Source organism: Trachypithecus francoisi, unplaced genomic scaffold (genome assembly GCF_009764315.1).
Source record: "Trachypithecus francoisi isolate TF-2019V2 unplaced genomic scaffold, Tfra_2.0 Lachesis_group17, whole genome shotgun sequence".
In the NCBI taxonomy this organism is placed as follows: Eukaryota; Metazoa; Chordata; class Mammalia; order Primates; family Cercopithecidae; genus Trachypithecus; species Trachypithecus francoisi.
The window spans coordinates 105543994-105688172 of NW_022681462.1; the positions used below are offsets into that span (position 1 = coordinate 105543994).

The 144179-nt window shown below is 45.9% G+C and overlaps 2 long non-coding RNA genes and 1 other non-coding gene across 4 annotated transcripts; all 3 read left to right on the plus strand.

The window, feature by feature from the left end:
• The first annotated feature begins 21067 nt into the window (after positions 1-21067).
• LOC117063050 lies at positions 21068-31527 on the plus strand. The gene is made up of 3 exons (XR_004428697.1): positions 21068-21161; positions 29641-29757; positions 31372-31527. It is a non-coding gene; the product is annotated as an uncharacterized LOC117063050 (long non-coding RNA).
• Positions 31528-36391: 4864 nt separating this feature from the next.
• On the plus strand, positions 36392-39924 carry LOC117062796. Of its 2 annotated transcripts, XR_004428595.1 has the most exons (4): positions 36392-37503; positions 37656-38230; positions 38900-39037; positions 39465-39924. It is a non-coding gene; the product is annotated as an uncharacterized LOC117062796 (long non-coding RNA). The 2 variants fall into 2 exon arrangements; XR_004428594.1 differs by having other exon boundaries at positions 37656-39037.
• A 26450-nt stretch (positions 39925-66374) lies between these two features.
• Positions 66375-66475, plus strand: LOC117063162. The gene has a single exon (XR_004428776.1). It is a non-coding gene; the product is annotated as a small nucleolar RNA U13 (small nucleolar RNA).
• The last annotated feature ends 77704 nt before the right edge of the window (positions 66476-144179 follow it).

Below are 144179 nucleotides of genomic sequence, written 5' to 3' on the forward strand. Positions count from 1 at the left end.
CATGCACCAGGAACCAGGATGCAGAGATGACTGAGGTGCATCCCTGCCCACAGGGAGCTTGCAGTCTAGAGGGGAAGACAGTGTGCACACATGACTATAACAGAGTTCTTTAGACAATGTGCTGCAGGCACCATCGGGCTGCTCTCAGACACGTTACTTCAACAGCCAATGTGGGGATCCAGTGAAAGAGGAGACCCTGCCACCGCGCAGGGCAGCTGAGGTCGCTCAGCAAGGCGGAGACAGCAGGGTGGGTGCAGGATGGCCTGGGTTAGCAGGGCATCTCTGAGAACTGATCTGGTGTTTGGAGTGGGAAGGGAGGGTGCGATATGGCTTCTGAAGGAGGTTTCTAGCTTGGAAGACTAAACGACGTAGGAAACTCAAAAGGAGATGAACACTGGTGAGGATGATTCCGTGTCTATCAGCATTGACTGAGGGGCTGTGGGAGTGGACGTTGGTGATAATGATTCCATGTCTATCAGCATTGGTTGAGGGACTGTGGGAGTGGACGCTGTGGGAGTGGACTGTGGGAGTGGACCACCGTGGGAGTGGATGCTGGTGTGGACGTTTCCATGTCTATCGGCATTGATTGAGGGGCTGTGGGAGTGGGTGTTGGTGTGGACGATTCCGTGTCTTATCAGCATTGACTGAGGGGCTGTGGGAGTGGATGTTGGTGTGGATGATTCCATGTCTATCAGCACTGATTGAGGGACTGTGGGAGTGGACTGTGTGGACTGTGGGAGTGGATGCTGTGGGAGTGGACTGTGGGAGTGGACCACTGTGGGAGTGGACGCTGGTGTGGACGTTTCCATGTCTATTGGCCTTGATTGAGGGGCTGTGGGAGTGGATGTTGGTGTGGACGATTCCGTGTCTATCAGCATTGACTGAGGGGCTGTGAGAGTGGATGTTGGTGTGGATGATTCCATGTCTATCAGCACTGATTGAGGGACTGTGGGAGTGGACTGTGTGGACTCTGTGGGAGTGGACTGTGGGAGTGGACGATGTGGGAGTGGACTGTGGGAGTGGACCACTGTGGGAGTGGACGCTGGTGTGGACGATTCCATATCTATCAGCCTTGATTGAGGGGCTGTGGGAGTGGACATTGGTGATAATGATTCCATGTCTATTGGCATTGATTGAGGAGCTGCGGGAGTGGATGTTGGTGTGGATGATTCCGTGTCTATCAGCATTGACTGAAGGGTTGTGGGAGTGGACATTGGTCGTAATGATTCCATGTCTGTGGGATTGATTGAGGGGCTGTGGGAGTGGACATTGGTGATAATGATTCCATGTCTGTGGGATTGATTGAGGGGCTGTGGGAGTGGACATTGGTGATAATGATTCCATGGCTGTGGGCATTGATTGAGGGGCTGTGGGAGTGGACATTGGTCATAATGATTCCATGGCTGTGGGCATTGATTGAGGGGCTGTGGGAGTGGCAGTCTGTGGGTGGAAATGGCATCTGAGTGTCTAGAGGGAGGATGTGAGCCATGGCCTGGAGACTGCAGCTTCTCTCTGTCACCCACAGTCTGTATTTCAGGGCCTTTTCAGGATAGTGAGAGTAAGAATTCTTCTCAAGTTCAAAGCCCGTCCCTACGACTTTGTTCCATGGGAAATGTGCCTGGTAGCCCCCATCATTTATGGAGAAAGAGACTTTCTTTGCATGAAGTTTGCATTGTAGACTAGAAAAAGAGAAAACACTCTTTATTTGATTGTTCTTTTTATTGTTGTTGTTCACTAACTACAGTGATGCTTGGGGAGGGGAAAGTTTGTCTGTGTAAATGATCCTCCACGAAGGAGGCGGATTTCACAGCAGGAGGCCGATTCTTTGAGAGGGGACTTCAGAGATATTTGAATAACAGGAACTGTGTTGAGAGGAAGACTGGAAAGCTCTGTCATCAAAGCGAATCTGGAAATTGATCAAGGCACTGCCAGCTGTGGGTTGGCGAAGAGAAGACAACTGTGAGGCTGGCAGGATTCAGGCCCCTTTGTTCTCACGATGGACACAATCTCACGGAGAAGGAGTGATTACGGAGTCATCACTTGGGGAGTGAGTTTGGAGTAATCACTATCAATGAGGTACAGTTTTGAAGGTAAAACTAGACAAAAAGCTCACAGTTCTTGAACTCATAACTTACATTTGTTAAGAAGTCCCAGATTAGGATTTCCCAGAGTTTCTTCATATGTGAGGTTTTTTCTGTTGTGAAGTGTAGCTCACTGTCATCTTGAAAGCGCTGTGGGCATCGCCTGACAGGGAGCTCCAGGTTTGTTTTTGGTGCTGTTACTGGTCCCTTCATTTTCTCACTTTCTTAGGAATTCAACTCGTCCAACTTCTGTGTTGAGGCAGAAATTCCTTCAACATTGTCTCAAGGAACTTAGCCCAGGCGCTTCCTGGACACTCTTGATGAGGCACTGCTATCTCCCGAGTGTGGCAGTCAGGAGCGCAGGCTTGAAAGACCTTTGCGTTTGACCTTGAATGTAGCTTTGCCTCTTTGAGCCAGAAAGTGAAGTCTCAATTTCCTCATCTGTAACATGGGGGTAATAATGATGAAATGAAATTAATTTAATCGATGCATGTAAAGTTCTTTATACTATGCCTGGTATATAACAGACACTCCGAGAAACGCACTGTCTTTCTTGTTCCCCCACCTCCACCTCCGGTCTATCAGCCTGCTTGTGCACAGGGCGTGCTATCTGAAAGACAGTCCTACACCTGAATCTTGATGGCCTGACCTTGTCAAAGGAAGTTTATAAAAGAGAGACGAAGAGGGAAGCGAAGACATCTGCTGCTACCACATGAGATGTGAATGTGCCTGTGCGTGTGCAAATGTGCATGTGTGTGGCACCGTATGTGGTGTGTATGAGTGAATTCATGTGTGTGTAATTTTGACATTTTCATGGGCTTCTCAGTGAGCAGGGACCAGTTTCTCACCATCTTCCTCATTTCAGCTGATGGTGTGAACTTGGCTCTCCTGTGGGGCTCTTTCTGACCCTATGGGATGTTTGGGGTCCATGACCTCAGCCCCTGTGTGCTGAGCGGCTGCCTGTCCTCTGAGGGGATGCGAGGTTGCTCCGCTCACACTGGAGAGGTGGTGCCAAGCAGGCATCTTCAGGACGCCCAAGGAAAGTGTGGAGTCCATCTCACAAGTTGGGATCCTGCAGTTCTCCCAGATCTGGGTGCACGTAGGATGAATGCGTGGAGCCGACTCCAGGCGTGGCCACACTGGGGGAAGCGTGAGGGAGTGCAGGAGGCTGGTGTCTCTCGGCTGTTCACAGTTGATGGCGTACGTTTGCGAATGTGTGCCAATGTGTGTTTGCATGTGTGTGAATGTGCATGTGTGTGGCATGATGTGTGCCATGTGTGAGCGAATTCGTGCATGTGATTATGTGCATGTGTGAATTCATGTGTGTGAACGAGCATGTGTATTGTGAATATATATGTGTGAATGTGTGTGCCTGTGTGTGTGTGGCACAGTATGTGGTATGAGTGAATTCATGTGTAACTGTGAGAGTGTCTGTGTGTGTGAATGTGTGCACATGTGTAGATGTGTGTGTAACTGTGTGTGACTGTGAATGTACGTGTGTGTTAATGTGGCTGTGTGTGCACGGGTATGACTGTGTCTACATGCATGTGTGTGAATGTGTGTGTGACTGTGAGAGTGTGCGTGTGAACGTTCCTGTGTGTGCATGTGTGTGACTGTGTGACTGTGAGGGGGCATGTATGAATGTGTGACTGTGTCTGTGTATGTATGAGTGTGAATATGCATGTGTGTGAATGTGCTTATGTGTTACTGTGTTACTGTGTATGACCCTGTGAATGTGTTGTGTGCATGTGTGTAGATGTGTGTGTGGCTGTGTGTGACTGTGTGAATGTACGTGTGTGTTAATGTGGCTGTGTGCATGTGTATGTGTCTGTGTGCATGTGTGTGACTGTGTGTGGCTGTGTGTGAATGTGTGTGTGCGTGTGTGACTGTGTGTGACTGTGTGTGTGAATATGTGTCTGTGTGTGACTGTGAGTGTGTGAATGTGCATCTGTGTGAATGTGTGTGGCTGTGAGAGTGTGTGCCTGTGTGTGACTCTATGTGCATGTGTGTGAATTGTGTGGCTGTGTGTGACTGTGAAAGTGCATGTGTGAATGTGTGTGGCTGTGTGTGACTGTGATTGTGAATGTGCGCATGTGTGTGACTGAGTGTGTGCATGTGTGTGAATGTGTGTGACTGTGAGAGTGCATGTGTGAATGTGTGTGTGAATGTGCAGGTGTGTGAATGTGTGTGTGGCTGTGTATGACTGTGATTGTGAATGTGTGCATGTGTGTGACTGTGAATGTGTGTGTGAATGTGCAGGTGTGTGAATGTGTGTGTGGCTGTGATTGTGTGTGAATGTGTGCATGTGTGTGACTGAGAGTGTGTGCATGTGTGTGAATGTGTGTGACTGTGAGAGTGCATGTGTGAATGTGTGTGTGAATGTGCAGGTGTGTGAATGTGTGTGTGGCTGTGATTGTGTGTGAATGTGTGCATGTGTGTGACTGTGAGAGTGTGTGCATGTGTGTGAATGTGTGTGACTGTGAGCGTGCATGTGTGAATGTGTGTGTGAATGTGCAGGTGTGTGAATGTGTGTGTGGCTGTGATTGTGTGTGAATGTGTGAATGTATGTGACTGTGAGCGTGCATGTGTGAATGTGTATGTGTGTGCATGTGTAGGGGGTGTCATGGACAGGGGATTCTTTCTGCTCAGCCTCAGGGTATTAGATTTGGACTTTGGGTCTCATCTTCAAATGAAGGTCTCTCTCCTGCACGCTGGTCCTCTCTTCCCTCTGTCCTGCGGGTGTGGCTCCTGCCCTTGGCATTTGCACAACACCCACTCTTTCTATTGATTTTAGGTTCCCCATGAAAGTCATTCACCCTCTCCTAGGAAAGAACCGAGTTTTCAAAAGGTCACACACGTGTATGTCAGTCTGAGCCGCTCTGGGTCAGTCATCAAGGAGAATTGAATAATATGAGATCAAGCTGCAGGAGGGGTACCAAGGACCTGGAACCCACATTTTATTTTAACATTATAATTTGGTGTCATATTTAAAATGCTAGTTCTCAGGGAATGATGCATTTTTATTTTTCAAGTCTTAATAAAGACACAAAAACAGAAAAAAAAGAAGCATAACTTGTAGCTTGTGTTTGTTCGGTAAAATATCCTGATTTAGTTCATAAGAAATATTCATGGTAAAAGCAAAGGAAAAAGCCCCCAGTGAATATTAATGGATATTTGCATGCATAGCAACTAAACCTTTATCCTCAGATCTATCTCAAAATGGGTGGGAGCCACGGGGAGAGGACAGGAAGACAAAAGATGAGGAATAAAGCTGATTGCATTATCTGGACAAAATTCAATCAATTTGCAGCTTCAATACTGGCTGCTACATTCAGATTACTGCTGTTAAAAAATAGCCTTGGCCGGGCACAGTGACTCATGCCTCTAATCTCAGCACTTTGGGAGGCCAAGGCGAGTGGATCACGAGGTCAGGAGATCGAGACCATCCCAGCCAACATGGTGAAGCCCCGTCTCTACTAAGAATACAAAAATTAGCCTGGTGTGGTGGTGTGTGCCTGTAGTCCCACCTACTTGGGAGGCTGAGGCAGAAGAATTGCTTGAACCTGGGAGTCGGAGGTAGCAGTGAGCCAAGATTGCGCCACTGCACTCCAGCCTGGCAGCAGGGTGAGACTCTGTCTCAAAACAATAACAACAGCAACAACAACAACAAACCCAGCCTTATGGGGATATAATTTACATGCCATAAAAGTCACCTGTTTTAAGTGTATAGTTCAATGAACTTTAGGCTGTTTAAAGAGGGTACAACCATCACCACCGTCTAATTTTAGGACCTGCAGTCACCCTGTGATGACACCTCATTCTGACACCCAGTCCTAGCTAATTATTATTATATTTGTGACAGAATCTCCCTCTGTCACCCAGGCTGGAGTGCAGTGGATTAATCATGGTTCACTGCAGCCTCAACCTCACTGGGCTCAGGTGATCCTCCTGCCTCAGCCCCCCAGTAACTGGGACCATAGGCAGGCGTACGCCACCACGCCCAGCTAATTTTTGTATATTTTTGTAGATGTGAGGTTGCCCAGGCTGGTTTCAAACTCCTGTACTCAAGTGATCCTTCTGCCTTGGCCTCCCCAAAGTGCTTGGATTACAGGTGTGAACCACAGCACCTAGCTCTTAGGTAATTACTTTTAGTCTCTTGCTATTTGTTTTTTTTTTTTTTTTTTGACACTTGATATAAATTAAATGACCCACTATGTCTTCTTTTGTGTCTGCTTCTTTCAGATAATGCAATGTTTTCAAGGTTTATCCATGTGGTAGTGGATACCAGCGTTTTCTTCTTTCTTATTGTCAATTAATGTTCCGTTTGATGGATATACCACATCCTGTTCACCACATCACCATTTGATGGCCATTTGGATTGTTTTCACTTTTTGGCTGTTGTGAATAATGCTGCTATGGACATTTGTGTGTGAGTGTCTGCCTGGACATACACTTTCATTTCTCTTGAGCACATACCTAGGAGCGGAACTTCTGAGTCACCCAGTAACTCTAGGCTGAAAATCTTTTTGATCCAGCAATTCCACTACTGGGTATCTACCCAGAGGAAAAGAAGTCATTATACGAAAAAGGTACTTGAACACACATGTTTACAGCAGCACAATTCGCAATTGCAAAATAGTGGAACCAGCCCAAATGCCCATCAATCAATGAATGGATAAAGAAACTGTGTATGTATGTATATATACATATATATACATACATACATAGTTTCTTTATATATATACATACATACATATATATACACATACGTGTGTGTGTGTGTGTGTGATGGAATACTACTCAGCCATAAAAAGGAATGAATTAATGGCATTTGCAGTGACCTGGATGAGACTGGAGACTATTATTCTAAGTGAAGTAACTCAGGAATGGAAAACCAAACATTGTATGTTCTCACTCATAAGTGGGAGTTAAGCTATGAGGATGCAAAGGCATAACAAGGATACGATGGACTTAGGGTACTTGCAGGGGAGATGGTGGGATGGGGATGAGGGATAAAAGACTGCAAACTAGGTTCAATATATACTGCTCCGGTGATGGATGCACCAAAATCTCACAAATCACCACCAAAGAACTTACTCAACTGGGCACGGTGGCTCAAGCCTGTAATCCTAGCACTTTGGGAGGCAGAGGCGGGCAGATCACCTGATATCAGGAGTTCAAGACCAGCTTGGCAAACATGGTGAAACCCCATCTCTACTAAAACTACAAAAATAGCTGGGCATGGTGGCAGGTGCCTGTAATCCCAGGTACCCAGGAGGCTGAGACAGGAGAATCACATGAACCTGGGAGGTAGAGGTTACGGTGAGCCGAGATCATGCTACTGAACTCCACAAGCACTAGTGTGCTTGTTGGCCTTGGTGACGATGTCGAGTGTCTTCTCATGTGCTTGTTGACCATTGGTGACGATGTCGAGCATCTTCTTGTGCACTTGTTGGCCGTAGGTGACAATGTCGAGCCCCTTCTCGTGTGCTTGCTGGCCATCCGTGATGATGTGGAGCCCTTCTCATGTGCTTGTTGACCATTGGTGATGATGTCAAGCACCTTCTCTTGTGCTTGTTGGCCATCAGTGATGATGTCGAGTGTCTTCTCGTGCGCTTGTTGGCCATCAGTGATGATGTCAAGCCCCTTCTCGTGTGCCTGTTGGCCATCGGTGATGATGTTGAGCACCTTCTCGTGCGCTTGTTCACCATCAGTGATGATGTCAAGTGCCTTCTCATGCGCTTGTTGGCCATCGGTGATGATGTCGAGCATCTTCTCATGCGCTTGTCGGCCATCAGAGATGATGTCAAGCCCCTTCTTGTGTGCTTCTTGGCCATCGGAGATGATGTCAAGCCCCTTCTCGTGTGCTTGTTGGCTGTTGGTGATGATGTTGAGCGTCTTCTTGTGTGCTTGTTGGCCATCGGAGATGATGTCAAGCTCCTTCTCGTGTACTTGTTGGCCATCGGAGATGATGTCAGGCCCCTTCCCGTGTGCTTGTTGGCCATCGGTGATGATGTTGAGCATCTTCTCGTGTGCTTCTTGGCCATTGGTGATGATGTCGAGCCCCTTCTCGTGTGCTTGTAGGCCACTGGTGATGGTGTCGAGCGTTGGCCATCGGTGACGATGTCGAGCCCCTTCTCGTGTGCATGTTGGCCATCAGTGATGACATTGAGCACCTTCTCACGTGCTTATCAGCCATCAGTGATGATGTCGAGTGTCAGCCATTGCTGATGATGTCGAGCCCCTTCTTGTGTGCTTGTTGGCCATCGGTGATGATGTTGAGCATCTTCTCATGTGCTTGTTGGCTGTCGGTGATGAGTCGAGCTTCTTCTCATGTGCTTGTTAGTCTTGGTGACGATGTTGAGCATCTTCTTGTGCGCTTGTTGGCCGTTGATGATGATGTCAAGCGACTTCTCGTGTGCTTGTTGGCCATTGGTGACGATGTCAAGCATCTTCTCATGTGCTTGTTGGTCTCGGTGATGATGTCGAGCATCTTCTTGTGCATTTGTTGGCCATTGATGACGATGTCGAGCGTCTTCTCGTGTGCTTCTTGGCCTCAGTGATGACGTCGAGCATCTTCTCGTGTGCTTGTTGGCCATTGATGATGATGTCGAGCGTCTTCTCGTGAGCTTGTTGGCCATTGGTGACAATGTCAAGCGTTTTCTTGTGCACTTGTTGGCTCTCGGTGATGATGTCAAGCCCCTCCTCGTGCGCTTGTTGGCCACCGGTGATGATGTCGAGCACCTTCTCATGTGCTTGTTTGCCATTGGTGACGGTGTCAAGCACCTTCTCGTGTGCTTGTTGGCTTCAGTAACGATGTCGAGCGTCTTCTCATGCGCTTGTTAGCCATCAGTGACGCTGTCGAGCCCCTTCTTGTGCACTTGTTGGCCATCAGTGACGATGTCAAGCGTCTTCTCATGCACTTGTTGACCATCGGTGACGATGTCAAACATCTTCTCGTGCGCTTGTTGGCTCTCGGTGGTGATGTCGAGTGTCTTCTCATGCACTTGTTGGCCATCAGTGACGATGTCGAGCCCCTTCTCGTGTGCTTGTTGGCCATCGGTGATGATGTCGAGCACCTTCTCGTGCACTTGTTCGCCATAGGTGGCAATGTCAAGCATCTTCTCATGTGCTTATTGGCTGTCAGTGACGTTGTCGAGCCCCTTCTCGTGTGCTTGTTGGCCATCGGTGATGATGTTGAGCACCTTCTCGTGCACTTGTTGGCCATTGGTGATGATGTTGAGCATCGGCCGTTGGTGACGATGTCAAATCCCTTCTTGTGTGCTTGTTAGCCATTGGTGACGATGTCGAACCCCTTCTCGTGTGCTTGTTGGCCATTGGTGATGATGTTGAGCCCCTTCTTGTGTGCTTGTTGGCCATCGGTGACAATGTCGAGCCCCTTCTCGTGTGCTTGTTGGTTATCGGTGATGATGTCGAGCATTGGCCATTGGTGATGATGTCGAGCCCCTTCTCTTGTGCTTGTTGGCCATTGGTGACGATGTTGAGCCCCTTCTTGTGCACTTGTTGGCCATCAGTGATGGTGTTGAGCATCTTCTCGTGTGCTTGTTGGCTGTCAGTGATGATGTTGAGTGTCTTCTCATGTGCTTGTTGGCCATCGGTGATGATGTCGAACATCTTCTCGTGCACTTGTTGGCCATCGGTGAAGATGTCAAGCATCTTCTCGTGCGCTTGTTGGCCATTGGTGACGATGTCAAGCATCTTCTTGTGTGCTTGTTGGCCATCGGCGAAGATGTCAAGCACCTTCTCGTGTGCTTGTTGGCCATCAGTGACAATGTTGAGCACCTCTTGTGTGCTTTTTGGCCGTTGGTGATGATGTTGAGTGCCTTCCTGTGTGCTTGTTGGCTGTCAGTGATGATGTCGAGCACTTTCTTGTGTGCTTCTTGGCCTTGGTGATGATGTTGAGTGTCTTCTCGTGTGCTCATTGGCTGTCAGTGATGATGTCGAGCATCTTCTCGTGTGCTTTTTGGCTATCGCTATGCCCTCCCTGATCAGGTTTTCTTTTTTAAAGTTCCGTGAACATTGCGCCCTTCATGCCCTGCTGCAGTTGCATTTTTCCATCTGGCTGTGAAGTGCGGAAGCTGCCACTATGCCTCAGTGGGCTCCTTTGTCACCAACTGCCCTGTGGCAGCTGCCAGCATGAAGGAAGCTGGCAGTGGAGTCATCCCAGCAGGGTCTCCAGCTGGCCACTGGAGCTGGCTGCAGATTGGGCACCACTGGCTTGGCTGTTACCTTCCCTCCCACCTAGGCCACTTAATGGTACTGGACAGCAACTAACAACCTACAGCTCCTGCTCAAAAAGTGACTATCCACATGGGATGCCACGTGCTTTACTTGGTAGGCTGTAAGCTAGTAGTGACTCTCACCCATTTTGTGCAGAAGGAACCTGAAGGTTGTCCAAAGTCGCTGAACAACCTGACCTCTGGTCCCACATTCTTCTCTTCATGGCAAGTCCAGAAGGCTTTCAAAGTGCATGAGGTTAAGACCACACAAACACATTTCTCCAAAGTTCTGCTTTTAAGACCTGGCTTTCTTTTTCCGGTATATATTTTTATTGTGACATAATATACACAACATACGATTTTCCATTTTGACATTTTTAAGCGTACAGTTCAGTGGCATTAAGCATGTTCATGGTGCTGTGCAACCATCAGAACTACCCATTTCCAGGGCTTTTGCATCTTGCACAATTGAAACTCTATCCCCGCTCAACACTGAGTCCTCATGCTTCCCCCTCCCCTAACCCCTGGCACCCACCCTTCCACTTTCTGTCTCTATGAATCTGCGTATCTGAGTACTGCATGTAAGTGGAATCACACAGTGTTTGTCCTTTTGGTTCTGGTTTATTTCACTTAGCATAATGTCCTCAAGTTTCATCCCTGGTGTAGCACATGTCAGATGTCCCTTCCCTTTCTGAAACTAAATAATATTCCGCCGTGTGTCTATGCCGCGTGTTGCTTATCTGTTCACCCACTGATGACACTGGGCCATTAACACCTTTTGGCTATTGTTAATATGCTGCTGTGAACATGGAGTGCAGATGTCTGAGACCCTGATTTCAGTTCTCTTTCATATATTCCCAGAAGTGGAACTGGTGATCAGAACAACACTCATGTTTGTTTTTTGAGGAGCTGCTATACTGTTTTCCATGGTGACACAGTTTCACATTCCCACCAGCAATGCAGGAAGGATCCAGACACAGCTTCCTTCTTAGATGTGGAAAGAAAAGATAGAAACGGGCCACAGCTCAGGACCTCCGGATTTCAGGATTTGCCTTTTGAGCTCAGCTCTGTGAGCTCAGGGACTCCGCAGAGAACAGTGGGACTCTGAGGGCAAGGGGACACCAGTGTGGCTGGTGAGTGTCATGGGTGCCCTCGGATAACGAAGGTTGGGTGTGTGAGAGGCAGTGGCACTACCATGCCATAACCAACGCCAGGTCGGGTCTGAGCCATCGCTTTGTGATGGGAAGTTCATTCCCTCATGGGCAATGGATGCCATTGATTGACTGCCCAACTGTTACCTCCCCACTTTCCCTTCCAAACAGACAGCAGTGCTGCTCAGGTGGACGGGATGGTAGGACCGGGTGTGCCCATTCATGGGATGATCGGCCAGGCCCTGAGGGTTCCCTGACCCTGCTTCCTCCCTGCACAGGGACAGGTGCTTCCACTCTTCCACTCCCTTCTGGGCTGGGGGACCATGTGAAGTGTGAGGGTGGGGTGTGGGTTTGCAGGGTTGAAGTGGAATCCAGGATCTGCCTGGGGCATACTCTTCACAGCCTGGGCAGGGCAGGCAAACCCTAATTTCCTGGAAAGGAGGCCCGGGTAGGGCCGCCCGGGGCTGGCAGAGTGAAGTCCTTGAGTCCTCTGCCAAGGGTGCTGTGTCTGGGCTGTGGTAGTCATCTGCATATTTAGAAGGAAAGACAGGTGAAAATATCCCTTTGTCTGCTGAGAGGGTCTGTGGTCTCTCCATTCTTCTTTGATTTAATAAGAAAGATAAACACTACACAGTGGGTGCTCCTGTGCCAGGCAGGTGCTAAGCCCCCCTAAGACGCTGCTGTATACCAGCTCACTCGTTTAATTTCAGGTTTAAACAGCTCTGCAGAATACAGGAAAGAGTAAAATATAAAAGAGTTTTATATTTTACTCTTCTCTCCAGATCAGGTAGGCACCAGAAGTCGGCTGGCGGATACCTCTGAGCACACTGGACTCATTCCCAGGGCTGCCACACAGCTGTGGGGCCCTGTGACCTTGGCACTGACCGCCCATGGAGAGGACGGTATTTAAAGAGGCTGAGTTCTTCATCTCTCTCTGCTGTTTCCTCTCTGGTTTCCCTTTTACCTTTTTGACAAGTCCCACCATACTCAGTTCCAGCATGGAACACACACTTGTGGATTGCTAATGGGTGGAAAGTTGTGTGTGCCGTGTTGTGTTGCTGACACCGAAGTCAAAAGCTCAGGACCTGGCCCCAGGTTAGGCTCACACACGCCTGGGCTGTCCCATCTCGGGGGCTCCTTGGTTGGAGCTGAAGATCTTCGGGCTCTGGTCCCCGTGGGGCTCCCTCACTGGGGAGTGTGTCCAGCCCCTGTCCTCCAGCACTGGGCCCCTGCCTCCCCAGACACGGCCCTCAGGGCAGAGGGGACCACAGACATTCTGAGGTGAACTCTCCTCCGTGTTGGAAATATGAAAAATAAAAAGGGAAGGACTTAGGGAAGAGAATGGGCATTGTTTACTTCCTCAAAATTCCATGTTAACGAGTTCCCTCTGAATTCTCTGGTTAAGCAGAGAACAGCGGTGCAGAGCATGAGCTGTGAGCCCCAAGCCGGTTCTCCTGGTAAGACTGTGCCCCACAGTGCTGGAGCTGGCCTCTCACCAAGGGCCCATCCCTCTGTTCCTTCCTATGACTGATTCTTTCATGGCGTCTAATGATGAGGCAAGGAAGCTGTCAGCTGGGAGTTTCGTCACCATTGATTGCCCCCATAAGGAGCCAGTGGGATGGACACCAGCTCCCGCCCCTTGCCCGAAACATTCCTGCAGACCCTCAGCCTGCAGCAGTGCCCCACCAAAGGCCCCCACCTACAGTTCTGCCCACACCCCCAGGCTCTCCCCAGCTCACCACCACCCAGGGTGCTTCCAGCTCTCCTTCCCCAGGGTCCTTCAAGCTCTCTCCCTCCAGGCTCCCTCCAGCTCTCCCTGTTTTAGGCTCCCTCCAGCTCTCCTCCCCCAGGGTCCCTCCAGCTCTGGCTCCCTCCCCCAGGGTCCCTCCAGCTCTGGCTCCCGCCCCCAGGGTCCCTCTAGCTGGGCTCTCTCTTGCACCCTGGGGCCTGGTGCTCTACCCCTCTCTGTCCGCTTCCTGCCTCCAGGCTGTGTCCCAGCTCTATGCACCTGACACAAACGTCTCCCCTCTTCATCTGTCTAAAGCCTACCTGTGCTTTCAAAGCACATCTCAAATATCATTTCAAATGTCAAATAACAGAGTGATCTTTTAAAAATATAAATCCGATCATGTCATTTGTGCTTAACGCCCTTAATGGTTTCTGGTTGCACAGTGACGCAAGGCCCTTCTCTGCGGTCCAGGTCCCTGCTCACCTCAGTCCTCGTCCCCCTGTCCCCTTCACCCCCGAGCTCATCCCTGCCCTAGGGACATGTCACGTGCCATAGTTTTGCAGGAATGGCTTTCCCTGGTTCTGCATGTGGCGAACTCTGTCTTAACGTCCATGTCTGTTCAAATATCACAGAATCTGCAGGAGAGCTTCTGTGTCCCGGATCTGAGGCAGCCCCTTCAGGAAAAGAGTCACAGCCCTAAAGACGTCCGCGCCCCCATTGCCGGTACCTGCGAGTCACAGCCCTAAAGACGTCCGCGCCCCCATTGCCGGTACCTGCGAGTCACAGCCCTAAAGACGTCGGCGCCCATTGCTGGTACCTGCGAGTACGTTATGCTTCGTGACAACAGGGGCTTTGCAGAGGGAATGGAGGATACAAAGTTTAAGGTTTCCTGGCTTCTCTGTGGGGGCCCAGCATGATTATAAATGTTCTTAGATGTGGAAGGGAGCGGTGGGAGGAAGAAGCAGCGTGGGTCCACGTGAGATGGGTGGACGGCCGATGCTGGCTTTGATGGTGGAGGAAGGGGCTGAGTGCTGAGGCATGGGGTTTTCACAGGAGCAGGAAGCAGCCCTTAGCTAGGGAACCTCTGCCCTGCAGCCACCGGAGCTGAATTCTGCCAACAACCCGCACAAGCTGGAAACAGACATCCCAGGGACTCTAGAAGGAAGGCAGCCGGCAGACTAGGGATCCTGGGAATGGTAGGATAACACACGCGTGTGGTTTCAGCCACTGAACATGTGGTTATGGCAGCCACAGAAAATGAATACAGCCCACATTGCTCTTTTTTTTTTTTTTTGAGACACGATTTCAGTCTGTCACCCAGGCTGAGGTGCAGTGGCACGATCACGGCTCAGTGCAGCCTAAGCCTTCTGGGCTTAAGTGATCCCCCTGCTTCAGCCTCCCAAGAAGCTGGGACTACAGGTGCGTGCTACCATGCCTAGCTAATTTTTTTTTAATGTTACTCATTGTTTATTGAAAAACAAAACCTGAAAGGCACTGGATTCAGTCATAATATGTCCAGATATTCTTCTGTTTTAAAAAAAATTTTACTTTAAGTTCTGGGATACATGTGCAGGTTTGTTACTTGGTATACATGTGCCATGGTGGTTTGCTGCACCCATCAACCCGTCATCTAGGTTTTCAGCCCAGCATGCATTAGGTATTTGTCCTGATGCTCTCCCTCCCCTTGCCTCCCACCCCGACAGGCCCCAGTGTGTGATGTTCCCCTCCCTGTGTCCATGTGTTCTCATTGTTCAACTCCCACTTATGAGTGAGAACATGAGGTGTTTGGTTTTCTGTTCCTGTGCAGGGACATGGATGAAGCTGGAAACCAGCTATTTTTTTTTAAGATGGAGTCTCTCTCTGTTGCCCAGGCTGGAGTGCAGTGGCGCGATCTCGGCTCACTGCAACCTCCGCCTCCCGGGTTCAAGTGACTCTCCTGCCTCAGCCTCCCGAGTAGCTGGGACTACAGGCATGCACCACCACACCCGGCTAATTTTTTGTATTTTTAGTAGAGATGGGGTTTCACCATGTTAGCCAGGATTGTCTCGATCTCCTGACCTCATGATCCGCCTGCCTTGACCTCCCAAAGTGCTGGGATTACAGATGTGAGCCACCTCGCCTGGCCTGAAACCAGTGAATTTTTAAATTGTTTGTAGAGATGGGGTTTCACCCTATTGCCCGGGCTGGCCATGAACTCCTGGACTCAAGCAATCTGCCTCCCTTGACCTCCCGAAGTGCTGGGATTATAGATGTGAGCCTCTGTGCCCGGCCCCCATGACTCCTTAATCAGATCAGCTGATTCTGTCATCTTCATAGCTTCTGTCATTTTCTGACCTGAGAGTGATGTTTCCCCTGACATGCTGTGGCCTGGATAAACCTTGCGGACATCATCACAGAAGCACAAATACTGTGGAATTCCACTTCCTGTGAGGTCCCTGGCATAAACTCTTAGAAACAGAAAGGAGAATGGTGGGTGCCAGGGCAGTGGGGGAAGGGGGTATCTTGTTTCATGGATCCCTAGTTTCAGATTTGCCAGGTGAAAAGCTCCAGTAGTGTGTGTAGCACCAGCCCGGCTGCACTCCACACTTAAGATCCTAAGCTGATGTTATATAGATATATTTTTCAACCAGGGAAAAGGGAGTCTTCTCTTGCATTCTCGTGTGTCTCCCAGTGTCCTCCTGGTACCCCCAACTGAAACATCAACGTTCAAGCAGGGTCTCATCTGCCTTGGTCATGTGATATGGTTTTGCTGTGTCCCCACCCAAATCTCAACCTGAATTGTATCTCCCAGAATTCCCACGTGTTGTGGGAGGGACCCGGAGGAGGTCAGTGAGTCATGGAGACTGGCCTTTCCTGTGCCATTCTCGTGATGGTGTATAAGTCTCACGAAATCTGATGGGTTTATCTGGTTTCTGCCTTTGCTTCTTCCTCATTTTTCTCTAGCTGCTGCCATGTAAGAAGTGCCTTTCGCTTCCCGCCATGATTCTGAGGCCTCCCCAGCCATGTGGAACTGTGAGTCCAATGAAACCTCTTTTTCTTCCCAGTCGCAGGTGTGTCTTTATCAGCAGCATGAAATGGACTAATACATCAAGCCAGGCCCCAGTGTGTGGAACAGAGTCACAGTGTGTGGAACAGAGTAGGTGCACACATACATATTATTTATTGTTTATTAAAATATCAATTTGTTATTTAACAAAATATATTAATTCACATATAAGTTAATATGATTTGTGAAACCTCTTTCTAACATCTCAAATACGTTTACTTATGAGAAAAATCTTTTTGAATTGTCAAAACCTGTGTCTCAACTTTTGACTCAAAAACTGCAGTCCTGCTGTCTGCAGCAGCTTTGTGAGTGGCTTTAGGGAAGAACCGAGCAGGGAGGACAGACCCTGCAGACCAGGCTGGGGTGAGGGTGTGACTGTTGTCTCCTGGCCCCCATACATTCAAGAAGAAGGTGTCGGGGCCTCATCTTGGCCCTTTGCCTCTTGCCTCTGATCTGTTTCCTTAGGATGGATTTTGGACAGAGCTAATGGAGGCTCCTCTGGTGTGTCCCAGGGGCTTTGGCTTAATCTTGGTGATTTTAGCTCCTCTGAATTCTTCTTACTGTTCTCCTTGGGGGCCAGTAGTTGCGGATGGCTAGGAGAGGGTGGGGCAGCTCCAGGGCTCTCTGCTCTGAGGAAGGACTCCTGCCGCCCTGTGCGTGCTGCTGTGGATGCTGAGCGCAGTCTGGATGGGGTTGCCAGCCGGGGCTGCAGGCATTCCCTTCCTGTAAGTGTGATGAGCTCCTCCACCACACCAAGTGCTCCCAGCCACCCACCCCACCCTCCATCTTCCACCTTCCAGCCTCCACCTTCCCACCCTCCACCTTCCCATCCTCTACCCTCCACTCTCCACCCTCCACCTTCCACCCTCCACCCTCCATCTTCCACCTTCCCACCCTCCACCCTCCACCTTCCCACTCTCCACCCTCCACCCTCCACCCTCCACCTTCTCACTCTCCACCCTCCACCCTCCACCTTCTCACCCTCCACCCTCCACCTACCCACCCTCTATCCTCCACCCTCCTACCCTCCACCCTCCACTCTCCACCTTCCCACCCTCCACCCTCCTATCCTCCACCCTCCTACCCTCCACCCTCCACCCTCCACCTCCCACCCTCCATCCTCCACCCTCCCACCCTCCACCCTCCACCCTCCTACCCTCCCACCCTTCACCCTCCACCCTCCTACCCTCCACCCTCCACTCTCCACCTTCCCACCCTCCATCCTCCACCCTCCCACCCTCCACCCTCCACCCTCCTACCCTCCACCCTCCACCCTCCACCCTCCTACCCTCCACCCTCCACCCTCCACCCTCCTACCCTCCACCCTCCACCCTCCACCCTCCACCCTCCACTCTCCACCCTCCTACCCTCCACCCTCCACCCTCCACCTTCTCACCCTCCACCTTCTCACCCTCCACCTCCCACCCTCCACCTTCCACCCTCCACCCTCCACTCTCCACCTTCCCCCCTCCATCCTCCACCCTCCACCTTCCACCTTCCCACCCTCCACCCTCCACCCTCCACCCCCACCCTCCACCCTCCACCCTCCCACCCTCCACCCTCCACCTTCCACCTTCCCACCCTCCACCCTCCACCTTCCCACTCTCCACCCTCCACCCTCCTACTCTCCACCCTCCACCTACCCACCCTCCACCTTCTCACCCTCCACCCTCCACGTACCCACCCTCTATCCTCCACCCTCCTACCCTCCACCCTCCACCCTCCACCTTCCCACCCTCCACCTTCTCACCCTCCACCCTCCACCTACCCACCCTCCTACCCTCCACCCTCCTACCCTCCACCCTCCACCTTCCCACCCTCCACCCTCCACCTACCCACCCTCTATCCTCCACCCTCCTACCCTCCACCCTCCACCTTCCCACCCTCCACCCTCCACCTACCCACCCTCCACCTTCTCACCCTCCACCCTCCACGTACCCACCCTCTATCCTCCACCCTCCTACCCTCCACTCTCCACCCTCCACCTTCCCACCCTCCACCTTCTCACCCTCCACCCTCCACCTACCCACCCTCCATCCTCCACCCTCCCACCCTCCACCTTCCACCCTCCTACCCTCCACCCTCCACCCTCCACCTTCCCACCCTCCACCTTCTCACCCTCCACCCTCCACCTCCCACCCTCCATCTTGCACCCTCCACTCTCCACCTTCCCACCCTTCATCCTCCACCCTCCCACCCTCCACCTTCCCACCCTCCATCCTCCACCTTCCCACCCTCCATCCTCCACTCTCCACCCTCCACCTTCCCACCCTCCATCCTCCACCCTCCCACCCTCCACCCTCCCACCCTGCACCCTCCACCTTCCCACCCTCCACCCTCCTACCCTCCACCCTCCACCCTCCCACCCTCCACCCTCCACTGCAGCTCCACTCACGGCAGGTTCTTCCCGGCTCCATTTGCAGCTGCCCAGGGAAGAATTCCAGGGATATAGTAATGTCTGGTGTCTGGACAGCCTCCATGGGATTAAAAAAGCAGCTGGTTTGGCATTTCGGAGGCAAAATAACCCTGCACCGCAGAGTCAAGCACTGCTTCTTCCCGGGAGATGCCTCCTGTCAGGTGAACACCAGCAAATCAAAATCCAATTCTGCAGAGGGATGATTTTCGCCTTCCGGAAGATGAAATCACGAAAGCTCAGAAACAGTGTGCGCACTGTCCAAATCAAATTATTCTGTGGCCTGTGTGGATTTCCTGCGCCTGGCAGCCAGGTGCGTGCATACAGGAAGTGCTCATTACTGGCACAGCAGCAGATGTCAGCCCCAAAGGGTCCGTTTTACTAGCTGGTGTTTCAGCATCTGTTACGGGGATCAACGAAGTGCGACAGCCGCCAGCGTGCCTCCGTGTGGACTTCTGTGACACTGTATTTCCTCTTGGGAGGAGCCCCTGATTCTGGACAGAACGCACTGGATAAGGCTTTACGACTTCATAGCCCCAGCCTCTTGGCCTAGGCAGGATGAGGAAAGGATGCTGCCCCAGCATCGCCCAAAATGTTTGGTTTGTTTTGTGTGGCTGGATGTGGCCGAGGTCCTGCAGCCCCAGCAGCTCTCAGGTCTGGCTGCCCGGCTGCTGCCTCAGAGCTGCACTGAGCTGAGGCCAGAGCAGCTTCCAGGGTCTCATTTCAGTTGTTTTTATCATCTACGAGTTATCCAGTGTTCCAATAAATCACATTCCAGGGCAAGCAGCGCAGAGATGTGGGTCCTTATTTCCTCTCCCAGGCTAATAACAAACAAGTGATTTCCTGTCCAAAGCTGGGTACGCCAGCAAAAGGAGAAGTCCTACCTCCAGGAAAAGAACATTGTGTCTCTCTCAGCCCTATCTCCAGCACACACCGAGCACGGACTGTCTCTGGCCCTTGCGCAAGCTGGAGCAGCCTTTCCTTTCCTGTCTGCCTGTTCGTGCACGCCCCGCCCGTCTCCCAATCCAGGCTGTGATCCTCACCGCCCGGCAAGCAGGCGAGGCACGGCTAGGAACCCATTTTACCGGTGAGAAAAGTGAGTTTGCGAGACATGAAGTAACGTGGCCAGGGTCTCACCGGCAGTAAGTGGACAGGGCCAGGCCGGGCCAGCTCTGCGTTCCTAGGAGACCCCGCGGTGACCACTCAGCCTCTTCTGCTGCTGCCGGTTGAGGTGAGAGGTGCTTATAACTCAGAGATCTTAGTCATTTGGGTTCTAAAAGCAAACGCCACCTTGTGATGCGTGTCCCAATCCGCCAGCAGCTTCAGAAGCAGCATTTACCTGTAGCCTGCACATTCTCCCTCTCCCATCTCAACAACCTTCCTGTGTGCAGCTTCCCTCTCGGATCTGTACAACCCCCTCTTGAGAAGAGGCAGCAGGAGCAGTGTGGGCGGTCATAGCTGTATTTTACAGAGGAAGGGTCAGGACATTTAAACAATTTGGCCTGCATCTATAGATAAGAAGGTGGAAGAAGCCGGAGGAGACCTAGACATTCTTTTTTTTATTTTTATTTTTTTGAGACGGAGTCTCGCTCTGTCGCCCAGGCTGGAGTGCAGTGGCCGGATCTCAGCTCACTGCAAGCTCCTCCTCCCGGGTTCATGCCATTCTCCTGCCTCAGCCTCCCGAGTAGCTGGGACTACAGGCGCCGCCACCTCGCCCGGCTAGTTTTTTGTATTTTTTAGTAGAGACGGGGTTTCACCGTGTTAGCCAGGATGGTCTTGATCTCCTGACCTCGTGATCCGCCCGTCTCGGCCTCCCAAAGTGCTGGGATGACAGGCGTGAGCCACCGCGCCCGGCCGAGACCTAGACATTCTTATCTGAAACCCACTCACTGACACCAGGACACAGAACTGTCCTTCCTCACTGGCCCCTCCCCGCTCACGCTGTGTTGGTGGAGACCTTGTCTCTCTTGGTGCCGTGGGAACAGCGCTGGGCCCACCCATCAAGGGCTCCCTGGAAGCGTGCTGAGCATGTGGTATGAGGAGACAGTCACCGGCCACCCACGCTGCCTCCACACCGGCTGTCACTGTGATTTTACCAGACAACAGGGTCCTCCCGAGGAGAGAACACAATAGGCACATTGGATGGGGGCAGAGGGTCCAAAAGCCCCAAGCAGGGGGCAGGTGGGGGCAGAGGAGAAGGCGCTGTGTCTGTGGGTGGCACCGGATGCCTCGGAAGGTGCGGGGCCTCCCTCCATGGCTGCCCAGGACCCAGGGTGCTGACCGTGTCTCCTGCAGTATGGCAGGGCCCAGGGGGCAGAGGCAGGGCCCCGTTTGGCAAATTCTTCACACATAGAGGTTTCCTGCCTTTCTCTTTAAAATGAGGATGCGAACATGGTTTGTCTTTCAGGATAGCTGTGATTAGAACATGTGTGTAAAGCGCCTGTCATGGCAGCATCCTTCTCCTGGCGACAAGTCTTCACTTGCAAAACAAGTCCCTTTAGGTACAGCAAAAGCTGCTGCGTGCAAGCGGGTGGAGGGGAATGATGGAAGGAGGTGTTGAAGGGTGGGGGTGGGGAGTGTGCAGTGGCACCGGAAACAAGCTTTTCCAATTTCTGTTTTGCCTGGGAACAGGCTTTGTGACAGCTGCTGCTATCCAGTCATCTCTAGAACCCTGGAGTCTTCGCAAGGGCACCGGCTCCCTTTGTGGTCCTGGAATAACGGGGCCTGTCTGGCAGTCTCAGATTGTGTGGGGAGTCGCTTGACTTAGGGTTGGGCTTTTGTGGGATGAACTGCAGTGGCATTAGATCAGTTGTCAGGGTTTGGCGGACTCGTTTGAGAGACTGGGTTCATGCCCTACCATTTCTTCTTCCTGTTGCAAGTATCTGCAAGGAGTGTGGTGTCAGAATTTTAGTGCCTCGTATTTCCTACAAATGATAGCAGTAAGCTAATGGTGCGACAGAGACAGCGCTTCATGTTGTGCAGTTTGATTTGCTGATATTCCCAGCTCTTGCGCCTTTGAAGCGGCGGCTCTGTGCAGAGATGAGATGGTGTTCCCAGCTCATCACAGCGTGCCCGGTAATCGTATGTTCAGGCACACACTCTTTTTGGAGAAAACATACATTCTTTAGTATTCATGTGGATTTCATAGCAGTAATGAGGAAACTTGATTCCTTAGAAAATGTTTTTAATGTTAAAAAAAGGATGACGTTCTTGGGAGGCATTTTAGTTTTCCTGTTTTTATTTTCTGAGGATTTTCATAGACTAAAGACTGAGAATGCAGGAATAACTTATCTTATTCCAGAAATTATTTTTACCCAGACCTGTTGATTTTCCCCTTAAATTTGTATAGATGTTACACCCTATGATATTTGGCTTAAACATAAACTGAGCTCTCTCGGCTGTTTTAGAAGGGCAACTCAGTATAGGAATTGCTGCTTTTCTTGATTTTCCAGAGCTTTGTATTTCACCATCCCCAAATCTCCCCACACCCCGTCATATTCAAAACACTTCACTACTGCAAGATCATGTATTGTATCTGCTCTCTACTTATTGTTCAATAATTCTATTTTGTAACTGAACCTGGCATTCCTTCAGGGTGTGTAGTGTGAGCACGGATAGAGCCTATTTATTGTCCTCCCAATTAACTAATTTTTCTAACATAACTTATTTGTTTTCTTTAATAAATTCTTCTATAGAACTTAATATATGCAGGCCTTCTTTTTAGGGCTTTTCATCTATTAACTTATATAATCCTCACAACAACCCCATAAGAGAGATATTATTATCTTTATTTGACTGGCGAAGAAATGTAAAGCAAAGCGAAGTTAAGGAACGTGCTCAGGGTCACACAGCTGCTAGAGGATGGAAACAGGGCTCTCTCTGGACAGCCTGGCTGTGAGACCTGGGCTCTGGGTCTCTGCTCTGCCTCCCGCAGATTTGAGTGCCAGTGTTAAGGTCGATCTTCCTATCTGCAGCTTCCACTTCTGCAATTTAATCACCACAGATGGAAAATATTCAGGATAAAAAATAACAGCACAACAATAAAAACCAATATCAATAAAACCGGCACACTCTAATGACAGCTATTGACATGGGATTTGCATTGTTTTAGGTATTCCAGGTAATCTGGAGATGACTTGAAGTATATGAGAGGATGTGTGTAGGCTTTATGCAAATACAACACCATTTTATATCAGGACTTGAGCATTCTCAGATTGTGGTGCCTACAGGGAGTCCTGAACCCAATCCCTTGTGGGTGTCCAGGGATGACTGTCTAGGCTGACTGCTTGTACATACTGGACATATTTCTGGGTCTGTGTTCTATTCTAGTGATCACCGTGTGTGTTTTTGCCTAGTACTTCACCCACTTACTTACTGCCACTTTATTTCAGCCTGAAGTATCCTATATGCATCCATGTTATTATTTTCTTAAAAATTTCCTTGCCTTGTTGTTTTTGTTTTGCTTTTCATTCTTCTAGACAACATTTATAACCAATTTTGCTTACAAAATTCTATTGGAAGTTTGAGTTGCATCAAATTCATAAATTAGTTTGGCAAAAATGTACATCTTCTTAGCATTTCTTTTTAGATATGGAGTGTACTCTATTTCTCCACTTGTTCAAATATTTTCTGTGGTGCTCTCTTGGGCTTATGGATTTAATTATTTGAGCCTAACAGACTTCTTGCAAGGTTAATTTCCAGGTACTCAGTTTGAAAATTGTGAATAGAAGTATTTTCCCATTGTTTCTCTGTTAATGCTGATATGTAGGAAAACGACTGCTTTTTATGTTCCTATTATTAAAATTTTTTAAAAATTAGTATAATTTTATATTTTTTCTTTTTCTCAGGTAGGCAATGATATCAAATTTGAATAATGTCAAAATTTCACCTTTCTTTTCAAAAATGATATGTGAGTGTGTGTAATATGTATATATATATAGTTTTCCCTCCTTTTATTTTGTTGTGGATCTGAGAGAATGCTGGCCACAGTAAGCTGCTTTGTCTTTTCTGTTGTTTAAGTGAAAATACTACCAGATTTACTGTTAGGTAGGTATTAGCTATTGACTTTGAGTAGGTATTTTTAATCATGTTAAATAAGTATTTTTCTTTCCTAGTTTATTATAAAGTTTGGTAAATGTCTTTTCAGTATCTATTGACATAAGCATAGTCCTTTTTCTCTTTATTTCACATATCGTTTTTGCATCTGTATTCATAAAAGGCATCTGTGTCTAGTTCCCTTTTTAGTCTGTCTTTGCTTGTGTCTCTAGGACATGCTGGCTTTGGGAAATGAATTATTGGGAAACATGCCATCTTTTTGTGTTCTCTGGAAACACTTATCTAGCATGGAAATTATCTGTTCCATGACAGTCTGAAAACCCAGCCTGTGAAAATGTCTGTGGCTGGAAACTCATGAGAAATACTTCTTCAAGAACATTTTCAATTTCATACACGACTTTTCGTTTATTGCTTATTGATTCAGTTATGGTGACTCTTTTTTCTTAGACAAGAAAAGAACATACATTGTTTAAATATCAACATCAAGAATGAAACATTGATTTTTCTTATATAAATTGAGTTGATTGGCACACTTACTTCCTTTTCCTTTTCTTTCTAGCTCTTGTGTATCTTTTTTCTGTTACACTGTCACTGGGCTGTCTTTTATATGAAATGCTTTCATTTTTGAGTATTAAATGTGACAGGTGAATATAAGTTATAACAATTATTTAGAGTTGTTTGAGCAAACAATTTTGATTCCCTTTGTCAAATTTTTATGCCATGACTTTTCCATCTTTGAGGGATTACAAAAAATCTTTTTGTTGATGGCCTAGAGCACATTTCTGAGGAAAGATGTGGATATCAGTTCTGCAACCTTAGCTGGGTGTGGAATTTTGGAGTCACAAACGTTCTTTTAACTTTGAAGTAGTTGCTTCACTATTTTCCAGTATTTAAAGTTGTGTAAGAAAAATTGAGGCCAGGCTTTACTTCTTTCTTAAAGGAAAACGACTTTTGCTATTTTATTGTTAACTCTATGTTTAACATGTTGAGAACCTGCTAAAATGTTTTCTAAAATGCATACACAATTTTACATTCCCACCAGGAATGCATGAGGGTTGAATTTCTCCACATCCGCGTCAATGCTTGTTGTTGTCTGTAGTTTTTACTTTAGCCATCTTATTTGGATGTGAAGTGGTGTTTCATTGTGGTTTTGATTTGCGTTCCTTGGTGACTAATATGTTGATCATCTTTTCATATACTTATTGGCCCTGTGTATATCTTCTTTGGACGGATGTGCATTAAATTCCTTTGCCCAGTTTTTTGGTTGTCTTTTCACTCTTCAGTTAAGAATTTCTTATGTATTCTGGATACTAGATCTTTGTTAGATATATAATTTGCAAATCTTTTCAACTTTGCTTTTTAGAATCAGGGCATCACTCTGTCATCCAGATTGGAGCGCAAGTGGTATGATTATAGTTTACTGCAACTTTGAACTCCTGGGCTCAAGCAATCCTCCTGCCTCAGCCTCCTGAGTAACTAGGACCACAGGTACACACCACCACATCTGGCTAATTCTTTTTAATTTTTAGTAGAGACAAGTTCTCACTACATTGCCCAGGCTGGTCTCAAACTCCTAGGCTGAAGCAATCCTCCTGCTTCTGCCTCCTGAGTAGCTAGGACTACAGGTGTGCATCAACACACCTGGTTAATTTTTTTCTTCTTGAGAGACAGGGTTTTACTATGTTGCCCAGGATGGTCTCAAACTTTGCCCACAAACAAGCCTCCTGCCGTGGCCTCCCAAAGTACTGGGATTATAGGCATGAGCCACCACCAGTTTCTTGATAGTGTCTTTGAAGAACAAGAGTTTTTAATAAAGTTCAGTTTATCTATCTTTTTTTCTTTTGTCACTTATACTTTTGGTATCATGTCTAAGAAACAATTACCAAATATAAGGTTATGAAGATTTACTCCTGTGTTTTCTACTAGAAATTTTATAGTTTTAGGTCTTACTTTTATATCTATGATCCATGTGGAGTTAATTTTTATACCTGGTGTGAGGTAGGGATCTGCATTTATTGTTTGCATGTGGATATACAGGCTTGAAAATACTATTCTTTCCTCATTGGATTGACTTGGTGCCATTGTTGAATATCCACTGACCATAGGTATATAGATTAATTTCTGGATTCTTAATTCTATTCCATTGAACTGTATGTTTACACTTATGCTAGTACCTCACTGTATTGATTACTATAGCTTTGAATTAAGTTTTGAAATTGGGAAGAGTGAGTCCTCAAACTTTGTTCATTTTCAATATTTCAGATAAAAAATATAATATTTCGGATCACGAGGTCAGGAGATCGAGACCATCCTGGCTAACATAGTGAAACCCTGTCTCTGATAAAAATACAAAAAATTAGTGGGGCATGGTGGCAGATGCCTGTGGTCCCAGCTGCTTGGGAGGTTGAGGCAGGAGAATGGCCAGGAGGTGAGCTTGCAATGAGCCAAGGTCGCGCCACTGTGCTCCAGCCTGGGTAACAGAGTGAGACTCTGTCTCAAAAAAAAAAAAAAAAAAAAAACCACAATATTTACAGAATGCAAAACTGATGTATATGGAGGGCTGACTTTTTGAATAAGCAGGTTCTGCCAGGTCAACTGCTGGACTTGAGTATGCACAGATTTTGGTACATATGGGGTCCTGGAACCAATTCCCTACATATACCAAGGGTCAACTGTATTTTTTTTTTTATCTTTTTACTTTCAACCTATTTGTGTCTTTAAATCTGAAGTGTCTCTTATAGACAGCATATAGTTTGATCATGTTTTTTAATTCATTCTGTCAATCTTTGCCTTTGATTCATTTGTTTAATCCATTTACATTTAATGTAATTATTCATAAGCTAGGATTTACATCTGCCACTTTGCTATTTTCTGTATCTTATGTCTCTTTTATTTACATATTCATCCATTATTGCCTTCTTTTGTGTTAAGTAGATGTTTTGTAGTTACCATTTAAATATCCTTGTTTCTTTTACTAAAGTTTTTCAAGTTGCCATCTTATTGGTTGGTATGGTAATTAAAGTTAACATCTTATCTTATAATTATCTAATTAATATTAATACCAGCTAATCGCAATACTAAATAAAACCTTTGTTCCTACATATCCCTATTCCATCTTCCATTCATTGTGCTATTATTTCATACAAATTACTTGCTTATAAAGGTAAGCCCATAAACATGGTTTTATAATTATTGCTTTATTCAGTAGTCCTTTATACTAAAGTTACAAACAGAAAAATACTCATTCTTTTAAATTTTTACCAAAGTGGTTATCTTTACTATTGTTTTTTATTTCTTCATGCAGATTTCATTTACTGTCTAGTGTCCTTTTACATCAGCCTGAAGGACTTCCTCTACTTCATTCATGTAAGAAATGTTGGATAGCAATGAATTACCTCCATTTTTCTTTACCTGGGAATATCTTTATTTCTCCTTCATTTTTCCACATTAAAAAATGTTTTCTGGGTAAACATTTTATTTTGGAATTTTAAACATATCCAAAAAGAATTTTATTACTAAATCTTAAAGAAATAACATCCACATTTTCTTGAGTTTTGTTGAGTTTGAAACAGATGCTGCCTGAAAATTACTTGTATTTTCTACAGAAATCCTGTGTGCTAATTTCTTCTTTTTATCTTATATGGCCATAATGTCTGCAGGTATTTGGGTTAGTTAACTCATTGCGGTAAGGTGTATTACTACACATCCATTTCCAGTGTCCTTTCTGGAGAGAATTATATCTCCCTGCCCCTAAAGTCAGTCTTCTCCCTGTGAATTGGTCAAGAAAGTTTGAACAGAACTAATAGGTGTCATTTCTGGGTGGACACTGTAAAAGCCAACCTGAGCTTCACCATGCTGCATTTGTGCCCTGGCATTCATCTGCCCATGCTGTAGATAGTGACTTGGGTCCCAGAGTGAGGATGAAAGTGACACTGAGTGGAGCTCCCAGGTAACCTGCATGTGGAGGAGAAATGGACCTTCATTGTTGCAACTTTTTTTAAACATAATTTTTAATAGAAAATAATTTCCAAATGGGTCAAAAATTAAGACTAAAAATATGCTAAAAAGTGTGCAGTCACCTTTAGTCTTTATCTTCATCTTCTCAGCGCCATCTCATCCCATGCCTAGGAACCGCAATCATTAATTTTTTAATGTATATTTCCAGAGTGTGTTTACGTGTCTATGGCAAACATGCCACATACATGCTGACACACAGATCTTCACCTATTGTTACTTGACAGATGCGCCATCCCACTGTGCTGCATATGGCTTCTTAAATTTAATATACCTTGAAGATCTATGTATATTAATTTTTTAATTTATTTTACAGTTACATAGCATTTCATTTATGGCTGTGTCATCATTTTTTCATGGAAGTGTTGGCCAGGCGCAGTGGCTGACGCCTGTAATCCCAGCATTTTGGGAGGCTGAGGCGGGCGGATCACCTGAGGCCTGGAGTTCAGGACCAACCTGGCCAACATGGTGAAACCTTGTCTCTACTAAAAACACAAAAATTAAAATTAGCTGGGCATGGTGGTGCGTGCCTGTAATCCCAGCTACTTTGGGGGCTGAGGTAGGAAAATTGCTTGAACCCATGAGGCAGGACAATTTCTTGAACCCATGAGGCAGAGGTTGCAGTGAGCAGAGATCATGCCACTCCACTCCAGCCTGGGAAACAGAGCAAGACACCGTCTCAAAAAAAAAAAAAAAAAAAAAAGCAAAGGAAGTGTTAATTCTTGAAATTCTGAAATTTCTCCACAAGAACATGTTAAGAGTAGATGCTCTTCTTTTCATCCTTTCAGGCACTCAGGCACTTTGGAGACTCTCTCAATCTCATATTTCATGCTTTTTTCTCCAACTCTTGAAAATTTTATCTTATTACTTAAAAAATATTTCATGAGCTCTTGTCTTCGTTTTCTCTTTTATGCAACTCGTATTGCAAAATACTCTGGATTGATTCATTGTCTTGAATTATTCCTCATATTTCATCGATCTTTTTCTTATGTTTTGAATTTGTCCTGAGCTCTGTCTTCTTGAAAATCAATTAAATCTTCAGCAACATCATATTTTGTTTTTAAGTTTTTCAGATCTTCTGTCTCTCTCTGGGAGCTAACCCCCTGGTGGGATATTCCTGTCTTCCTGTGTGCTTGGTTTTATTTCTGTAGCTCTTTGGCTTGATCCTGGAGGCGGCCCTACTGCTGTGAGTGACTGCAGGTGGGAAGGAGTGGTTTTGGGACTGCAGAGACGTTCCTTCAATTAACCGTCCAGATTTCAGCCTCGTGGTCCCGCAGCTCAATCTGCCTGCTGGAGCCCTGTGCCCTGGCAGGAAGAGGGGCTTCCACCCTCACCGCTCAGCTGTGGTCCTTGCAGCCAGTGCTCACCTGCCACAGCCTGCCTGTGCTGTGATCCCGCCTATGTTCCGTCTTCTGGAAAGCCACCTGACTATCTGGTCTGCTTAAGGCTCCTGTGCTCGCTGCGTTATAAATCCACACATAAATCCTGTGTGGATTTATGTACTTTGGTGAATTCTCATTGTCATGCCATAAAATTTAGAAAGGAAACAAGGAAAATTCATCTGCTAATTCTACTATTTTGAAAGGAGAACTCGGTGGGGAAGGGTTATTGGCAGAGACAGAGGGAAATAGGCATTTGGAAAACAGGGAATTGCCTGGACTTTGATGGCAACAGGGAGCTTGCTTGGACTTCGGGGCTGGTGGCTGCTCACTCATCAGAATGACACCTTCCTCTTGGGGGAGGGAAGTCGTTAGAGGGCCCTGCAGGCTGGGGTGGGGAGGACCCACATGCAGGTTCTACCCTGGCCTAGATCATAGCCTGTCGCCTCTAAGGGCTCACGTAGTCTCTTTAATAGCCTTTACCCGACCCCACATGACGGCTAACGTTGTCTCTTTAATATCCTTTATCCAGCTCCACGCTATGAAGATTTTGCCTAGAGAAGAAGTGGTTGTTCTGCTTACCTGGTAACATGTGTAACCGGATCCACACTATCGTGGGCCCTCACAGCTTCCCCTGGATAGATGGCAGGTAAATTAGTTAATTATTGTTTTCGAATTGACATACAATTCAGGCTTTTGATTTGTAACTTAATTGTACTGCTTTAGGTACACTTTTTAACTGGATCCTTTTGAATAAGCTTAGTGTTCTATCTCAGTATGTCCTATCTCAGGAAGATTAAGAAGTAAGCTGGAGAGTTTAGTAGCTTTGTAACAATAGCATAAAATGTGGAATAATGAACTGTAAATGTGTCTAATTACATAAATAATGCATTTGTGTAATTGTCAAGGAAGGGGGTGTGCTAATGAATCAATTATTTTTAATTGTAGGATGCTTGATTGTTTCAGAAATATAATTGATTGTAATCAAGAATCAATTAAATGTTGATAGTAATTATGTTTATCAGGCTTAAATACATGACATCATTACACTATAACTGCTTCAGGAAGAAGAAACTAGAATAAGGTTATTATAAGTGAAGGAGAAATAGCTCATGTTTATGTCAACAGCTTTGCAGTCGTAGGACTGCGCAGTAATGAGGTAAAAATGAGGAACACATTCTTCAGGGCTTATCAACGAAGGCTGATGAGGGCCGGCTGCCCCAGCTGGGAGCCTTCACGGCCCCACCACAGAGCAGGTTCCGCCCGTGCTGTGTGGGATCAGGGACCTGCAAGGGCCAAACACATTGGCACTAGAGGTGTGTGCGTGGCTGGGCCTTGCCAATGTGGCTTTTGGGGAAAACTGTGTTGCTGGGATCCTGTGACTTCTTGGACTCTTTTGCAGTCCACGTGGCACTAGTCTTGCTCTTCTGCCCAAGTTGATGTGAGACCCCTGACTGCCCAGTGCACCACGGGTTGTCTAAATGTTATAGAAATGAGTGCCACTGTGTGAGGTCCTGCTGAAGTCACTGCTCTGCAAGCTTCTTGCAGGGCCTGGGGCTGTGTCTCGTTCGTATTTGTACTCTTGGCGCCTGCCACGTAGTTGCCCTTAGCAAACGTTAAGTGAATAAATAAAAGTGGCTGTGATTCAGCAGCTCCTTAGAATGCTGCTCCTGGGTGGCTACTGTTGTTCTCTGTTGAACAATTGTTGACTTACCCACACACTCACCCATTCACTCACTCATTCAATATTTATTGAACACTTACTGAAACATTCAATGATATTTTTATGTGCCAAGATCTGTTCCAGAGATTTAGGACTTGTTATTTAACATGGTTAGAGGGTCCTTGTCCTGGTGGAGCTGATGGTAGGTAAGAGAGGCAGGTACCAGAACCATCAGTGCAATCGGAGGTGACAAGTGCTCCTGGGTGGGTAGCGCTGGATGCACACAGCAGAGGCACAAAGAAGGACTCGAGTCTGGTCCTGCAGGCAGGATGGAAGAGGGCACAGTTACAGGGAGATCTGGCCTGAAGGGCTAAGGCCTAGAGCTCCTGTGTGCCAAGGAGTGAAGCAAACTGGTGTAGTGAAGGCCTCTGCGGGCTGCTCCGGGGAGAGGGTGTCAGGAAGGAGGAATGTACCCAGTGAGACTGTATACGCGGCCAGGTCTTCAAGCTGAACACAGCAGGCGGACTTCAGCCCTTATTTTCCTGGGTCCCTGTTTCCTTTCCCCTGAGGGGCCACTAATTCTTTCCTCTCTTCTTCCAGGTCCTCCCCTCTTGGCTCTGTGACACCATCTCCCATTGCTCTGTTTCACTTCTCTCGTCCCACACTCCCTGCTGATACGGTGTGGCTGTGTCCCCGTCTCAATCTCATCTTGAATTGTAGCTCCCATAATCCTCCTGCGTTGTGGGAGGAACCTGGTGGGAGGTAATTGAGTCATGGGGGCGGGTCTTTCCCGTGCTGTTCTTGTAATAGTGAATACGTCTCATAGGATCTGATGGTTTTATAAAGGGCAGTTCCCCTGCACACACTCTCTCGCTGCCACCATGTAAGAGGTGCCTTTGCTTCTCCTTCGCCTTCTGCCATGATTGTGAGGCCTCCCCAGCCATGTGGGACTGTGAGTCCATTAAACCTCTTTCCTTTAGAAATTACCCAGTCTCAGGTGTATCCTTTTAGCAGCATGTGAACAGACTACACCTGCCCTGCCCAGTCTCCTTTGCTGGCTCTCCCACAGCTGGAGTCACCCCAGAAGCGGCAGCAGGAAACTTCCGCAAGGCTTCTTGGAACTCGTGCTCAGAGGGTCCCAGCGTCCTTACGAGGCACAGTGAGACCTGATGCTCTGCCCAGGTATGTCTGCTTTGAGGGCGTGGGACTGTGGAGTTTATAGGGGGTCTGAGGACTCTGGTTCAGGGCTGGGGCTAGTTCCTGGATGTTTCACAACATGGTTGATTTCTTAGTGTTCGGAGCAGCCACCTACCCAGCTTTCGCAGTGCCTGGGAATCAAATAGGCCCAGCTTGGGTTCAAGCCTGTGGGTAAACTTGCAGCTGCCAGGGCCACAGAGGGGTCAAGGACCCTGTGCTTCTCTGGCTGAAGAAAACTAGGGGGCCTGGGGGCCCTTCCCTCCTCTTCAGCAGTGTCCAGCCTGGCCTCTATGATTCCTCTGCATGCAAAGCCCACAGCGGTCTTCCTGCTGGCCCGGAGTCTTCCTCTCAATGACCTGGCCCTGAATTCCTGACCCCTGAGCTCCCCCGCTCTGCCTGGTGGTGCCCGTCCCACATTCCAGTTGCTGCCTCAGTGACAGACGTGCCTTTGTGCCATTTTCCGCATCCCGTCCCTGTGGTTGGAGAGCAGCTGCTGCATCTTTCCGTGGCTCTTCGCTGTTGTTTGTGTTAGCCTGAGGTTCCTCTCGGAGAGCTACTATCTTTTAAAAAATCAAAGTAAAAATAGAAGCAGTGACCATTTACACAGCATCCTAAATCATCCTGTTGTAAACACTCTGCATGTATTAATTAATGGATCCTTTCGTCAAACCCACGAGGAAGGTACCCTTATTATCCTGGGTTACAAATGGAAGAAACTGAGGCACAGGGAAGGTAACAGAAGCCTGGCTAGTGAGTGGTAGACGGACATGGACGGAGGGAGCCTGGCTTCAGAGTCTGTGCCCCTAGTCACAGAGCAGCAGGATATTGGGGTTCAATGTGAGCCTTGTAAGTCATTTTTTTCCATGGGTGAGCCCTGTAGTGTGCCATATTTACACTTCCTTTCTCAGACAGTACTTTCCTTTCCTAGAATCACTCATTTTTATTTATTCATTAGTTGTGTGTAAATGCCCCAAAGTCTCCTGTGATACAAGCACTGCAGCTGGTCCTCCAGCTTCTCTTTCTTTACAGTGAGGATGTCCCGGGGCTGTGCCCTCCTCCTGTGGTCACCATGCAGCTGTCCTGGGCTGGTCTTGCCTCCCACTGGGGGTCCCGCCTGCCTCTTTCCTCTGCTGCCCTTGTCTTGCGTCCCACAACCACTGTTCTCTTGCTCAGTCCCTACTTCTGGCGGCCACATTTCCAGGGGCTTCGTGAGTTAGAGTGCGTGGGAGGTAAAGGTTTTGAGTTTTTGTTGCTTAAAACTTGAATAAAACTTAGTCTGTAGATACACAACTCTAGATAGGGCTTCATTTTCCTTCTGGAATTTTGAGGGATTGTTTCATTATCTTCCAATTTCTAACATCACTTTTGAGACATTCATCGTATCTGTTCTTTTGTGCAGAATCTTTATTTTTTCTCCGTATGCTTTGTATGGTAATAATACAAAATGTATTAAATGCATACTATGTGTCAGATACTGCTGTAAGTCTTTAAATGTATTAATTTAACATTCAGAGTAACTCTACAAAGTAATAATATTATCATTTCCATTTTTCTGATTAAGAAAACGCGCATGCACCTGGGACACAGAGCAGACGTGTAACTAGTCAAGCTTCCCGCGGGCTGGGTGGAGGAGCTGGGGGTTTACACCAGGCAGAGCCATGCCGAGGCACCTATCACCCCGTCCTGGTCCCTTTCCAGCTGAAGCTTCACACGATGGGCTTGGAGGGGCCGTCTTATTCTGTGGGCACTGGGTGGCTGCTGTCCATCTGGAATCGACATCCTTCCGGTGGCGAACGTGGCGTCCGCCATTTCTTTGGTAATTTCCTTCTTTCTGTTTTCACTTTTCTCTCTTCCTGGGGCTTCTGCTTTGTGGGTGTTGAATCTCCTTGGATGGAGACTGATTTTCTTATGCTTTCAGTCTCATTTCTTGCTTTTTGTTTTGTTCTGCTTTTATAGCCTAAACTTATTATTTTATTTTTAGAGTTTATTATTCTACTTTGAATTCTCAAGTTTTTTTTTTCTTTTTTGGAATGTTCTTTTATTCATAGCATACTGCTCCATGTTCTGTTCTTTAATTTCTGAACAAATTAACTATAGTTTCTTTTAAAAATGTTCTTATGCTCCTGTTGTTTCTTTCTGAGTTGCTGTCTTGTTTGCATGTGCTGGGTTTGGTCTCTGTGTTGGAGATTCCCCCCATGTGCCTAGTGATAATGGGCAAGTTCGCCCACATTTGTGAGTGTTAGCACCTACTACAAGCTTTGTATGCATGGGTGGGGCTTGCTGGATTGTGGGCTTTGTTCTAGGATACCGGGAAGGGGAGCCAATGGTTGCAGTGTGGAATTCCCAACTGACAGAATCTGCAGATCTTTTCCCTTGCACTAGTCAATTTCCTCAGAAAAAAATTCTCCAGACTTCTGCCTGGGTTGTAAACCTTGGCGTTAGCATTCTGCACGTGGGGTTGTCCAGTCAGCACCTGCCATCTTTTCCCTCTCCTGGACACTTCCTGCAAAATTTAGTCCTAAAGACGTTGAATAGGGTTGAGCAAGGTGGGTGTCTGTGCAGAGTGGGGCTGGGGGGAGTCCAGGAGCTCAGGAGGGTGAGGAGGGTGCCCATGGAGGGAGGCTTCAGGGGTGTTCCAGTCCAAGCAGAATTGCCTGCTGTAAATGGCTGACCTTTGCACAGCAGGAAGCAGACTGTGAATAGCAGCAGCCCTGTGGATTCCCTAAACATTCAAGGATTATTAACTGTCTTCTCTATTGACTGGCTGGGCACCCTGAAGGTTAGAATCCTCACTGAGAGTCAGTATCTTTATCTGCAAAATGAGTGGGCCACATGGCGTGCACTGAATGTCCCCACTGGCTCCTAGGATACATGGCGACATGAGGAGAGCGGGTGAGTGAGTGTCAGTTGGTCTCACGCCCTGTCTATGTTCTTTGTAAATAACTGCACATGTGTCTTCAGCCTCAGCATCTTGGTGCTGCTGACCACCTTAGAAGTTCAAGGAATTCAAGCTGGGTTTTTGTTTGTTTGTTTGTTTGAGGTGGAATCTCACTCTGTTGCCCAGGTTAGAGTGCGGTGGCACGATCTTGGCTCACTGCAACCTCTGCCTCCCAGGTTTAAGTGATTCTCCTGCCTCAACGTCCCGAGTGGCTGGGATTACAGGTGCCCGCCACCACACCCAGCTAATTTTTTGTATTATTAGTACAGATGGGGTTTCACCACGTTGGCCAGGCTGATCTTGAACTCCTGACCTCAGGTGATCTACCTGCCTCGACCTTCCAAAGTGTTGGGATTACAGGTGTGAGTCACCACGATCAGCCAGTTGAAACTTCTGAGCCATGTCCTCTTCTACTCCACCCACCAGGCTGTGGAGGCTGTTTGGCAACCTCTAGACTCGCTTATCTTCGAGGCCGTCTTTGCACAGACATCTGTCCTGGGTGACCTGGAGCATCACCTTGCGTTATGGCAGCTGAGGCAGGGTCTCGTCTGCTCCTGGGTTTTGCTCCATCACAGAGCCTTGTTCCTTTTCTGCCTGGCTCTGCACTGGGCTCTGGGTCCTTGAACGCAGGGGCCAGATGTGGCTTTCCCTGCTGGCAAGAGTTGTGGAAAAGGACTTGTGACGTGAACGAATCCCTGAGAACATGTGAGCTCAGCTTCTGCTGAGGTGGCCCAGGACCACCGAGGGGCAAGTGTTTGTTAACATTCCAGTTTTTTTGGCCTTGTGTCCAAACAAGTGAGTCAGAGTCTCAGCTGTGTGGAACTTGCATTTATATATGATTAAAACCAACTGGTATTTGAGACCATGTGGGTTAGCTAGGAAGAGCTGCTTCCAGGATGGCTCACACCTGATTCTTTGAGTTTCTGTTAAGAAACGGTCCATGTGGCTTTAAGCACCAAGAAGTGTCAATGCAAAGTCCACTGTTGAGTGAGTGAATAAGAGAACACTTAAACAAATGCAAGGACACATATGCACCTGCACACACATGCACACAATATGTACACACATGCACACCATGACGTGCACACACATGCACACAATATGTACACACATGTACACATGACATGCACACACATGCACATACATGCACATATGACATGCATATACACATGCACAAAAATGCACACAATATGTACACACATGCACACCATGACATCACACACGCACACACATGCACACAATATGTACCTGCATGAACACATGACATGCACACACAATATGTACACACATGCACACATAACATGCATACACAAACACACTATATACACGCATGCACACATGACATGTACACACATGACACAATACAGACATGCACACATGACGTGCATACACACAAATGTGAAGACACACAGTATGTACACATGCACACATGACATGCATACACATGCACACACAATATGTACACACGTGCACACATTCATACACACATGCACACAGGGAATATGTACACATGCACACAACATGACATCCAATCACATACACCTGATTGGATATGGAGTAAGCTGTGGTCGGAGTGAGATGAGGCTGGTCAGAAAAAGCTTCCAAATGGAAGAACTTCGTTGGTGTGATTTTTCTGACCTTGAACCCATGGCCCCAGGTAGGTGGAGAGGGTAGACCTCTGAACTGAGCAGGGACCTGCAGGAGCTTTTGCTCTCTCACTCAGGTACTGCTGGTTCCCTTCCTAGTGGCTCTTCTTCCCATCTTCCCTCGAACGCAAGGGCCTGGATGGTTCATGCTGGACATGTTAAAGCCCAGCCTGTATTTTGGATTCTCCCTCTCCCTACTGTGTGCGTTTCTGGCCTTGTTGCTCCTCCTGGTTTTGGTGCAGGGTGCCTGTTCTGAAAGTGTGGTGCCAGGACTGCTCCTGTGCTGTGCGGTGAGCCCGGGGCCCACGGCACCCTCCCGTCAGCTCTCGGATTTACTCAGGGTTCATGGAAGGTGTTGGGCACAGGAGGCAGAGCTCCATGAAGCAGGGTCTGGTCACAGTCTGATGAGAGATGTGCAGGTGAGCCCTGGGGCCCACTGGAGTCTTGCTATGGGGGTGAGTGCCTGGAGGAGCCCGGTGCTGCCTGGCCTGGGAGGGCAGGGCTCAGTACCTGGGGGCTCGGGCTGCCTTGAGAGGAAAGTGAGTTTGACTGCGGGTGTGTAAGGGTGAGTGTTCAGGCAGGGGAAAGGGCAGTGCATGGCCCCAGGCTCTGGAGGCTTTGATATGACATCTGGCTGTGGGATGGAGAGTGCGGGACCAGGGGGTTCCTGGGGGACAAGGTGACTATGTCTCTAAGCATCTGTGTAGCAAAGCTGCACTCTTCTGTCCACCTGGGACCCAGGAATGCCACGAGATGGGAGGGGACAACCAGTGTGTCCAGGGCCTTGAGATAGCCTGGATCATGGGCAGGGCCTGGCTGGGCAGATGGGGACAGGCTCTGCAGCTGAGGGGCCAAATTATCTGGCAAGTGGAGGGGATGCATCCCGGCAGCGCCTCTCCACACAAGGGTGATGCGCCGGGCCCTGTCAGGATGCCAGGCCGTCGTGGGCAGGTGAGGCTATCGAAGGCGGGTGAGGCCATTGCAGGCAGGTGAGGCCGTCGTGGGCAGGTGAGGCTATCGAAGGCGGGTGAGGCCATTGCAGGCAGGTGAGGCCGTCGTGGGCAGGTGAGGCTATCGAAGGCAGGTGAGGCCATTGCAGGCAGGTGAGGCCGTCGTGGGCAGGTGAAGCCATTGTTGGGTGGTGGACAGTCCTGCGCTGTTGTCTGCCTGGAGAAGGCGAGGGTGGTGGGACTGCGACAGGGTCTCTGAGAGGACGGAGGAGCAGCGTGGAGCCGGATGGCCATGGCCCTGAGCAGGGCTGGGGAGGAACGAGACTTCAGCAGCAGGCAGCCACGTTCCTGTTGGAGCCATACTAGCGACTGGGAGAAGAACCCATGCGTGTAACGGAACAGTTGAGTTGGGAGCAGATGATTGAGGGTCTTACCAGGAGCCTGGCGAAGCTGCCCTCGCCTTTCCTTCCCACCGAGCAGACCAGATCTTTCTGGGAGTTGATACATCTTGAATAATACATGCAAACCCATTTTAAACTCACTTTTACAGGAGTAGGAAAAGGCGTAAGTCATACACTGTGAGGTCACCTGAAGAAGACAAACATGTGTAAATAACTTGCAAATAACGAATCCTGAGAGCTCCACTGCAGAAATCCAGCGACCCCTGCTTCACGGCTGAGCCCCGAGGCCGCTGCAGGGCCGACCCCAGGGGCGGATGTGGGATGCTGGTGAGTGGAGCTGTGGGGCCTTCACCGGGTTCCTGCCCTCCAGGCCCCTCCTCCGTCTGGCCAGGGTCTCTGCTGGGACAGGCCTTATCTGGACAATCATCAAATTCCTGAGACCCTGTGAGGTGGACAGGGCTTGGCATACCCGGGTCTGGCGGCTGCTGCCCTGGGGCCTCCTGGGGCTTCTTTGCAGGTGGAAGTGGAGCGGAGAGGGGTGGCGGCCCTGCTCTCCCTGAGGCTGTGCTGCTCTCTCCTACCCTCCCAGCCTCCCTGTCCAGCATTCACCCACCCCTAGGCTTCCCCTCGCCTCGCCTCGCCTCTGTGGTCTCTGCCTTTCCCCTCCATCTCCCTCTGCTCTTTCCTTTCTCTGTTTGAGGTCTGGTCTTTTCCTTACCCGTCTGTCTTTTTTAAAATGAGACGTAAATAAGTGAAGAGACTGTCTGAGATTCCAGTGCCCTGTCTCTAGAGACAAGACCCTCCTTCCACCTGTCCTTGCGGCATCCAGCCACTTGGTGGGGGGTGTTTTTGCAAAGTGGATCTGTCAGCGCCTCAGCCCTGCCCCAGCGTAGCTCTCTAGGTGTGCAGGATTCCAACACAGCCACGACAGGTAGGCGAATCCTCAGGCGAGTTCACAGGAAAGCCCTTCCTTTTCCTTTTCTTGCATCGCGTAAGCGTTCAGCTGCCGAGAGTTGGATGTGCCGACGTTTTTTGATGGTACCTGCGCTAGACACAGGCATGACACATCAAGTGGAATTCACAGCCAGGACTTTCCAGAGGGGACTTATTACTGGTGGGTGCCTCTAAGGAGAGGTGGGATCGCTTCTCCGCAGTGGGTGCCTCTAAGGAGAGGTGGGATCGCTTCTCCGCAGTGGGTGCCTCTAAGGAGAGGTGGGATAGCTTCTCTGCAGTGGGTGCCTCTAAGGAGAGGTGGGATCGCTTCTCCGCAGTGGGTGCCTCTAAGGAGAGGTGGGATAGCTTCTCCGCAGTGGGTGCCTCTAAGGAGAGGTGGGATCGCTTCTCCGCAGTGGGTGCCTCTAAGGAGAGGTGGGATCGCTTCTCCGCAGTGGGTGCCTCTAAGGAGAGGTGGGATCGCTTCTCCGCAGTGGGTGCCTCTAAGGAGAGGTGGGATCGCTTCTCCGCAGTGGGTGCCTCAAGGAGAGGTGGATAGCTTCTCCGCAGTGGGTGCCTCTAAGGAGAGGTGGGATAGCTTCTCTGCAGTGGGTGCCTCTAAGGAGAGGTGGGATCGCTTCTCCGCAGCAAGACGTTTCGGATGAGTTCTTTAGTTTTCATGAGGGGATATCGGCCGCCTCCCTCGGTGCCACTGCTAATAAAGGCATAGACTCCTGTTTTCATGAACAGCGCAGAAACCTGCACCCCACCTTCTTAGTGAGCAGGGGGTGCTCAGGGCACCCTAAAGGCTGATGGAAACCATCTCGGGGGCGGCGGGGGGAGTGCCGAGCTACCCACGACCTGCACCCCAGGTTCTTCTCAGGGAGCAGGGGGTATTCAGGGCACCCTAAAGGCGGATGGAAACCATCTCGAAGAGGGAGTGCCAAGCTGCCCGTGACCCGCACGTCTAGGTCAGCACTTCCTGATGCAGAAGGTGAAACATCCTTCCTGATCTCAAAAACTGTCAGTACCCTGACCCCAAAGGCCCACTTATTGCTGGCCACCTTTTAACATTTGTTGATTGAGAATAAAAGCATGAATGAAACGAAAACCATCATGCATGTATTTATGGTTTTAAAATGGATTTTTGTTTTATAAAATGCAGCAGCCTCTGTGCACACCTGGAAACAGCCCATTATTTAGTCTACAGCGAATTCTTGGAATCACATGGGACCCTTGCAGTGGCTCCATGCCTTCTCAGGGTGTGACTATCCGCGAATTCTATGGGGTGGAATCTGTTGCTCTGGATCTTTGAAATCTCTCCCTAAACTTGGCCTTGTAGGTGGACAGGCCATTACTTTCAGTGGCAAAAACTGCAATTACTTTTGCACCAACCTAATACATACATTTTCTATCTTTCCTTCCATCCTGAAAACTTCCCCTGCTGAATTGCACTCTGAGATCCATGGGTCCCCAGGGGTCACAGGAGGTGCCCTGGAACCTGCCTCCGGGGAAGTTCTAGAGGATGTTATTTATCACATGGCTCAGGCGGGGCTCCTGGCAGCCAGCAATAGAAGCCTGTTCTGGCTGAGCTAAGGTGAAAAGGAGCTTCTGGAAGGGTTATTGGGCGGGCTTTGGCCTCCAGCTCTGACAGAGTCCTCAGTCCTGGACTCACCCTCCCACATTAAACAACCATAAAATTGGACATTTATGAGGCAACTGATTTCAGGTGTGGACAGCAGATAGGGCAAGACTCCAAGGAAGAGGAGGAGGCGTGCGCCCCATAGTTCCCTGGCTCTCAGCCCGGTTACAGCTTCCCACCACGGCACCACGAACCGAAGTCCAAGGGAGCTGGCGGGGTCCCACCAGCCCAAAGATGGTCCCACCAAGCCAAGGATACAAAGATCGGAATTTGGGGAACGTCAAAGTGCTAACTCCCAGAGCCTGGGAATGTGACCTTAAGTGGAATAAGGTCTTTGCAGATGTATTTAAATTGAGGTCACCTGAATTTAGGGCGGCCCTAATTCAATGACTGGTGTCCTTAGAAGAGAAGGGAGAGGGGGGTTTGGCACAGAGACATGGGGATGGAGGCAGAGACTGGAGTGGCACATGTACAAGCCAAGGAGAACCAAGGGTTGCCAAGTTAAGGGAGAGGCATGTGTGGATGGTCTCTCTCAGAGCCTCCGGGGAGAACCAGCCAGGCCAACACCTTGGCTTTGGACTTCCGGCCTCCAGGACAGTGAGAGAAAACTATCCATAGTTTTAGCTGCCAAGTTTGTGTCAATTTGTTACAATAGCCCTGGGACACGAATGCATTTCATCGCCAGGCGTAGTTTTTGATATTATCCGCTTGGATTTGGTTCTGCTATCAAGTTACTGTTTTTATTGGCGATTTGAAGAGATTGTAAAAAACTATGTGACCACTGCCGCTACCTACTCAGAACTGATTTATTAGTTTCTGCTGCTTGTTCACATTGGATCCTTCTCCCTCAGGCCTTCTGCCCTCTGTCTACCCTGGACTGCTTTCTCTCAGCCCGCTCCATGGCCGTCACCCTGCGGATGAGTCTGCCGTGGTCCTGGGAATCCTCTCCCTGCTCTAGGACCCTGAGTTTTCTGTGTTCTGTACTCTCTATCATTTGTTAATTCATTTGTTTTTTGTTTATGCTGTTTTTAGAGTCCGCTCTAAAACACTGTGTTTTTAGTCCTTGCACGCCTGGAAATGGCTTTATTCTATGCAACGGGATCATTTTGCTGGCTGAAGAAATCAAAAGCTGAAGCGTGGCTGCACGGTTTTCGAGAAGCTGGTGCTGCTGACATCCAGATGCCGCTCTCTTTCTTTTCCCCGCGTGTGACCTGCTTTTCCTTTCTGGAAGTCTTTAAGATCTTTTATTTGTTTATTTCGGTCGTTTAAAATTTTATACACGGTGGTGTGCATCCTCCCTCATTTACTCTGACGGGTACTCAGTGGGCCTTTTCAGGTGAGAAAAAGTTTCTTGTGTTGTTTCTTTGATCATCTCCTTCTATCCATCCTCTTTTTTGATGTTTCTGTTAGTTAGATGTTGGACAGCCTGTGCCAATCCTGTAAATCTTTAACATTTTCTCTGTTATTCTTCATCCTTAGCAGATTTCTTTTACTTTATTTTCCAATTGGTCCTTTGAATTTTGTCTATCATCATTTTAATTTTTAAAAACTCTTTCTTTTTCTTATTCTCTTGTATTCCTTTAAAAAAAAAAAAGCAAATTCACTAGTTTCCTAGTCTGAGAGCATTTCTTGTATATAAATTTTTCTTCAATTTTTCTCTGTTTGTTTCATCATCTCTTTCCTCCTGATTCTGTTTCCCCTTTGGTCCCTATTTCATGCTTGGCTGTCTGTTCATATTTAATAGCGAGGAACTAAACATTTATTGGAAGCTCCCTGTGCATGGCAGAGTTTGCCAACTGGTTGACCTCAGAGTCGGGTTATGGGGTCGTGTGACAGGCGAGTCTTAGTATCTAGAGGTCCTTTTTCTGAAACTGTTCAGTGATTCCTAGCAAAACACTCTGATCTCCTGCTTGGGCTTTAAGCCTGGTGTTAGCAGCCTAGCAGCAGCACTGTGGCAGAGGGTGGAGGGGGGTGATGGATTTGGGAAGCAAGCTGAGGGGACAGGCTTCCAGTGTGTGGAGTTTAGTTAACCCCGTGTCGTCCACTTTCCCCTTCACCTGGTGCCCCTGGCCCAGGCCCCTGTTGTTAGAGTTTCTCCAGGAAGTATCTTTGCTTTCCTGCTCTTGGTGCGGGTAGTCTGGGGAGGGGTAGAGAATGATCTGTTGTGGGCATTTGGAGGCTGCCTGGGTTATCCACCCTCTCTGTGAATTTTTACCCAATCCCCCATTCCCAACCTTGCTCCTCATCCATGCCCTCCCCAACCCCAGCTCCTTTCTCTGCACTGGTGTCCTCCAGGTCTGGCTCTCCTCCCTGGGGGGAGCCCAGTGGCTCCTCCCCAGTCCCCTCGTGTCACCTACAGCCTACAACCCTGTTCTCTCATTCTCTCTGGTCTCATATGTTTACAGCGTTCTAATTCCTTCATGGCTGTTTAGTGGAGCCTGAAGGGTGGGGACTCATGTGGCCCGTCGCCCTACTTCCATCTGTGCCGCAGTGATGCGTTTCATGTGTGCTTGGTGAGAGTCTTCGGGTCCTGCTTGGAGGAGGCAGAAGTGTGAACGGTGCCCCCAGGGCCAGCCAACGGTCTGTGGTCATCAGCAGGTCTGGAGCTGCCTGTGAGGGGTGGAGGCGGCTGTTCTGGTCTTGGCCTCACCTCATCTGCCCCAGCTGCAGGTTTAAGTGCCTAACCCATCAGGGTCAAACCCAGGGGAGTGCTTCAGCTGGCAAGAAGGCCCACAAAGAGGGGCAAGCCCTGACTTCCGCTGTGCACCCAGCACCGTGACCCAGAGGCCCCAACGTTGGTCCTCGCAGGACCCTTGTGTGGACCCCAGTGAGGAGGAAGGGTGAACATGCTGGTCGTGGTGCACCACACAGTGACCCGTGGCTGATTCCGGCTTTAGCTTGTTCCCTGTGAGCAGCATGCAGGGAGAATGGTCCCAGGGGCTTGGCCTCCCGCCTACCTGTCTCAGGACCCCAGGGCGCTCCGGACCCCAGGGCAGCGTGGGGTGGGAGGGGCACCTGTCTCTACTCCTGGTGCTGCTCTCCCCAACCTGGGGACTAGGGAGGGTCAAAGGGGGTGTGAGGACATGTGCCCAGATGTCCCCTCCAGTGGTCTGGGCAGGCACCTTGGTGCTTGTGCTGACTCCTCGGTCCCCTGTCTCTTTGCTTGTGTGTCTGTGTCCTCGTCTCCTCTTTGTGTAAGGATACCAGTCCTATTGGATCAGGGCCTGCCACGAAGGCCTCATTTATCTTAGTTACTTCTCTAAAGATCCTTTTCCAAATACAGTCCCTTTCTGAGGTGCTGGGCATGAGAGCTTCACCCAGTGAATTTCAGGGAACCTGACATTGCCCACAGCACCAGCACTGGCTCCTCGGAGGCTGTGAGGGCGGGGTCTGCTTCTGCTCCTCTCCTGGTGGGCAGGTGGCCATCCTCATCTTCACGAGGACATGCTCTTTGCATGTGTGTCTGTCTCCAAATGTTTCCCTCTACACGGACCCCAGTCGTGTTGGATCAGGACCCACCCTGATGACCTCATCTTAGCTTGATTAGCTCTGGAAAGCCTCAGTCTCCAAAAAGGGCTACATTCGGATGTGCTGGGGATTAGACTTCAACGTGTGCATTTTGGGGGACATAATTCAACCTGTAGTAATGTCCTTTGGGAATCTGATGGAAACCAGATGCCCTCTCTCCAGAAACACGCCACGCATGGCTCACAGTCTGAGGCAATCACAATCACAGAGAGCTCCAGGCTCCTCTGAACCCCACAGGATTCATAGGTCCCACTCATAGGTCCCATAGGAGCTGACCTCCAGGGAGTGCCCATCTTCAGCCTGGACCCACGGCCTTCTCTCCTCCACCCTCTTCGGAACATGCCGCAGATCCTCCCCTGACACTTACCTGCTGCAACTGTGTCCGAACAAAGCTGCCTGGGGCTTCTGAGATCTCACAGCACAGCAGCCCCAGTTGTAGTCACATTTAACTGAAGGTAACCCCACCGCGTCCTTGGGGGTTTTGGAGGCCAGTTGCCCCTGGCTGCCAGTGGCTTTTTACCCTGCGCTGAAGGCGCTGCCCCTGCTCGGCGCTGCCCCTGCTCTGCGCTGCCCCTGCTGGACACTCACGCGTCCATCACTCCCCCACGCTCCAGGCGGGGAGCAGGGTCCACCGGGCCGAGAACTGGCCGGTGAATGAAGGCCCCCCACAGCAACCTAAAAAGGAAAGGTAGATGTCTGGGTTGGAGTCTTCCGGGTCACCTCTCCTCCCGTCGTTTGCTGGGGCCGGCCCCACTGTCTCTTTCTCCATCCTCTGTCTGCGAAGAGCTCCTCCAGGGATCTCAGAAATGCTTCTTCCTTCTCCAGGTCCTTTCAGCCGAGTCTCGGTCTGCCTTCGCCTCTCTGGACCCTGCCAAAGGTGGATAAGCCAATTCCCCTTGCAAGCCCAGGAGGGCCATGAAGGGGAAGAATTCTCAGGGAGGAAGTTGCTCTAAAACAAATACAGACAAAATTTCTTCCAGGTTGTGAGCCCCTGGGAGCAGGTCAGCGTTTCTCTTTACACATCAGCTTCTGCCTCAGTCTGGGAGGCTGGTGAATGTGTGTGGAATTGAGCCAAGTCAGGAGGGCTCTCTCCCCTGGGGGTTGGGGGAGGGCGGAGACCCTTGCCTGGGTCTGCACTTCCCTCCATGGGGCTGGGGGTCATCCGGGAAGTTGGCCCACAGGGAGAAGGCAGAGGTGAGGGTTGGGCCCTGTGGTCTCCTGGGGGAGGGTGGGGAAAATCCACAAAACAAGGCTGGAGAAGCTGCGTTCTAAAGTGGAAAGGCCACGTCCCCCTTCTTAGGGACTTCTGGATTGCCCAGCCAAGTTATCTCTTGAGAAAGTTCACCATTTGTTATAGAATCTACCATAGGAATGAAATTACTTACGGTAAAAAGTGATGCTTATTAACCACGAAGGTTAAGAAAACAGTCCTCAAAAGGGAATGAGATTTTGCCAGATTTTCTTAATGAACAGGATTATGCTTATAAAATTGCGCATTTTGCGTACACATTTTAAAAAAGGAATGAGGACTTTTCAAAGTGAAATGAAGTTCTTTAATTAGAAAGCATTTGCAAAAGCAAAATAGGAAATAACACCCCCACTTGTAGCTTTGCCCGCATTTCCTTGCAGGGCCTAGAACATGCGTCTAGACTGCGGTTTCTGTGGAAAAGACTTGTTTCACGGCAGCCTTGGGGCGTGCGGCTGCGAGGGAAGGAAGCAGGCAACATGGTCAAGGCCAGGAGAAAGCCCCAGTGTCGCTGTGCTCCGGGGCATGCGGGAGCTGGCGTGGGAACAGGTCCCTGGGGTGGACCCTGTGATTGGAGGCAGGTGGCCCTCAGTCGCTCTCAGGGATGAAGATGATGAGACTTTGGCAGCTTGAGGGGAGAGGGATGATTGTCAAAGCATGATGGGACTGTAGCCTTGTGCAGTGGGGAGCAGGCGGATGTAAGACCACTTAGACTAACTAGACCCAACTGGAGAAAAGACCCCAACATATGCAATGGTTCCTTGCATCAGTGGTTCTCAACTGGGGGTGATTTTACCCCACAGGGGACATTGGTGATGTCTGTAGGCGTCTGTGATGATCATGGCTTCAGAGGTGCTGCTGGTATCTGATGACTGGAGGTCAGGGATGCTGTGAAATGTCCCTCAGTGCACATTTTTTTTTTTTGAGATGGAGTTTTACTCTGTCACCCAGGCTGGAGTGCAGTGTACAGGTCCTGTGCACCGAGGGACGTTTCACAGCATGACCCCCACGACAAATAATTATTGTGTCTAAAATGTCACCATGCAGTTGTTGAGGGATTCTGGTCTAAAACGCAGAACTCCTGATTTCCAGCACAGTGTCCTTGCTAGAAGTTTCTGCTTGATTCTGAAGGCACATATACATTGTCTATGACTCACCTGGAAAACTGTGAGTGTGCCTTGTGTGCTTCCAGGTGTACTGCTGGTGCAGTAAACCATGGCAGAATCACGTGCAAAGAGAGAAGCAGATTCTCTCAAAGCCAAACAGTATCCCGGTCCTGAGAGGCAAACTGCCCCGCCCCAGCCCAGGGCAGACATCACCAATCAATCATGGCATGCTTTGTTGTCATGGGCACCAGATCCTCACTACATTACTACATACAGCCCACACAGACTTGGCAAGGGACAGGTACTTCCCACTCCTAGTGCACATGATGTGGATTTGTGTGTGATCACCACAATGATGACCTCGCCCCCCACATCTCTGCATCAGGCAGTCATCAGTTCATCAGTGCCTCTATCTTCCCTTCTGTACCTCCTTTTTTTTTTTTTTTTTTAAGATGGAGTTTTGCTCTGTCACCCAGGCTGGAGTGCAGTGGTACAATCTTGGCTCACTGGAGCCTCCGCCTCCAAGGTTCAAGCGATTCTTCTGCCTTAGTCTCCTAAGTATCTGGGACTATAGGTTCATGCCACCATGCCAGGCTAAGTTTTGTATTTTTAGTAGAGACAGGGTTTCACCATGTTGACTAGGCTGGTCTCCAACTCCTGATGACCTCAAGCGATTAGCTCTCCTCAGCCTCCCACAGTGCTGGGATCACAGGTGTGAGCCACTGTGCCTGGCCCTCATTCTTGTTTTAAAGGCTATAAATATAAAAACACCCCTGGAAAGGGTAAAATTAACCTTTTATCCCACACTGTGAATAAAGCTATTGATTCCAGGCCCTACTGATCATTGGCTTAAGCCAGAGAAGGTTTCCATACCAATCAGTCACTGGAAGGTTCTATAGAAGAAGAGAAAACTCATGTTGAGTGTGGGCCTTGGCAGAGAGGTGAGCAGGGAGAGCCTGGAGGGCTGGGGAGGTGTGGCCCCCAGGACTCAGGGCGGGTGGGACTGACAGCAGCCCCCAGGACAAGCTCAGCCACATCCCCTCAAGATCAGACTTGTCTGGGGGCCCAAGGGCAGAAGCAGGCCTACAGTGTAAGGCTCCCGGTGTTGGAGCAGGATTTCCTGTTGTCAGGGGCTTGCTGAGGCTGGAGCTGCCATCACAGCCCGCCCACCGATGATGCGGGGGGAGCAGCAAGCCTTAGCAGATCCAGACCAGAAGCTTCTCTGGGTCCATTTTCCCCTGGAAGGCAGTCATTCTAGAAAATAGAGAATTCTAGAAAGAAGTCAAGGATTCAGGGACTCTGCCGATAGGTTCTGTCCGAGCTGCCTTGCAAAGCTGCCCCAAATCCCACCACTCTGCACGAGACCCTCTACTGGCTCCCTAGTCCAAGCCGTCACTGTCCCTTATCTGGACAGAGCTGTGTCCCCAGATGGTCTGTGACGGCTGCCCTTGCACTGCCTCTCCCAGTGTGACCTCTACAGAGCAGGGCAACCTTTCAGGTCCTGTTTCAGGGCACATTATCGTGTACAGAGCAGGGCAAGCTCTCAGGTCCTGTTTCAGAACACGTCACCATGCTGCCTGGTTCTCCCACAGGAGTGGAAACTGGGCCCCAGCTTGCCGGCCGTGGCAGGGCACCTGCCTGCTCTCCGTCTGTCCGTCCTGGTCGTGGGGTGCTTCTTCATGCTCCTGGATGACACCCAGCCTGTCCGTGCCGTAGGGTCCTTCTCTTGCTGTGGCCTCTGTCTCAAAGGTCTTCTCTCTGCTTCAGCTTGTTTCTTCTGCCGCTTGAACTGACTCAGTGCTGGCTGTTCCAGCTGGACTCCAGGTCGCTCCCCGTTTTTTCATTCCCAGGACTTATCACTACCTGCAATTGCATTGTTTGTGTGATTGATTAATTTTTGTTACCTAAGTTCCCCACTAAATCAAAAGCCCTGGGTTGGCAGGAATTCTTTTTTTCCTCATAGTCCTGGTGACTAGGGCTGTGCTTGGCAGTAAATAAGTAGCAGTAAATAAGCATTTCCTATGTGAATCACTGAATATCATAGAGGGACCAGGAACAGAGATGCCTAAATAAATCAACTTAAACAATACAATTTAATTAATAAGCTTAATAGACCAAAATGATAAGATTTTATCAGTACGTTTGGGAACATAAAATAATTGTTGAGATGCGTAGGTGGGCGGGGATCTGCAGGATTATTTGGTTTTAAGAGGTTAGAGCAATCCCAGAGAGGTGGAACAGAAGGAGAGGGCAGGAAGACCCACCTGTGTGGTCTGGATCCCCCATTTTATGTGAAGCAGGAAGCATAGAAATGAGGTGGCCTGGGAGCAATTAGTTGGTGCTCAGAGAGTAAGAGGCAGCTGCGAGAGTGAGAATTTATGTTGGGAGCCTTCGGTCACTGCTGATAGGGTACAAATGAGAATAATCGCTTGAGAGTGAATACGGTAGCATCTGACAAAGGTAACCCCGTGACTCACCATCTAGGTTTATACCCCCAGGAAAACTCTTACGCATGTGTACAAGGCAACATGCATAAAATAGTGTCCTGCAGAATTGCTTATAATCACAAAAATCTGAAACAAGCTAAATGGCCATTGATAGGCAAATGAGTAGTTGTGACATATTGAGAGAATAGTTTTATAACTCTTAAATGAATTTTAAATGAATGAATCCAAACACTCGATTTCTCTTTCTGTATCAATAAAATTAAAGTGGATACACCTCAATAATCTAATGGTGAATCCAAGAAATCTATTTGCACACAATGATTCCTAGAGCATGATATTATTAACATAAAGTTTGAAAATATGAAAAGCAGTGCTTCAAATTATTTATGGTCCAATATATATGCAAGAACAAGATAAAAACATGTGTGGAATGATAGATGCCCTGTTCAGGATAGTGACTGACTCTGGTCTGAGGCAGGGAGGGTTAAGGACGTTTAGAGGTAAATATGGGCCTTCAATTTCATCAGTGATGTTTAAAGATTTTTTAAAACATAAAAAGTGTATACCAAAATGCTGATATGTGGCAGAGCTGTGTGGGTGCTGGCTGTCCTTATTTCAATCTGTGTACCTTCCTGCTTGTTCTAATTTTTCCTAATCGTGTGACTGATTTTTCTTTTTCTTTTTCTTTTTGAGACAGAGTCTCATTCTGTCACCTAGGCTGGAGTGCAATGGTGCCATCTTGGCTCACTGCAAGCTTCACCTCTCAGGTTCAAGTGATTCTCCTGCCTCAGCCTCCTGGGCAGCTGGGACTATAGGTGCCTGCCACCACGCCCGGCTAATTTTTGTATTTTTAGTAGAGATGGGGTTTCACCATGTTGGCCAGGCTGGTCTCGAACTCCTGACCTTGTGATCCACCCACCTCGGCCTCCCAAAGTGTTGGGATTACAGGCGTGAGTCACCGCGCCCGGCCCTGATTTTTCAATAGACTGAAATATGTGGGGTACAAATGGGGAACAGGATCATTTTCTCCGCTGACTATTTTAGCAGTGACCTGGTCATTCTCTCTTCCCCTTAATGACTCCCAGGCTGATCTCACAGCCTCTGGATTGCTTTTGAGTTCACAAATAAGTCCTGTCTTGACAATTGCCACTCCCTTCCAAGTAGTTAAAAGTCATCTAATCTAAATAAAAACTTCAATCTCACATCGCAGTCTCAGTTTCCTCTCCTCCCAGGCTGTTCTGTGGTTTGGCGTCCTCACGTTTCCTCCCTCCTTCATCCCTATTCTGGGTGAGAGAGGATCAGAGAGCAAAAAGGCAGGAAGTTGTTCCTGTTTAGCCAGCGCTGCTGTTGTGCTCTGTTGGCTGATAGCAGCCATCTCTGCTGGGGTCAGGGAGGCTGGGGGAAGGGCCAGCGGCTCCTCCCTGGATCTCCGGGTGGGGCTTCTGGACTGCTCAGCCTGCTGACTGAGTGATGAGCTTTTTCACTGATCTCCTGTGACTCGCCTACCCTTAGATCAGGCCCACAGCCCCCTCATTGCCTTCCCTCACCTGGCAGACGGCCCTCTTGCTCCAGGTGTGCTAAAGGTGTCTCGGCGGCTGCCGTGCCCAACGGCGACTTTCTCCTGCCTTGCCAGGCGGGTTGCCATGCTTCCTTGCGCAGCATTCTTGGACACTCCAGCCAGACTCCCGCCTCAGAATTTTCAGGAGAGGAGCAAACACAAGTCTGCATGTCCCCACACTGCAGGGACACAAGCCCGTCTTGCCTAGGGTCTCTCCCACTATTCTTTTCTCTGGTAGCCAGGCTGTGGTGGCCCTAAAGGCTGCAATTGTTCAGCAGACGTTTAGCAGGAAGTGTGAAGCTGGTGCTCCCCATGTTTCTGGGAGTCCTCCTCGCTTGACTTGGAGGAAATGGGGAGTGCTCCCCAATCTGTCCTCCCAGAAAGGATGGGGCTTAAGCCCCAGTGTTCCTCCCTAAGGACCCCCCATTCAGATGGACTTCCTCTGGTGGCCACTAACATGCCTGGTCCTAGGTGCTCCTTTTGAATTTCTGTTTTCTCTTTGTGTGGTCTGGTTGGGATAGTGGCAGTGAGAGTGGCTGAGACTGTTTTGCTCCTCTTCAGTAAGTCCAGAATTCAAGACACGTAAATTTCCATTGAAAATCCAGTGATAATGCATAAAAATAGAGTGGATTACTGCCTAACTATGCGAAGTGGCTGAGAATGTGAGGGCAGGCATCTCTGATGATGAAAATAACCTGGGGAGGGCCTTGGGTTTCAGCAAAGGTGAATTCAGTATTTGCTCATACAAATGCAGATGAGTGATTAGAAGGCCAAATCAGTCCTGAGAAGATCATTGTACTTTTAAGATTTGGACACAGGATATTTGATGTTTTGATATAGAATGTTTAATTTTTCTAGCTATATGTGATATTTTTTAATAAACATATTTAGATTTTTAAAGTGCTCAGGTGAACAGACTGTGTGTTAACATTTCCCCATTTTTAGGTAAATATGGTGAAAATAACCCTAACTGGAGGACACAGTCTTAAAGCCTGAATGATCTACATGGTGGTAGTCATCCACATGGCCAACACAGAACTCTTTGGACAAATGCTTGTTTCTCTACATAGAGAGACACCCAGTTCTATCACTATCACTAGAGTTGGTAATTCCCTTATTTTGATTTTGTGTTTTTCCTACTTGCTGTTGGCCCTCTCCTCAGGTTCCCGTCCCACAGTATAATTACTTGCAAATGCTGGTGCCTTGCATCCTAGATCCATTCTGCCTTGCTATATGATCATTTTCAATTCTTAACTTCTTTGCTGTTACAAGTTTTCCCTGGGCCAAATGTTCTTTCCCAGGATTGAAGATAATGCAAGAATGTCCACTTTCACCACTCTTGTCCATATTGGAGGTTCTAGCCACTGCAATAAGACAAGAAAAAGGTACAAAAGGCATACAGATTAGAAAGGCAAAACTAATTAAGTTGGCATGATTGTCTATACAGAAAATCTCAAGAAATCTATCAGCACAACTCCTAGAGACAATAAGTGAGATTATCCAAATTTTGGGGTTCAAGATCACTATATGAAAATTATATCACCTTTCTACATATCAATAACAAATATTTGAAAACCAAAACTAGAATCACATTATGAATAATCTCTTCAAATAAAATATTTAGCTGCATCAGACAAAACATATAAGGATCTATATGCTGAAATTTTCAAAATGTTAACAAAAGAAATAAAAGAAAATCAAAATGAGGAGACATGCTATGTGAATAGGTTGAAAGTCTCGATCTAATAAAGGTGTCAGTTCTACCCAAATTGATCTGTAGGTTTAACACAATTCTCATTAAAATCCCAGGAAGGCTTTTTTTGTGGACTTGGGCAAGTTTAACACATCTAGACAAAGGATCTATAACAGCTGAAACAGTGTGAAAAAGAAGAACAAGGAAGAGGAATGACTCTTGATCATGCTAAGGCTGGCCATACAGCCACAGGAATCAAGACAGTATGGTTTTGGCAGAGGGATAGACACAGCAATCAATGGGTCATAATAAAGAAATAGACACAAATATGCCCAAGTAATTTTTTGTTGTCAAGGTGAAATTCACATAGCAAAAACCTTATCCATTTGAAGAGAGAAATTCAGTAGCTTTTCATTCAAATTGTGCATTACCCACCTTTATCTACTTCTAAAATATTTTTATCACTCCAAAATAAAATCTGCACCTGTCCCCAGCCTCTGGCTGCCACCAATCTTCTTCTTGTCTCTATAAATTTACCTATTCTAAATATTTCATTTAAGTGGAATCACACGCAATGTGACCTTTTATGTCTGGCTTCTCACACTTAGCACAATGTTTATGAGGTTCTTCCACATGGTAGCATGTATCAGTACTTCATTCCTTTTTATGGCTGATTAATGTTCCATCATATGTATAGACCCACAACTTGTTTATCCACTCGTCTACTGATGGACATTTGGGTTGTTTTCACCCATTGACTGTCATAAATAGTGCTGCTATGAAATTCTTTTACAAGTGTTTGTTTGGATACCTTTAAAAATTCTTTTTGTAAATATATGTAAGAATGAAATCACTTGGTCACATGGTCATTCTATGTCTCACTTTTTGAGGAGCCACCAAATTGTTTTCTACAGTGGCTGAAACATTTACATCCACACCATCAATGTGTAAGGGTTTCAATTTATCCACATCCTTGCCAAGGATTATTATTTTCCATTATGAGTTAATTACTTTATACATGGTGTGAAGTAGGAGTCCAACTTCACTGTTTGCGTGTGGATATCTAGTTCTGACACTATCTGTTGAAGAGACTATACTTCCCCATGGGTGGTCTTGACACCCTTGTCAAAAAATCATTTGGTCATAGACAGATGGACTTATTTCTGTACTCTTAGTTTGATTCCATTCCATTAGTCTATCGGTCTATGTTTATCACATACCAACTGCTTTGTTTCCTATAGTTTTGTAGTAAAATTGAAATAAAGAGTGTTTATGTTCCCACTTTGTACTTCTTTTTGAGTTTGCTGTGGCTACTCAAGAACCCTTGCAATTCTACATCAATTTTAGAGGCAGATTTTCCATTTCTGCTAAAAAAGATTACTGGAATAAAAAAGATTACTTGAATCTGCAGATCACTTTGGGAAGTATTGCCATCTTTACAACATTGAATCTTGCAATCCATGAATATGAGATGTCTTTCTGCTTACTTAGGTCTTCTTTAATTTCTTTCAGAATTGTTTTATAGTTTCCAGTGTACAAGCCTTACACCTTCTTGGTTAAATTTATCCTTAAATATTTTTTTATACCATTATAAATGAAATTGTTTTCTTTTGTTCATTTTTGGACACTTACTGTTAGTGTATAGAAATACAACTGATTTTTGTATTTATCTTGTATCCTGCAAATTTGCTGTGTTTAAAATTAACTTTAATTGTTTGTGGAAAATATTTTTATGGAAAATCTTTAAGATTGTTTACATTTATGATTATGTTAACTGTGAATATAGTTTTACTTCTTCCTCTCCAGTTTGTACACCTTTTATTTTCCTTTTGCCTAATTGCTCTGGCTAGAACTTCTGCTAGATGTTGAATAGAAGTGGCTAAAATGAGTATCCTTGTTTTGTTCCTGATACCAGGGGGAAGTTTCCAGTCTTTCACCAGTATGAGATTGTCTGTGCATTTTTCACATGTGGTTTTTATCATAAAAAACTGTTGAGGCAGTCTGCTTCTATTCTCAACTTTTTGAGTGCTTTTATCATGAAAGAGTATTGGATTTTGTAAAATGCCTTTTTTTCCTCTATAAATTGAGATGGTCTTATGTTTTTTCCTTTGTTCTGTTAACCCAATGGATTAAACTGACTGCTTTTTATATGTTGAACAACCCCTGTAGTCATAGGATAAATCCCACTTGGTTATGGGGTATACTCCTTTTAGTATGCTGTTGGATTCAGCTTGTTAGTATTTTGTTGAGTATTTTTGTATCTACAGGTTTTCCTTGACTTATGAGGGTTTACATCCTGATAAACTCCTTAAAAGATGAAAATATTGTTGTAAAATGCATTTAATATACCTAACCTATAGAACATCATAGCTTAGCCTAGCCTGCCATACATATTCTCAAAACATATTAGCCTTCAGTTGGGCAAAATCATTGAACACAAAGCTTATTGTATAGTGAAGTGTTGAATATCTCATGGAATGTATTGAATATTATAAGTTGGGGACCATCTGTATATTCATAAGGGATACTGGCCTGTAGTATTATTTTCTCATCATGTTTTGGCTTTGCTATTAGGGTAATACTGACTTTTGGTTTTTGGAGGGCTTGGGGCTCAGAGTGAGGGTAGAGATTTTTGAATACTGATTAAATCACTTTACTTCTAGATTAGTTTAGATTTTCTATTTTTTCTTCAGTACGTTTTTGTAGTTTGGATTTTTCTAGTAATTTTCCAATTTTGTCTAAATTATATAATTTGTTGGTGTACAATTGTTCAGAGTATTATCTTAGAATACTTTTTATTTCTGTAATGTTGGTAGTACAGTAGTCCTCCCTTATCCATGGTTTTACTTTCTGCAATTTTAGTTACCTGTGGTACAGTATAATAAGATAGTTTGAGAGAGAGAGCAAGAGAGAGAGAGTACACATTTGCATAACTTTTGTTACAGTATATCGTTATAATTGTTCTATTTTTTATTAGTCATTGTTGTTCATCTCTAGTTATTGTCATTAATCTCTTACTGGGTATGAGTTATAAATAAAACATCATCACAGATATGTATGTATAAGAAAAAAAACACAGTATACATAGAGTTTGGTAGTGCATGTGTTTCAGGCATCCATGGGGGTTCTTGGAATGGATCCTCCAAAGGTAAGGGGACACTACTTTCATTTCTGATTTTAGTGTTTCGAGTCTTCTTTCTTTTCTGTTGGTCATTCTAGGTAAAGAATTGTTAATTTTGTTAATCTTTTCAAACAATCCACTCTTGGTTTCATGAATTCTTTCTGTTGTTTTTCCATTCTCTATTTCATTTATCTCTGTTCTGAGCCTAATTATTTTTCTCTTTCTGCTACTCTTTCGTTTAGTTGGCTCTTCATTTTCTTGTTCTTTAAGATATAAAGTTAGGCGATTGATACGAGATCATTTTTTTCTTTCAAATGTAAGCATTTATAGCTAAAACTCTTCCTCTGAGCACTGCCTTCATGGCATCTCATAAGTTCTTGTATGCTGTGTTTTTGTTTTATCACAATGTATTTTCTAATTTCCAATGTGATTTCTTCCATGACCTATTGATGTTTAAGAGCATGCTGTTTAATTTCCACATTTATATATTTTCCAGTTTTCCTTCTGTTACTATTATTGTTTCATCCTATTGTAGTCTTAGAAGATACTTTGAATAATTTAAATTTTCTTAAATTTATTGAGGTTTATTGTGTGGTCTAATATATGATCTACCTTGGAGAATGTTCCATGCACACTAGAGAAGAATGTGTTCTGCTCATGCTAAAATGTTCTAAAAATGTTTGTTAGATCTAATTCTTTTATCATGTTGATCAATCCCTAAATTTCCTTACTGATCATCTGTTTAGTTCCAGCCATTATTGAGAGTGAGGTGTTGAAGTCTCAAACTATGCTTGTTGAACTTTTTCTCACTTCAATTCTTTCAGATTTTGATTCATGTTTTGGAGTGCTATTGTTAGGTATGTATATGTTTATAATCATTATTCTTTCTTGATGGATTAACGTGTTTATCAATATTTAATGTCCTTTTTGCTTCTTGAAACAATTTATCCTTAAAGTTAATTTTGTCTGATACTATTATAGATACTGTAGCTTTCTTTTGATTACTATCTGCATGAAATATCATGTTCCATCCTTTTACTTCCAATCTCTTTGGGTCTTTGGATCTAAAATGGGTCAGTCTCTTGTAGGAAGCATTCAGATTATGTCATTTTTTTGTTTTTTGAGATGGAGTCTCACTCTGTTGCCCAGGCAGGAGTGCAGTGGCATGATCTTGGCTCACTTTAACCTCCTGCTCCTGGGTTCAAGCAATGCTCCTGCCTCAGCCTCCCAAGTAGCTGGGACTACAGGCATGCGCCACCACAGCCAGCTAATTTTTGTTTCACCATGTTCGCCAGGATGGTTTTGATCTCCTGATCTTGTGATCTGCCTACCTTGGCCTCCCAAAGTGCTGGGATTACAGGCATGAGCCACCACACTCAGCCTGGATCATGTATTTTTATGTAATCTGCCAATCTCTGCCTTTTAATTAGAGAGCTTAATCCATTTCAATTAACATAATTATTGATAAACAAGGGATTATGGCCATTTTGCTATGTTTCTATACTCTAATGTCTTTTCAGTTTCTCAGCTCCTCCTCTATTGGTGCTTTCTTTGGTATTTAACTGATTTTTTTTTAGTATACTCATTTGATTTCCTTTTTATGTCCTTTTCTAGGGATTATAATTCAAATATTAAATTTACAGTAATCTACTTTTAATTAATTCCAATCTAGCTTCCAATCTAGGTGGATCTTTTATAGCTCTGTCCCCATCCCTTATGTTGTCATTGTCACAAATTAGATCATTTTATCTTGTGTGCCCATTAACATGAATTTATTTTGTTTATTCATTTGTTTTGAAATGTATAGGGAAAATAAGAGAGTTACTAACCCAAAATATTATATTTTATATTAACTTATACAGTTACCTTTACTAGTGTTCTTTATTTCCTTGTATGGCTTGCAGTTACTACCTAGTGTTCGTTTATTTCAGCCGTAGAGACTCTCTTTAGCATTTCCTGTATGACAGGTCTACTAATTATGAACTCTTTCAGCTTTGCGTTATCTAGAAATGTTTTAATTTCTTTTTCATTTTTAAGTAGTTTTGCTGGATAAAGAATTCTTGGTTGGCAATTTTTTTCTTAAAATTTTTCACTTTAAATTTTCACTTTAAATCTGTCATCCCACTGCCTTCTAGATTTCATAATTTTCATTGAGAAATTGTCTTCTCATTTTATTGAGATACCTTGTATGGATTGTTTCTTCTCTCTTGCTGCTTTCAAGATATTCTTTGTCTTTTTTTTGGTACAGTTTGATTATAATTTGTCTCAGTGTAGATTTCTGATTTTACTTTAGTTGATGTAGATTCATATTTTATTAAATTTAGGAAGATTTTTGACCATTATTTATTCAAAAATACTTTCCTCCTCTTTCTCTGTATCTCTCCTTCTGAGATTGCCATTATATATATGTTGGTATGCTTGTTGGTGTCATAAATGTCTCCTGGACTCTGTTTTTCTTCATTTTTTTTTTTTACTTTCTGTTCCAAAGACTGGATCATATTAAATAACCTATCTTCAAGTTTGCTAATTATTTCTTCTGCCTGTTCATATGTATGTTTCAGTTATTATATGTTTAACATTGATAATTTCTACTAGATTCCTTTTTACAGTTTCAATTTCTTTATTGATATTCTTTATTGACATTGATATTCCTCATTTCACGTAATTTTCCTGGTTTTCTTTAATTTTTTGTTCATGGTTTCCTTTTGCTCTTTCAACTAATTTGAGATGGTCTTTGATTTACAGTTTTTAATCTAGTAACTTTTGCAGAGGTTTTTCAATTAATTTCTTATTTTCTTATGAATGGGATAGACTTTCTTACTTTTTTGAATGCAAACATTTTTATTTTTGTTGAAAACTGGACTGGACATTTTGTACATTTTAATGTGGTAACTCTATAAATCACATTTCTCCCCCCACTCAGGGTTTGTTGTGCTGCTTGCTATGGATTATTTGTTTGATTTAGTGACTTTTCTAAGGCTTTTTTTTGTAAAGACTGTATTCTTTGTTGTGTTTTACCACTGAAATCTCTGTTCCACTATTTTAGTGATCTGTGAGTGATTTGGCAGAGATCCCCTTAAATGCCTGGAGCCACAAACAAGCAAACAAATGAACACACAAACAAACAACAAACACATAAGACCACTCCTGGTCTTTGCAGGTTGGCTCTGTGTTGGAGTACTCTGTTTACAACTCTGTTTTGCCTTCATCTCCTGTTTACACAGAACCTAAGCATCAGGCAGAGGTGTAAGCCTAGGATCTCCTCAAGTTCTTATGAGCATGTGTTCACCTTTGTGCATGTGGCTGTCTTGGTTCCCATTCCATCGTGTATTTCCTTTCCCAGCATCTTTTCTTTTTTACTTTTTGGTGTGTCTATTACTTTCTCTGACGCCTATCCATTTCCTCATGTGGGTGTGGCTAGTACATTTACCTTTAAATACTTTAGACAAATATCACCCCGGAAACCAGTTCAGCCCTGGAAAAGCTTTAAGGCAATTGAGGCAAACCCTTGAGTTGATCCTTTAGAGAGCCACCAGAAAGGTGACATATAACCGCAATTCCTTGGGAGAAGTCCATGTTGGACCATCAGGTGCCAGAATGATGCAGCTGGCATGTGGGCCACCACCTTCAGAGCTGCCACTGAGCCTAGGGGGAGGGGATAGTGAGCAGGTAACTAAAATCACAGGACTCTCACTGAAATCCAGGAGCCCCTGGCCTCATTAATAAAGAAGTTCCTTCAGGTTGTTTTTTATTAGATTCCAGAGTTATAAAAAAGTCAATTCTGACTGTTTTTGCCAGTTCAATCACTGCTGTGTTGGAGGGATGGAGTCTTAGATTTACCTAGTCTGCCGATTTTGGTGGGAGATGATTTTTGACAAAGGTGCAAAAGCATTTCGATGCAAGAAGGATAGGCTTTTCCATAAATGGTACTGGAGAAACTGGACATATGTTAAAAAAGAATCTGACCAAAGACTCATATGTTACATAAAAATTAACTCAAAATGGATCAAAGTCTTAAATGTAAAATGTAGAACTATAATTTTTTTAAACAAAATCAGAAAATTTCAGAACCTAAGGCTAAGTGAAGATTTTTTAGACACCAAAAGCACAAACCATAAAGGGAAAAAAAGGATAAGTTGGACTTCATGAAAATTTAAAACTTTTCTCTGTTAAGAGCATAGAAAACAAGCAAAAGACTAGAAGGAAATATTTGCAACCACATATCTGAGAAAGGATGTATCTAAAATATGTAAAGATCAGTAGAAAACAAAGCAACATTAAAAACAACCATTCCAATTAGAGAATAAGCAAAAGACATGAACAGACACCTCACTAAAGAGGTTAAACAGATGGCAAACAAGTTCATAAAAAGATGTTCAACATATTAGCCATGAGAGGAATGCAAATTAAACCACAATGAGATACCACTGCACTCCTATCAGAATGTGTAAAATAAAAAGCTGACTGTACCAACGGCTGATAGGGATGCAGAGACACTGGATCACTCATACATTGCTGGTAAGAATGTAAAATGGTGCAGCCACCCTGGAAAAGAGTTTGATGGTTTCTTAATGCAACTAACTACTGTGTGACATAGCAATGGCATTCACGAGGATTTATCCCAGAGAGATGAAAATGTATGTTCATGCCAAAATCTGTGCATGAATGTTCATAGCAGCTTTATTTGTAATAGACTGGGAAAGATCCTAATGTCCTTCGTGGGTGCATGGTTAAACTAAGTGGTACATGCAGACCACGGAATACTACTCAGCAATAAGGAATGAATTATTGATACATACAACAAGTTGGGTGGATCTCAAGGAGCTACGCTGAGTGGAAAAAGAGAACCTCAAAAGTTTACATACTCTATGGTTTGATTTATATAACATTCTTGACATGACAAATTGTAGACATGGAAAACAGGTAAGTTCTTGCCAGGGACTGGGGTATGGGGAGGAGGGAGCCTGTGACAGTGGAACTGTTCCGTATTGTGGTTGTGGATACACAGAGGTCCATGTGACACACACACACACACATACACATGCACGAGTGTATGTAAAAAAAAAAAAAAAATGCATCCTCTGGTCTGGGTCTTTTGCATGGGTAAGATTTTGGCCAGAGTCATATGTCACATGGTTGTTCCCTGAACCTGCCACATGTATTTCCCCTCGCTGCCCTTCCCTCAGGCAGAAGTGGAAATAGAGCAGCTTCCATGGGAACCTGAGAGAGCAGAAGAGGTGGAGGTAGAGGCTGTGTGGTTCTGTATCCACGCTGCTTCTGCAGCTCCTCTGCCTCTGAGCCACAGGAGGTGGTTGTGCAATGTCCAGAGAGGCACTGGGCATCCCAGGATATTAGAGTTAGAGGTCGGCCTCCTTCAGCATCCACCAGGATAAACTCAGGGTCTGTGTGAGGAGCCCAGCATTGACTCCAGTGGGGTGGTGAGACAGAGAGCTGCCCTGAGGAGGGGGTGCCCAGACATGCCGTAAGACACAGGGTTTCTGGCTGTTTGGCAGGAGTGGAGGGTGTCCTGCGTCGATCTGACGTGTCCCATACACCCCGGTGAGGCCAACTGGGGGCACTTGAGCAGGCCTACGGAATTGCCAAGGCCCGGGGTTAGAAAAGGGGACAGGTGGCCTGGACGGTGGTTCAACACCATGTGCCTGACTGATGCCGTTCCAGGCTGGGGCTGAACAACCGCCAACCCGGTGAGACCAAGAGGGTCCTGAGGGCCACATGGGCCCAAACCCATCTCCACCCTCAATACCGTGGAGCTCCCCAGGGACTGAGATGCCACACTGGGGAGAAACACGAAACAGTGAGGATTTTCCTCAAAGAGACTGAGTTAGTCTCCTGGAAGAGAAGGTGAGGCCTCAGAGTCACACGTCCTCCCTCTCTCCACCTCCAAACTCATCAGGACGGAACTGTAAGGAGCAGGCTAATTTTTGGGGGTGTTGCATCTGAGTCACATAATGTGCCATTTTTCTTCCCGATATATTGATATAAAGGTAGAATATTCGAGTCTTGGGGATGACCCAAAATAAAAAGTAAAAGCCCCCTTTCCCCAAGTCCTCTCGCCAAAGGTACTTACTGTTAGCAGTTTCTGCAATTCTTCCCCAAATATTTAACTTTTAAAAAATATTTAAACCAAAAAGATAATCTACAGCACTCTCAGTGCCTCTCTTGCCTCTTTTTCTACTTAAATTGTCCTGAGAATCTTTCCACAGTGACCCCGCCCCTTCTACTCCTAATGACTGTAGCGTTTCTCCATCATCGGTTTCCACACTGACCCTCCCCTTTTACTCCTAATGACTGTAGCATTTTCACCATCATTGGTTTCCACATTGACCCCACTGCTTTTACTTCTAATGACTGTAGCGTTTCACCAACATTGGTTTCCACACTGACCCCACCTCATTTACTTCTAATGACTGTCTTGTTTCACCATCATCAGTTTCCACACTGACTCCACCCCTTTTACTTCTAATGACTGTAGTGTTTCACCATCATCAGTTTCCACACTGACTCCACCCCTTTTACTTCTAATGACTGTAGTGTTTCACCATCATCAGTTTCCACACTGACTCCACCCCTTTTACTTCTAATGACTGTAGTGTTTCACCATCATCAGTTTCCACACTGACCCCCTCCTTTTACTTCTAATGACCATAGCATTTCACCATCATTGGTTTCCACACTGACCCCACCCCTTTTACTTCTAATGACTGTAGAGTTTCACTATCACTGGTTTTCACACTGACTCCACCCCTTTTACTTCTAATGATTGTAGCATTTCACCATCATTTGTTTCTACATTGACCCCCCACTTTTACTTCTAATGACTGTGGTGTTTCATTAACATTGGTTTCCACACTGACCCCCCACCCCATCTACTTCTAATGACTGTAGCATTTCACCATCATTGGTTTCCACACTGACCCTCCCCTTTTACTTCTAATGACTGTAGAGTTTCACTAACATTGGTTTCCACACTGACCCCCCCAGCCCATCTACTTCTAATGACTGTAGCACCATCATCGGTTTCCACACTGACTCTCCCCTTTTACTTCTGATGACTGTAGCATTTCATTGTCATCGGTTTCCACACTGACCCCCCACCCCATCTACTTCTAATGACTGTAGCATTTCACCATCATTGGTTTCCACACTGACCCTCCCCTTTTACTTCTAATGACTGTAGTGTTTCACCATCATCAGTTTCTACACTGACCCCCGACCCCTTTCACTTCTAATGACTGTAGCATTTCACCATCATTGGTTTCCACACTGACCCCACCTTTTACTTCTAATGACTGAAGAGCTTCACCGTCATTGGTTTCCACACTGAGCCCCCCACCCTTTTTACTCCTAGTGAAGTAGAATTTCATCATCTTTGGGGACCTGATTTATTTCCCCTGTCCTCTTTGTATGAACACTTTGCTTGTTTCAGTTTTTTGCTATTTCAAAAAATGTTGCAATACACATCTTTCTTTTTTGTGTATATTTTGGGGGAACACATTTGAGTATCTACACAGGACAATAACTAGCAATGTATGTTTGGATTACGGGGCATAGGAATGTATTTATTTTTAATAAAAAGTAAAATATGCTCAAAGTTAAAAAAATCAATCTGATATTTGAAGAGTAAAAAGTATAGCTCCTTTCTATTCAAGCCCCCATCCCCTATTCTCAGGGGGGTCATCATTTTTATTTCTCTTTCTACATCTTACCTGTAATTCCCTATGCCAAGGGTTAAAACTTGGTCCGTTGTGGAACACACTGTATTTGATGAATAATTCTCATTGATTAGATATATAGATTTTATGAATGGAAAGGATGAGAGCAAGATAAATACCTACAAGGAGAGTGTTCGTCCCAAATCCGGACTAAGCAGAAATGTCCAGGGACATCCGATGGAGGTGAGATGAAATATTCAGACTTTGCTTTTTGCTTCCCTGAGCTGCCCTGCCTCCCAGGTATAATTGTAGTTCCAGTGAGTCCTTGGAGACCTACAAGCCAAATGAGATATAGATTGAGTCGTTCCTCTTGAATTCCACAGTCCGGAGTGCTGAGAGCCATCTGATGGTATGGCTCTGGTTAAAGAATTCTGGCCATCTAGCGGCCTGTAAAGGAGACTTGAGCACACACTAAGGCCTTGTTAGTGGGATTGCCGTGGTCGGAGGTCCAAGTGCAATACAGAAAGCTACAAAAAGAACGCACTGGTTCCAAAGCAGGGATGTTTATGGAAGGAAGAAGGAATTTCAGACACCCCGACATAGAGGCACCATTTGGAAGAACTACCAAAACCACATCAGTCTGATCACATTTAACCTGGAGGAGAAGAGCCCAGCCTTATTTGCAGCTTCTCCCTCCCCAGGTGTGGGAGGTGGTGTTTGGGGGGCAGAAAGGCCTGGGGGAGGAGATGGGGACCCAGAGTTTGTTTAGCCCAGGCAGACACACGTGGTGACTTAACGTGCACCGTCTTGCCGTTTAGTTTCTGATTGTAAAAGGTGGGATCACTTTCTCCATTCACAAGTGAGAAAAACCAGGCCCCCAAAGAGAAGGAATCGGGCCAGACTCCGCTCATAGTGATCACTGGAGACAGCTGGAGAGGACGAGGCTGCATTTCTGCTCCGTTTAAGAAGGCAGAGGACACGTATCTAATGCAAAAACGTTTCCAGAAATATGGTTCCATAGAAAGGTTTTGGTCCTGAAAGGACTATGTTTCTATTATCTCAAAACTGCCTGCTGTGAAAAGTGAAAAGTCGCTATTTTCTTGGTGTTCAGTGCAATGAGTTGCAAACACTGAGCCCTGGGCGCCCTTCCACTGCCCTCGGAAAGGTCTGGTTCTCCCCAAACCATCAAACTCAGGGCTCCCTTACAATGACTTTGGAGGGAGGGGCTTATTCTAATTTGGGGGATCCAATGAAGGAGGTTTTGGGGTGTGACTACAGCCCGCAGAAGGTGGGGATTTGTTCTGATGGTGACCAGGTAATAAGGGATTCGTGGGCAGGCCTGAGGCTGTGGCCATACTCTCCCTCTCCAGACATGGGATTCCCAGATACAGGAGGGGGTTCAGTCCTGCCTGGGTGAGTCTTCCTTCAGTCCCCATTGGAGACAGCGGCTTGTGCCCCAAGCTGAAACAATCTCTTATTTGAAAATAAGTCCATGGTGATTTTACAGAAAACAAAACATGAAGAAAACACTCCAGGCTGGGGATTGCTTGCCCCAGTGAGCAGTAAAAGCAGGTGGAGGGGACACTTTCTGGCTGGTTTTCCTCTTCCTCTTGCCTCATGGCTCTGGGCGAGTGCGTCTCTGCGAGGCGCTTGAGGAGCCTGGCCTACCATTGCCAGGGAGGGCAGGCGCCTGTGTGCAGGGACCTGGGGGGCCCATACCTGAGTAGACAGCAGGGGGGTTGCAGGGATGGTGGGGACAGCCAGCCCTGCTCCCTGGTGACCATGTGCACACAGCCTGCTTCCTCCCACCGAGAGGCCTCTCTCATCATGAAAAACAATGAATATTCCTTCTACAGGCTTTGGGAACTAGCCTTTGTTCCTCCTGGCCCTGGAAAAGTGGCCTTAATCCAAAGTGATTACTTTGCAGCTCCCTCAGATTTATTCTTCAGTGATAGCCTCTCCTCTGGCGCCTGAATCTTGAGCTCCCATTGCCCGCGGCCTGTCACAGAAGGGCCATATGTCTTTCCGTTCCTGTGTAGAGAATGACATTGAAATCTCTTTGTCCTCTCTGAAGCTTTTGTGTGTGCGCGTGTGGCATTGACCTCCGTGGCTCATTCCACCCGCAGTGAAAAGGAGCCATAAAAAGCACCGGGGTTTGAAAAGTAGCCCAGGCAGAAGGAAGGAGCTCCCGCCTGGATGCTCGCGGGGTCCTTGCGTCTGTCTTCTTTGGCCGTTGGCAGCACTCGGATCCTGGTGCGGGCAGCTGGAGGCGCGCCTGGGTATTGTCTGGGCAAGGGTGTGCGGGCCAGCCTCCTTCCTTGCTGTCCCTGCCATCTATTGTCTTTCTGGGCAGGCTGAGAAGCACATCTAATAGAGCTTATGTTCTTTGTTGCTGGGTCATTGAAGCTGCAAGAAGGAGGATTCCTTCTTCCCTTGAGGGTCTCAGTTCCTGGCATAGCGGACTGGCCGATTGCCTTGATACCAGGATTTGGGGAAACCCCCTTCCTCCATTCTGGTGTTGCCTTTTTGCCTGCAGGGGACCGTGCTGTCTGACTTTAACCTGATGCTTTAAGTCTTGCAGAGCCCTCCAGAGGGGCGTGGGAGCACATTGCCTGCCTCTCCTCCACTGTCCCTCCACCATTTGGCATCTATATCTGGCAGGGGACAGGACATGCAACAACTTCATTTCCTGGTTGCCAAGTATTGATTGAAAGGTGTGTGTAGCCACACCCACTTTTCTGCCTGTTCAGAGTAACGTGTATAATTTCTTTGGTCGTTGTGTCTTGTCTCTGCTCAATGTGTTTTGCATTATATAAAAAAATAAATTTTCAAATTAACTGCAGTTTAGCTGTGACTCAGTTTTTAATTGCTTGGAATTAGCACTTGATTTGCATAGTACTTGATTTGTCAATTATCTGTGACTTTGTGATTATCTGTGCTAAAATGGGGGACCCTCCTGATTATGCTCCATAATGGAAAGGGGCAGGACAGTGGGGGATCCCATGATGGGAAAATCCAAAACCCACCGTGGTTTAATGCTGCCAGGCATGTGTCTTTCTGGTTCAGGAGGAACGTGCTGCTTGTTCTTGAAATTCATTTTTCCGGAAGAAACGGCAACCATGAACACTGGGTCAGAGGTGGGGAAGCTGCCTGGCTTCCACTGGGTCCCTCCCATTCCACCCATCTTGGCCTCCCCATTCTCTCTGTCCAAGGGCAGTGACAAGCTTTGCCCTGACCTGAGCCCATGTATCTAGGTTTGCACCTTCTCTGGAGTGAAAGAGGAGATGAGTTATTTTAGTCTTGAAGATCCCAGGTCAGAACATCAGGTTTCTAGTTCAAGTTCTGCCTCACTGTCCTCATTTATAAGATGAGAGAGGGGATGCACTGTTCCCCAAATCTGAGACCCAGGGTATACACGATTGGAGCCAAGTCTCGCAGCTGGGGAGGGGTGGCTCTGGCACTTGAGTTCAGTTTGGCTCCAAATCTGTAGTGAGTGGGGGTCTCCCTTAGGTAAGTAGGTTAAGATCCTTTTGTGGTTCATAAGCGTGATGATTGGGTTTTCATGCTCATGTGTGAGATGTGCCTCTCTCAAGCCTTGTTACGACATCACATTACCTGTCTGATGTTAAAAAAAAAAAAAGAGAAGAAAAGAATAACAAGAACAACCACAAAAAGCCCCTTGTCATCTCTCTGGGGCGTGCCGTGGGGCCGTTACTGCTGGGGTGGGCCTCGGAGCCCTCTGGCTGATTCTGCTGCAGCACAGAGCACCATTGTGCTGATGTTCCGTGCGCTGGTCTGGGATAGTTCCGGTGCCCATGGCCTGGTGTGGTCAGCAGCAGGGTTTCATTCAGGTCGTTCCTTCCTGACCACACTGTGAGACCTGCAGGCAGAGGCTGACCTGAGTCACCTTTAGGGTTCCCCAGGTGAGCTCCTGAATGTGTTCCCAGACCACCCCATCTCTCTGCTCCCACTCCAGGTCTTAACAAACAGGGTCCTCCAAATCCACAGTTCTTACAGGGGAAGTCTGCTCACTTAGGAGATGGCCCTGTCCCTGAGCGCCCTCCATGCCCTCCAGAACGGAGAAGACACACAATTCTTCATTTGGGTTGTGTGAAACGTTGGCCCCTCACTGTGATATGGACAGGAAACTGGGGGGTGCTGGGTAGAAGACCGAGGTTCCCTGGCAAAGGCCCCACCCTCAAGCCTGAAGACCTGAGGACCTAAATGAGGACAGGCATTTCTGTGTTTCACTGAAAAGTTGCCTTTTGGCCCACTATGCCCCCTATCCTGTCCCCATAGAAACCCAAGGGCACACATGCAAGTGGCTGAACGTCAGGACCAGCAGAACCAGCAGACCAGTGACGGCAGAACGACGAGGCAGAGAAAGAGAGAAGCGGAGGGACATCTGGAGGCCGAGGGGAGTTCAGCCAGGGGCGGCTGGAGAAAAGGCCAGCAATAGATGACCCGACTCCAGGTGAAGACCACCTTCCCCTCCATCCCCTCCTTTGGGCTCCCCATCCATCTTGCTGAGAGCCACCTCCTCCACTCAATCCAACCTTGCACTCATTCTTTATGCCCACATGTGATCTGAATCTTCTGGTACACTGGGCAAGAACTCGGGATACAGAATGCTGTCATACTAGCCCCCTGCCCTTGCAGTAAGGCAGAGGGTCCATTGCGCTCATTAACACACAAGCCATCTGCAGATGGCAAATCTAAAAGAGTCTGGTAACACACACCCATTTGGGCTTTGGGGGTTGCAGACATCCACCTCTAAATGCTGCTGTGGAGCCAGAGCCCAAAAGCGCTTGTCCCGGCCTCGGCACCTGCCCGTCTGCCTGCTCCCCTGAGGGTTTGAGCTGTGGGGTGACCAAGCAGGTGACGACCCTGTTGCACATCCTGTGAGGGGAACTCTGATTTCAGCTGCATGGGGATCGCCTCACCTTTGCAACCCGGCTCCTGTTACTTGAACACAGAGCACCTGCCCTCAATGTGGGATGTGTCTCGCCTCCAAGCTCCTGTGTCCTGGGCATCCCTTCCCACTGTTCATGTCATGAAGCCTACTTGACCTTCAAGGCCTAGATCCAACGCCACCTCCTTCAGGAGGACACCTGGATGTCACCAGGTAGGACAGTAGTAACACGACAGCAATGCGGCCTAGATCCAACACCGCTTCCTTCAGGAGGATACCTGGATCTCAGCAGGTAGGATAGTAGTAACATGACAGCAGTGGGTACTTATTAGCATTTGCTGTGCCCGGGGATGTGCTAACACACTTTATGGATGTGGCTGCATTCCGCCTCAGGGCTCTCTGTATAGTTGAGACTCTTGTTTTTCTCTCCATGTGGGTGAAGGACCTGAAGCTTGGGGATGTCGTGCTTTACAGGAGGCAGAACCACGTTCCTGATCCGCCGCATCCGTGTGCTGAACCGTGGGATGTGCCTTCCAGCGTAGACTGATCCCACAGCGTTTTATCTGCTCCTCCTCGTGTCCTTTTGAATTTCTAAATTTCTTGGCATTTCTGAATTTGTTGTCCTACTCAACTTCTCACATGTATTATTTATACTCGCCTTATTGCTTTGAATTTGTGGTCATAAACTCTTTGAAGTGGGGGAGTTCTTTTTCCCAGGACACTAGCACAGTGTCTTGTACAGGACGGGTTATATTAAATTTTGTTAAGCGAAAGGGTTGATAACATAGTTGAAGTATGGATTTGTTTTACTGGCTGGTGGCGTTGACCACCCCCTGAGGCTGTGCAGGCTGTGTTCTGAGTATCTGCACAGACGGCCGTGTGGGTGGCTCCCTGACGTTTCTCTACCTGCGGTGGGTCGCTGCTGCCTGGGGACCGTCGAGGTTGACAGGTGCAGCAGGAGCTGCTGACACCGGGCCACTGCGTTCTGGAAGGCTAACCGTGTGTCACGTGAGGAGGGTTTCTTCTCCCTAGTAGCTGGCCTTCCTCAGTACTTTGGATGAAAGATTGCTTTTTCCTCTGTTTGTGGTGTGGGTAAAATCCGTGAAGTTTAACGAGAAGACATTAAAGGGATGGAGTTCTTTGTTTTGCTGAGGTTTTGCTTTTCTGCCTTTGCAAAATCAATGATGTCTGTGTGGTCCAGAAAGGAATTAATCCTGTGTGGTGTAAATGGCTGCGGCTTGACAATATCCAAACCTGAAGTGTTCTGCCCGCCTCTGCCCAATGCTCTAATGCGGGTGTCGAGGGTCAGGCAGAGGGGCCTTTCCCAGGCTGCTCTCTATAGAATTGTCGGTTATTTGCATTGATTAGATTTTGTCTTTTCTTTGAGAAAATGTTTATAGTAATGTGGTTCCCTCTCTGAGTTAAACAATAATTAAAAACACATAATAAAACAAGCTCCCTCCGGCGTCTCTTCGGCTCCCGGGGTTGGAGATCGATTTTGCGGCGATCTGGCTTTGCTATGGATTGCAGAATGTCTGCGAGTTCATCAAAAGGTCTTCAGTCGAAACCCTCCTTTTCAGCTTGCACCCCATGGAGCAATGCCTAAGCCAGCAAGGAAAAAGCAGGCAGGCCACGGGTTCCTCCAGCCCGGACCCTTCCCTGAAGGACTGAAATTGTATTACACGCGAACTGTGGTTACCTTTGTCAAAGAATAACACCTTCCATCAACTTTTGTGTTTTAGTGTTTCAAAACCTTCAGTTTCAAGAGGTCATAGAATTTCTTAGTAGAGAAAGACCTCAGGACATATTGAAGTGTTTACCAATGATATTTTAAAAGCCATAACTTTAGAGAAAGAACAAAAACCATGAGGAATCCATACCCTGTTTTCCTGCCTCTCTCTCCCTCTTTCTTCCTGTCTTTCTCTCTCTCTCTCTACCCCTCTCCCACCCGCCTTCCTCTGACCTGAAGCTCACATGTGCTCAGTGTGTCCTCTGGGCCTGGCGTTGTTCTAAGTGTTCTCTTGTGGATCAGCTAATTAGTTCTTCTCTCAGCTCTGAGAGGTGGGTTCTGATGCTCCCATTTTGCAGATGAACAAGTGGAATCACAGTTCTGGGGCTTTCTCAAGGTTACATGGCCGGTAAGTGGCGGCATCCAGACCCAGGCAGGTGGCTCCACAGCCCACACGGTGTTCTGCGGCCTCCCTCTTTTTATGCGTGTAATTCATCATCTGTGTGCTGCAGTCTCTGAGCCCCTTTCTGCCTTGTCATCCAGTCATTCAGTTTGAATAAATATTTCTTCCATGGCAAACCACAACCTGGGAGACACAGCAACAAATAAGATGCTGCCTGCACCCTCCAAGGGGCCGCAAGCAGCCCAGGGAGGAGAGGAACTAGAAGGCAACTGCGGGTGACAGAGGATGGGGGAAGTGGGGGCGGCTGGGCTTATGCTTTGAAGATCCCTCCCAAGCAGTGTGGATCAGGGTTTGGAAAGGGAGGAGGTGGCCGCAGTGGTTCAAACTGCCTCTTAGTCCTGGCAGCATGATGTCATGGTTCCGGGTACAGATTCCAGAGCCACATTCCCTGGGTTCTACCCCCCCAGGACTGGCTGGAATAGAAAAATGGCAGATTTTTCCAAAGTATGGCTGCAAAAGATCAAATCTGTGAGCTCTAGAGAAAAACAGTGCTTCATTATCATTTGGAGGACAGGTGGGCCCAGCAGACAAAAGAGGAGGCCAGGTCAGAACATGGAGGTGGGTGCCTTGTGCTCCAGGTAACAGGAAGCTGAAGCTAAACCAGCTTGAGCTTGTTCAACACTGAAGACATGTGTTGGGTGTGGAAGGGGAAGTCCAGAGGCGGGGTGAGCTTCGGGCTCCTAGAGAGCCCTGATTCTTTCTCTGTCTCCACTGTGATGCCACCAGCATGGCACAGTCTTCAGTGAGATCTCCCTAGAGTGGCAGGACACAGCCCACAGCAAGCAACAGCACCTCTTACCTGTCTCCAGCAATGAGAGCCTGCTGCCCCAGGCTGTGCTGGACCACCTCCCGTGCTACTGGCCCCCTCCTGGACTAACGCCAGGCAAGGGGAGTGGGGCTACTTTCATCGGCTTTGACCTCTTGGGAGTCCAGAGTGGAGTCAGTGTCTGCTGAGCCCATGGCATGGTGCAGGTGGACACACAGACATCATTAGAAGGGGAAATTGTGCTTCTGAAAAGGCGGCTGAAAGTACCCACTCCTTGAATCGAGGCATGGAATTCCTCTAATTTACTGAAGACCAAGGCTGCCCTTTCCCCTGACAGCATTGCTGGAACAGAGCGCTCCAGGAATAGGTGCTTTGGTCTCAGTCTGGATTTCTATCCCCAGTGCCATGGTGACTTCGAATCCACGAAGAGGTCCCCGGAAGAGATGGACCCTGACCGGGATGATGTGGGCCCAGGAGCCATGGGACTCAAGGCCTTCCTGCCTGGAGGCCGTGGTTACTGTTTGTTGATGCGTGTTCCAGGCACGCACAACCTGTGGCGGCTGGGAAGCAGCAAGAGCTTGGAAGTGAAATGAATCTGGGCTCCTGTGAAGCGGCTTAGGCTGTGGCTACTTGAACTTGTGTTCTTCTAACATTCAGAGGAGGAATAAGTAAATGCAGTTTTCCTGCAGAGCAGGAGAGGACATCTTATTTCATCCATCAGACAGTGTCACGTCCTGATTGTGTTAGGAATCTCGGAAAGTCCACCTCTGTGAGTTACAGGACGCCAGCCAATACCTGGAATAACAATTCATCATGGGATTTGTTATAACTGCCAGGCATTTCATGGTCTCCCCCTTTTTCTTAAAGCATTTATGGCTCTTTGTGTCAACTGAGAGCAAAATAAGGACCTGTTTGGTTGGAAGAATCTGAGACGATTTTGTAGCTCATGAAGCAGATGCCGTTTAGTGGTTCTCAAAATCTAGGGTGCTTCAGAATCTGTGGGAAATCTTGTTGAAATGGAGATTTCTGGGTTCCACTCCTAAAGATTCTGATTTAATAGGTCAACCATCATGCTTGAGATTTGACATTTCTTTTTCTTTTTAAATTCCTCTCTCTCTCTTTTTTTTTTTTTTTTTTTTTACATTTATGGGGTAAAATGTGGTGTTTTGAGCTATGTAAACCATGTGAATGATTGAATCAAGCTATCTATCATCACCTCACTCATTTTTTTGTGGTGAGACATTTGACATTTACTTGCTTAGTTATTTTGAAGTACACAATACATTATTATTGATCATAGTCACCAGCCTCTGGTAACTATCATTCGCCTCCCTATATCCACGAGTTTGACTTTTTAAGGCTTCCACCGAAGTGGGAATTTGCATTTCTGAGGGTCCCCGCGTGATGCCCATGTCTGGCCACGGCTCACACTTTCGGAACCAGCAACTCAGTTCATTTCATGGGAATTGGCTGAAGTTCTGGACCAAAATAAAACTAACTCGAGCAGAGACATTTTCAAAAAGATATAAACAAAAATATTAAAATAGAAAATGGATTCCTCTGCCATTTCTTCTTCTTTCTATCGTCTTGAAAACCCAGAGATCGTAGGCTCCAGAGCAGAGGTTTTCTTTTCTCTTTCTTGCATTTTGTTTTAAATTTTGCTTATCCAAGGGTTTTGTCTTGCCCTTTGATACTCAAACTTTACAAAATTGCCCCTAAATTAACCCCCGAGCTTTGGAGATCCATAGTTACCTAAGCACCCCACTGGTGTTTCTGCTCAAAGCTTTACAGGAAATAGTAAAGGAATTTTAAGGGAGGGATATGGGCATGCGGGAGACACAGGGAAGTTCCGTGGGGAGAATGCAGCTTCAGATCCCGTGGGGCACCCAAGGACAGGGAAGGGCAGCAAAGCAGCTTTCTACCCTTGAGATGCCACTTCCCATCCTGCTTTCTATTTAATTTTGGTAAGATACAACATAAACCGTATCATCGTAATCGTTTTTACACATAGAGTTCGGTGGGGTAGAGAATGTTCACTTTGTTATGCAACCACCATCATTGTCCATCTCCAGAACTCTTTTTCTCTTGCAAAACAAAATTGAACTATAACTCTCCACCCTCTGCTTCCCCCAGCCTCCTGGCAGCCCCCATTCTACTCACTGGGTCTATGGATTTGACTACTCTAGGGACCTCAGATAGGTGAAATCATATAGCATTTGTCTTTTTGTGACTGGATTATTTCACTTAACATAATGTCCTCAAGGATGATCCATATTGCAGCATGTGTCAGAATTTCACTCTTTTTCTTTTAAGGCTGAATAATATTTCAGTGTGTGTATATAGCACATTTTGTTTGTTCATCTGTCATTAGACATTTGAGTTGCTTCCACCTTTGGGCTACTTGTGAATAATGCTCCTATGAACATGGGTGCACAAATATCTCTGTGAGCCCCTGCTTTCAATTCTTTTGAGCATATACCTCACAATGCAATTGCTGGATCATATGGTAATTCTATTTTTATTTTGTTAAGATACTGCCATACTGTTTTCATGGCAGCCACACCATTGTACGTTCATTCGTGTCAATAGAGCAGAGGGTTCTCATTTCTCCACATTCCCTGCAACTCTCCCTCTCCCTCTCCCTCTCCCTCTCCCTACCCCTCCCCCTCCCCCTCTCCCTCTCCTCTCGCTCCCTCTCCCTCTCAGTCCCTCTCCCTCCTCTCCCTCTTGCTCCTCTCCCTCTCAGTCCCTCTCCCTTCCTCTCCTCTTGCTCCCTCTCTTCTCCCTTCCTCTCTCTCTCCCTCCCTCCCTCCCCTTCTCCCTCTCCCTCCCTCTTTCTTTCCTTCTTTCTTTTCTTTTCTTTTTTTTCTTTCTTTTCTTTTCTTTTTTTTCCTTCCTTCCCCTCTCTCTTTCTTTCCTTTTATTGTTTTTTTGGAAATAGCCATCCTAGTGGGTATGGGGTGGTATCTCATTGTGGTTTTGATTTGCACTTCCCTGATGATTAGGGAGGTTGAGCATCTTTGCATGTTCTTATGGACATTTGTATATCTTCTTTGGAGAAATGTCTATTCAAGTCCTTTGCCCATTAAAAAAAATGGATTGTTGTTGTTGAGTTGCAGGAGTTCTTTATATATTCTGGACCAACCCTATTTTGATTAAGAACATTCCAGACTGGTGCCTGGAGAAGCTGCTTTCTGGTCTTAGCTCTATCCTTAAGTAGCTGTGTTATGTTAATCCAGTGGTTCTCAACGGAGGGGGAGATTTTGCCATCACCTGTGCAGAGGTCAGGGATGCTGCTAAGCCTCCCACAATGTACAGGAAATTCCCCCCAAAACAAAGAGTGACCTGGGCCAGAAGCCAAACGTGCCAAGGCTGAGCAACCTGTGTAGAGCAAACCACAACCCTCCTGGGGATGAGAGTCCTCACCTGCATGGTGGAGGTTGGACTATGTGGTCATGGAGGCACCATCCTGTTTTAATCTCCTGTGTGCTCACTCCCTTTCTACCAATTAAAAAGCATCGTTACTGGTCCTCTTGAGTCTACAATGAGTGTTTACAAAGTCTCAATTTTTGCTCAATCCACATCAGTTCTCAGTTTGTTGAGCTTCTGGTCTACTTTGGCAAAGCCGGCCAGGAACAAGAGGGAGCAGTGCCCTGACCACTCCTCCCCTGCACAGCTGAAAGGCTGCAAATGTTGTGGTGGGAAGGCTGGAGCTTGCAGGTACAGACCTGGATTCAAACCCTTGCTAGCGACTTGAGGACAAGCGTGCTATTTACTCATCGTGCGTTTTTCAGCTCACATTCATTCAGATTTGTGGGAACAGGGATGTCCGTAAGTCTAGCACCGCTCCCTTGAGGGACTCAAACAATCTCGACCCCATCTGAGCCTCGGTGCCTCGGTGCCCCCAGCTATGAGATGGAGACAGTAATAGCTGGCTCAGAGGCTGATGGAGGGTAAACAAGGAAGCCTGAAGAGCATCACCCCAGCAGCGCTGCCTAGCACACGGTGTGTGCTCATGAGTGCTCACTGATGACTGAGTGGAAAGCCTCCTCCGAGAGTCTTCTTGGGCATAAAAAATCCAGTTATTCTACAGTTCCTGGGAATCTCAGTAATAGTGATCATGATCTGCAGAAATTCTGTCATCTTCCTCATTCTAATCTATACCTGTGTATGGAAAACAGCCCCTAAAAGTTGCAAATTCTTTCTCACAGCATTCAGCCTAGAAATCCTAAACCATGGATGTGCCATCATCACAGACACTGAAAAGATGAGGTTGTTTTCTCTCTGTTCAGTGGGGCAGTGATTGCTCTAAGGGAAGGAAGCGTCCCTTAGCGCGGGGAGCAAGTTTGGCCTAAATTGAATCATATCCTGGTGCCAACCCTCTGCACTTGCTTATTAGTGGCCCCATCAGGGGCCGTCAACACTCAGAGATATGTGGCCGGGAAAATGCGCCTTTTCATTTAGAGCAAATTCCTTGAAGACTTTTCTTAAATTATTTCTTTCCCAAGAGTGGCTGGAAAGTGGTTATTCATTTAAATATTTACCATGGGGAAAATTTCTCACCGACGGCAGGCTGTCCTTGACTGAGGGACCTGAGACCTGAGGCTGTGGGAGTTTTTCTGCAGTTTCCTTTACAATTTGGAATTGCCTTTCGAAGCACTCCCAAAATACAGAGCCGATGAAGCATTGGTCTTACACACGATGGGAGAACAAAGCCAGGTGTTTTGTAAGGCAGCCATGGCTGACGTGTAGTTGGTGAGGATTGAATGGTTTTTCATGCGGGCACTGAGCTATGAGCTCTCCTGTATTATCTCATTGCATCCGACAACCTTGTGAGGGCTGAGTCACTTGACACAGGTGGAAACTGAGGTGTAGAGGGATTCAGTCAATTGTCTGCAGTCCAGTATATCTGGTCAGCGGGGAGCCCAGGTCTTCCTGATTCCAAAACGTATGCTTTTAACCACTCTGTTATGTTGCAGCAAATGACCCTACACGAGGGGAATGTTCAACTTTTATTATTTATGTTCTTGTTTAGTGTAAGTAGCACTAAGCTTAGAGAGGTCTTTTTGGAGGAAATGGGAAGAAAATGTCTATTCATTTCAAGGATGAATGCCAGACTTTCAAATATTAAAAATTAGGCGTATTGACTGAAGCTTTCAAGTCCCACAGCGGCGGTGCTGTGGGTAAATCAGCAAGGCTGTGTCATGCATATTTTCCTTTGCAGCTAGAGGTGAGGACACCGTAGAGAGGCAGCGGAACATCTGAGGACGCAGCTTCCCTGGTGATGCTGTCCCTGGATGGTGTTTACAGGGAGGGTTCCGAGTGAGAATGAATGGCTATTTTCTGATCAGCCAGCCTGCCATTCTGAAGCTCGGCTTGGCCAAATGCAGAGGAATCTTGAGAGCCTGGGGAAGATGCTTTGGTCATGCACTGTTCCTTTCCCTCATTCTTTCCACCTTTCTTAAAGCTAAAAACTTAGTAGAATGAGCTCTTTTAAAATTGATTCAGTTGCAAAAGTAATACACACCTTTATAGAATATATAGAAAAGATAGGCAAGAAAACAGAAGAAAACAGAAATAAACCATAGTTCAACTGCCTAGCAATTAGCAGTCCCCACTGGGAAGATTTTGGGGTTGGCCTTTCCAGCCTTTTTGTTATGCATTCATGTATGTGCACATCTCCCCAACTCCAGACGCACAGATAAAAACACTTGGAATAAGCACAATAGAAAAAAAAATGTATTGTGTTCTCACAGTATTTTTTCTTTCTTCAGCTTTTAAGTTCTGGGTGCATGTGCAGGATGTGCAGGTTTGTTCCATAGGTAAATGTGTGCCATGGTGGTTTGCTGCACAGGTCATCCCATCTCCTAGGTATTAAGCCCAGCACCCATTAGCTCTTCTTCATCACTGACGCTGTCTCTCCCCCCAGGCCTCACCAACAGGCCCTGGTGTGTGGTGCTCTCCCCCATGTGTCCATGTGTTCTCATTGTTCTGCTTGCTCCCACTTATAAGTGAGAATATTTGGTGTTTGACTTTCTGTTCCTGTGTTAGTTTGCTGAGGATAATGGCTTCCAGTGCCATCCATGTCCCTGCAAAGAACATGATCTTATCCCTCTTTATGGCTGCATAGTATTCCATGGTGCATATGTACTACGTTTTCATTATCCAGTCTACCATTGATAGGCATTGGGTTGATTCCATGTCTTCGTTATTGTCTCACAGTATTTTAAAAACTATTTTCTTAGTATAAAATAATCAGCCTTCTTTTTAATTTACTGTTTCAGGCTCATCTCACTGTTGTACTAAGCAGGCTGGTTGGCGTATAGGCTGTCAGACAGTCTCAGCTGAACTGAACACACATGCTTGTGCTTTCTCTGATCTGTTCATTACCTCCTTGGTATTGATGGGGCAACTGTCAAGGGCAAAGTGTGTGCAGCCTACAGGGTGTTTTAGAGGACTCGCACCCAAAGACTCGCACCCAAGGAGGTGACATGCGTGTGAGCACCCGGGAGTTTGAAGCTAGTGAAGACACCTCGAGACAGGTCACTAGGAGTTCACCAGCCTCACTTCGTGAAGGTAGGGGCATTGGTCAGGGTCTTCATGGATGGGTGATCTATTCTGGGGGAGCGGTGATGAGTGGAGGCGTGTCTTTCTAGATGACGGGGGGACCTGGGGCAGGGAGCCAGGGGTGTGGTAGGGGTAATGGCTGGACCAGGCTGGCTAGTTGGAGGGATGAAAGGAGTTACCCAGTGAGTTCAGCCTAAGAGCCAGGCCAGGCCCAAAGTAGGAAACACCTTGCAGTCTGGACCAAAGTCTTGGAAATTTCTGGTTCTCACATGAAGCAGCACTGTGATCTTGAGCAACTGAACCAAACTCTCGGTCTCTTGCCATCCCATTCCATACAATGGGAATAATTTATTCGGAACTACACGTATTCATCAGCCAGGATAATTGGATTTATAATAACACTTTACCATCATAACGTGCCTAATAAACAACTCCCCTCTGGTTTTCTGCATGGTGGGTTACACCACTGCACAGCTCCCGGGGATGCCCGGCATGGTGAGCGGTGCTGGGACAGAGCTCAGGGCAGGTCAGCGTCTTACCTGAAACCACCACCTGTGACTGTGGGAATGGAGTCCACACCTGCACACTCCTCATCTCGCTGTCACGCTGCGTCCGTTCAGCTTTATGACATCTGGGGAATCCTGTGGTCAGAAAAACCCCCTCACCTACGAAGCCCAGTTTCTGTTCCTGATTGATGGGGCTGGTGCCTCATCAGGATTTTTTTTTATTTTCTTGAGATGGAGTCTCACTCTGTTGCCCAGGCTGGAGTGCAGTGGTGCAGTCTTGGCTCACTGCAAGCTCCGCCTCCCAGGTTAATGCTATTCTCCTGCCTCAGCCTCCTGAGTAGCTGGGACTACAGGCGCCCGCCACCATGCCCGGCTAATTTTTTGTATTTTTAGTAGACACGGGGTTTCACCGTGTTAGCCAGGATGGTCTCGATCTCCTGACCTCGTGATCTGCCCGCCTCAGCCTCCCAAAGTGCTGGGATGACAGGCGTGAGCCACTGCACCTGGCCGTCAGGATGTTTTTATAGGGAGATGCTTACAATTTGCTGTAGCCGCCTACAGTTCTTTGGAAACTTTTAGGAATCTCTAATTAAAAAGTGGTGTCCCAGGAAGTAGGTTAAATTCAAGCACTCGACCCTATTGGTGAGTGGTTTAGCGGGGACTAACTTGAATGGGAGGCAGACTTTGGCATGAGTTCAAGCCTTGGCTCGCTTTACCCACTGGCTGTGACCCCAGGCAAGTCACCTAACTGAGTCTTAGCCTCCTTGTCTTTAAAATGGGAGCAGTGGCCAGGCATGGTGGTTCATGCCTATAATGCTAGCACTTTGGGAGACTGAGGCAGGCAGATCACTTGAGGTCAAGAGTTCAAGTCCAGCCTGGCCAACATCATGAAACCCTGTCTCTACCAAAAAAATACAAAAATTAGCCAGGCATGGTGGTACATGCCTGTAGTCCTAGCTACTTGGGAGGCTGAGGTGGGAGAATTGCTTGAACCCAGAAGGTGGAGGTTGCAGTGAGCTGAGATGGCACCACTGCACTCCAGCCCGGGCAACAGAGTGAGATCCTGCCTTAAAAAAAAAAAAAAAAAAAGGAGGGCCAGTGACGCTTATGCCTGGAGAAGATGCAGGATTCCAACGTCTCGCATGTGGCAAGTGCTGTCCAGGGTCTCACCCCTCTCAGAGGCTCACCAGAGCCTGTTCCCTGCTTGATTGCCCTATCTCTGTTGGCTAATAGTCTATATTGCTCGATTTTTCAGATTTTGGTGTCTGTCCAATCTCTCACTGTCCCCTCCTCAGCTCTCAGTAGCTGCCTGTCGGCCTCAGGGGTGGTGTCCTGGCTGAGCCAGTCTCTGGCCCCACCTGGCCCACTCCTTGAGGTCTGCATGGCCTTCTCAGTACCCTTGATTTTGGGGACCCAAGGCCCAAGTGTGCATGTTAACCCTTGTTAATGGGCCCCATGAATGGGTCAGCTGTGAGAGGAGCCGTCTAGGACTTAGGGCCGGAGGCTGGTAGAGAGGCTTGGGATTTGCAGTGCCATCTCCAGCTGTCTTTCTGAAGCACAAAGGGGTTGTCATGGGACTCAGATCACCTCACATTCCCTGTAAGTTGACTTCGATGCCTACATGATTGGTTGCATCTGCCTTTAATCTCCCCATTCTCGGAGGTTCAGGTGCAGTGTGGGCCTGACAATGAGGATGCCTCCCCCTGTGGTGGTTCTGGGAGAATGCTCCACTGAGTGTGCTGCAGGGAGGTGATTTCTGGATTTCACAGGCGGCCTGTGATCTCAACTTTCAAAGGGGTACAGGTGATGGAAGTACAAGTAGTGATTGCTCCTACACGTCTCTGGCCTGAGTGCACAGAACCAGAGGCTCTTCCAAGCCAGAAGATTCCGCATGTCCTCTAACCCCATTTACCTGGGAGATGCCGAGCCTCGGGCTCAGGATCTTAAACGCCATCCTGGGGGTGCTTTCAGCTGGTGGAAACAGAGCCCGGGCAAACCCAGCTTCTCTCTGTGAAACCCGGGGCATTTCTCAACACCACAGAGAGACTTGAAAATGTGGCTCTCCAGAGAAAGGTGGAGACCTCGCTTGTCAAATGCCTGCTGTGCATTGGGAATTTTACCTGTAGTATCGCGTGGGATCCTACAGAGTATTTTGCAGGAAGGCAGAGGACTGAAGACATTTGCTCAAAGCCACATAATTGAATTCAAGACTGAGCCCAAAATATTTCTCAGTAGTAACATCAGCTACCACCTTACACACCATCTCAGCTTACCCTCCCAGTGACCCTACAGGATAGACATTATTATTCCTGCTTCACTGAGAAGGAAACGGAGGCTCAGAGGGATTAAGACACTTGCCCAAGTTTGCGGCAACAACACGCCTTAGTCAGGCATGGGGCAAGGTCCGCTCGACTCCTCAGTCTGTTCTCTCTGCACTGAGTAGGCCCTCACAAATGTATTTGATGTATTTTGTCCCCCTTGCCAGTGATTTATGTTTATGAAAGTAATTGGTTATCATGCGTAAATGATATAAACTAATGTTCTGTGCTGTGAAACACTGTGTGGTTTAGAGGACAGCTCTGTAGTTTTTCACTTGACTCTCCCAGCAAGGCTGTCCATAGTTTTTGTAGATTTGGGATCTAGACCTAGAGAAATTCAGCTAACTTGCCCAAGGTCACATGCCTGACCTTGACCTTGACCTTTGTCAGTGGTGGAGCTTGGTTCAACCTTTCTGCCTTTTCAGCAGTTTGGTTATAGGAACCAATACAATTCTTCTTCATTTGCTTACAGCAGTTCAAGTTGCGTTTCTGTCACTTACAACGGAGGGTCCTGATGAACGCCTGTGACGTATGCTGGACTTGTGGGTGGGGAAGGCCTGGGAAGTCCCGCTGGCATCGGTCGGGTGGCCGTCCTGAAGGAGGCTTCCTCTGCTGTCCTCAGGCAGGTCTGTGGCCCTTATGCTGGCCGGTGTCAACAGGACAGGGCCTGGTCAATGCATCCATTTCTAGTCTCTTCTCAAGGGCAGAGGTTTCCCGACCACAACAGAAGTGGAAACATTTCTAAACCAGAAATGTAGACAAACTGGTATTTTTTTGTGGACTTGGTACTTTAAGGTAGAGAGGAAATAGAGACTTTTTTTAAAAGTCTAATTTCTGACCTGACAATTCCCCTTTAAATACTTTATTACTTTTTAAAATTGCTTTCCCTGTCCCCAAGAAAAATCCCTACAGTGACAAATGGCTTGTTTGTCATGGGATCCAATTGTGCTTATAGTTAACTAATGTAAGAGTTTGGGCTAATATAAAAAAGGTTGAAAAAAAGGTGCCTTTCTCTAAACCAATTATTCTTTCCTTTCCCATATTACATTACCAGGAGTCACCATCATGGGACCTCGTGTATTCCTTTTTCATGAACCACATTTTATTTCTTTATCCTCCTCTTTTCGGGGACTCCACATTGCAGGCCCCATTGCCTACGGAGAGTAGACAGGAGCCAGGCGAGGCAGGCTGGGGAGTGCCCAGGAGCACTGAGGCCATTTTAAGTGAAGATTCTCTCTCTGGAGCAGTTCTTTGGGAAAAGATGAAAGCCGATTCTCAATTGATTCTCATGTTTCTTTAGATTGATTTAACCCTGAATCCAGTTCGCCCTCCTTCTCCCACAGGGGCCTGGAAATGGGCTGTGCCGCCTTCTGAGCCCAGAGTACTAGCTTTCGCCTTTCCCTCAGTCACCCCCTCACCTCCCTCTCTCTCCTTACTGCATTGTTAATACTTTCTTTTCTTTCCTGAAAAAAAAACATGAAAAAAAAAAAAAAAGAATCCTTTCCCCAACTGGTGTTAAGAAAGCACGCAGGAGATCAAAGCCACAGATCCAAAGATGCCTTTCCGCTGCTCATCCATCTCTTTGGTCCATTTAAATATTTTAGCAAATAAATGTCAAGTCGATAAAGCTACCGGATCAGAGGATGCCTGTAAATTATTCGTAGAAAATAATTCAACTCTCTTGATATTCACTGTTATCTCCCCCACGAAACACACCCACACAGCAAGAAAACGTCCGGCAACACCCCACCATCTCAAGGTGAGGAAGATAAATAGCAGCTGAACACAGGCCTGGCTGGTTCACGGAGGGAGAGACGTGATTGATGGCGCTGGTTTGAGTAACCTGCGCTCCATCCTCACCCACCCTCCTACCGATGACAGCCCAGGAGCCGATGGGGAGAACTTGAGCATCGCCTGACCCACAGCCAAATCCTCATGCCCGGGCTGTGGACTCCTCCAGGCTGCAAAGTCTCCGGTCACTTTTCATGCTTTCACCGCCATGCTTAGTGTTTGGCACATAGTAGAAACTCTAAATTTTGAGAATTCCTAATTTATGAATGGGCAGAGCCTTCTCCCTTTCCCCCTCGGGTCTGCTGTGTAGCTCCTCACTCCACTTGGTGCCGGGGAGACTGACCAATGCATCGCATCAGTCTGGCCCCTTGGCCTCTGCAGAGGGTGCAGAGCAGGAGGAGATGGGGTGGGCGTGTGTGCTCCCAGCTCCTTGCAGCCGACCTGCCCTACAGAGCGGGAGGGCCATGGCCTTCTCCCTGCTCACGGCCTCTCCCCTTGCCCTGTAAGCCTGGACCGCTGCTGCCGGTCCCTGGCACCTCGTTGTCCTGCTTTGTTCCTTGCACTCTGTCCACGCCATTGTGAACAGTGTCTCTGACGCAGCCCCTTGACCAGCACGGGAGAAGGTGCCATGCATTTTCCGCTGAGATCCTGACTGGCACGATTAACCGTGTTCTAGGCGGTGGTGGTCTCGTCTGTTTGTTTTTGGGACAGGCTTATTTTTACTCCTTTGAGAAGACAGATGTAGGAGGTTAGTGAGGAAACAGTGTTCTTTGTCTGGGACCAGATTTGCCAGATAATTTTTCCATTTCCCTCCGGGTCTTCGAGCCACACTCTGTTCTGTGTTGAGAGAGCACTGGGTACTGCAGGGGGTATGGAGTCAGGCAGGATTCCTGGCTCGAAAGAGCTTCTTGCAAGGTGCGGGAGCCTGCACACACGCTCCCACGGAAGGTTCCACACCCACGTGGCCCCCGTGTGCTCCTGTCGCCTGGGCGGCCTGCTTTCCTCTCTAGAGTGGGACTTTCCTGAAGGCGAAGCTGGGCATTTCTCATCTGGGCCCTTCCAGGAAAGACTGAAGTCTGGTTCCTGAATCCGCACCCAGGAAAGGTGTGTTGGATGAATGCTCAGGGTTCAGGAGATGCCAATACCAAATTTGGCTTCTTTTCAGAGCCAGGATAGGTCCCACGATGAAGCATTCAGATGCTTCTGCACCCAGTGTGATCAACACTGCTAGAATTGCAGGTTTTAATAGGCGATGAGCGGTCTGGCTGATGCAGATAGGATACTATGCAATTTTCTTCTCTGAAACAGGTTTTCTGGTATAAACTTTGTTACTGTATAGAAGTAACAAAGTAAGCCGGGTGCAGTGGTTCACACCTGTAATCCCAGCACTTCGGGAGGCCAAGGCCGGTGGATCACCTGAGGTCAGGCGTTTGAGACCAATATGATGAAACCCTGTCTCTACTAAAAATACAACAATTAGCCGGGTGTGGTGGCGGACATCCCAACTACTTGGGAGACTGAGGCAGGAGAATCGCTTGAACCTGGGAGGTGGAGATTGCAGTGAGCCAAGATCATGTCATTGCACTCCAGCCTGGGCAACAAGAGGGAAACTCCGTTTAAAAAAATTAAAAAAAATAAAAAGAAGTAACATAGTAAAATACTAGTTACTGGCTTTAAATATTCCATAGAAACTAAACCATTAACAATAGAAAGTTGTCAGAAAAGTGAATTTCTTCCAAGTATGTGTCATATTTGTCAAGCCCTGAGTTGAGATAGGAGAACCCTGCCTGTTATCTTATATTAAAAGGAAGGCAACTGTGTAAAATGCTCATAAAAGTTCTCCTGTTGTTTGTGATCATGGTAATATGATTTATATTTTCCATTTTAGAGGCTTCAAATCTATATATGATTATCACTAACAATAATTCACCATGTTCAAAATCAGAAAGCCTGTCATTTTATATCTTTCAAGCCCCGTCTCTTTAATTTGAGATTGCTGGGTGAGCCTCTCTGCTGAGATGATATACTTTAACTTTTAATATCTTTTTCATTGGATGAAATAATGAGTATTTTTGAATGCTTTGCCCATTAATTAGTGGCGTTGCACTCCTGCTGAGAATAGAAAGGTGTGCATATACATTCTTTGTAGAAAACTCATTGCAACATTCTAAAAATTGGAGTTACTATAAACAGAATTTTCAAAAGTAGAAGTGAGGGGTAAGGAAATTAGGATGGGAAGAATGACATGATAACGTCAATACCATCACCACCACCACCACCATCATCATCATCGCCATCACCATCACCACCATTATCATAATCCTTGTCTTCATCATCATTATCACCATCACCACCACCATCACCATCACCACCACCACCACCATCATCTTTGCCGTCACCATCACTGCCATCATCATAATCATTGTCTTCATCATCATTATCACCACCACCACCACCACCACCACCATCATCTTTGCCGTCACCATCACTGCCATCATCATAATCATTGTCTTCATCATCATTATCACCACCACCACCACCACCACCATTATCTTTGCTGTCACCATCACCACCATCATCATAATCCTTATCTTCATCACCATCACCACCACCATCATCATCATTATCACCACCATCATCATCATCATCACCATCTTCTTCATCAGGACACTAGTAATAATACTGACACTTATTGACCCCTTACTCTGTGGCAGGCGCTGTGATAAGCATGTTTCATGTAATCTTTCACCTTTGCTATAACCTTTGAGGTAGGTAGAGTCTTACTGCCATTTTACAGATGAGGAATATGAAGTACAGGGAAGTTTAAATAAATTGGCCAAAGTGTCTAAGCCAGCAGCTGGTGGAGCTGAAATTTAAACCCAGCACTCTGACCCTAGAGTGTGTTTTCTTAACAATTAAGCTAATCAATTGGTATAGCTGTGAACACATTGGCATTTCATTTGTATAATAACACCTTATCATTAAAAGGCAGGTCAGGCGTACATAACCTCTTTGCTACAGCTAGTGGAACAAAGTCCCAGACATGGAGGAAACAGTTGTGTCTTCTCTGTGCAACTTCCCTCCTTTGCATGATCCCTGTGCTTCCTGCCTTTCAGAGGTGTCCATTCCCCTCAGATCTTTCCCTCTCGGAGTTCTGAGGCTTGACAGCTCAGTGGGAAAGGCACACAGGACACGTCTTCATGACTTCTGACTCCATGATGCAGAAGGATGCTCCCCATTTCCCAAGCCATCCTGCAACTCTGCGCTCAGGAAACTTTGTCCTACTCTGACACTGGGTGTAGCCACAGGACTTGCTTTGCTGATGGGACAGAGATAATCTTGATGTCCACCGAGGATGGAAAAGGTGCTCACGCATTTCTGCCTCTTCCTCTGGACCCCTGCTTGCTGAGGGAATTGAGGGGCAAGGGAAGGAGAGCTGAGTCCTCCATCTAGGCCCAGGATGGTAATCTCAGGTGCATGGGCAAATCCAGCCAAGAGCAGTGCACCTGCCCTGCAGGCACTAGACCTGTGAACAAGAATAAATGATTGTTGTTTATTTTTATTTTTATTTTTTCTATGGCTTTGGAATTTCTTTTCTTTTCTTTTCTTTTTTTTTTTCTGCTTCTGTTGCCTTTTAAAAAACTTTTAAGTTCGGGGATAGAAGTGCAGGTTTGTTCCACAGGTAAACTTGTGTCATGGGGGTTTGTTGTACAGACCATTCTGTCACCCAGGTTCTAAGCCTAGTAACCATTAGTTATTTTTCCCAATCCTCTCCCTCCTCCCACCCTCTGACAGGCTGTAGTATGTATTGTTCCCCACCACGTGTCCATGTATTCTCATCATTTAGCTCCCACTTGTAAGTGAGAAGATGCAGCACTTAGTTTTCTGTTCCTGAGTTAGTTTGCTAAGGATAATGGTCTTCAGTTCCATCCATGTCCCTGCAAAGGACATGATCTTATTTTTTTTTTGAGATGGAGTCTCACTCTGTCACCCAGGCTGGGGTTCAGTGGTGTGATCTCGGCTCACTGAAAGCTCCACCTTCTGGGTTCACACTATTCTCCTGCCTCAGCCCCCCGAGTAGCTGGGACTACAGGTGCCTGCCACCACGCCTGGCTAATTTTTTGTATTTTTAGTAGACACAGGGTTTCACTGTGTTAGCCAGGATGGTCTTAATCTCCTGACCTCATGATCCACCTGCCTCAGCCTCCCAAAGTGCTGGGATTACAGGTGTGAGCCACCGTGCCCGGCCCTATGTACCACATTTTCTTCATCTAATCCACCATTCATGGGCACCTAGGGTGATTCTATGTCTCTGCTGTTGTGAATAGTGCTGCGATGAACGTACACATGCATGTGTCTTTATGACAGAATGATTTATATTCCTTTGCATATACACCCATTAATTGGATTGCTGGGTTGAATGGCATTTCTGTCTTTAGATCTTTGAGAAATTGTCACACTGTCTTCCACAAGGGCTGAACTAATTTACAGTCCCACTGGCAGTGTATACGTGTTCTCTTTTCCCCACAATAGTTGTTATTTGAAACCACTAAGTTTGGGGTGGCTTATTATGCAGCACTATCACGGCACTTGGTAGCTGATAGAGCATCTAGATAATTTCCAAGTTACGATGGTTCAACTTAATGATTTTTTGACTTACAATGAATTTGTTGGGGTACTAAGTTCAATTTTGACTTATGATATGTTTGATTTACAATTGATTTATTGGGACACAACTCCCATCTTAAGTTGAGGAGCCTCTGTATAATTGGAATCAAAGCCTTACAGAAAGGAACAGAGCAGGACACAGATGAGCTGTCAGGAACGGGGCTTTGGTAGGGACTGAGGATGTGCACACATGAGGTCCTCCTGAGCCTCTGGCCGCCTCCTGAGGTCCAGCTGTCCCTGGGCCCTGGGCTGCCCTCCCCACCCTGGAAAAGGCTGTTGTTGTCTTTCTCCACATTGCACTGACTCTTCAATCTGATGCCCTACTTTTATTTTCTGTCCGAACAATTGTTAAACTTTAGAGAAGGACACAAATGCCTGTGCACAGAGGTTGTGAAAACAGATAGTGTGTGGGGTAAAGTGGCTGCCCACAGACTGGCTCTGTCTCCATTATTCCTTGAACAGGGACTGACGTGAGCTGGAATTAGCAACTCCTTGAGACGAGGTAGTTGCTTGTGTCTAGCTGAACACGTACCGAGAATGAGGCCGCCCGGTAACCCTCCACTCAGGGTGCAGAAATGAAGGCCAAAGAGCCCTGGGATTCAGGTGTTTGTGCAGCCCTTGGAGCTGGGGGAGCTGGGTTCTGTTTTCAGCCTTGATTCTGTTTTATGGTGGCACCTGGGACAAGTGACCCGTCCTCTTGGCACAGACGCCTGACCACCTGTGTTGCTGCCATTCTCTCTCCCTGTCCCCTGCTGCATTTTTCCCAGTGTTTGCCGACATGCATCTGATGTTGCTGGCATCCTGCTGCTCCTCCGCCTCAGGCAGCTGGGCATCCACTTGTGGGGACAGAGGCCTGGACAGCAGATCCCTGCTACCCCCAGGCTGGGATGGTGCCTGGAGTGCTCACTGTGGAGTGAGCACAGTGCCCCACCTAGGAACAGCAGAGATTGGGGTCACTGTTCCTGAGGTTCCAGTGGGGAGAACCCCCGCACCCCACCACCGCCCGCCGTTGGCTGGCTAAGTGGCCTCAGCAGCGACCGTGCTGCTTTCCAGTTCTCTTCTGTGGAGGAGCAGAGCTCCATCAGTGGTGCCTACTCTTCTCAACCCAAGAAACATGTTTTATTATTACTGTTTTTAACCCTTCTCTCTCTCTCTTCCTCTAATTTCAGGGGCAGAAGAAATTTATTAACTAGATGATAATGTTTATTAGGAAATAATTTGTTCTCTTTTCATCAGCCAAATTTACACTCCTCATCAGAGCCCATGAGCAGCAGGGTTCCTGGTGTTACCTTCCCACAGTGACAGTTTCCCCACTTGAGAAGAGCAGGTGGTTCCACGAGCTCCGGCAGAGCCGGGGAAGGTGTGCACTCTTGCTCTGGGCTGGAGGCTGTGGTGTTGCTGCTGCCTTCGTTGCTGAGGGACCTGGGGCCAGGCTGAATGAGACTCACTCCCATTTCCTTCAGCTCACGTGTACTGTTTCTTCATGAAAATGAATTTTAGGTGTTCCTTTCCATTTCCTAAATACCCCAATCTGTCGGCCCAGTGCAAATGGAAATACAGGACTTTTTGGAAAAAAAAATTAAGAATTTCAAAATGCGACAGCAGATTCTTAAACCAAGTATGGAGGCTTCTGAACACAGAGGCCCTGTTCTGGGCCTGTTCTGTTCCTGTTTTTCTTGGTTTTTCTAAAGAGGCATAATTTATCAAGTGGATGTTCTACGTAATACTGGATAGATAATGTTTCCAAAGCGCATGACAAATCAGGGTGCCAAATACTATATAGGAAAATAGGAATTGCTTAAGGAAAATTTTCCTAATTCATTTTCTGAAGGTGATTTTTTTCTCTTTCTACAATCAGATGATGTAAGTATTTACCATGCATACTGGTATTGGTACTAGTAACATTGGCATTAGTAAAATCATTAATTTCATTGGAAATATATTTTTATTTACATAAATATCAATGCCATTAGCATGTGGAACTATTACAGACTTATGTTCTTCCTCCCTACCTGTCTTTCTTCCTCCCTCCCTCCTTCCTACTTTCTTCCTCCTTGTGGAGTGAGAGCTGAGAAGAGAGCAATCAGTCCAAGAGAAAGGGGAGACAGGGCTCATCACCTGCACCCTGCTCCCCAGATGTTCGTGCTGCTCGCTCCCCCCACAAACTGGGCTCCTCCTCCAGATGTTCACCCTGCCTGGATTCTTCCCTCACCTGGACTCCTCCTCCCGGGTGTTATGAGGACTAAATTATATAAAGCAGGTGACGTGCTTTGTCAGTTGTTTGCTTCATAATGCATGCCCAGCTCATCGAGGTCATTTTTGTTGGTAAGAAAATAGCAAAGAAACTAAGACCTGTTGAGTGTGGCAGGTTTGCCAGGCGGTCGTTTGGGGTTTCTTTTCAGTTCCATCTGCGGAAGGTTGCATGGCAGGCTCGGGGGGCAGTGCCCATATTGACACGGTGCCCGGATCATAGTGCAGTCTTGACTTTGCAAGGGACTCTGATGGTCAGGACAAGGACAGACATGCAGGCGGAACAATGACCCCCACTTGCTCCCAGCCTGGAAGGTTGTGCCCTATGGACCCTGTGGTCCCGGCAATGCTCCCCAGGAACTCTCTGCCTTCGTTACCCACTTGTACCCTGGTTCTGCTCATTCTATTTTCTTGGCGTAAATTCATTGCACCTGAGACTCTATCAATTACAGAATCAATTTCACTGGGTAATGGAGAAGAAACAGCAGAATAATTCTCATCAAAATGACCTTTATGTGAATACTTAAAGTTTTACTAAAAAAATAGAGCTCTTCTGAAATCCTCCCACAGTATCAAACACCAACCTGAGACTATCCTCACGATTTTATTTTCCTGAACGTGGTCACTCTGTTGATACTTGCTGGATACGGGGCCTATTAGAGAACGCTGTTGGCATGGGCTGCTAATTTTTCAGGAGTTGCATCTTGGAAGACATGAATCTTTCTGATAATCTCAGGTGTGCAGTTTATTTGAAGCACTGAGCACCTGCATTTGTCAAAACTCTTTTGACAGTTTATGTGATCCCTTTCACCTAAGCTTAAGAAAAATCCAGGAAGCCCGAGGGGGGACATGGGCTCTGGGGACAGCTAGTGCCAAACGCTCTCCTCGAATCTCTCCCCCTTCCCATCTGGTGGGTCTGCTTACCTCTGCTTGGCTTTATTCTTGAACAAGCTTCTCCAAGTGGCAGTAAGATGGCTACTGGCTGCCATGTGTCACTCGTGCCTAGAGAGATCTCAGAGAAAAGAGACAGCCTTTCGCTTTCAGATCTGCCCAAATTCCTAAAAAGATGTTCACTAATTGGCCTGCTTTGAGTCCCATGCTTGCCATGGAAACACGTGGCCTAGGTGGGAGGTGGTGGGAGTGGGGGTGAGGGTCAAGCGTGGCCAAACCCAGACAACACGGATGTGTGGAATTGTTCTAGGCTGGAGGAGAGGGCTGTCTCCGGAGGAGAGAATACTGAGCAGACAGCACTAATGTCAACCACACTAGTTATTCCAAAAGGGATCATCTTTTTAAAACAAAAAGTTTAGAAAGACAGAAGGATTCCAAGGAGTGGGCCCCAGAGTCTCAAGTTTTGGGTGCCATAAGGCGTTGAAGTACTTTGTAAGCGGAAGGAACGGTTTCCTGGTCGATTTGGAGGAGATTTTCACAGTATTGAATCCTCAGAAGGTTTAGTGATGTGTACCAACCAGTCAGGGATGGTCATTAAGTCATCGGCACTGCGTATGAGAGGCATGGTCAATCAGAGTCATGAGATGTTGCATTATTAGGAGTTGTGCAAATACCAATAATGCCAGCAAAATGTGCAAAATAGAATCCAGGAAAATAATGGTTTGCCAGAATTTGTGCTAATGACCGTTGGTTGCTGGGGGAGTTGAGAGGCTAGAGAGAGACACGAAGGCTGGGACAGCAGGGAGGGTCCTGGAAGACGTGAACCCAGTGCCGGAGGAAGGGCAGGGTGAGGAGAAGAGCTGATCCGTCCTGATCAGCCACAAGCCTCCTCAGGGCCCGCCCTTCAATGCTTTCCCTGCCTGTGGCTCTGAGCCATCCATTGTATAGGAGTTTGTGGGTTCCACTTAATGGAGAACTTGTAATATTTTTGGTTTTGTCATTTGTTGTGCTTCTGCAGAACTGCGTTTGAAGTTCCCTCTTGCTTTGCTGAGTTGGGTGATGTAGTGACCACATCCTGGCCATCAAAGCTGCTCTCTGAGCACTGTTTGCAAGAGAGAGCTATCAAGAAATGGGCTTCTTGTCTAATGGACTGGGCCATCTTAGTCCCTCTTCTGTTGCTTGTAGCAAACTTTCAAGCAAACCACTTGAAACTGAGTAGTTTATGAAGAAAATGAATTTTTTTCTTAAGGTTACAGAGGCTGAGAATTCCCAGGTTGAGGGGCCACGCCAGCTGAGAGCCTTCTTGCTGTGGGGACTGTCCGAGGAATCCCGAGGCAGCCCAGGCTGTCCCTGGCAGGGAGGTTGGACGTGCTCACGTGCCCAGGCCCCTCTTCTTTTTATAAAGCCAACTGTCCTCCCCCCATGACAACCCGTTAATCCATTTATCCCCATGAGTGGTGAATCCATTCAGGAGGGTAGGGCCCTCACGACCCAGTCACCTCTTAAATTCCCCGCCCCTTGATACTGCCCTGCTGGGGATCACATTTCAATTTGAGTTTTGAAGGGGTAATATTCACGCTCCAGCATGGACCATAGTGTCAGTTGTTATGCTTGGGGAAAATGAGTCTTTTTTGTTTCAACACCTTGAGATGAAAGAGCGTAAGTTTTTAATCTTTGTTTTCTAATGTCATCTAGGCAACGTTTTTGGCTAATTCCTTTTAGCATTGAAACATTGATTATATAGCTTAGACCTGTGTTTATGTAAAGAAAGACAACTAGTATTAGCAAAGTGTATATTGTGACAGACATTGGTTATTAATGGCTACAGTAGGATTTTGACAAGTTGACCGATGGCTAAAAATGTTAAAAGGTTTCTGGAAAGCATTCTGTCAGAGTTTTGAGGAAACTCAGCGAGGATCACCTCTTGATGGTCTTCCTGGAGGAGGGAAGTGTTGGTGCAGGGGCAGAGGAAAATGTCAGTCTTCTGTTTCCTGGTAACAGAAGGCAGTCTGGCGTCAGGACGCCTGGGTCCTAGATTCAATTCTGATGCCAACTGTGACTTGGGCAAGTTTATAGAACTATCTGGCCTCAAAATTCCTCATCTCAAAATATTTTACTGGATCCTTTTTTACCTAAATTCATATGGTTTTGTGATTGAGCCCCATTGAAGTAGTTCAATTCTCTGCCACTTAATACCTGAATGTGGAGGTGGCCTGTTTTCTCCAGGGGCCAGGTGTGGGTCTCTGCTGGAAGGTGGAGGAGATGAGCCTCTGAAGGCATCAAAAGGTCTCTTAGCACTGAGGCCACACGTCACTAGGATTCTTCTCATTCAGAAAGGAAGAGCCTCCTTCCCCATGGAGTTGGAGATCCGAGGCTAAGCTTCGGTGTTGGCTCTGCCGTTACCCAGCCATGCGCCCTGAGCACACCCTTTGCCTTTTGGGGCCCAGTGTCTTCCACAGGATGGTGAGGGCTGGGCCACGTGACCTTGAAGGTGGCCTCTGAATTCAGCAGTCTGTGCTTACTTGCTTTCCTCTGTCCTCAAGAACCAAGCTCAGAAGCTGCAATCCTTCTTCACTATTATATTTTGGGATAGCTTCTCATTGCCCGAAGGAGGTGCAAAATGCATCCAAATTTCTTTTTAAAATAAAAGTGAATTAACATTTGATTTTATTTGGATGTACAGATACTGATAGAGAAATATGTTTAGATGTATTTTGAGGTGAAAAAAGCAGGTAAGACTTTGTGTACCTGATGCCATTTTTTTTTTTTTTTTTTTTGAGACAGAGTTTTGCTCTTGTTGCCAAGGCTGGAATGCAATGGTGCGATTTCAGCTCACTGCAACCTCTGCCTCCTGGGTTCACGTGATTCTCCTGCCTTAGCCTCCGTAGTACCTGGGATTACAGGCGTGCACCACCACGCCCAGCTAATTATTTCTATTTTTAGTAGAGACAGGGATTCACTATGTTGGCTAGGCTGGTCTCGAACCCCTGACCTCAGGCGATCCACCCGCCTCAGCCTCCTAAAGTGCTGGGATTACAGGTGTGAGCCACTGCGCCTGGCCCCTGATGCCATTTTTGTAAGAAGAACAAACTTCTCTGAACATATTTTCAGGGGAAAAGTCTGGAAGGATAGACACCAGAACTTTCCCAGTGGCAGTAAGATTTGGGGTTGCTTAATTTACTTTACTTTTGTTTGGTTTTGTTGTATTTTCTACCTTTTCTATAATGACTATATTTTACTTAGAAAAAAATTGGGGGTGTGGAATTTTATTTTGTTCATTTCAGGATGCATGTCGACCACTATCGGAGACAGCCCTGGAGGGCAGTTTCTATTGTCTTAGATGCGTGACCTACCGCTTTTTAACTCTGTTTTAAAATTTTAAATATACTCAGAAAAAGAGGAACAGCATAATAAATTCAGGTATCCATTGCCCACCTTCAATGATTCTCAATATTTCATCGATCTTATTCTATCTACCTATCACTTCTTTTTATTTTGTAGGAATATTTTCCAGCCAATCCCAGATATACCATTTTACCTGTAATACTCCAATTTATCTTCAGAAGTTAATTTTGTAAACATAGCGTCATGGTACCTAACAAAATGAGCAGTGCATTAGTATCATCGATGTATGGTTCAGCTCTCCCTGACTGTCTCTTGGAGACAATTGGATATAATTTTGTACTTGGGAAGCCACATCTGCCTAAGGGAGGGAGGGTACACAGGTGAGGAGCTTTGGAACACGGGCCTCACTTGACTTGCTTGGGCACTGGGTGCCTTTGCTGAAACTATTGGATTCCAGACCCCAGGTGCTTGATTCGTTATTGTAAGAGAATGTATTAGTTAGGGTTCTCTAAAGGTACGGAACTAATAGGACAGATGAATAAATTAAGAGGAGTTTATTAGGGGAATTGACTCACATGATCACAAGTCGAAGTCCCACAATAGACCGTCTGCAGGCTGAGGAGCAAGGAAGCCAGTCCCAATCCCAAAGCCTCAACAGTAGGGAAGCTGACAGTGCAGCCTTCAGTATGTGCCTGAAGGCCCGAGGCCCCCTGGCAAATCACTGGTGTAAGTTCAAGAGTCCCAAAGGTGAAGAACGTGGAGTCTGATATTTGAGGGCAGGAAGCATCCAGCATGGGAGAAAGATGAGACCAGTCTAGTCCTTCCACGTTCTTCTGCATGCTTGATCCTAGCCACGCTGGCAGCAGATTGGATGGTGTCCACCCAGATTGAGGTGGGTCTGCCGCTCCCAGTCCACGGACTCAAATGTTTAGTTGCTTTGGCAGCACCCTCACAGACACACGCAGGAACAATACTTGTCATCCTTCAGTCCAATCAAATTGACACTCAGTATTAACCATCACAGAGAATAGCATTGTGCTTGCTTGAAAATTGAGGAAAGAAGCATGTCATTACTATTATTATTATTTTTGTGTACATAGTAGGCGTATATGTTTATGAGGTACATGAGATGTTTTGGTACAGGTGTGCAATGTGAAATAAGCTCATGGCAATTAGGTTGATGGTCACCCCCTAGAGCCAAGGCCCAAAGGTGGATTTGCGGGGGGCGTCAGCTTCCCAGACGTCCAGGTGCACTTGCTGAGGGCAGGGCAGGCCTTCCTGAGCTTCCCGATGTCTGCAGATAGAACAGGATTTGAATAAGAGCCCTCGGCCATCCCGCAGGGATAGTGTCTGTCTTGGAGATCTTGGGGATCTCCAAGAAGGCCCATGGCCTTGCCTTGGAATGCATCCCAGGATCTGCCAGCCCCAGTAAAGCATTGCTACCGCGGGGGGAGTGCGGGGAACAGTGAGGCTCACAAAGCCATGGAGGCACCGGAGCCGCCATCAGGGTGGCTTTCCTTTCCCACATGGCGCTGCGTCTATCATGTAGGGGATGTTCATGTATTTCCCTTCTTAAAAAACGTGGTTTTGGTACAAAAAGCTATGAAATAGAGCCCATAGAGGATAGTTCGGAGGATCAGCAGGTAAGGAGGAAAGCTCAGGGCCGCCCGGCTGTGAGGGCCCATCCCGAGGCCGAGTCCCAGGGCCAGCTGCGGTGTGTAAGGGCCACGCCAGGAGCCTGCTTTGGGTCAGACCCAGCTCCTCATCCTGTGGTTCCGTTTAGGACGATGCCCATCAGCTCCCAGGATGAGTGGCCAGCACCCTGCCTGGCCCCTGGTGAGGCGATGAACCCCGTGCTCCTCCAAGCAGGGGGCTATGGGCTTGCAACCAGGGTTTGGAGGGAGAGGGACCCCTGCCCTGAGCTCGCCATGGAGCACGGGATGGGGTGAGAGGGGATGTGGGTGGGTAAATGGTTTGCACACCTGCTGTGCACCAGGCCAGCCAGCACCGGCTCCCGCACAGGGGCGAGTGGCCGGAGCGCGCAAGAGCAGAAAGTGTGTTTGTGGGCCCCGCTCACCCTCCTCCGGCAGCTTCAGGCAGCAGCAGCCGCAGCAGTCAGAGTGACGATGACGCAGGCGCCGCTTCACAATGTGGGGGGCGTGGTGCTGCTGTGAGATCCGGGCATCCGCGTCACCTCACCTCACCACACAGCCACTCCACTGCACCCCCAACAGAGCAGCCGCCGCACCGCGCACCGACAGAGCAGCCGCCACACCGCGTCCCAACAGAGCGACCACCCTACCGTGCCCTGACAGAGAGGCCACTGCATCCGTCTCGATAGAGAGGCCACCACATAGCACCCCAACAGAGGCCACTCCACCGCACCCCAACAGAGGCCACTCCACCAGCCCCAACAGAGGCCACTCCACCAGCCCCAACAGAGTGGCTACCCCACCAGCCCGAAGAATGGTCACTGCACCGCACCCCCGACAGAGTGGCCACCCCACTGCACCCCCACAGAGCGTGCCCCCCATAAGCCCCCAGAAAGAGGGACCACCCCACCACGCCCGGACAGGGAGGTCACCACACAGCACCTCAGTAGAGAGGCCATCCCACCACACCCTAACAGAGTGGCCACCTCCCCGCGCCTGGGCATAGCATCCACCCCACTAGCTCCCAGACAGAGTGGCCACCGCACTGCATCCCAACAGAGCGGCCACCCCACCGTGCCCGGACAGAGTGGCCACCCCACCAGCCCCCAGACAGAGCAGCCACTGTACTATGCCCCTTCAGAATGGCTATCCCACTGCACCCTGACAAAGAGGCCACCCTGCACTGCACCACACCCCAACAGACAGGCCATCCCACATCACCCCAGCAGAGCGGCCACCCCACCACACCCTGACAGAGTGGCCACCACACTGCACCCCAAGAGGTCACTGCACAGCACCCCAACAGAGAGGCTACCCCACTGCACCCCAGACAGAATGGTCACCCCACTGCACCCTGGACAGAATGGCCACCACACCTGCCTGACAGAGAGACCACCCCACCACCTGCCACAGAGCGGTCACCCCACTGCAGAGATGAGGAGCGGCTTCCTGGGTAGGCCTGGGAGAAGCGGGAGCTTTGTACACACACACCACACACCATACACATCACACACCACATACATACATACACACTACAAATACAATACATACGCCACACAACACACACTATGTACAGAGCACACCTCACATACAAACATCACACACTACACACATACACACATCACACAACACACGCGTCACAACGCAAACACTATACACACACCACACACATACATACATATACACTACACACCACATACATGCACATACCACACCACACATCACACACCACACACCTACATACACACATCACACATACAATGCACATACCATGCAAAACAAATACAATACACACACCACACACACCATACACCATACACACACATACATACCACACACCACACACACCATACACCACACACACCCACACACCACACACATTACACACCACACAATACATACCCCACATACAATGTGCACACCACACAACACAAACACTATACACATACCACACACCACACACACCACATATACAAGCCACACACCACACACACAGGATTGGTTGGTCTGATTTTGCTACTAAAAATCTGAATTATTAAAAATACTTCAAAAATAAGTGCAACTGAATCCTTTTGGGAGGTCAGTGCGAACCTGGAAGAACTCTAATCACATGTAATTCAGTCATGGTCCATCAGGGCCTAATTTAGTGCATTGTTAAGAAAGACTGTAGTTAGCATTGCAATTATTTCTGTAGAAATAAGTGCCGCAAGGCTGAAGGAGATGGAAAGTTTTGCTTTCTTTAGGGGGCACTCTTCTCCTTTTAATTAACATTTATTTATTCAACAATATTTATTGAGGACCTACTATGTAGTACTATTTCTTGAGTTCCTTCTATGTGATCCTGCTTGTTGAGTTACTATGTGGTTCTTCTTGTTGAGTGCCAATTATGTGGTGCTGTTTGTTGAGTACCTGCTGTGGGTATTATGTGTTGAGTGCCTACCATGAGTGCTATTTGTTGAGTACCTACTATGTGGTGGTGTTCTAAGTAAGTACTAGGACACAGTGGTGGAAAACACATCAAAAATCCCTGCCCTTTTGGAATTTACGTCCCAGTTTATAATCCAGTCATCCTGCTTGGCAAACCCTTACTTTCTGGAGATTTCTGGTTTTCAGAAAAGGCTATGACCCTCACACTGGAAAGGGCATGTGTGCCAGGCAGCCTGGGATGCTGTTGATCGTGATTATGATTCCTTGGGGCTTCTGAGCTGGCATGTGGGGTGGTGCAGAGGACCTGCCCTTTCACACCTTCCTGGAAACGGTTACTGTCTGTCACACAGAAGCGTTGGATGTGTTGTTGTCTGAGGGACCCTTGTAACCCAGTGGTGCAGATCTCATTATCCCCACTCTACAAACAGAAGACCTCCAAGAAGCTTAAATGCAACTCATTCAAAGTCACTGCTGCGAAGTGAATGATACGGGCCCAAGCTAACTCCAAGTTCCAAGCTTTTTTTGTGAGTAGTTTCCATGCACTGACTGCCTCAAGGCCTGCATGAAATTTCGGTCTCTATCTTCCATTTAAAAACCAAACAGCAGTGACCAAAGGCTCCCTCTTGGGTTCTGTTTGAACCAGCACCTGGGGAGGCTCAGCATCAGCTAGACGCAATTCACAGCAGGCAATGCAGGCCCAAGTATGGCCACAGATGCTACATCGGAACAGCTGGCGAGAGACTTGGAAACACACATGCACAGACACACTCAACATACACACATGCACACACACTACCCAGATACACACCACACACATACACACACACCACACACACACACCACACACATACACACCGTATATCTACACACATGCACACACCTCATGCACATATGCATCACACACACACCCCCCACACACACACACTACACACACACACACCATATATCTACACACATGCACACACCCCATGCACATACACATCACACACACACCACACACATACACACACCACACACCATATATCTACACACATGCACACACCCCATGCACATACACATCACACACACACCACACACATCACCCACACTACACACACACACCTTACACATACACATCACATACATACACACATGCACACATCAGCACACATACATACCACACATGCACACCACACACATGCACACCACACCCGCATACACACACCACACATGTACACACACACCACATATCCACACACATACACATATACCACACACATGCACACCACACATGCACACACATACATACCACACACATGCAAACTACACCTACACACACACATGCACATGCACACACACCACATATCCACACATACACATCTACCACACACACCACACATACATACACACACATGCACACACTACACACCATACAAATACCACACATACATACACATGCACACACGCCACACACATACATGCCACACACATGCACACCACACCTACATGCACACACCATACACATGTACACATCACACACATACATGCGCACACACCTACACATACCACACACGTACACACACATGCACACACACCACATATCCACACATGCACAAACACTACACATATACACACCAGACACGTGTACACACACATTTCCACACATATGCACACACACCACACACACACACATACACACATGGACACACACCACACACACCACACACATGCACACCACACATACATACACATCACACACATACATGCCACACACATGCACACACACACCACACACATGCACACACACACACCAGACACAAGCACAAGTACACAAACCACATACCAAATCACACACACACCAGACACACGGCACACACATACATACACACACATGCACACACACACCACATCCACATACATACACACCACATACATACCACATACATGTGCGCTACACATACATATACACATGCACACACCACACATACACACAGAACATAGCCACACACATGCATACACACATACACACTACACAGGCATACACACTACACACACCACGCATACACACATACACACCACACATGCACAAACATCACATATCCACTCACACACCTATGCCACATGCATACACACCACACACCCACACATCACATATCCACACATGCACACACCATGCACATAGGCACCACATACACCACACATACATTCACACATGCACAAAAACCACACACATGCAGACACCACATATACGCATGCATGCACACACCACACACATGCACACCACACATACATAAAAGCACATGACACACATACACACTCCACATGCAAACATACAGCACATATCCACACATGCCACACACCATGCACATACACACCACGTGTACACACACCATATGCATACACACATGCACAGATGCACACACACCACATATCTGTACACACACAGCATGCACATACACACCACACAATACACACCACACATACATACACACTTGCACAACACACACGCACATACACATAAGATATTCACCCACATTGACATATCATATGCATACACACCACACATTCACACATATGCACACACTGTATGCACACATATACATCACACATATGCACACATTACATGCATACACACATTTATACCACATATTTACACATGCACACACACCATGCACATACACACCACACATACATCCCCACACATGCACACACACACCACACACACATGCACACACATCACACACTCTGACATATACGTGTCACCCATGTGCACACATCCACCACATTACACAAACATATATACACACACAAACCACACCCCCCAAAATGTACACATCACACAGTACATATCATAGATATGTACACGCCCTACGCATGTACTCAGACACATACGTGTCACCTATGTGTACACAAGTCACATACCATATCACACACACACCAGACACAAGCACAAGTACACAAACCACATACCAAATCACACACACACCAGACACACGGCACACACATACATACACATCACACACATGTAGAGACACACACCAGAGATGCACCACACATTCATACACACATATCGCACATGTGCCACACACATCACACACACTCACATGCATACAGATACATATACCACACGGAACATTCACAGGGGTGCACACACAGACGCCCCCTCGCCACTACCCACACAGTGCTCTCTTCAGGATAAGCTCATTTTTGTAGTGAGTTTCTGAGGTGAGACTCTAGGAAGAGAAGCACCCAGCGTGACTGAGCCTGCTGTCTCACTGTGGAGGAGGCAGTGACCTGCAGACCTCCTCTGTTGCTCAGGAGGGTGTGTGGTGAGAGCTGGTCCTGGAGGTGCAGCAGGGTGGTCATTGGCCAGTGAGGACGTGGAGCCCAGGCAGGTTACTGTGCTTAGAGAGCAAAAAAGTGTGCGTACCACTGCAAGTAAGGATTGTAAACTTTCCTCATTGTGGAGTGTGTTTATTCTTCCCTTCACTGTTCCTTCCCCTTCCTGCCAGGGTAGAGGTCACAGAAAGTGATCATCCAACTGTGGACAACCAGGCAGGACTAAAGGTGGCTGTGCAATGCCCATGAGAGATGCGTCAGGTGCAGGAAGCCCCACAAACCCTCCTGGACTAAAGGCGGCCATGCCGTGCCCATGAGAGACCGATCAGGTGCAGGAAGCCCCGCAAACCTTCGTGGACCCCTGCAGAGCCACCTGCCCCCACAGCTGGCTCAGATCCACCCTGACACACCCAGCCAGGGTGCATGGCCACCCAGGGAGGAAGAAGGAGAGAAACACTGTGGCCAGGCACCAGGCAGCGCCTGCCTCCCTGCACCCTGGCAGTCTGCGAGTCCTGGGACACACGCCGTGCCCAGCAGTGCCACACAGAGACCCAGAGGTGGAGCATGTTCCCTGTGGCTGTGGCTACTTGTGTACTTCTTGGAGTAATGCCTGTTCAAATCCTTCACCCCTTTCTTTTAATGGGGCCGTTGGTCTTTTTATTATTGAGTTGAAGAGTTCTCTATATCTGGATACCAGATCCTTATCAGACATATGATTTCAGATATTTTCTCCCATTCTTTGGGTTGTCTTTTCGTTCTCTGAAGAGTGTGCTTTGGAGCAGAAAAGTTTTTTAATGTTCACGAGGCCCAACTTCTCCATTGTTTTTTGTTGTTGTTACTTTTGTGCTTTTGGTGGCGTATCTAAGGAACCACGGCCTGAGGCAAGGTCATGACAGTTTACGCCTGTGTTTCCTTGTAAGCATCTTATAGTTTCTGCTCTTCTGGTCAGGGTTGTATCCAGTGAGAAATTCGGTATGGCTCTTTGAACAGATCATGGTCCTACTCTCTGTGTAAGATTTCAACAACATGAGCTTGCGATTTGTCCCAGATGAGGGACCGGCTGAGACCTCAGACACAGGAGCAGGCATGGCTGTGGTGAAGCTTCCCGTTCACAAATGGCCCCTAAATCCCCCTCCAAACAGAGGCTCCTGTAAATCCCCCTCCAAACAGAGGCTCCTGTAAATCCCCCTCCAAACAGAGGCCCCGAAATCCCCTCCAAACAGAGGCTCCCTGTGACCATGTTTGCCTCACATGACCTGCCTTTAGGGTCACTGGTTGTGGAGCTAGAGGAGGACTCTGGTGCCAAAGTGGCCAGTGCGGCCCCTCCCCCGGGCATTCCTGTGCCCAGTTCTCGCTGCTCTTTGCTCCCCGTTCCCAGGCTGGGCTCCCTACCCTCGCTGCCTTTTCTGTTTTCCTCCCAGCTTCCAGGACTCTGCCTGTGGGCTTCAGAGGAATGCTCTGTCCGGGCACCGCTTGTGATCAGTGCTCAGCAGGCTACGTGCAGGAAGATCTGGCCTCAAGAATGGGGCCCAGACATCCCTTTGCCCTGTGTGCAAAACACAGACTCATTCTCCAGGCCCACCTTAAACCTTCTCCCGGGCTGAACGGCTTCTCTCTCTTCCTCCCTCTGTTTTTCTCTCTCTCCCTCTACCCTTGTCTTTCCTCCTCTCTGTCTCTTCATCTCTGTCCCTCTCTCGTCTCTCTTCCTCCCTCCATCTCTCTGTCTCTCTGTCTCTGTCAATGTCTCTCTTCCTCCTTGTCTCTATCTCTGTCTCTCTCTTTTCCTCCATCTCTGTCTCTCTTCCTCCCTCCCTGTCTGTCCCTGTCTGTCTCTCTTCCCTTCTCTCTTCCTCTCTCCTTCTACTTGCTCTTCCATGTGAGCTCCTGGCGTTTATCCCCACCCTGCCACAGCATGCCCAGCTGCCCTGAAGTGGGCCTATTTCTGGACATGAGACCCTTGTGGTCAGGGACTTTTCTCATCCACTCTGTATCCTCTGAAGCCAGACAGTCCAAGGCATCGTAGGTGCTCAGCGACTGTTTGCTAAGTTGATGAGCTGAGGCGACCCTGCGGTGCCTACAGGGACATGCTTCCAGGTTGTTCTCCCAAAGGCACCTGTGTGTGTGTGATAAACACCTGTGTGCCTGTCCTTGGCGTGCCCCTGTCCCATACTCAGCTTTGGCACGCCCCTGTCCCGTGTTCAGCCTTGGCACACCCCTGTCCCATGCTCAGCCTTGGCACACCCCTGTCCCATGCTCAGCCTTGGCATGCCCCTGTCCTGTGTTCAGCCTTGGCACACCCCTGTCCTGTACCTGGCATTGGCTGCCATGCCTGGCCCCTGCATGCCCCTGCCCTGTGCCTGGCCTCAGCACACTTCCCACGAGCAGGATTGTCAGGGAGCACCCAAGGGGAGTTTCCAGAACCATCGGTGAGTTGCTCCTCCAAAGTCATTTTCTTTGCCTTGATGGAAAACTAGGGACATGTACTTTATTATTTCTGGCACCAAGCCACAGATGAGGCCCCACTGTCATCTGGTTATTCTCAAATCTTTGTGGGCACAAGAGCATTTTAAATTATGCCAACGAACCTGCTTTGGATGTCTGGCTGGTCTAGGGCTGTGCAAATGTAAAGTGGCAGGCACCGGCTCTGTGGATTTGGGGCACAAGGGCCCGTGGGGCCTGTCTCTACTTGGGATGAAGGGGTTAAACTGAAACCTTGAAGGAGGGGACTGTGGTTTGGCTTCAGCTGGCCGCTTCTCTCTGAGGATCAATGGATGATGGTATACGAGTTGCACGGCTGGAAAGGGGCAGGCCCTGCGGAAGCGGCCTCAGGGTGGGGAGGCCAGACAGCAGCTGCATTCACTTCCAGGGCAAGATTGCTCAGAATTCTGGAAGTTCTTCTAGACCAGCCACTTGCTAGGGACTTTTCAGTTACAGAAACTGAAATCCAGGCAGTTCAAATGAGGTCAGGCTGAACAGGCCCCGCAGCAGAGCAGAGCAGCAGAGGCCGTGGCCAGGCCAGGGACAGCTGGGCACCAGGCCCATCCCTGCCTGGGTTGAGAGCTCCTGGGCTCTGTTCTCTCCGGCAGACCTCAAAGCCCTGCAAGGGAGCACCCCAGACTTCCTGCGGAGAAGGCACGTGAGAGATGCTGAGTAACCGATAAAGAAAATGAAAAATGGAGCTGACATTTACCCCAGGGTGGTGATGTGCTGGTGAGTGAACGAGTGGCTGTTGTATGGGAATCCAACTCCAAACCAAAGACCGCTTGGGACAAACCAGGAGATGGCCCCTGCGAGCCCCTGCTGCTCCCCAGCAGCTCACGTTCCAAACAATGAATGAAAAGACCAAAGGAATGGTCATCTGATCCCACATGCTAAGTGAAAAATAAAGTCCTGCTTCAGAATATTCCCTGCACATTGGTAAGTTCTGTTTCGTGATCTGACAGCATTAAGAAAGATGAACAAGGAAGAAGTTGTATCTTTTCTTCTAAATCATTAATAACAAAAGATCCAGGCCTTCAAACAAGATCTCCAAGAAAAACTGTCTTTCCCACTCCCCAAATGTCATGACCCATTTTAACCCAGCGCTAGGAGAACTTTGACTGGGGTTTCCAGGCCTGTTATCTTGAAGCAGTCAAAGCAAGAGCCTCTTATGTTTTCCTACTGATTAACTTAAATGAGCCCTGAACAATTACTCCTGTGGCTGCAGATGCTGCAAACACACCGAGCTTCCTGGCGGGGTGAGAGAAGGAGGCATCACGTGTCATGCCTGGGGCTGCCGTGTTCCTCCAGTGAGCCTCCCTCCTGTGCAAATTGCGCTGGCTGCAACCACCCTTGGGCGAACTGAGGTAAAGCCACTCAAATCGACTCTGAGGGCCTCATGTCCTCATGGAACCCTGGTTGAGAGAGGATGCAATAGACATTTCAGACCTGGATTCAGGCAGGGCTCCATCTGGAGAATGCTCCAGGCAGGCATCACTGGTTAGGAGCAAATCCCACAGCTGGGCCTGTCTTGGCCCTGACCACTGGGTGTCTTAGTAGTCTCAAATATTAAAAAACAAACAAACAAACAAAATGTCTGGGGGAGCTAAGAAGAAAGTTAAATCCTTAGATTTAAAAACATCCTCACATTGTTATGACTTAAATACAATTTTCTCTTTCACAAATCTTTCTTAGTCAAATAAAGATGTGCCCCTTCTCTGCAGAACCAAATGGTCCTTTGTTCGCGACTTGGAAATGCTTCACGTCCCCAGGGGACTCTCCCGAGGCTGCCGGGGAGTCGTGTTGGCTCCACTGCTTCTGCAAGGATGAGAGCACACGTGGTCACCAGCACAATTCCAGCGGGAAGATGTCAAAGCATTCAACACAATCTCAGATAGGAGCACAGGGGATTACCAGGACTTTTTAGATTCACATTCATTTTCATAATGTGCTTCATTTTCTGAGAATTTTGTGGCATTTTGGCCTCTGCCACAAGGAATACGTTCTCATTCTGACAATTCAGAATTGGCTCTTTGTAGTGTTTGTCCTTGGGGAAGAATAAATTGTTGGAGAAGGTGTTTGAATGACCTTGTGCTTCGGAGCTAATCAAGAGCCATCCACAGAATCCGTCTGAGCATCAGCCTTTCTTCTGGGCTGCTGGGCTGTCATTCTCCAGCAGCACAGGGTCACGGAGGGAGGACGCACTTTGGAGTCAGGAATCTAGGTTTGAATCGTGTTTCTGCCACTTACAACTATGTGGCCTTTAGTGAATTACTCAACTGTTTTGGGCCTCAGTTTCCCTATTTGTACAATTGCATTTTATGATCGCAGCCTGAACAGACCAAGAAAACTACCTTTGAAATGTGTTCAGAATTTAGCTCGTTGTCACCTCCACAATTCCCACCCCGCTCTGAGCCACTGTCATGTCTCATTTGGAATTTTGTCTTAGTCTCCTACCTGGACTCCCTCTTCTCCCTCCTACCTGGACTCCCTCTTCTCCCTCCTACCTGGCCTCGCCTCCTACCTGGTCTCCCTGGCCCTCGCTCCTACCTGGTCTCTCTGGTTCTCTTGTTTACCTGGTTTCCTTGGTTCCTCCTACGCAGTCTTCCTGGTTCCTCCTCCCTGGCCTCCCTGGTCCTCCCTTCCTACCTGAATTTCCTATTCTCCCTCCTACCTGAACCCTGATTCTATCTATGTCCCCAACAGTCTGTTCTCCACTGAACAGCCAGATAGGTCCTGTGAGAACTCTAATAGGATGGTGTCATTGTCCTGCTCACATTCCTCCAGTGACTTCCTGCCTCATGGAGGGCACAGCCCTCTGCTTGTATTCACCCCGTCGACCTGCTATGTTCTTCCATGGTGTCCCCTCTCTCCTGCAGCTCCTTCGGTCTCATCCACACTGGTACCGTACTGCTCCTTGGAGGCTCCAACCTCATCTCTGCCTTCAGCTCTGCCCTTGCCCATCCTAATATCTGGACACAGTTGTTCCTGGTGACTGCAGTGTCCAGCCCTTCCTTCTGGCCTCATTTGCTGACCACCTGCATTATTTAGAATAGGATTAACTATCAGAGACCCGAAATGATAGTGCCTGAACAAAATAGAAATGAATACATTTCAGTCCGACTATGTGGTTTGGGTTGACATGGTAACTCCGGCATCGTTTGGCACCCAGGTCTCTCTACCATGACTCCAAATGACGCAGGCTGACACCTGTGGTCCACCTGGCCACTCCAGCTCCCACCTTCAGGGCGAAGCCCAGCCCGTGGGAAAGAGAGAGAAAGCAGGGGTGCACCCTTCTCCCTGAAAGGGCCTGGCCTGGAATAGGCACCAACATTTCCCCAGGGCCCATTGGCTAGAATTTGACATGAGCACCCCGAGCTATGAGGGGGTCAGGAAATGAAGTGTCCATCAGCGAAGCAACGTGTCACATTGTAAAAGAAACACAGGCCCCTCTGGTCCTGGTGTGATGCCCTGGTCCACTGTCTCTGCCCCAGGAGATCTGTCTTCACCCACTGTCCTTCACAGCCTCATGTGAAGTGGGCATGAGGCCACGCGGTCTCCTGGGGGCTGTGCAGCTCTGTGAGCTGTTTTCTGCTAAGGGGGTTTTGGGGGACACAGTTTGATTTAGGAGTAGAATCCTTAAGTTTTGTAGTCCAGACTTTTATTTTTTGACAGAATAATTTCCACAAAGACTGTTGGCTGTGACTTCAAAATATACCTAGAATGCAAATACAACCACTGTTAACGTTTCTGTCCCTGTGGGTCTCACCTGCACGGGCTCATCATCCTCTGTTGGTCACGAGCACTTGTGCCTCTCAGCAGCCAGAGGAGCCCACTGGAATGACGCTGGGAGTGAAAGCTCAAGTTCTCACACAGGCTGGGAGATCCTAAACCCTCTGTGCCTGGTCACCTCAGAGGGTCCTCTCCTGACTGACACCCCACCAAATACAATGGACTCCCGGCTGTTGCCCGAACTCGGCCTTCCCTCACATCTGAGGCTGGTCCTGGCCCTGCCTTTACCTTGGGAAGTGCGTCCTCCTCACCGCATGCTATGCCCCAGCCTCTTCCAAGTCGTGGTTCATACCACAACCCCATGGCCACCTCCACGGGCCTGTCTGCAATGCTCCTTGCAAATTCCAACCCTCAAACCTCCTCCTCAATAATACACAGGACTTACAGAACTGACCACTTCTTAAATGTGCTATTTCATTCACTTGCTTGGCACCTAGAACATTCAAGAGGGCAGAGACTGGGTTTCGCTACTTGTTCTACCCTCTATGCCTACCACAAAGCCAGGCACACAGTAGGGACTCAACACACATCTGCCCAGTGGTTGAACAGTGGATGATATTAACACACACATTCTAGAATCAAGTCAATTTAAAGGAGGTGGTATTTTGTTGTTGTTTTGCTAACAGCTAGCATGTAACTGGCACCAACTAGACTCCACGAGGTTAACCAGGCGGAGTGAAAAGCCTTGATTTGGTCATCTCATGCTTCATAACATTTTCTATCACATTTAAACATAATATTCTTCCTTCAATAAGTCAGTATCCTTAGTCAACTGCTTTTGTGAGTATTGATCCTGATAGTTTATACGTTTCTATTTAATGCAACCACCTTTGGTTGAATCTTTAATTTGTGCGGGCACTGCTGAAGGTGGGTGGGATGAGCGGACACATTCATGGATCCTGACCCCAGGGAACATCCATCCTGGGGAAAAGACTGATGTGCAAACACAAAACCATAGCACGCTGGATGAGGTCATGGAAACGCACATGGAAGCAGGGCTGTGGAATGCGGAAGAGGGAGTAGCCCGTCAGCATGTTTCAAGGTGGAGCTTTCCAGGAGGTGTGGCGTGAAGATACCGCTGTGCCCAGCTCACAGGCTCTTGACATCACTTCTGATTTCAGCCTTTCTCGGGCACTGACTCACTTCCTCTGAAGACCCGTGTGTCAGGAGCACCAGTGGTCCTGACTGTCTTACCCCCAGGCTGTGTTAACTCTTGCTGTCTGTCATAACGCCATCAACAGGGTGCAGTGGCCTGGACCTGCTGCTGAACGTCTCTTGGGTCCCCCTAAGTTGACAACGCCAGGCTAACTGGACCCAGAGAACAACAGGTAGGTGTTCTAGGGGTCCTGGTGAGACCACACATGCCAGAGGAGCCCAGGCCAACCCTGCAAAGACTCAGGCTCCCGCCATGTCAGAGCAAGGTTTCACATGCAAGGATCTGGGGCATGCTGGCACAGTCCTTTCAAGGTAAAAGACAAATTATTGTACCTTGTACCTCTAACCACTCAGAAGCACAGAACTGTCCCTGGAAATACTGATTTGACTCCTCTGTGCGGAGGGCTGAAGGCTGAGGAGCCTCTGATGCAGGGCGAGGCCACTGTGGGAGCTGCACTGCCACTCGGGCTGGACCCCGCAGAGGCACGGGGGATGGGTGTAGCCTGGCAGAGAGCTTTGCTCTGGAGTGGATCCTCTAGCAAGCCCAGGAGGGAGTCATGGCCTAGACCCCCCGGTTTTCAAAGCAGAGCTACACCTTCTGTGCCAGAGAACCATTTGCCATGGAAAAGACGCTCCTAGCAGGCTACTGGGCCCTGGCAGATACCGAGGGCTCCCTGTGGAATAGGGGTGACCATGGCTGGCTCTTGCCTTTGTGAGCTGGATTTTGTCAGACACACCAAGTCTAAGGGGCTAGGGGCAGCCACGATTCACCACATAGTGAATAATGTACCGTTGGGGTCGGGCCTGCGCAGGGCCATGGTGCAGAGGTGAGTTGATGGATTGGGGGTTCACTCCCTGAGCTGGCACCCGACACCTTCTCTACCAACTCACAATAGTGGTTCCATCCTGGTTCCTCACAGCCAGTGACAGGAACAGGCCCTGTTTGCAGCCAGTCACCCCAGGGATGGGGCTTGAAGCAGCACACTGGGCCTTTGCTGTGTGAATCGAGAAGGGGCCTTTGGGAAAGGTATGGAGGATCCTGGGCAGTGACACATGGCCCAGCTGTTTGGTCAGAGCCTGGCAGGAAGGTCAGGAAATGGATGTGGTCTGGGAAAGACCACAGGGGTACACAGGGTGCAGGTCCGTGAGTCTCATGGGACACCCACCGCCCACCAGAAAGCACATTCGCTAAAGAGGCTTCAGGACTAGGGCGATGGTCCAGCCTCTGTCTGGGGCTGCTCCGTGGGCTGTTCCAAGGCAGAGGAACCACAATGGCAGGGGTTGAGGCTGTACCTGGCCCAACACCGTGGGGTCCTTCTCACCAGGGCTGATCTACCCCTGACTGCTGCCTGCCTGGCCTGCTCCCTGCAGGGATCCACACGGAGCAATGGAGGAGGAGGACAGGGCGTCATCTCAACAGCACCGCGTGGGAAGAACCTTTTCCAGATTTGGGGAGGAGGAGATCCATGACAGGTTTTCACTCGAGTGTTCACGTGTTCTGGACACGATATCGCTCTTTATCTGGATACGGTATTGCCTCTTATCTCACGGTGCCTCTGCCAGCTCACGAAGCTGAAGGGTAACAGAACGCCTGTTTAACCGAAAGGTGATCTTGTTGGATGTGGGTCGGACCTAGGTGCCAATTTTGTGGTGAAGGAGGTGCAGCCGTGGGTATGTCCCGGCATGTGGGCTTACCATACAGCCCACCACCTGGAACCACCTGGAGCCAGAGAGCCTGCTTAGATGACGGAACGGGTTTTAAGACTCAGCTAAGCGGCCACTCAGCTTTGCTTGGCAAACTCTGCTAAGCCCATGCGAGGTGCAGGTGTGGCCTGACAGGGGCTGTGATGCTTTTCAGGTGGATCGGGAGTAGAAGTGCAGGGTGCAGGGAGCAGGCATGAAACTGGTGAGGGAGGGGACCAGGCGAGGGCTACTGGGGCTGGGATGTCACGTGCAAAGGGCATCAGGGATGTGACATGGGGCCTTTTGTGACAGGCTTCCTGTCTGTAGGCAGCGCTGGGTCTGCAGCAGCATGCAGGAAGGTACAGAGGTGACTTCTGGCCTTTGCCCCCAGCTGCGGCCTCCTAACCACCTTTCACGTTCTGCTGGGACACCTCAAACATGGTGCACCAAACACCTCACACCCTGGGACGGAGAGATGAGGCTTTATCCTCTAGGTCAGCGGCGGGTGGATAGTGACCCGCTGGCCAACGCAGCCCAGCCCAGCTTTCACAGCGTTCTTGGGGAGCACAGCGGGGCAGCTGCGAGCTGCTCTCACGCTGCCATGAGAGCTGAGTCACTGACGGAGCCTGCAGGGTGGCAAAGCAGAAATACGTCCTCTCTGGCCCTTACAGCGACGGCTCTCGGACCCCTGCGCTGGGCAACAGGGGCCCAGTGAAAGACTTTAGGGAGGGAAGCGGCACGGTCAGGTGTATCTTGAGAAGGCCTCTGTGTTAGCATGTGTAGGAAGAAGGGGTGGCCTGGCCACGTGGGCATTGTAGGGCTACATGCAGTGACCCCAGCAAAGGCAGTAGAGACAGTCGAAGACAGAGGCCAGAGGCAGGGGTTGGGGGGAGACGCTGAGGACAGGAGCTGAGCAGAGGTGCTGGGAGACGGGGCGAGGAGCCATGCTCGGCCCCACACAGTGCAGGGCAGGGGCTGGGAGGAGACACTGAAGACAGGAACAGGAACTGAGCAGAGGTGCTGGGAGGCGAGGCGAGGAGCCAGGTTCGGCCCCACACAGCGCAAGGCAGGGGCTGCCTCGGGGCTTCTGGTGCAGTGAGGGTTTCCCTTAGTGCTCGGACGTAAGCGGCCCTGGTGCTTCCTCATTAGGGGCCTGTGGTCGTTGCAGAACTTAAATCTTCATGGGCTGTTTTTGGCGTAGTAATAAACGGACTTGCCCTCTCTGTTACTTTTTCACATATTGTTAGTAATGTGGTAAAGCACATGGCTTGTGTTGGGGAGAACACAGTTTTAAGGCCTGATGATAGATTTCAGGGCCCGATTTGAGAGGGCTTTGAACGCCATGCGTGTTAGATTTCACACAGCTCAAAGACTTCAGGAACGGGGTTTGAGTCAGCAGGCTGGGTGGGAGGCACCTGTGCTTGTCACCACGGGCAGGGGTGGACGCTGCGTTTCATGTCCCGGCTTGCCAATGTAGACTGAGATGTCACAGGAGCCTGGGCTAGGCGGGGCACAGAGGCCTGAGAGATGCTTCTGAAATGCATTCCTGACAGCAGGTGTCCTCTGTTCATCTCTTAGTCATATACATCCCTCTTGTAAATGAGGACCCCGGGAGGAAAATGGAAAACGTGGAAATTTCACTCAGTACTTTAGTTTGCTTCTTTCCATGATACTTGAAAGAGCGATAGGTGTAAACTTCAGTTTGATTTTTTCTCAGCCTTTAAACTTGTACTTCTTCTGCTTTGTCCCTTTTTTCTTTCTCATTTGTGTATGTTCTCAGCTTTTCTTATTTATAAATTATTTGATACTGTTCAAAATTTAATATCATGTTAAAAAGTATCTTTGATTGCCAACTACTGTATCTCCCTGTGACCAAACTCTCATCAATTTTTAACTTCTTATTCTGTGCAAGAAGTTTTACAAGGGCAATTACAGCTGGACTTTCTCAATTTAAAACAAAGAAAACTCTTGATGAATATTTTGGAATTCCTTGGCTAGTTCACAATACTCTAACAGAAATTGCCCCATAAATTATACTACATCATTTGAGCTTTAAAGTAAAAAAAAAAAAAAAAAAAGTAAGATATACATCCTTCTTAATGGCAGCATAATTATTTGATGTGACTACTTTACATTATATGAGGCATTAACTATTTTTCTATTAGAAGAAAATATGATCTAACCTTTTTTTGTGTGTATGGGAACTTTCTGGGACTCTAATCCTGCAGTTCTTGGGATGAGTTACATTGTTCAACAGCTTTTGCCGTGTGAGTCTCACCACACTCTTCCAGCTCCTCCACCTTCGCTTGTCTCTGCTGCGAGCTGTTCTGCCTGAGTCCAGACTCTAAATGTCGGTGTGTCTGGGACACAGTCCTTCACCCTCTTTTCTATGGCACCTTCTCCTAGACGGCGTCCTGTGGTCCTGTGACTGTGTGTGGATGTGTGCGGATAACTCCCGCGTGTGCTTCCCTACCTCCGACCTCTCCCCTAGGTGAGGACGTCCTCTATGGAGCACTGACCTTGCGGCTCTCTGCCTGATGTCTGGTCAGTGTCTGAAAACCTCGTGCCTGAACTGCTCCTCTCCAGCCCTCCACGTCTTGGCTGTTGGCATGATTATCCACCACAGAACGAGGTCAGAGGCAGGAATCATCCTTGAGTCCCTGCTCTCTTTCATCTCCATGTGAAGTTAATCCTGGTGCTCCACCTCTGACACTTCCCAAACCTGAGTCCTCCCCTCCGGGTGCTGCCACCCTGGCCCCTCACCTCTGTCAGCCCTGGCCTGCCCATCAGTTGGCTCTCGAACAGGTTTCACCTTCTATCTCCAGCCCATTCTCTATGTGGGAACTGGAATTATCTTCTTAAAATGTAAATCACTTCCTTTTACTGCCCCTCTTAAAACCTTCTTAATAGTCTTCTCTCACACGTGGAATAAAATCCAAAATCTTCATCACCACCTGTAAGGCCTCACTTGCTGTGGTGTGGATCTTTCCTTGACATTCACTGGATGACTAGAGTTATTCCATGTCCGCTAAAAATCCTCCTGTCGTTACTTTCTTTGGTGTAGTTTGGTATTGGTTGCTATATTGAGATGACATAACACATATTTTATCAATAAATGATGTTAGTGATATGGCTTTTACATCTTTAGATTAATGTAGCAGTTCCTCTTGATATTTAATTAAAGACAATGTTTTCTTGAGAATTGTGACAAGGAACATGGGCTGTGTGAAGTCCTCCTCTGCATTTTAGAAATGTATCATGCGTTTTCCGGTTGAGGTAGTTTTACTGGAAAAGCATTGTTCTCCGCGTGCCTCACTCCTGCCCTCCTCTCTGGGCAGTCACGCCTGGCCTCCCTGTTCCTTGAACACACCAGGCTCATTCCTGTTCCAGGGCTTTACGAGTTCTCCTCACTCTGCCCCTGTTCATCACCTGAGTGTCTCCTTGTCCTCATTCCAGATGTCACATTATTAGGCCCTTCCTGGATCCCTATCCTGGGTGGCCTGCTCTGTGCCCTCTCCCTCCCCGCACATCAGTCATCTATCATCCTTATGTCTGCATGTTGTCACCACCTGAGTTGCACGATTTGTGGATTATTGTTTATTGTGCAAGTCTCTGCACTAGAATGTGAGCTTTGGGAGAGCAGGAGTGACGCCGATCGAGATCGCTGCTACATCCCATCACCCAGAAAAGAGCTCAGCATGCGGTGTGCACTCATTTGACATGTGCTAAATGAAAGAAGAGCATGAACGGCCAGCCATTGGCACATGCCTTTTCAGACCCAGTGTCTTTGCTTACAGCAATACGCACAGATAGTGAAAGAACGCCCCAGGAGGTCGAGGGCAAGGAGCTGCGGAACTTTGAGATCTACATCATTTCCCTACAGTTAAGGTTCTTTGTCTTTTAATTGTCAGTGGTTCTGACCTTGTTGAGGATAAAGAGATGACCTATATGATCCACAGAGCAGCTTGGTCCTCAGTAAATAGTGGGCCCCACATTCCTTCACCCTGAGGTTCGGCTTCATACTCATGACCACACACTTATGATCTTTTGGGCTTAGTTTAAATATAACTTCATTTGTAAGAATTCCAGCACTGTGGTGTGATCAGGAGACCCAAGCATCGGTAAAGATGTGTCTGTGCGTGAGCATGCGTGCATGAGTGTGTCCCTGCCCCCTAGCACTAGAGACGGGTGGAAACATAGTTGTAATTCTGGAAATATTGGTAAAGTGCTACAGGCACATCAATGGGATGATTTTGATCATCTTATATGATTGCTAGTTGTTTACACAACTACCCATAAGACTGTAGGTTGCTTGGTGATGGAGATGCAAGAGAATCAGTATTTTGAAAAACTCTTAAATTGAACTAGAACACATAGTTTTTTTATTTTTATTTTTAACTATTTTATTTCAAGATAAATGTATGTTGACATACAGTTGTAAGAAATAATATATAGAGATGCTATGCACGCTTTACTCGCTTCTCCCCATGATAATATCCTGCAGAAAATATTGTATCCCATAGTACAATCTTGCAGCCAGGTTGTTGACACTGGCAGTCATGACACAGCACATTTCATTACAGCAAGGATCTGGAACACTGTCCTTTTATAGCAACCTCCACTTCCCTTCTGTCCCCCCACCTTCTCCTTAATCCCTGCCAAATGCTCACCTGCTTTCCATTTCTATCATTTGTCATTTCAGGAATGTCATACAAATAGAGTCATACGGTATGTAACCTTTTGGGATTGACTTTTTCTACTCAGCATAATTCATTCTGATTGTTATCTATGTCTATAGAGTGTGTGTGTTTTAAATTGCTGGGTAGTATTCCATGACATGGAGGCACTAGTTTGTTTAACCATTCACCCACTGAAAGACATTTGGGTTGTTTCCAGTTTAGGGCCCTCGTGCATAAAGCTTCTATGAGTGTTCATGTACAGATTTTTATGAGAACATAATTGTTTTCCAGGGCTGCCATAACAAAGTACCACAGACTGGGTAGCTTAAAACAACAGAAATTTATTCTCTCACAGTTTAGAGACCAGCAGTCTTAAAGTGTTGGCAGGGTGTATTAGTTCACTCTCACGCTGCTAAGAAAGACATACCCTAGACTGGGTAATTTAAAAGGAAAGAGGTTTAATGAACTCGTAGTTCCACATGGCTGGGGCAACCTCACAATCATGGTGGAAGGTGAATGAGGAGCAAAGTTATGTCTTACATGGCGGCAGGCAAGAGCTTGTGCAGGGGAAGTCCCATTTATAAAACCATCAGATCTCATAAGATTTATTCACTACCATGAAGAGAGTATGGAGGAAACCACCCCCATGGTTCAACTATCTCCACCTGGCCCTGCCCTTGATCTGTGGTAATTATGACAATTCAAGGTGAAATTTGGATGGGGATGCAGCCAAACCAAAGCACAGGGTTGCTTTCTTCTGAAAGTTCCAAGACAGAATCTGTCCCATGCTTGTCTCCAAGATATTGGTGTGGCCTGCAATTCCTGATGTTCTTGGCTTGTAGTTGCATTGCTGCAGTCTCTGTCTCCATCTCCACGTGGCCTTCTCCCCAGTGAGACTCTGTGTCTCTTCTCTCTTTATAAGGCCGCCGGTCGTATTGGAATTAGTGCTCACCCTAATCCAGTATGACCTTATGTGAACTACATCATCACAGACTTTATTTCTAAGTGTGGTCATATCCAAAGGTACTGGGTGTTGGGATTTCCACATATCTTGTTGAGGTAAATAATTCAACCTACAAGAATAGGTTTCCATTTCTCTAGGATAAAAGCTCTGGAGAGACATTGCTGCATCATATGGCAGTTGCATGCTTAATTTCATAAGAAACCAAACTGCTTTCCAGATTCAGAGAGGCTGTATCATTTTATATTCCTATTAGTGACGTATGAGTGATCCATTTTTTCTGCATCCTCATCAACACTTGGTGTCATCGATATTTGTTGTTTTGTTTCGCGTTTAGGCACTCTGGTAGGTGTGTAGTGATCTCATTGTGTTCTTTGTTTGCATTTCCCTAATAAATAATGATGTTGCATATCTTTTTCATGTGCTTATTTGTGCCATCTGTATATTCACTTCGGTAAAATGTGTCTTTTGCTCACTTTCTAATTCAATTGTTTCTTGTACTGTTGAATTTTGAGAGTTCTTTTATATCCTAGATACTACTCCTTTATCAGATATTTGGTTTGCAAATAATTTATCCCCATCTGTTCCTTGTGTTTTCATCCTCTTAACAGGGTATTTTACAGAACAAAAGTTTTTAATTCTATGATGTCCAATGTATCAGTATTTCCTTTTGGGGGTCATATTATTGGTGGTCACATCTGAAAACTTTTTGCCTAGTCTTCGATCCTGAAGATTTCCTCCTATGTTTTTCTAAAGGTTTTATAGTTTTACATTTCATATTTAAATATATGATCCATTTTGAGGTACTTTCTGTATGATGTGTGAGATTTAGACCAGCGTTCATTTTCTTGCCTATGCATGTCTAATTGCTCCCACACTCTTTATTGAAAAGGCTATCATTCCTCCATTGAATTGCTTTTTCCTCTTGCCAAAAATCAGTTAGGCACATTTGTGTGGGTCTATTTCTGGGATCTCTATTCTGTTCTGTAAATCTAAATGTCTATCTCTTTGCCAAGAGATACACTGTTTTGATTATTGTAGTTATATTGTAAGCCTTCCCATTGGGTAGAGTGATTTCTCCCATTTTGCTTGTCTTTTTCAAAACTGTTTTTAAAAATTTATTCTAAGTCCTTTGCTTTTCATATGATTTTTTGAATAATCTCATCTATATTTACAAAAAAAATTTGCTGGTATTTTGATAGCAGTTGCATTAAACCTGTATGTCAATTTGGCAAGAATTGACATCTTTGCTATACTGTCTTGCAGTCCATGAACATGGTATATCTCCCCATTTATTTTTATCTTCTTTGATTCCTTTCATTAGCATTTTGTAGTTGTCAATGTACAGGTCTTATACATGTTTTATTATATTTACTTGTAAGTATTTCATTTTTAAAGTGATTCTAAGTAGTATTATATTTTAAATTTCAGTGTTATGTTTTCATCACTATCATACAGAAATACAATTGATTGAGTGTTGATCTTGTATTCTATGACATTTATAAACTCTTACTAACTCTGGGAGGTTTTGTTGTAGATTCCTTGGGATTATCTGCATGGAAAATTATACCATCTACAAATAGGAGTCACTTTATTCCTTGCTTTCTGATTTGTATGCTTTTTACTTCCTTCTTTTGCCTCATTGCATTGGCTAGATTTTCCAACACTATGAATAACAGTGGTGAGAGCAGAGATCTTTGACTTGTTCCTGATGTTATGAATAATACAGTGTTTCACCAGTAAGTATAAGGTTAGCTTGGGCTTTTTGTAAGTGTTTGTTATCAAGCTGACAAAATTCCCTTCATTTTAACTTTTCTGGGAGTTTAATTATACATGGGTGTGATTTTTTAAAATGCTTTGTCTGCATTGATATAATCGTGTGATTTTAACTTTTTAGCATGATAATATGATCATTTACATTTATTGACTTTTTTTTCTTTTCTAGAGACAGGGTCTTGCCTTGTTGCCCAGACTTGTCTTGAATTCCTGTGCTCAACTAATCCTCCTGCCTTAGCTTACCAAAGAGCTGGGTTTATAGGCATGAGCCACTGCACCTGGCCTTGATTGATCATACCAGCCTTACTTCCCTGAAATAAATCTTGGTTATGGTGTAACCCTTTTTGTATAGTGTTAAATTATATTTGCTAATATTTTGTTAAAGATTTTAATGTCTATATTTATGATGGATCTTGGTCTGTAACTTTAAAAAATATCATCTTTGTGTTTTTTTAAAATCAGGGTAATATTAACTTCATAAAATCATCGCAAATTATTTCTTTCTCTTCTATCTTTTGAAAGACACTGTTTAGAATTGCTGTTAATTCTTTAAACATTTGATAGAATTTTCTAGTGAAACCATCTAGGGCTTGGAGATATCTTTTTATCAGAACTTTTAAATATGAATTAAATATTCTTAATAGTTATAGAGGTATTCAAATAATCTATTTTATGTCAGGTGAGTTGTGGAGTCCATGTTTTTCTAGAAATCAGCTCATTTCATTGAAGTTGTCTAATTTATGTGTGTAGAGTTGCTTATAGTATTTCTTTGTTATCTTTTTGATGTCAGCACAGTCTGTAGAGATATCCTCTGTTCAACTGCTGGCATTAGTAATTTATGTCTTGTCTCTCTCTTTCTTTTTTAGGATTGATGGAGGTTTGGTAATTGTATTGACTTTTTCCAAGAACCAGCTTTTTGTTTCATTGATTTTTTCTATTATTTTTCTGTTTTAATTTTTATTGGTTTTTGCTCTTATGTTTATTATTCTCCTGCTTGCTTTGGGTTTCTGTTCTTCTTCAGGTTCTTATTTATTTATTTATTTATTTATTTATTTATTTTACTTTAAGTTCTAGGGTACATGTGCACAATGTACAGGTTTGTTACATATGTATATATGTGCCATGTTGGTGTGCTGCACCCATTAACTCATCATTTACATTAGGTATATCTCCTAATGCTATCCCTCCCCCATCCCCCACCCCGCAAAAGGCCCCAGTGTGTGATGGCCCCAGCGTGTGATGTTCCCCACCCCGTGTCCATGTGTTCTCATTGTTCAATTCCCACTTATGAGTAAGAACATGCAGTGTTTGGTTTTCTGTCCTTGTGATAGTTTGCTCAGAATGATGGTTTCCAGCTTCATCCATGTCCCTGCAAAGGACATGAACTCATACTTTTCTATGGCTACATAGCATTACATGGTGTATATGTGCCCCATTTTCTTAATCCAGTCTATCATTGATGGACATTTGGGTTGATTCCAAGTCTTTGCTATTGTGAATAGTGCTGCAATAAACATATGTGTGCATGTATCTTTATAGCAACATGATTTATAATCCTTTGGGTATATGCCCCGTAATGGGATTGCTGGGTCAAATGGTATTTCTAGTTCTAGATCCTTGAGGAATCGCCTCTGTCTTCCACAATGGTTGAACTAGTTTACAGTCCCACTAACAGTGTAAAAGTGTTCCAATTTCTCCACATCCTCTCCAGCAACTGTTGTTTCCTGACTTTTTAATGATCGCCATTCTAACTGGTGTGAGAAAATGTCTTCTTTTGAGAAGTGTCTGTTCATATCTTTTGCCCACTTTTTGATGGGGTTGTTTGATTTTTTCTTGTAAGTTTGCTTAAGTTCTTTGTAGATTCTGGGTATTAGCCCTTTGTCAGATGGGTAGATTGTAAAAATTTTCTCCCATTCTGTAGGTTGCCTGTTCACTCTGATGGTAGTATCTTTTGCTGTACAGAAGCTCTTTAGTTTAATTAGATCCCATTTGTCAATTTTGGCTTTTGTTGCCATTGCTTCTAGTGTTTTAGTCATGAAGTCCTTGCCCATGCCTATGTCCTGAATGGTATTGCCTAGGTTTTCTTCTAGGGTTTTTATGGTTTTAGGTCTAACATTTAAGTCTTTAATCCATCTTGAATTGATTTTTGTATGAGGTGTAAGGAAGGGATCCAGTTTCAGCTTTCTACACAAAGCTAGCCAGTTCTCCCAGCGCTGTTTATTAAATAGGGAATCCTTTCCCTATTTCTTGTTTTTGTCAGGTTTGTCAAAGATCAGATGGTTTTAGATGTGTGGTATTATTTTGAAGAGCTCTATTCTGTTCCATTGGTCTATATCTCTGTTTTGGTAGTACCAGTACCATGCTGTTTTGATTACTGTAGCCTTATAGTATAGTTTGAAGTCAGGTAGCATGATGCCTCCAGCTTTGTTGTTTTGGCTTAGGATTGTCTTAGCAATGCAGGCTCTTTTTTGGTTCCATATGAACTTTAAAGTAGTTTTTTCCAATTCTGTGAAGAAAGTCATTGGTAGCTTGATGGCAATGGCATTGAATCTATAAATTACCTTGGGCAGTGTGGCCATTTTCACAATATTGATTCTTCCTATCCATAAGCATGGAATGTTCTTCATTTGTTTGTGTCTTCTTTTATTTCACTGAGCAGTGGTTTGTAGTTCTCCTTGAAGAGGTCGTTCACATCCCTTGTAAGTTGGATTCCTAGGTATTTTATTCTCTTTGAAGCAATTGTGAATGGGAGTTCACTCATGATTTGGCTGTCTGTTTGTCTGTTATTGGTGATAGGAATGCTCGTGATTTTTGCACATTGATTTTGTATCCCGAGACTTTGCTGAAATTGCTTATCAGCATAAGGAGATATTGGGCTGAGATCATGGGGTTTTCTAAACCCCATTTCTAAACCCGATGCTGAGGAGTGCTTTACTTTCAACTATGTGTCATCTGCAAACAGGGACAATTTGACTTCCTCTTTTCCTAACTGAATACCCTTTATTTCTTTCTCTTGTCTGATTGCCCTGGCCAGAACTTCCAACACTATGTTGAATAGGAGTGGTGAGAGAGGGCAACCCTGTCTTGTGCCAGTTTTCAGAGGAAATGCTTCCAGTTTTTGCCATTCAGTATGATATTGGCTGTGGGTTTGTCATATATAGCTCATATTATTTTGAGATATATCCCATCAATACCTAGTTGATTGAGAATTTTGTCAAAGTCCTTTTCTGCATCTATTGAGATAATCATGTGGTTTTTGTCTTTGGTTCTGTTTATATGAAGGGTTACATTTATTGATTTGTGTATGTTGAACCAGCCTTGCATCCCAGAGATGAAGCTAACTTGATCGTGGTGGATAAGCTTTTTGATGTGCTGCTGGATTCAGTTTGACAGTATTTTATTGAGGATTTTTGCATCAATGTTCATCAGGGATATTGGTCTAAAATTCTCTTTTTTTTGTTGAGTCTCTGCCAGGCTTTGGTATCAGGATGATGCTGGCCTCATAACATGAGTTAGGGAGGATTCCCTCTTTTTCTATTGATTGGAATAGTTTCAGAAGGAATGGAAGCAGCTCCTCTTTGTACCTCTGGTAGAATTTGGCTGTGAATCCATCTGGTCCTGCACTTTTTTGGTTGCCTCAATTTCAGAGCCTGTTATTGGTCTATTCAGGGATTCAACTTCTTCCTGATTTAGTCTTGGGAGGGTGTATGTGTCGAGGAATTTATCCATTTCTTCTAGATTTTCTAGTTTATTTGAGTAGAGGTGTTTACAGTATTCTCTGATGGTAGTTTGTATTTCTGTGGGATTGATGGTGATATCCCCTTTATCATTTTTACTGTGTCTATTTGATTCTTCTCTCTTTTGTTCTATATTAGTTTTGCTAGTGGTCCATCAATTTTGTTGATCTTTTCAAAAAACCAGCTCCTGGATTCATTGATTTTTTGAAGGATTTTTTGTGTCTCTACTCCTTCAGTTCTGCTCTGATCTTAGTTATTTCTTGCCTTCTGCTAGCTTTTGAATGTGTTTGCTCTTGCTTCTCTAGTTCTTTGAATTGTGATGTTAGGGTGTCAATTTTAGATCTTTCCTGCTTTCTCTTGTGGGCATGTAGTGCTATAAATTTCCCTCTACACACTGCTTTAAATGTGTACCAGAGATTCTGGTATGCTGTGTCTTTGTTCTCGTTGGTTTCAAAGCACATCTTTATTTCTGCCTTCATTTCATTATGTACCCAGTAGTCATTCAGGAGCAGGTTGTTCAGTTTCCATGTAGTTGAGCAGTTTTGATTGAGTTTCTTGTTCCTGAGTTCTAGTTTGATTGCACTGTGGTCTGAGAGACAGTTTGTTATAATTTCTGTTCTTGTACATTTGCTGAGGAGTGCTTTACTTCCAACTATGTCGTCAATTTTGGAGTAAGTATGATGTGGTGCTGAGAAGAATGTATGTTCTGTTGATTTGGGGCGGAGAGTTCTGTAGATGTCTATTAGGTCTGCTTGGTGCAGAGCTGAGTTCAATTCCTGGATATCCTTGTTAACTTTCTGTCTCGTTGATCTGTCTAATGTTGACGGTGGGGTGTTAAAATCTCCCATTATTAATATGTGGGAGTCTAAGTCTGTTTGTAGGTCTCTAAGGACTTGCTTTATGAATCTGGTTGCTCCTGTATTGGGTGCATATATATTTAGGATAGTCAGCTCTTCTTGTTGAATTGATCCCTTTACCATTATGTAATGGCCTTCTTTGTCTCTTTTGATATTTGTTGGTTTAAAGTCTGTTTTATCAGAGACTGGGATTGCAACCCCTGCCTTTTTTTGTTTTCCATTTGCTAGTTAGATCTTCCTCCATCCCTTTATTTTGAGCCTATGTGTGTCTCTGCCTATGGGATGGGTCTCCTGAATACAGCACACTGATGGGTCTTGACTCTATCCAATTTGCCAGTCTGTGTCTTTTAATTGGAGCATTTAGCCCATTTACATTTAAGGTTAATATTTTTATGTGTGAATCTGATCCTGTCATTATGAGGTTAGCTGGTTATTTTGCTCGTTAGTTGATGCAGTTTCTTCCTAGCCTCGATGGTCTTTACAATTTGGCATGTTTTTGCAGTGGCTGGTACCGGTTGTTCCTTTCCATCCATGTTTAGCGATTCCTTCAGGAGCTCTTGTAGGGCAGGCCTGGTAGTGACAAAATCTCTCAGCATTTGCTCGTCTGTAAAGGATTTTATTTCTCCTTCACTTATGAAACTTAGTTTGGCTGGATATGAAATTCTGGGTTGAAAATTCTTTTCTTTAAGAATGTTGAATATTGGCCCCCACTCTCTTCTGGCTTATAGAGTTTCTGCCAAGAGATCCACTGTTAGTCTGATGGGCTTGCCTTTGTGGGTAACCCAACCTTTCTCTCCAGTTGCCCTTAACATTTTTGCCTTCATTTCAACTTTGGTGAATCTGACAGTTATGTGTCTTGGAGTTGCTCTTCTCGAGGAGTATCTTTGTGGCATTCTCTGTATTTCCTGAATTTGAATGTTGGCCTGCCTCACTAGGTTGGGAAAGTTCTCCTGGATAATATCCTGCAGAGTGTTTTCCAACTTGGTTCCATTCTCCCCGTCACTTTCAGGTACACCAATCAGACGTAGATTTGGTCTTTTCACATAGTCCCATATTTCTTGGAGGCTTTGTTCATTTCTTTTTACTCTTTTTTTTCCTCTAAACTTCTCTTCTCGCTTCATTTCATTCATTTGATCTTCAGTCACTGATACCCTTTCTTCCATTTGATTAAACCAGCCACTGAAGCTTGTGCATGCATCACATAGTTCTCATGCCATGACTTTCAGCTCCATCAGGTCATTTAAGGACTTCTCTACACTGTTTATTCTAGTTAGCCATTCACCTACTCTTTTTAACAGTTTTTAGCTTCTTTGTGATGGGTTCGAACATCCTCCTTTAGCTCAGAGAAGTTTGTTATTACCAGTCATCTGAAGCCGTCTTCTCTTGACTCGTCAAAGTCATTCTCTGTCCACTTTTGTTCCGTTGCTGGCGAGGAGCTGCGTTCCTTTGGAGGAAAAGAGGTGCTCTGATTTTTAGAATTTTCAGCTTTTCTGCTCTGGTTTCTTCCCATCTTTGTGGTTTTATTTACCTTTGGTCTTTGATGATGGTGACATACAGATGGGGTTTTGGTGTGGATGTCCTTTCTGTTTGTTAGTTTTGCTTCTAACAGTCAGGACCTCAGCTGCAGGTCTGTTGGAGTTTGCTGGAGGTCCACTCCAGACCCTGTTTGCCTGGCTATCACCAGTGGAGGCTGCAGAACAGCAAATGTTGCTGCCTAATCCTTCCTCTGGAAGCTGTGTCTCAGAGGGGCACCCGGCCTTATGAGGTGTCAGTCACTCCCCTACTGGGAGGTGCCTCCCAGTTAGGCTAGTCGGGGGTCAAGGACCCACTTGAAGAGGCAGTCTATCTGTTCTCAGATCTCAAACTCCATGCTGGGAGAACCACTACTCTCTTCAAAGCTGTCAGACAGGGACGTTTAAGTCTGCAGAAGTTTCTGCTGCCTTTTGTTCAGCTATGCCCTGCCCCTAGAGGTGGAGTGTACAGAGGCAGGCAGGCCTCCTTGAGCTGCAGTGGGCTCCACCCAGTTGGAGCTTCCCAGCTGCTTTGTTTATCCACTGGAGCCTCAGCAATGGTGGGCGCCCCTCCCCCAGCCTTGCTGCCACCTTGCAGTTCATCTCAGACTGCTGTGCTAGCGGTGAGCGAGGCTCCCTGGGCGTGGGACCCTCCGAGTCAGGCTCAGGATATAATCTCCTGGTGTGCCTTTTGCTAAGGCGGTTGCAAAAGCGCTGTATTACAGTGGGAGTGTCCCGATTTTCCAGGTGCTGTGCCTGACAGCTTCCCTTTGCTAGGAAAGGGAATTCCCAGACCCCTTGTGCTTCCCGGTGAGGCGATGCCCCACCCTGCTCCGTGCGCTGCACCCACTTGTCTGGCAAGCCCCAGTGAAATGAATTCTGTACCTCAGTTGGAAATGCAGAAATCACTGGTCTTCTGCATTGTTCACGCTGGGAGCTGCAGACTGGAGCTGTTCCTAGTCAGCCATCTTGGCGCCCACCTCTCTTCAGATTCTTAAAGTGAGAGCTTAGATTATAGATTTGAGACTTTCTATTTGCTAATATAAGCATTTAATACTGTAAATTTCCCTTTCAGCATTGTTTTGACTGTGTCTCACAAATTCAGTACATTGTATTTTCATTCAATGTATTTTTAAAATTTCCTGATACTTTCTCTTCAATACATGTATTATTTATAAATGTGTTATTTAGCTTCCAAGTTTTGAATATTTTCCGTTATTGATTTCTGGTTTGATTTCATTCCATTGTTGTAAGATAACAGATACTACTATGATTTCAATTTTTTAAATATCTGTTGAAATTTGTTTTATGGCACAAGGTATCGTCTAACTTGGTATATATTTCAGGGACACTTCAAGTAAATGTGTATTTTGCTGTAATTGGGTGGCATGTTCTACAGAAGTGAATTCTATCCTGTTGGTTGATTGTGTTACTGGGTTCTTCTATATCCTTGCTGATTTTCCTGTCAGTTGTTCTATATGTTATTAAGAGAAAGGGGTGTTAAAGTTGGCAAATATAATTATGGATTTATTTTTTCATTTCTATCAGTTTAAGTTTCAGATATTTTGCAGCTGTTTCTGGTGCATATATATTGAGGATTGTTGTGTCTTCTTGGTGGACTGACTCTTTCATCATTATGTAATCTTGCTCGCTGTCTCTGGTAATTTTCTTTGTACTGAAGTCTACATTATCTGATACTAATACAGAAGCTCCTGTTTTCTTTTGACTAATGTTTGTGTGTTATGTATTTTTCATTCTTTTACTTTCAACCTATATAGTTGTATTTAAATTTAGCTTCTTGTAGACAGTATGAGGTTGGATCAGTTTCCTTTTCTCCCCATAGTCTTTGCCCTTTAACTGGTGTATTTTAACCATTTACATTTTAGGTAGTTATTAATATGTTAGGCCTTAAGTTTTCCATTTTGTTTTTTGTTTTCTGTTTTTCCTCTCTGTTTTTGTCTGCTTACTTTTTCATGCCTTATTGTTAATTACTTGAACTTTTTCAAAAATTCTATTTCAGTTAATCTATAATGTTTTTGGGTGTATCTCCTTGCATAGCTTTTTATTTTTTTATTTTATTTTTTATTTTTTTTGAGACGGAGTCTCGCTCTGTCGCCCAGGCTGGAGTGCAGTGGCCGGATCTCAGCTCACTGCAAGCTCTGCCTCCCGGGTTTACGCCATTCTCCTGCCTCAGCCTCCCGTGTAGCTGGGACTACAGGCGCCCGCCACCTTGCCCGGCTAGTTATTTTTGTATTTTTTAGTAGAGACGGGGTTTCACCGTGTTGGCCAGGATGGTCTCGATCTCCTGACCTCGTGATCCGCCCGTCTCGGCCTCCCAAAGTGCTGGGATTACAGGCTTGAGCCACCGCGCCCGGCATAGCTTTTTAAAAACTGATTAAGTATTACATTATATATGCATTACATTACAGGCTACTACTGTTGACATTTTACCAATGTCACTCAAGTGAAGTGTATCATCTTTTACTTTCCCTGTTTATAATTGTCTTAAATATTTCCTTTTCACAAATTTAAAACCATATCAGGCAATAATCTAATTTTTATTTTAATCCTCTTGATAAAACTCAAGAAAAATGTGTTATACTTATTCATATTTTAACCTTTTTCATTGTTCTTCCTTTCCTTTTGATGTTTCAAGATTTCTTCTTTTGTTATTTTATTTTTGTTTATGTAATTACTTTAGCCATTCTTTTAGGATAGTTCTACTGGTGACAAATTCCTTTTTTTTTTTTTTTTTTTTTAAATTTGAGACTGTCTTGATTTTCCTTCATTCCTGAAGGATATTTTTGTTGTACATAAGATTCCAGGTTGACAGTTCTTTTCTTTCAGCACTTAAAAATGTGCCACTTTTTTCCAGCCTCTGTGGTTTCTCATGAGAAATCTGCTATCATTCAACTTGTTTTTACAGTGTAAGTGTCATTTATCTCTCACTGCTTTCAAGAATTATCTTCCGTGTGTTTAGTTTTCAAAACTTTTCCTCTGATGTGTCTTGGCATGGATTTGGTTGAGTTTATCTGGCTTGAGACTTGCTCATCTTCTTCAATCTGTAGGTTTATGTGTTTTGTCAAATATGAGTAGTTTCACTCGTTATTTCTTTGAGTACCGTTTCAACTCTGCCTCTTTCTTCTCCCTCTGGGATTCCAATGACATAATTGCTAGATCTTTAGTTATAGTCTCACAGGTCTTTGAGGCACTGTTTTTTGTTTTTTGGTTTTTTTTTTTTTTGCATTTTTTTCATTGTGGTTCAGTTGTTTAATTTCTATTATTATGTTTTTAAGTTCAACAATTCTTTCTATTGTCCCCTTTATTCTACTTTGGAGATCATCCATTGAGTTTTTAAAATTTCGGTGTTTGTACTTTTTGGTTTTAAATTTCTATCTAGTTCTTTATATCTTCTATCCCTGTGTTGAGACTATTTTTTCATTTGTTTCTAGTGTTTTTGCAATTGCTTATTAATATATTTTTATCATGGGGGCTTACAATTTTTGCTAGGTAATTCCAATATGTATGCCATTGTGTTTTTTGTCTGTTCATTGTCTTTTCTCATTCGGTTTGAGATGTTACTGGTATTTAGCATGACAAGTGATTTTTATGGGAACCTGAACAACCTCAGTATTACCGTATAATGCTGAATATTATTTAAATATTTTTTTCAGATTCTTTGGTGTGTAAAGAGGGTATCGCTTCATACTGTCAAGTAGGGGTATAAGTGCAGGTTTCCCACTTGGCTTCCATTGACACCAAGGTGAGGGAACTCCCCAGCACTGCTGGGCAGAGGTGGGAGGGTTGATTTCCCAATAGGTCCTCATTGATACCTCCTTGTCTGGAAGTGGTAGGACTTCCTGGTTATTGTTCTCCACCTGGCCTCCACTGGCACCATGGTGGTAGGATAAGTTTGTTACTATGGGTGTTAGTGAATTTCCTGACTCTCCACTAGACTTCCTCTGATACCACCCCGCTGGGGGCTGGGTACACCTTATTAAACAGCCTGGTGCAGGTGGAAGTCCATCCTTCATGCTTGGGCTTTGCTGGCTTGTGGAGAAGAGGAGAGACACGTTAGTTTTTCTGCGGTGTTTGTCTGGAATAGAGTGGTTATCGTTCAAGAGTTTTATGTCTTGCTTGGCTGCCCATTTTCTTGTCCTTTGACTACAGAGAACAGGCTTTCATTAGGAATTTAAATATATGTGCCCATTTGGTGTTTGCAAGGTTGCAGACTTCTTCAGCTCCAAGTCTTGGATTTATCAGGCAAAATGAAAACCCAAGGAACTAACCACTGTGTCAATCTTCAGGTTCTGAGGTCCCTAGTGGATCTTCCTTCTTCTCTTCACCTTGTCATACATTCCTTTTGTTTTGTTTTATAAATAATTTCCAGAGTTTCATTATACTTAGTGGGCAGAATATGAAAAAGTATGTCTACTCCATCCTCCTAGAAAAACAACTTAAGTTGATAATTTTTGGCTACCCCCTATACTAGGCTCTTTAGAAACTTTTCTTATTTAATTATCTCACTTCTCTGAGCCAGATATTCTCACATTAATTCTAAAGATGGGGAGACTGAGGCTTGGTGGAGTTGAACAACTTGTTCAAGGTAAATGGTTAAAGCTAGGCTACAAACACAGGTTAGTCTGGCTATGAAATCTCTGCTGTTTTCCCTGTATAATAAAGGGAAGTCCCTTGCTTATCATTTTATCTGTTATGATCCCCAGCACATAGATAAGCATATAGAAGGTGCCCAGTAAGTACTGGTGGAATGAGCTTCACATGGGAGCTAAGTTAATGCTTATTAGAAGAGCACCTCTTTTCCAGGGGGATTGGTAGTTAGTTTTTGTTCAGCCGCCTGTCACTTCCAAACTGAGTAGCTTTCGCTTTTCTAATTTCTCTGTTTATTTCAAAAGGGCTCTGCCCAACTGAACATCACCATCTTCCATTCATCATCAATCTGGTATAATTGCAAATTCCTAGAAAAGAGAAGCTTCCTGGAAGATTTCTACTGCTCTGGGGGCAAAGCTAGAGTTGCATTACAATCACAAAATAGGATTTTTCCTATCCGGGGTGCAGTGTCTCATGCCTGTAATCCCAGCAATTTGGGATGCCGAGGCGGATGAATCACTGGAGGTCAGTAGTTCGATACCAACCTGGCCAACATGGTGAAATTCCATTTCTACTAAAAATACAAAAAGTTAGCCAGGTGTGGTGGTGTGCACTTCTAGTCCCAGCTACTCAGGAGGCTGAGGCAGGAAAATTGCTTGAATCCAGGAGACGGAGGTTGGTTGCAGTGAGCCAAGATCGTAGCACTGCACTCCAACCTGGGTGACAGAGCAAGATTCTGAAGGAAAAAAAAAAAAAAAAAAAAAGATGTGTCTTGCTCTGCCTACACTCATCCTAGAGACCATAAGATTTCTCTTTTTGATAGCTCTGTGAGGACCAGGAGAAGTGTGCCATATATATCTGGTGAGTAAGGACTGCCTGGTGAGGTAGTCCTCTCAGCAAGAGTGTTGAGTCTGTGCATTGCAGGAGAGCATGAATTCTTCTGGAGCGGGCTGTCAGGGTTCAAAGCTCAGCTCTGCCATTGTCCACAGTGGGACGCTGTGTAGATTCTTAAACCTCCATGACCCCTACTTCCTATACTGTAAAGTGGGGATAATATAATGCTATATAGTAAGAGTTAAATGAGTTAATATGCATCAACTGCTTAAAATAGTACCTGCCACACTGTCTTCCACAATCGTTGAACTAGTTTACACTCCCACTAACAGTGTAAAAGCGTTCCCATTTCTCCACATCCTCTCCAGCACCTGTTGTTTCCTGACTTTTTAATGATTGCCATTCTAATTGGTGTGAGATGGTATTTCGTTGTGGTTTTGATTTGCATTTCTCTGAAGACCAGTGACGATGAGCATTTTTTCATGTGGCTGTTGGTTGCATAAATGTCTTCTTTTGAAAAGTGTCTATTCATATCCTTTGCCCACTTTTTGATGGGGTTGTTTTATTTTTTCTTGTAAATTTGTTTAAGTTCTTTGTAGATTCTGGATATTAGCCCTTTGTCAGATGGGTAGATTGTAAAAACTTTCTCCCATTCTGTAGGTTGCCTGTTCACTCTGATGGTAGTTTCCTTTGCTGTACAGAAGCTCTTTAGTTTAATTAGATCCCATTTGTCAATTTTGGCTTTTGTTGCCATTGCTTTTGGCGTTTTAGTCATGAAGTCCTTGCCCATGCCTATGTCCTAAATGGTATTGCCTAGGTTTTCTTCTAGGGTTTTTATGGTTTTAGGTCTAACATTTAAGCCTTTAATCAATCCTGCACGTTGTGCACATGTACCCTAGAACTTAAAGTATAATAAAAAAAAATAGTACCCGACACACAGAATATAATACGTATGAGCTGTTTTTATTGCTGTCAATATAATCAGTTAGGGAAGGTGTGACGTCTGTCATCTGACTCCTTCTCTCCAGGGCTCCTTGGTCATCTTGCTTCTCTTGGTCACTGTCTGCTGCAAATGCTGCCATGTGTCGAGCTCCTCATGCTGAGATCAGGACCTGGGTCAAGGAGAGCTGGCTGTGCTTCTATGGCTGCCACGGCTGCTGAGCCCAGATGGAAGTCACTTTGCACTCCTGGGTGAATCCTCCCTACCCATACTGCTTCTTTGTCCTGGACAAACCTGCACACCTCTGCCTATCTTTGTGGGGCGCCCTCCATCACACACTAAATCACTCTCTTCTATTTCTATTTCTAGAAAGTTTATATTTCTAGAAATCCTCCAAAATCTTCAAACCCTGACTCAGCTCCTCCTTCCAGAAGGAGGCTGAGGCTTCTGCTTCTCATACACACGTGGGGCATCCCAGAGGTGGCTGCTTCCTCCTCCCTCCTCCACATTCTTCCTGAATCCTGAGTCTTCAAGGAAGATTGCTCACTCCTCCAGGACTCCAGGGGGTGTTCAGGCCACATCAATCCAGGCTGTGTGAGTTTCCTGGAGCTGCTAAAACAAGTGATCACAATCCTGGTGGCTTAAAACCACAGTCATTTATCATCTCACAGTTCTGGAGGCTGGAAGTACAAAATCAAGATGTTGGCAGGGCTGGTTCCCTCTGAGAGCTGTGAGGAGAATCTGTCCCAGGCCTCTGCTGAGCTTCTGGTGGTTTCCTGGCAATCTTCAGCATCCCATGGCTTTTAGATGGATCATCCAGTTCTCTGTCCTCACATTCACATGGTGCTGCCTGTGTATGTCTGTATCCAAATTTCCTTTTTCTTATAATGACATCAGTCATATTGGATTAAGCATCCACTCTTTTCCAGTCTGACCTCATCTTAATTTGACTAATTACACCTACAAAGACTTTATTTCCAAATACAATCACCTTTACAGGTACCAGGGGTTAGGACTTTAACATATCTTTTTAGAGGACACAGTTAAACTTACAGTAAAGCATAACAGCAACATCTCAAAGTTGGACCTCTTCTGAGTTAGAAATGTCACCCTAGGGGTAGTATGCAGAGAATTTTGGAGGGAAAACGTGTCCTGGGAACAGGTGTGTGAATTAGGATGCTGTTAAAATGGTCACAGAAAGAGATTACATTCTGAACCAGAATGAGGTTTGGGGGAGATTATTTTGTCTCTATTTAAAATTTTGTATCCAGAAATTCAAAGGCTTTTTGAAAAATGTACTTCCCTCCTCCCCTTCAGTGCCAGGTGTCTGAGCTTCGCAAACATGGATTTTCTTGCAGCTCTTCTGTATGTTGTTGGAGGCCAAGCTCATCAAACTGCCCATAGTGGGGACTGAGCAGCTGTGCATCGGGGCTGCTGAGAGCTGAGTTTGTTTATGTAAATTTTGTTTTATTTTAGTCTTTCCAACAACTGCCATGGGGCCTAATTCCCAGCCAAGGGCTAGGAGGAAGGCCTTTATTGTTTAGATGTAGGCATTTGGAATAACTTGAGAAGCAAACTCTACCATGTAATATGTGAGCCCTTCCTGGGCAGCTCTTCTCATCCAGTGCTTCATGGAGAAGCAAGACTGTTGCTGCCTTGGGAAAGGCTGCGGTCTTATTGTGAGTCAAGCATAATTTTTCCTTTTTAATTTCCACAGCTTTATTTAGCTTTAGAAACATTCCTTTCAAATATATTATGTTATTCTGGTATAATATCTTTTATGATAAAGCCATGGAAATTATAATTAATCTTTTATAATAAAGCCATGGAAATTATTCTGAGCATAGCCTACAACAAAGGAAAAACACTCAACCACAATAAAGAACCCATAGACAATTACATTCTTACAAATTCTTGTATTCTAAATACAAGCATCTTTCCAAATTTCATGTATTAAATAGATGGACACGAAAAGGATATAAATAAATATTGTTTAAGTAAGTAAAATAAATATTTAAGTCTACATATGTGTTGTAATTTAAAAGGGCATTTAAGATGATTGAGAAAACACTGGTAAAAGCAGTCCTTCCTTGAGCAAATATTTATTGACACTGACAATGGCCAGGAAATGGCTACAGAGATGGGGAAGGGAGCAGGTCTTGGTCTGGCCCCGAGACCTCACATGGTGAAGTGTTCCGTGATTTGTCTGCAGATGCCTGCTATAACACTGATGCCTGACCCTGCTGACTACCTGACTTCAGGGTCCCTCTTTTCCACGTGATTCCCGGAAGCTTCTCAACATCTTCAAGCACTGACTGAGCTCCTTGGTCCAGCAGGAGGATGGGGTGCATGGCGCTGACACTGCGTGAGGCCTCTCGGGGGCAGTTGCCTCCCCTCCCCTCCTCTGCACCCTTCCTGTGTTCTTGGCGCCCATCTCCTAGGAAGACACTTTCCCTCAAGTGCTCTTGATCCCATTCTCTCCACCTGACATAAAGCGATTTTACACCAACCTGAGCAATAAACATTGTGGACCATCGCACAGCAACACCCGTGGAAGATTGCCCAGTCCACCCCAAGCCCTGAGGTTCAGCCTGGCTCTTGGAGTTGAGGGGATGGTGTGGAGAGGCCGCTGGGGAGGGCAGGCCATGGCAACAATGAGAACAGGAAGGTCCAAGGTGTTCAGTGGGAAGAAACACGACATATCAGTACTTTAACAAGGCTCAGAATCGCCCTTCCAAAATGTCTCCAGGTTCATAATCTCCTGCGCTGCCCAGCAACGGCTTCCTTTCTCCATCAATCATCTCTTTGCATTTTGCATCTTTGCTCACCTCCCGCATCCTCTCCTGTGGCCATAATATTCATCAAGCATTCCTTACCGGGAAATGCAACAATAACAACAACAAAACCAGGAAGTGGCGACCAACTTCTCTGGGCCCTGTCTCCATCTTCAAGGCTTGAAGGGGACATTCTTTCCCTCTTACTCTTTTCAACTCAGTATTTCTTGAAAGAGTATCTGACTCCAGCAACCTCCTTTCCATTCTCATCCCCGCCGCCTCCTCCGCCTTTTGCAGCTTGGCTCTGTCCCTGTCCATTTGTGGTTGTCCTTCTCTCCTGAGCTCCCTGGAAACACGGTTGCGGCCCTGGGGTCCTGTGCCTGAGTCAGTACAGTTGCACCTGGGGAGGTTCTGCCCTTGGCTCAGGGTGCAGCACCCACAGCACGTAGAGTCCAGCTCGGGCAGATCTCTCTGCCGTGTGCTTCCTTGTACAGGGTAGGAAGTGGTTCTGGGTTTTTTATACCTACGTATTGAGGCTTGTGCCCAGGCATCCAGATCAAGTGGATTCAGGAGGAGCCACATAACCACCATGAGAGATATTTTGAGGCATTAGCACGTGCTTTCTTTCTCTGCAACTTTTCTTTCCTGTCCTCCCACTCAAGCCATTGCCTAGCCCTGAGCTCATTGCATCAGGAAGGGGTGTACAGACATGGCCCGGGTCCTCCTGGCCCTTCCCTCCCACTGTCTAAATCTAGAGTTGGATGAAGATCCTCGGAAATAGAATATTTGGGGGCACAGTCAGTGAGGAGAGAAGATTTACCCAGGCTTGGGAGATTAAATAGAAAAAAGGATGGATGAGAATTGGGTATCCCAAGAGAGAAAGAGGAAATGCTCTGTCTGCTTCCAAAACAACGCCTCTGGAGAGGGAGGGACATTGCTTCCAGAGAGAACGGCCACTGGGGCAGGGATCCAGATGGGAGATGGCCACTCCAACAGCTTCCTGTCCTCACTTCGGTCCTGGCACTGCAGAGACAGCCACGTGCAGTTATCAAGGCTGAGGAGGAAATGGCTTAGAGAGGACTAGGAGGACTGGCGGCCCGGATGCCAATAACCCGCTGCCACCCCAATGCCTTGGAATTGTGGCATGACCCAGGAAGCGTTCACTCTAAGTTGGTTGTCTGCTTGGGGTGGGAAGTGAAAGCTTTGAAACAGGACTTCATGCAGTCAAGTTGAGAATAAGAACTGCGGCATGTATTTTGTACTTGACCTTGAGAACCCAGCACTCAACGAAGAGTCGTTCTCTTCTTAGGAGATGTGCTTGGACCTGTGAGGAAAGTGGCCCATCAGAAGACACACTGTCTAGGTCCAACCTTCCCGATCATCCTGGATCTCAACAATCGTGTCTATTAATTCCAGCATTTTCCCTCCCCAGTTCATCACCGCACGGCAGCCTGGGATGGGACCAGGAGTAGCTGGTGCTCTTGGCACAACTTCAACTGCTTCTGCTTTGCTAGAGTCTGACTTGTTTAGCAGCAACTGAGTGATCCCTGGGTTGTAACAGTGTTTCCCACTGTCTTGAGCACCAATGTTTACATTCCTGTTATAAGGCCAGAAATCTTTTTTTGTTTTTCCCCCAGATTTGCCACTCTATGCTGCCAAGGACCCAATCAACACTGACTTGATTCTAGGTGAGGACCGAGGACCTGGCTTATGACTTCTCCATGTGGCTGCTGCTTCAGCAGCTCTTCCTTGAGGCACTCGTCCATGCACAAGCAATGTGTGTTTTTAAAAATGAAATATTTTTTGGAAGTACAAAAATCATCGATGTTTAGGTATCCACCACTGAGATTAAGCAGGTGTTACTATTTTGATATACATTCTTTATCTCTCTAGTTTAAAAAAATTAAACAAATAAAAAAATCATAGTGTCGGGTGTGGTGGCTCACACCTGTAATTCCAGCACCTCGGGAGGCTGAGGCAAGTGGATCACCTGAAGTCAGGAGTTCAAGACCAGCCTGACCAATATGGTGAAAGCCCACCTCCACTAAAAATACAGAATGAGCTGAGTGTGATGGCATGTGCCTGTAATCCCAGCTACTTGGGAGGCTGAGGCAGGATAATCACTTGAACCAGGGAGGCAGAGGTTTCAGTGAGCCAAGATCGTGCCATTGCATTCCAGCCTGGGCAATGAGCAAAATTCCATCTCAAAAAAAAAAATTATGGCCACAGAGATACTATAGTGATGGATACATGCTATTATGCACAAAGAGTGAACCCTGAAGCAAACTATAGACTTCAGTTAATAATCATATCAATATTGGATCATTAACTGTAAAATATGTGCCTCGCTAATAGAAGATGTTAATGGGGGCTGAGTGCTCTCTCTCTCTCTCTCTGTGTGTGTGTGTGTGTGTGAAGGGGTGTATGGAATACTCTGTACTTTCTTCTCAAGTTTTCTATAAACCTGAAGTAGATCTAAAAATCAAACCTAGTAAATATATATTAGATTATTGAATATACTTACATATTATATAAATAGCTACAGCCATATTCTGTCTCCATCCTCCTCCCTCCATCCTCCTCCCTGCTTTCCTGGAAGCACCTGCCACCTTAGAGCTGTGTGTGGCCCTACCTGTCACTCTGAGAGCACTGCCCTTCCCCTAGCTCTTCCTGTAACCCAGTCTGTGGTATGGCTGCCCTGTCCTGCCTCTCCACTGGCCAGCCTTCTTCCTTTCAAAGACCCTGTGGGCCATTGCTTGAACTCTTTGGTCAGTTTTAAATGATGAAAGCTCCTCCAGGCTCTTGTAGGCATAAGGAGAGTCTCATTTGCATAATTAGAATTCCTGTTTATGAAGGCGAATATCTAAACTTGTGATTCCATTTAGAACCCACCTACCTGGATGACCCAGGGAGACTTCTCCATCTCAGGATCCTTCACTCAATCATATCCCCAAAGATCCTTTTTCCATATCAGGTCACATTCTGAAGTCCCAGGAATTAGGACCTGACATCTCAGGACCATTATATGACCTACACACCCTCTTGCAGGTCTGCCTCTGCTGCCCTAGGTTGGGCTGTGGGGTGTGGGGTAGGGATCAGAAGGAATAGGTAGAGTCCTCCTGGACTGCAGGGAGGTAATTCTGCCTTGGTGCCTTTGGGTGTTGGTAGTTCCCAATATTGACCTTCTTATTTTTATGATTTTTGAATATTTCCCTGCTTTCTTTGGCTCTTGCTTCCTGGGAACATCTCACAGGTGAGGCCAGACAGCACAGGGTTTCCAAGGGCTGGCTCGTGGGTGAGTCAGGTGATGGCTGTGCCCACCACTTGTTTATTTTTAAGACAGAGATAATAACGCATCTCACAGGTTGCTACGAGGATTCCGGTACATGGAAAATATTTAATGTGCTGCCTGCATCACAGCACCTGCTTGGGGAGGATTGACCATTTTTGTTGGTAGAAGCTGCAGCTTCTCTTATGGGGCAGTGCCTCCCCATCATAGCCCTCCACATCCAATGCTGCTGAAGCACCTGTCAAAGTGGACTCTTCCTACCAAGAAGCTTCCCAATTGTCTGTGAACAATGTTTATTATGTTCTATCCTTTTTCTGATTTAGGATCTGATCAAGGATTGTACATTTTGTTGGCTGCCATGTAACCTTAGTCTTCTCTATTCTAGCTGTACCTGGGACTTTAACAAATGCACATGTACCCTAGAACTTAAAGTATATAAAAAAAGTTTCCATGCTGTTTATGTTTTTTAAGGCCCAGGCTGATTGTTTTGCAGGATGCTTTTCAATTTGCATTTGTCTAATTGTTTGCTCATGATTAGATTCATTTTTGCAGGGACTTCGACAGCCAATGCTCACCTTTCCCACTGCAGCCCAGCAGGAGGGACACACTGTTAGTTCATCCCATCACTGGGATGTTCAGCTTGGTCACTTGCTTCAGTTGGCATTTGCTGAATTTCTCCATTATAAAGGTATCTTTCTCCCTTTGTGCTAAATAAGTAACATGTGTTGTAATTCTTTGAGACTTTGTGAATATCCTGTTCTTCCATGCTCTTTTCCCCAGTGGTTTCAGCGTTCATCACTAAATGTATTTTGAGTTATTGCTATGCTGGAGGCAAAGTAGTGATTTTTTATTTCCCTCATTTCTTTTGTTTTATCTTTAGTTAACACATGATAATTGTATATACTTATGGAATATAGAGTGGTGTTTTTATACATGCATACAGTATGTCATGATCAAATCAACGTAATTCACACAGACATTACCTCAAACATTTATCATTTCTTTGCATTGGGAACATTCAAAATTCTCACTTTTAGGGAGCGTAAATTAGTTCAACCATTGTGGAAGACAGTGTGGCGATTCCTCAAGGATCTAGAACTAGAAATACCATTTGACCCAGCAATCCCATTACTGGGTATATACCCAAAGGATTATAAATAATTCTACTATAAAGACACAAGCACATGTATATTTATTGCAGCACTATTCACAATAGCAAAGACTTGGAACCAACCCAAATATCCATCAATAATAGACTGGATAAAGAAAATGTGGCACATATACACCATGAATACTATGCAGCCATAAAAAAGGATGAGTTCATGTCCTTTGCAGGGACATGGATGAAGCTGGAAACCATCATTCTCAACAAACTACCTCAAGAACAGAAAACCAAACACCTCATATTCTCACTCATAAGTGAGAGTTGAACAATGAGAACACATGGACATAGGGAGGGGACCATCACAGACTGGACCTGCTGGGGGCTGGGGGGCTAGGGGAGGGATAACATTAGGAGAAACACCTAATGTAGGTGATGGGGTGATGGGTGCAGCAAACCACCATGGAACATGTATACCTATGTAACAAAACTGCACATTCTGCACATGTACCATAAAACTTAAAATATAATTAAAAAGAAAGAAAAATTCTCACTTCTAGCTTTTTGAAAATATGCAATAAATCATTATTAACTATACTCATCCTACAGTGCTATAAAAGATTATATTGGGTTGGTGCTAATAATGGTAAAAACTACAATTACTTTTGCACTAACCTAATAACTCATTCCTCCTATCTAGATGTAACTTTGTGTTGGTTAACCAACCTTTTCCCATCTTCCCTTCTCTTCATCCTTCCTAGCCTCTAATAAGCAGAGCTCTACTCTCTCATAGTAGTTTCATAATAGTTTATAATAGTTTACTTCTATGAGTGCAACTTTTTTTTTTTTAGCTTACACGTATGAGTGAGAACATGTGGTATTTATCTTTCTATGCCTGGCTTATTTTACTTAACAAAATATCCTCCAGACTCATCCTTGTTGCTGTGAATGATAGGATTTCATTCATTTTTATGGCTGGCTTGTATTCCATGGTGTATATGTACAATGTTTTCTTCCTTAATATCTGTTGATGGACATTTAAGTTGATTCCACATCTTGGCTATTGTGAATAGTGCTGTAATAAACATGGGAATGCAGATATCTCTTTGATACATGGATTTCCTTTCCTTTGGAAAAGTAGCCAGTAGTGGGATAACGGGGTCATATGGTAGTACTACTTTTAGTTTTTTTAATACTCTTTTCCATAATGTCTGTGCTAATTTCCATTCCTATGAAGACTGTATAAGAGTTCCCTTTTTCTGTGCATCCTTACCAACATTTGTTATTTTTTGTCTTTTTGATAATAACCTTAGTGGAGTGAGATGGTATCTCATTGTCATTGTGATTTACATTTTCCTGATAATTAGTGATGTTGAGCATTTTTTCATATAGTTGTTGGCCATTTATATGTCTTTTTTTGAGAAATGTTTATTCAGATTCTTTGCCCATTTTAAAATCAAATTATTAGATTTTTTTTTTTTTGCTGTTGAGTTACTTAAGTTATTTGCATATTCTGGAAATTAGTCCCTTCTCAGATGAATAGTTTGCAAACATTTTCCTCCATTCTGTTAGTTGTCTCTTCACTCTGTTGATTGTTTCCTTTGCTGTGCAGAAGCTTTTCATCTTAACACAGTACTATTTATCTATTAGGCTGGTGCAAAAGTAATTGCAATTCTTGCCATTTAGTTTACTTTTGCAATTTACTTTTAAATGGCAAAAACCACAGTGACTTTTGCATCAACTTAATATTTTTGGTTTTTGTTGCCTGTGCTGTTGAAGTCTTACCCATAAAACCTTTGCCTAGACCAATGTCCTGAAGCATTTCTTCTACATTTACTTCTAGTATTTAATAGTTTGGAACTTATATTTGAGGCTTTAATCCATTCTGAGTTGATTTTTCTATGTAGTGAGAGATAGGGGTCTGGTTTTCCTCATCTTCAAATGGCTATCCAGTTTTCCCAGAACCATTTATTGAAAAGGAAATTCTTTCCCCAGTGTATGTTCTTAGCACCTTTGTTGAAGATCAGTTGGCTGTAAATATATAAATTTATTTCTGGATTCTCTACTGTGTTCCATTCATCTATGTGTCTGGTTTTATGTCAGTACCATACTGTTTTGATTAGGATAGCTTTGTAGTATATTTTGAGGTTAGGGAGTATAATTTCTCCAGTTCTTTTTTCTCAGTATTGCTTTGCCTATGTATGATCTTTTGTGGTTCCATACAAATTTTAAAGTTTTCTCTATTTCTGTGAAGAATGTTATTTGTATTTTAATACGAATTGTATTGAATATGTAGATTGTTTTGGGTAGTAGGCTAATTTTAATTGATTATTTCAATTAATTCTTTTGATTCTTTCAATGCATGGGAAGGAGATGCCTTTCCAATTTTGGTGTGTCTTTAGTTTTTTTCATCAGTATCGATCTTTCATTTCTTTGGTTAAATTTATTCCTGAGTATTTTATTTTATTTTGTAACTATTGTAAATTGAATTGATGTCTATTTGTTTTTCAGATAGTTCATTAGTGATTTATACAAATGCTACTGTTTTTGTACGTTGATTTTGTACCCTGCAACTTTACTGAATTCATTTTTCAGGTCTAGGAATTTTTTGGTGGGGTCATTAGGTCTTTCTACATATAAGATCATGTATTCTGCAAAGACAAACAATTCAACTTGCTCTTTTCCAATTTGGATGATCTTATTTTCTTTCTTTCATCTAATTGGTCTGGCAAGGGTTTCCAGTACTATGCTGACTAAGGGTGGTAAAGTGGGTATCCTTGTCTTGTTTCAATTCTCAGAGAAAAAGCTTCCAGCTTTTCTTTGTTCAGTATGATGTAAACTGTGGGTTTGTCATATATGGCTTTTATTGTGTTGAGGTATGTTCCTTCTATACCTAATTTGTTGAGAGATTTTATCATGAAGGGATGTTGAATTTTATTAAATTCTTTTTACTGAATCTATTGAGATGATCATATGGTTTTTGTTTTTCATTCTGTTGAATGATGTATCACATGTATTGATCTGTGTATGTTGAATCATCCTAGCATCACTGAAATAAATCCCACTTGGTCATGGTGTAGTATGTTTTTGATGTGCTGTTAGAGTTGGTTTATTAGTATTTTTTTGAGGGTTTTTGAATCTATGTTTATCGGGGATATTGCCATATAGTTTTCCTTTTTGTTGTGTTCTTGTTTAGTTTTGGTATGCTGGCTTCATATAACGAGTTAGAAAAAAATTTCCTCCTCTTCAATTTTTTTGGAATAGTTTGAGAAGAATTGATGTTAATTCTCCTTTATACGTTTGGTAAAATTCAACAGTAAAGCCATCTAGTTCTTGGCTTTTCTTTATTGGGAAAGATTTTTTATTACTGATTCCATCTCTGCTATTATTGGTCTATTTGGATTTTCTCTTTCTTCTTGGTTCAATCTCAGTAGGTTGTATCTGTTCAGGAATTTATCCATTTCCTCCAGGTTTTGCAATTTGTTGGTGTGTAGTTGTTCCTAATAATTTTTAATTATCCTTTGTATTTCTGTGGTATTAGTTGTAATGTCTTCTTTTTTTGTTTATAATTTTATTTATCTGAGTTTTCTCTGTTTTTTGTTAGTCTAGCTAATGATTTATCTAGTTTCAAAAAGCCTTTTTTTTCTGTTTCATTAATCTTTATGGGTATTTTTATATCTGTTTTGTTTAGTTCTTCTCTGATCTTTATTGTTTTTTTCCTTCTACTCTTTTAGGGTTTTGTTTGTTTTTGCTTTTCTAGTTTCTTGAGATGCATTGTTAGGTTATTTACTTGAAATCTTCCTACTTTTATGATGTAGGTGCTATTGTTATAAAATTCCCAATTAGTACTGCTTTTGTTTGTCTCCCAAAGGTTTTGATATGTTGCATTTTTATTTTCACTAGTTTCAAGACTTTTTTTGATTTCCTTCTTAGTTTCTTCATAGACCATTTGGTTAGTGAGGAGCACGTCAATTGACAAATACATGTCAATTTCCATGTAATTGTATAGTTTCCAAAGTTCCTCTTGTCAGTGATTTCTAGTTTTATTCCATTGTGGTCTGAGAAGATAATTGATATGATTTTTATTAACAAATTATTTTGAAACTTGTTTTGTGATCTAACATATGGTCTATCCTCAAGAAGTTTCCATGGACCAATGAGAAGAATGTGTATTTTTGCAGCTGTTGGATAAAATATTCTGTAAATATCTCCTAGATCCATTATGTCCACAATACTGTTTAAGTGCAAAGTATCTTTGTTCATTTTCTGCCTAGATCATCTGTCCAGTGCTGAAATTGGGTGTTGATGTCCCCCAGCTCTTACTGTGTTAGTGTCTACCTCTCTTTTTAGCTCTAATAAAATAGGTTTTAAATCTCTGTGTGCTCTAGTACTGGTGAATATATATTTACAATTTTGTATTTTCTTAGTGAATTGATACCTTTGCCATTATCTAATGACCTTCTTTGTCTCTTTTAATGTTTTTTTAACTTAATGTATATTTTGTAAGAAATAAGTGTAGCTGCTACTGCATACATTTGTTTTCCATTTGCATGGAATACCTTTTTCTATCTTTTCACTTTCAGTCAATGTGTGTCTTTACAGGTAATGTGAGTTTCTTGTGGGCAGCATATATAGTAGGGTCTTGTTTTTATCAATTTATCCAGTATATATCTTTTAATTGGAAAATTTAAACTCTTTACACTGAGGGCTGTTATTGTTATGAGGACTTACTTCTGTCATTTTGGTAATTATTTTCTATGCGTTTTGTATACCCTTTGCTCCTTTCTTCCTCTCTTATTTTTTATCTTTTTGGTTTGATGGGGTTTTTTCTTTATAGTGATATTGTTTGATTCCTTTCTCTTTCTCATTTGTGTGTCTGATTTACCAGTGAGTTTTTTACTTTCATGTGTTTTTATCATGATCTATATCCTTTTGCTTCCAGGTCTGGGGTGTTCTTAAACATTTCTTTCAGGGATGGTCTAGTGGTGATGACTTTCCTTGGTTTTTGCTTGCCTGGAAAAGACTTTGTTTCTCCTTCATTTCTGAAGGTTAGAATTGCTTGGCATAGTATTCTTGATTAGCAGTTGCTTTCTTTCAGCACTTTGAATATATCATCCCATTTTCTCCTGGCATATAAAATTTCTGCTAAAAAAGTCTAATGTGACCAGGTGTGGTGGCTCATACCTGTAATCCCAGCCCTTTGGGTGGCTGAGGAAGGCAGATCACTTGAGGTCAGGAGTTTGAAGCCAGCCTGGCCAACATGATGAAACTCTTGTCTCTACTAAAAAAAAAAAAAATACAAAAATTAGCCAGGCATAGTGGCATGTGCCTGTAATCTCAACTACTTGGGAGGCTGAGGCACAAGAATCACTTAAACCCAGGAGGTGGAAGTTGCAGTGAGCCCAGGTTGCACCATTGCACTCCAGCCTGGGAAACAGAGTGAGGCTCCATCTCAAAAAAAAAAAAAAAAAAGAAGTGTATATATATATATATATATATATTGGTTTGATAAGGATTCTCTTATATGTGTCTAGAAGCTTTTCTCTTGCTGGTGTTGAAGAGGACTTTTATCGGGGGGATAAATGATTTTGGGATTCTTTGAGTTTCCTTTGTTTAGATGTCTCTATCTCTCCCAATACTTAGGAGCTATTATTTCATGAAATAGTTATTCTTTGCCTTTTCCAATCTCTTATAATTTTGGAACTCCCATATGTGAATATAAATTTACTTTGTGGTGTCTCATATATCATGTGTATCATGTGGGCTTTCTTCATCCTTTAACAATTCATCATTATTTTTTGTTGTCTGACTGGATTATTCAAAAGATAAACTATCTATCTTCAAGTTCAGAACTTTTTACTTTTGCTTGATGTAGTCTATTATTGGAGCTCTCAACTGTATTTTGAATTTCCTTCATTCAATTCTTCAGTTCCAAGATTTATGTTTTATTATTTTATGATATCTTTGTTTTTGAACTTTTTTCATTTCATGAATTGTTTTCTTGATTTCTTTGTACTGCCTACCTGTGTTCTCTTCCTTCTCACTGAGTTTCCTTAAGATCATTATTCTGAATTCCTTTTCAGGCATTTCATATATTTTCTTTTCTTTGGGGTATGTTACTGGAGAATTATTGTGTTCCTTGGAGCTGTCATGTTTCCTTCCTTTTTTGTTCTTTTGTTCTTACATTAATCTAGTGCCTCTACATGGATCTAGTGTTAACAGTTGACTCATCAAGTTTTGTGGAGTAGCTTTTGTGGGGAAAGACTTTCTCTTGTAGATCTGTCTACACTGTTGGTTGGGTGGAGTGCTATGGCTTTGGTCCTGGGTGGATGCAGTGGTGTTATCTCCGTAAGATTTCTTCAGCTCTAATTAATATTAGCAGTGTCTGTGAGTTCATCAGTGTCTTAGGCTGCATTTGTTTGTGCATTTCTTTCTGTGGAGCATTTTTGCTGGGGACAGGGACATCAGGTGGTCCAGTCCTTAGGTCCCTGAATGGCACATGTAGGCTGGTGGTGGCAGCAGTGGGGTCAAAGCAGGCTGGTACTCATGTTCCTGGGTGGAATGCACAGTTGTGTGGTGACCTCACTGCTAGAGAGGCAAGGTTGCTATTGGCAGCTGCAGACCCAGGAAGGTGAATCTCAGGCTCTGGGAAGCATGTATTTCGGCTTTATATTTGTCGGGAGCAGCCTCCCTGATGTGCTGGACCACTTATTCCCTGCAGTGTAGGGTGCTGTGCGGACTTGAGTGCCAGAGACCAAACGCCAGGGTTGTATCACTGAGTTCAGCAGGTGTTGCGATGTTGTAGCCCTCTGGGTGGAGGTGAGGGAATGTCAGCTAGGCCCCAGGGATGTGGAGATGCAGGGGCTATTAACCCCCAGGGCAAGATGGACTCTGGACTCTGCTCTCAAAATGGTACCCTACTGCAGCGGTATGGGTCCTGTGGGCCTGGGAAGGGGGTGTGTCCCAGTGTGGATTCCCTTTCTGGGGCAATGCAGTAGCATGGACTCCAGACACCTTCTTATACAGGGTTCAGGGCTTTGTGAAGGCTGAGGGGCTCTCCTGTAGCCAGCACTGCAGGTGTCTGTCTTGAAGATGAGAGCTCTTTGGACCTCCTCCTTATATTTTCCCCACAACAGGGATTTCCACTTGACCATGAGTTGATCCCAGATCCTAGCCAGCTGTGTTGCTTCCATCTCTGTGCTGTCTTCTTGAGTTTCTGTGCCTTAGAAGGTCTTTGTCATTCCCTTGATGAATTCCAGTGTTCTCCTTTAGATCCTCTGTTTGACACGTGGTTACCTGTTTGTTGTTTTGGTCCTTCTTTGTGAAGGAGGTAAGTGTTGGGTGCCTCTAACCAGCCATCTTGATGATATCTATTTTTATTATTGTTTTTTCTCATCAGTAAGGTACCATTTCTTTATCCTGAAGACCTTCTCTTCAGGTAATTTTTAGTATCAGAAGAGATTAATAGATTCTTTTTTAAAAAATAGATTTAAATAATTACAATTCACTCTTTTATTATTTATTTTGATGTTTAAATTACTCCAAATTCA